At 40.2% G+C, this 144,179-nt stretch overlaps 1 pseudogene; it reads left to right on the top strand.

The window, feature by feature from the left end:
- Positions 1-45,599: 45,599 nt before the first annotated feature.
- LOC147998380 (large ribosomal subunit protein eL18-like) lies at positions 45,600-88,898 on the top strand (annotated as a pseudogene).
- Positions 88,899-144,179: the final 55,281 nt, after the last annotated feature.

Raw genomic sequence — 144,179 nt, 5'->3', positions numbered from 1 at the left:
AGCTTAAAAAACTGACTTTAGTTGGTTGAAGAGAAGACTGATGAAGATTTGCAGTTTGGGAAGGACTTGGTATACTGTTCTGTCTTTGAAAATGGAACGAACTCCAGGGCAAGCAAGGTAAGCAACCCTAAGATCTGAAGGCAACTTCTGGATGGTAATTCTCTGAGGAAAGACCTCAGTGCTGTACTCTGACTTGAATGATTTTGAAAGCATATTTTTCCCAGACCATTTACATGACCATTCTGATTGGATGATTTCCTTTCTAAAAAGATCCATTTATTTTTGTTTTGTGGCTGGTACCCAAGGAAGACAGAAGAGGTGTTGGCTTCCTAGATCTAGAGTTATGGATAGTTGTGAGGTGCTACATGGGTGCTGCAAACTGAATCTTCAGAAGAGAAGTGAGCACTATTAACTGCTTAGTCATCTCTCTAGTCACTTGGTTGATATCTTGAGTTCAGCCTTCTGAGCTAAGAAACTATCTGAATCACATCCTATAGCACTTTGAACTGATAAAGGACATAGTTTTAAATTGTAAAGTTTGTTTTTACTTGTTCTGTATCAATGGGAAACTAAAATCTCAACATTTGAGAGGCTGAGGCAGAAGAAGGATTGTTGCGACCCTGAGACTAACTTGAGTTAAACAGTGAGTTCAAGGGAAGTCTCAGGAATTGATGGAGGGAGAGAGTGTTGGGAGGGAAGGAGAGAAAGAGAGAGAGACAGATGGGGGAGAGAGAGAGAGAGAGAGAGAGAGAGAGAGAGAGAGAGAGAGAGAGGAATCCAAGAATCTCTTTCTGATTAGCCCTAGATTCACTTTCGTTCTGAGAACAGGGACCTTGCCTTATATGTCACCATGCCTTTGATTCATGTAGGACTAGGACCAGGGAAAAGCACTCAAGTACATAAAAATTAGAGCATAAGTTTGGGGTTGCAAATAAGGCACTACATAATAGTTACTTACTTTAATCCCAGCACTAGGAAGGCAGAGTTCACAGACAATCTGGTCTACATAGAGCAGTGGTTCTCAGTCTTCCTAATGGTGCAACATTTCAATGTCATTCCTTATCTAGTGCTGACCCCCAACCATAAAATTAGTTTTGTTCTATTTCATAACTGTAATTTTGCTACCATTATGAATTGTGATATAAATATCTGATATGCAGGGTATCTGATGTGAGACTCCTGTGTGTGAATAAATTGTACAAACCCCAAGGTTTGAGACACCCCATGGGTTGAGAACTACAGAAGGAGAGTTCAAGGACAGACAGCCCTATTTCAAAAGTGTGTGTAGGGGGGGTTTCTCTTCATTAAATCAGAGGAAGAGTATTTCTTGGGCATGAATTTTTGGTATGAATATATGAGAAAGTATCTCTGGCACGTGGGATAAAGGAGAAGCTAAATTCCAAAATATGATGTACTGAGAGCTCAGCAATCATGCAGAGTAAGGCAACATACGCACACTTGTATTATAAGGTATGCACAAACCCCCATCTGTCCTGGCCCCTTTGCTTCCTGTGCTGCTTAAACAGAATTTTTTGAGACATTAAACTCTAGAATTGCAAAACCTCAACAAACTTCTCTATAGGATCTCCATCCTTCTCTGTCTATCCTGGGATATACATGTAGATTAACTACATCTATTTACATTAGACATGTGTCATCAATTACACAGATGTGGCTGTGAATTTCCCTGGCACTGAAATAGAATTTGGGTGCAGTAAAGAGAACTCAGTGACCAAAACACGAATTGCTCTGGTAGAGGACCAGAGTTTAGTTTCCAGCACACACATGGTGGCGTATTACCATCAATACCTCCAGTTCCAGGAGGGAACAGGATATGATGTCATCTTTTGACCTCTGCAGACACCAGGCACAAGTGCGCATGTGGTACACAGACACAAATGGAGACAAAATATTTATACACATGAAAAACTAAAACTTAAAAAAAGAAATAGAATTTGGGGCAGCAGCTCTCTGCTCCCAAACCCTGTGGGAGAGAGACCTCACCACCTGATCAGGTGGGCACTCCTGAGGCTGCAGAGCAGAGGAGACCACCAACACTGCCCACCCCTGCCCACATCCCTAGCCCAAGAGGCAACTGTATAAGGCCTCTGGGTTCCCGTAGGGGAGGGCCCAGGAGCGGCAGGACCCCTGCGCCTGAGACACCGCCGGAACCTGAAGGAAACAGACCAGATAAACAGTTCTCTGCACCCAAATCCCGTGGGAGGGAGAGCTGAACCTTCAGAGAGGCAGACACGCCTGGGAAACCAGAAGAGACTGCATTCTGTGCACATCCAGACGCCAGAGGAAAACACCAAACGCCATCTGGAACCCCGGTGCACGGAGGCTCCCGGAAAGAGCAGCGCAGATCTTCCTGGTTGCTGCCACAGCGGAGAGGACTTAGGCAGTACCCCACGAGCAAACTTGAGCCTTGGAACCGCAGGTAGGACCAACTTTTCCCCTGCAAGAAACCTGCCTGGTGAACTCAAGACACAGGCCCACAGGAACAGCTGAAGACCTGTAGAGAGGAAAAACTACACGCCCGAAAGCAGAACACTCTGTCCCCATAACTGGCTGAAAGAAAACAGGAAAACAGGTCTACAGCACTCCTGACACACAGGCTTATAGGACAGTCTAGCCACGGTCAGAAATAGCAGAACAAAGTAACACTAGAGATAATCTGATGGCGAGAGGCAAGCGCAGGAACCCAAGCAACAGAAACCAAGACTACATGGCATCATCGGAGCCCAATTCTCCCACCAAAGCAAACACGGAATATCCAAACACACCAGAAAAGCAAGATCTAGTTTCAAAATCATATTTGATCATGATGCTGGAGGACTTCAAGGAAGACATAAAGAACTCCCTTAGAGAACAAGTAGAAGCCTACAGAGAGGAATCGCAAAAATCCCTGAAAGAATTCCAGGAAAACACAATCAAACAGTTGAAGGAATTAAAAATGGAAATAGAAGCAATCAAGAAAGAACACATGGAAACAACCCTGGACATAGAAAATCAAAAGAAAAGACAAGGAGCTGTAGATACAAGCTTCACCAACAGAATACAAGAGATGGAAGGGAGAATGTCGGGAGCAGAAGATTCCATAGAAATCATTGGCTCAACTGTCAAAGATAATGTAAAGCAGAAAAAGCTACTGGTCCAAAACATACAGGAAATCCAGGACTCAATGAGAAGATCAAACTTAAGGATAATAGGTATAGAAGAGAGTGAAGACTCCCAGCTCAAAGGACCAGTAAATATCTTCAACAAAATCATAGAAGAAAACTTCCCTAACCTAAAGAAAGAGATACCCAAAAGCATACAAGAAGCCTACAGAACTCCAAATAGATTGGACCAGAAAAGAAACTCCTCCCGTCACATAATAGTCAAAACACCAAATGCACAAAATAAAGAAAGAATATTAAAAGCAGTAAGGGAAAAAGGTCAAGTAACATATAAAGGCAGACCTATCAGAATCACACCAGACTTTTCACCAGAAACTATGAAGGCCAGAAGATCCTGGACTGATGTCATACAGACCCTAAGAGAACACAAATGCCAGCCCAGGTATTGTATCCTGCAAAACTCTCAATTAACATAGATGGAGAAACCAAGGTATTCCATGACAAAACCAAATTTACACATTTACACGATATCTTTCTACAAATCCAGCACTACAAAGGATAATAAATGGTAAAGCCCAACATAAGGAGGCAAGCTATACCCTAGAAGAAGCAAGAAACTAATCGTCTTGGCAACAAAACAAAGAGAAGAAAAGCACACAAACATAACCTCATATCCAAATATGAATATAACAGGAAGCAATAATCACTATTCCTTAATATCTCTCAACATCAATGGCCTCAACTCCCCAATAAAAAGACTTAGATTAACAAACTGGATACGCAACAAGGACCCTGCATTCTGCTGCCTACAGGAAACACACCTCAGAGACAAAGACAGACACTACCTCAGAGTGAAAGGCTGGAAAACAACTTTCCAAGCAAATGGTCAGAAGAAGCAAGCTGGAGTAGCCATTCTAATATCAAATAAAATCAATTTTCAACTAAAAGTCATCAAAAAAGATAAGGAAGGACACTTCATATTCATCAAAGGAAAAATCCACCAAGATGAACTCTCAATCCTCATCTTCGATTGGTTTATATACAAGTGTGCAATTTCTAGGCTTGAAAGTAAAATGATGCTATCTGGTGCTGGATAGAGGAGCCTTATTTTTTATTATGGCAGCTTGCTATTTTTGTAACATGGTGATTTGGTTGAACACAATAAAGTACAGTAGTAACTGATCTCCCCTTCTTCCTGGATGAGTGAGGAGATGATTAAATGTTGATGTCAGCATCCTTGAGCATATTCAGATGAGCTTCTGCTTCTGTTGAAAAGAATGCTGTGTTTGATTGTGGTCCAAAGCTTTGAAGCACTACTTGGCATCTCCTTCCTTGGAGGTCTCACTGTTTAAACATAACAGATTTGATAGCTTGTTGGTAAGGTGAGGTCCAGCTTGTCTCCACTAGGTCATCTTCATGTGAATCCGGTGGTTAAACGGTTTTGTTCTAGGGATATTTCATTTTTTTAATAACGGTTTTAGCTGACATTCATGGAGAGAATGAATCCTTAGAACTGTGCCACTAGTGAAAGGAAATCCTGTCTAGAGTATGTTTCTTTACAAAGCTGTGTCACACCATCCTTTGGGCCCTCTGCTGAAAAAGTAGAATCAAGTCTCAAATAATGCCTTTTAAATTGTATCCTCTAGTATTATAGATGTAGGACAGTACTGTATCATACCTCTGTGGATGTAAAATAGCTTGTACCTGCTTTATGATTCGTAGTAGTGACCGTGCTTTATCAGAGCTGTTTTTAATGATGTTGCTCAGAATGTTTTCTTTCCAGATGATGATTGAGAAGCTAATCTAAAAAAAAATGGTGCCAGGTACCACAAGAGTAACAGAACTGTGCTGTTTTCTCGGGTTTTGTTTTTTTACTTTTTTTTTTAATGGAGTGTGCTGGATGTCTCTACAGTTTTGTTCAGATGATCGCAGAACCTGGAAAAGCTGTTGCTGCTGTTGATGCATAACACACTGCTATTATTGGTCTTTTTATATAAATATAAATATATATATATATATACAGATATATAATTTGAATTTTTTGAAACTTTAGCTGTGCTGTCAACTTTGGAAAAAAGTATCCCCGTTTACTGTGTTGAGTTGGCACTGTACAGAAATTAACAGCCATATTGGTCTAGAAATGTTGAACTTAAGTTTTTTCCATTTGTACAGGGGTAACACACTGTATTAAATATGTAAGGTCTTATCTACGTGGGTTTGATTACAAAAACTAATAAAGTATTCTCTAAATTTAACAACAAAAAAAAAGAATATTGACATGATGGACCAGAGAAATGACTCAGTCAGGAAAGTGCTCTCTGCATAAGTACAGGACTTGAGTTTGGACTTTCAGCATCCGTGCAAAGAGGTGGGAGCAGGAGACCTCTCACCCCAGTGCTGGGGAGATAAAGAACCCTACAGTCCTGCTGGCCAGCCAATTTAGCCAAATTGGCAAGCTCCAGGTTCAAAGGAACATACTGCTTTAAAAAGTAAATTAGAGATTGATTGAGGAAAATGTCTAGTGTCAAGCAGCGGCCTCCACATGCATAAACACAGGTCTTTGTGCTTGTTCCCACACATGTACACCATGCTGGTCACATTCATACACACCAAAGAATATTGTAGTCAGTTGTTCTTATTTAGGGCTCATAGCTGGAACAGAGGTCTTATGATGTTCTTTCAAAGCCTAAGAATCCATAAACGGAGAAGGAATTTTGTAATGGGAATTAGAGTGAGTTAAAATATGTAACAGAATATGTAGTCGTGAGAATACTTTCATGCAAAATAAATGTATTAAATTACTATCATTGATATGAAAAAAAAAGAAATAGAATTTGGGACAATGTGTCCAAACAGGACAATATAAATAAACAGTTCCATCCATCTGCCTATAAATTTCATGAAGTCATTGTTTTTAATAGCTCCATTGTGTAAATATACCACATTTTCTGTATCCATTCCTCTGTTGAAGGACATTCTTTCCAACTTCTGGCTATTATAAATAAGGCCGCTATGAACATAGTGGAGCACGTGTCTTTGTTATATTTTGGAGCATCTTTTGAGTATATGCCCAGGAGAGGTATACCTGGGTGCTCAGGTAGTGCAATGGCCAATTTTCTGAGGAACCTCCAGACTGATTTCCAGAATGGTTGTACCAGTCTGCAATCCCACCAACAATGGAGGAGTGTTCCTCTTTCTCCACATCCTCGCCAGTATCTGTTGTCACTTGAGTTTTGATCTTAGCCTTTTTGACTAGTATGAGGTGGATTCTCATGGATGTTTTGACTTATATTTCCCTGATGATTAAGGATGCTGAACATTTCTTTAGGTGCTTCTCAGCCATTCTACATTTCTCAGTTGAGGATTCTTTAACTCTGTATCCCATTTTTAATAGGGTTATTTGTCTCCCTGCAGTCTAACTTCATGAGTTCTTTGTATATATTGGATGCCAAAATGTACATGTTGACAGGAGCCTGATATAGCTGTCTCCTGAGGGACGTTGCCAGATCCTGACCAATACAAATACGGATGCTGGAAGCCAACCATGGGACTGAGTATGGGGGCCCTAATATAGGAGTTAGGGGTAGGACTGAAGGAGCTGAAGGGGTTTGCAACCCCATAGGAAGAACAACAATGTCAACCAACCACATATGTAGCAGAGGATGGCTTTGTTGGGCATCAGTGGGAGGAGAGGCCCTTGGTCCTGTCAAGGCTTGATGCCCCAATGTAGGGGAATGTCAGGGCAGGGAGGTGGGAGGGAGTGGGTGGGTATGTGGGTGTGAAGCACCCTCATAGAAGCAGGGGGAAAAACAGATTTCTTGGGGGGCAATCTGGAAAGGAGATAACATTTGAAATGTACATAAAAAATCCAATAAAAGAAAAAAATAAATATGCAGATGCCACAGGAAAAGAAAGACTTTATGTTCTATAAAGAATGATTTGGTTTCCACAAAGCTATAATTTCATTTGCATGTACATACATACGTCACATGAGTGCCTTATATACATACACACTTTACAATTTATAACATTTCTATCTCTCCTGTGTTATTTCAGCTTTGCAGATCTCTGAGGCAGAATGAACAACAAGTCTATCATTTATAAATTAGGAAATTGGGGCTGACTCAAATTATTTGCCCAAGTTCACACAAAAAATAAAGGGATTATCCAAGGGAACTAGAACCGCCATACACTCTAACGTTGCCTGTGGTTATTACTCCTGTATACTTTGTTCCAGATTTTTATCAATCCTCAGAGATACTCATGGGACTAATTTATAGGTCTTGGTTAGCTGAAAACATTTGAAAGTGATTTTTGTGATCCTGAAGATTAAATTTGGGACCTTGCATGTGCGAAGAAAGTGCTGTGCCACTAAACTGTCCCTTTAATCCCTTAAAGTGATTTTACACTCAATCCTATTATACCAAAAGATATGATGATTTCATCTCATCTTCTTCAACAAGAACTTTCTGAACTCCACAAAAGGTACTATTGGTGGCTTCAGAGTGACAGAGAAGGGAGTCACTTCCTTGGAATTGTCACGACTTACTCATTCACTAAATTTCATAGAATTGTCAGGTAGAAATAAGCTTCTGCCATAAGGAAGAACTCTTATCGTTTATACATAAAAAATTAAGTATAACAACTAATTTTTCAGAAATGTTTTGTAAGGAAAATTTACATTTGGAACTTACCGCATTGAAAACATAGCTCTTCCAAATAACTAGTAATTTTTGCCACATTCTAATCAGATTGAAGATATTCTTGCCAACTAACAGAACATTTGAAATCCTAGTCATACATGAATAAAGCATTTCTGTAGTTAAGCACACAGAACATGGTTACAAATCAACCCTGGTTATAGGTGCATGACCCATATAACCTGTGTTTAATGGAGCAGTGAATATGTACTGCCATTTTAGACATATTTCTCCAGCCAATAATCAATGCTGTAATACAACAAAGGCCATGTTGTAGTGTAATAAAATTTAGGAAAAACCACTTGGCAACCTTTATCCAAGTAACTCCAAGTCCCAGTATGATGCGTGAAAATCCTACCTCATCAATGAAGACAAGGGTGCTTAGACTAGAGGTGGCATATCATATTAGCTCATTCCTCATGATAAGAACTTAGAATAGTTCTCTAAGAAAGACTGGTAGATCAGGAATAGGGAATAAGAAGATAAATTTAACATTATCTTTGCCATATGTCTCATGGATGAAATCAGTCTCTCATCTATTTTTTCTTCTGACATAATTCTTATCATGCCCCATTGGCTTCATTGCAGTTGCCTTGAACCCAAGTTATCTTCAAGGAAAATGAAAAGAATATGGCAAATTTGGAGTGGAACTAGCCTGGGATTAATGACAATAAGAACATAGATAACCATTTTCTCCAAGTCCTCTCAGAGGCTGCCATTCGTTCGTTCCTTTCATTGAAAATGTCTTTTTACTATACATGGACTGACCCTGGACTCTGACCTCATAGGTAGCAATGAATATCCTAGTAAGAGCACCAGTGGAACGGGAAGCCCTTGGTCCTGCCAAGACTGAACCCCCAGTGAACTAGACTATGGGGGGAGGGCGGCAATGGGGGGAGGGTCGGGAGGGGAACACCCATAAGGAAGGGGAGGGGGGAGGGGGATGTTTGCCCGGATACCGGGAAAGGGAATAACACTCTCAAGTTAATAAATAAAAAAAATTCTAATTTAAGAAAAAAAAAAGAAAAAGAAAATGTCTTTTTGACTTGGTATATTTGCTCCATTCATCTTCCTAAAGAGCTGGTTTAATAACAGTTCTACTTTACACATAGCCTACAATGGCCTCCTTGGTCCTGAATCTTTCAGATGACTTTCTAGTTCTGCCTTTGTGGAAGTTTATTGTTTCCCATATGAAACTTCTATTAGCCTATGTATGTCCCTGACAGGAGTACATGAGAACCACCACTGGGTCCATCCCTGATCAGATAACATACATAAAAGAGGGTCACATAATCCCCTTGAAGGTTCTTTTGCTGTGGGCTTGGAAGATAACGGCTAACATAATTATGAGTTTAGGATAGTATGTCTATCTCACTGTAGGGCAGAAACATCTTCTGTGCTGTCACCACTCACCAACAAACTAACCCAGAATTATCTTGTGAGAATGTTGTATATCACCTCATTCAGTCTCTAATTACCCTACTTTGAATGCCTCTTTCTATATTCCAGAATTTACAAAGCAACCAACTACATTTTCCAGTCTCTCTCATAGCTGAGTCCTTGACATAAAATAGATTCCTGCAGTCAAATGCACTTGATTATATTTTTGGAGGTAGAAGCAAAATTTAGAACAATTCTACATCCTTATAATTACTTTCTGCTGGCAAGCTAGATATCAGAGACATTGCGCTTCACACTGGTGACCTATGTCAATTCCCTATCAGTTGCCACAGATATACTTGTCAGAATCGGTCTCATTTCCCTTGGGTATTAGTTAGGGTTTCTATTACTGCAATGAAACACTGTGACCAAAAAGCAAGTTGGGGAGGAAGGCTTTACTTTATTTGGCTCACACTTCCACATCAGTGTTCATCAGTGTTCAGGACAGGAAATCACACTGGGCCAGGACCTGGAGGCAAGAGTTGTTACAGAGGCCATGAAGGAGTGCTACTTAATGACTTGCTCCTCATAGCTTGCTCACTCTGCTTTCTTATAGAACTCAGGACCACCAACTTAGGGATGGCACCATCACAGTGGCTTGGGTCCTCCCCCATCAACCACTAATAAAAAAAAAAAAGGACCTACATTCAGATCCAGTGAATGAATCTCAAATGACATTCCCTTCTTTCAGATGACTCTAGCTTGTGTCAAGTTAACATAAAACTAGCCAGCACACGAAGCATCTTGTCTATGGAGGCTAAGAGGTAAGTAGGTAGGAGAACGCCACCTTCCCGGATCTGGAAGCACAGGAACAGTAGCATGATTTTGGATATGGCAGTCGGATCGTTGATCATAGAAATAGCAGTTCTTCAGATGGATCCCTTCCATTATATTCTAGGGGTCAGATTTCATAGAGTCCACACATTTATCCTTCTAAATAATTTTAAGGATAATTTCAAGGATGCTTCCATAGTGCCTGTTTCTTACCCTGCATGGCAAGGGATACATCAGCATATAGACTAGAGAGTAGAGGAGGCAGAAACCCCAAGTACACTCATCAAACAAAGCCTGACATTTAAAACGCTGGTAAAAAGTCTGTAACTGGAAGGTACCAATGTATCATTCCCCCACCCTTATTTAACTGCAAAATGTAAACAGTTTCATTAATCACCTAAAGGACTTTGTCAAAAATCACGCTGCAGCAAATTTCAAAGTTATAACGCAGTTGATTTTCAATTCACCCCAGGAAACAGTGATTGAGTGCTTCCTCTTTGCCAGGAATTACACTAAGGCTGGTTGATGCAGAGATAAGGAAAAATTGGTGGCTGCTCCCTGAGAGTGCAGTCCCTTTGCATTGCAGAGAATAACTTTAATATAAGGCAATTCATAATAAATATCTAAGAAGAGTTCTAGATAAAAACACAATGGATTGCAGAGGATAAAGTAAGATAAAATCTGCCTGGGGCGGGACAGAAAATGAGTCCTAGATGGGGTATCGTCTAAGATGGCTCTTCAAAGATGAACGGTTTTTTGTAAGGATGAACAACACAGTCCTTCTAGGAAACCCGCTGAACCCAATCACTACTTTAGGGAATATTCCACCTGAGTGTATTTTTCACTATACATTCTTTTCCTGAATCCTTTACTTTTTTACTCAAAGTATATGTGAAGTGCATGTACGTCCCTGAGCAAACGGGAAGCAGAAATCGCATGGCCATGAACTGCATTATAAAAGGTGTGAGTGGGCGCTGGCAGTCCACACTGAGGAGGTAACTGTTAGAGCTAAGCACTTGCTGAGATTACTTTCTATCAGTGAGACAAGATGTAATCAAATTACAGAAGATAGGCCTTGGGCAAAATAACAGAGGATGAACCCATGTGTGAAAATTATTTTCTAGGGGCCTGACAACAAATCAGAAGAAAGTTGAGGAGGAGGAGGAGGAGGAGAAGGAGGAGGAGGACACAGTTGAAAGAGCATGGCACAGAGGCCCAGGGAACTCAAACACTGCTCTTTCCTCTGACATTCACAGATGCTGTGATCTCAGAGCCACTTCCTTTTGCTAACATTTAATGATTTATTTATTTGCATTTGGATGACAAAATAGAGACAAACTGAAGCTAGCAAACACTGGGCTAGATTCCAGAATCTAAGAACTGAGAAACGTAACAGGCCCCGAGGTGAGATTCCAGCAGTCACAATGCTCAACACTGCTACCTTCTCTAAAATGATGGGAACCTAGCAAATCATAGTCTGAAATCTCCACTGAAATCCACCCCACATGGGAAACAGGGTACGCATTATTCCCCACGACAAAGCGTTTTGTCTGGATAAATTTTAAACTCTTCACAGTATCACATCTTCAGTTAGTAAATGACAACAGAAATACAGACACGAGAAAGGCATTATAGGTGGACAAGGGGAGGCCAGAGGGACTCTAATCTCAAGCGGCTGCCAAGTGTCAAGGCTGCTTTCAGAATCCTATCCTTACTCCAAAGGTAAAGATCCACTTACTTAGCCTTCTGATTAATGTTCTGAAGGTTATCCTTTTGAATCTGTGTAGCCTCATGAGACAGACAGACAGAGAGAGAGAGAGAGAGAGAGAGAGAGAGAGAGAGAGAGAGAGAGAGAGAGAGAGAGAGAGAGAGAATACGAAGGCTCATGAGTTTTAGACTTCAGTGTTATTAGTGTGTCAAACATAATCATAATCTGGTAGTTTTGAACAGTTGGTAATTACCTCACAGCTCTCTTGGGACCTAAGCTTGAGTGAAACCTTCACTAAGATCTCTTTGGGAAAACCCATTAAAGTGGCCCCATGCTGGGAAGAAGAGCACATGGTGGTGAGCAGGATCCAATGTCCTGCAGCAATCTGCAGTGAAACTCAGCATTGTCCACATGCTGGCTCACACAAATATTCCCTTTATTGAAGTTGTATCTGTTTTTCCAATGAAAGTTTTCCATATTGCTATGAAAAATTTAACAAGCACTAGAAACGATTTCATGTTGTTACCTTTTATCACTTTAAGGACACAAAGTCACAAAAATGGGTGCTCACACAAACCCTACCCACTTTTCAATATTGTTTAGAGGGTAACACTGATGTTCTGTAGCACAGAGGGTTAACCAGCCACTTAGCCTAGTATGTATTTTATAAAGAACTAGGAGCAAAGAGCTTAAGGCTCTAAACATGAAGAAAGGATGAGGAGAAATGCTTCTTACTCAGTTTGCCTGAATAATTCTGCAATGGATACAAGTGTTACAATATTACACTGCATGCTTTATACCACACATATGTATAAACTAGATGACAGTTTTAAAGTATTAAATTTGATATGTGGAAAATTCTTACATAGCAGCATACACAAAATAGTTTTTTTTTAAATTAACTTGAGTATTTCTTATTTACATTTCGAGTGTTATTCCCTTTCCCAGTTTCCGGGCAAACATCCCCCTAATCCCTCCCCCACCCACCCTTTATGGGTGTTCCCCTCCCCATCCTCCCCCCATTGCCGCCCTCCCCCAACAATCTAGTTCACTGGGGGTTCAGTCTTAGCAGGACCCAGGGCTTCCCCTTCCACTGGTGCTCTTACTAGGATATTCATTGCTACCTATGAGGTCAGAGTCCAGAGTCAGTCCATGTATAGTCTTTAGGTAGCGGCTTAGTCCCTGGAAGCTCTGGTTGCTTGGCATTGTTGTACATATGGGTCTCGAGCCCCTTCAAGCTCTTCCAGTTCTTTCTCTGATTCCTTCAATGGGGGTCCTATTCTCAGTTCAGTGGTTTGCTGCTGGCATTCGCCTCTTTATATCCTGTATTCTGGCTGTGTCTCTCAGGAGCGATCTACATCTGGCTCCTGTCGGTCTGCACTTCTTTGCTTCATCATCTTGTCTAATTGGATGGATGTATATGTATGGGCCACATATGGGGCAGTCTCTGAATGGGTGTTCCTTCTGTCTCTGTTTTAATCTTTGCCTCTCTATTCCCTGCCAAGGATATTCTTGTTAGGAGTGAAGCATTTACATTTTGATCATCCATCTTGAGTTTCATTTTTTCTAGGCATCTAGGGTAATTCAAGCATTTGGGCTAATAGCCACTTATCAATGAGTGCATACCATGTGTGTGTTTCTGTGATTGGGTTACCTCACTCAGGATGATATTTTCCAGTTCCAACCATTTGCCTATGAATTTCATGAAGTCATTGTTTTTGATAGCTGAGTAATATTCCATTGTGTAGATGTATCACATTTTCTGTATCCATTCCTCTGTTGAAGGGCATCTGGGTTCTTTCCAGCTTCTGGCTATTATAAATAAGGCTGCTATGAACATAGTGGAGCACGTGACTTTTTTATATGTTGGGGCATCTTTTGGGTATATGTCCAAGAGAGGTATAGCTGGATCCTCAGGCAGTTCAATGTCCAATTTTCTGAGGAACCTCCAGACTGATTTCCAGAATGGTTGTACCAGTCTGCAATCCCACCAACAATGAAGGAGTGTTCCTCTTTCTCCACATCCTCGCCAGCATCTGCTGTCACCTGAGTTTTTGATCTTAGCCATTCTCACTGGTGTGAGGTGAAATCTCAGGGTTGTTTTGATTTGCATTTCCCTTATGACTAAAGATGTTGAACATTTCTTTAGGTGTTTCTCAGCCATTCGGCATTCCTCACCTGTGAATTCTTTTTTTTTTTTTATTAACTTGAGTATTTCTTATATACATTTCGAGTGTTATTCCCTTTCCCGGTTTCCGGGCAAACATCCCCCTCCCCCCTCCCCTTCCTTATGGGTGTTCCCCTCCCAACCCTCCCCCCATTGCCGCCCTCCCCCCCATAGTCTAGTTCACTGGGGGTTCAGTCTTAGCAGGACCCAGGGCTTCTCCTTCCACTGGTGCTCTTACTAGGATATTCATTGTTACCTATGGGGTCAGAGTCCAGGGTCAGTCCATGTATAGTCTTTAGGTAGTGGCATAGTCCCTGGAAGCTCTGGTTGCTTGACATTGTTGTACATATGGGGTCTCGAGCCCCTTCAAGCTCTTCCAGTTCTTTCTCTGATTCCTTCAACGGGGGACCTATTCTCAGTTCAGTGGTTTGCTGCTGGCATTCGCCTCTGTATTTGCTGTATTCTGGCTGTGTCTCTCAGGAGCGATCTATATCCGGTTCCTGTCGACCTGCACTTCTTTGCTTCATCCATCTTGTCTACTTGGGTGGCTGTATATGTATGGGCCACATGTGGGGCAGGCTCTGAATGGGTGTTCCTTCAGTCTCTGTTTTAATCTTTGCCTCTCCCTTCCCTGCCAAGGGTATTCTTTTTCCTCATTTAAAGAAGGAGTGAAGCATTCACATTTTGATCATCCGTCTTGAGTTTCGTTTGTTCTAGGGATCTAGGGTAATTCAAGCATTTGGGCTAATAGCCACTTATCAATGAGTGCATACCATGTATGTCTTTCTGTGATTGGGTTAGCTCACTCAGGATGATATTTTCCAGTTCCAACCATTTGCCTATGAATTTCATAAACTCGTTGTTTTTGATAGCTGAGTAATATTCCATTGTGTAGATGTACCACATTTTCTGTATCCATTCCTCTGTTGAAGGGCATCTGGGTTCTTTCCAGCTTCTGGCTATTATAAATAAGGCTGCTATGAACATAGTGGAGCACGTGACTTTTTTATATGTTGGGGCATCTTTTGGGTATATGTCCAAGAGAGGTATAGCTGGATCCTCAGGCAGTTCAATGTCCAATTTTCTGAGGAACCTCCAGACTGATTTCCAGAATGGTTGTACCAGTCTGCAATACCACGAACAATGAAGGAGTGTTCCTCTTTGTCCACATCCTCACCAGCATCTGCTGTCACCTGAGTTTTTGATCTTAGCCATTCTCACTGGTGTGAGGTGAAATCTCAGGGTTGTTTTGATTTGCATTTCCCTTATGACTAAAGATGTTGAACATTTCTTTAGGTGTTTCTCAGCCATTCGGCATTCCTCAGCTGTGAATTTTTTGTTTAGCTCTGAACCCCATTTTTTAATAGGGTTATTTGTTTCCCTGCGGTCTAACTTCTTGAGTTCTTTGTATATTTTGGATATAAGGCCTCTATCTGTTGTGGGATTGGTAAAGATCTTTTCCCAATCTGTTGGTTGCCGTTTTGTCCTAACTACAGTGTCCTTTGCATTACAGAAGCTTTGCAGTTTTATGAGATCCCATTTGTAGATTCTTTTTTTTTTTTTTTTTTTGGAGCTGGGGACCGAACCCAGGGCCTTGCGCTTCCTAGGTAAGCGCTCTACCACTGAGCTAAATCCCCAGCATCGATTCTTGATCTTAGAGCGTAAGCCATTGGTGTTTTGTTCAGGAAATTTTTTCCAGTGCCCATGTGTTCCAGATGCTTCCCTAGTTTTTCTTCTATTAGTTTGAGTGTGTCTGGTTTGATGTGGAGGTCCTTGATCCACTTGGACTTAAGCTTTGTACAGGGTGATAAGCATGGATCGATCTGCATTCTTCTACATGTTGCCCTCCAGTTGAACCAGCACCATTTGCTGAACATGCTATCTTTTTTCCATTGGATGGTTTTGGCTCCTTTGTCAAAAATCAAGTGACCATAGGTGTGTGGGTTCATTTCTGGGTCTTCAATTCTGTTCCATTGGTCTATCTGTCTGTCTCTGTACCAATACCATGCAGTTTTTATCACTATTGCTCTGTAATACTGTTTGAGTTCAGGGATAGTGATTCCCCCTGAAGTCCTTTTATTGTTGAGGATAGTTTTAGCTATCCTGGGTTTTTTGTTATTCCAGATGAATTTGGAAATTGTTCTGTCTAACTCTTTGAAGAAATGGATTGGTATTTTTATGGGGATTGCATTGAATCTGTAGATCGCTTTTGGTAAAATGGCCATTTTTACTATATTAATCCTGCCACTCCATGACCATGGGAGATCTTTCAATCTTCTGAGGTCTTCTTCAATTTCTTTCTTCAGAGTCTTGAAGTTCTTATTGTACAAATCTTTTACTTGCTTGGTTAAAGTCACACCGAGGTACTTTATATTATTTGGGTCTATTATGAAGGGTGTCGTTTCCCTAATTTCTTTCTCGGCTTGATTCTCTTTTCTGTAGAGGAAGGCTACTGATTTATTTGAGTTAATTTTATGCCCAGCCACTTTGCTGAAGTTGTTTATCAGCTTTAGTGGTTCTCTGGTGGAACTTTTGGGATCACTTAAATATACTATCATATCATCTGCAAATAGTGATATTTTGACTTCTTCTTTTCCGAGCTGTATCCCCTTGATTTCCTTTTATTGTCTGATTGCTCTGGTTAGAACTTCAAGAACTATATTGAATAAGTAGGGAGAGAGTGGGCAGCCTTGTCTAGTTCCTGATTTTAGTGGGATTGCTTCAAGTTTCTCTCCATTTAGTTTAATGTTAGCAACTGGTTTGCTGTATATGGCTTTTAGTATGTTTAGGTATGTTTATGAATTCCTATTCTTTCCAGGACTTTTATCATGAAGGGGTGTTGAATTTTGTCAAATGCTTTCTCAGCATCTAATGAAATGATCATGTGGTTTTGTTCTTTCAGTTGTTTTATATAATGGATCACGTTGATGGTTTTCCGTATATTAAACCATCCCTGCATGCCTGGGGTGAAGCCTACTTGATCATGGTGGATGATTTATTTGATATGCTCTTGGATTCGGTTTGCCAGAATTTTATTGAGTATTTTTGTGTCGATATTCATAAGGGAAATTGGTCTGAAGTACTCTTTCGTTGTTGGGTCTTTGTGTGGTTTAGGTATAAGAGTATTGTGGCTTCGTAGAAGGAATTCGGGAGTGATCCATCTGTTTCAATTTTGTGGAATAGTTTGGGTAGTGTTGGTATGAGGTCTTCTATGAAGGTCTGATAGAATTCTGCACTAAAGCCGTCTGGACCTGGGCTCTTTTTGGTTGGGAGACCTTTAATGACTGCTTCTATTTCCTTAGGAGTTATGGGGTTGTTTAACTGGTTCATCTGTTCCTGATTTAACTTCGGTACCTGGTATCTGTCTAGGAAATTGTCCATTTCCTGCAGATTTTCAAGTTTTGTTGAATATAGGCTTTTATAGTAGGATCTGATGATTTTTTGAATTTCCTCTGAATCTGTAGTTATGTCTCCCTTTTCGTTTCTGATTTTGTTAATTTGGACACACTCTCTGTGTCCTCTCGTTAGTCTGGCTAAAGGTTTATCTATCTTGTTGATTTTCTCAAAGAACCAACTTTTGGTTGTGTTGATTCTTTCTATGGTCCTTTTTGTTTCTACTTGGTTGATTTCAGCTCTGAGTTTGATTTTTCCTGCCTTCTACTCCTCCTGGGTGTATTTGCTTCTTTTCGTTCTAGAGCTTTGAGGTGTGCTGTCAAGCTGCTGACATATGCTCTTTCCTGTTTCTTTCTGCAGGCACTCAGAGTTATGAGTTTTCCTCTTAGCACAGCTTTCATTGTGTCCCATAAGTTTGGGTATGTTGTACCTTCATTTTCATTAAATTCTAAAAAGTTTTTAATTTCTTTCTTTATTTCTTCCTTGACTAGGTTATCATTGAGTAGAGCATTGTTCAATTTCCACTTATATGTGGGCATTCTTCCCCTATTGTTATTGAAGACCAGCTTTAGGCCGTGGTGGTCTGATAGCACGCATGGGATTATTTCTACCTTTCTGTACCTGTTGTGGCCCATTTTTTTTACCAATTATATGGTCAGTTTTGGAGAAAGTACCATGAGGAGCTGAGAAGAAGGTATATACTTTTGCTTTAGGATAGAATGTTCTATAAATATCTGTTAAGTCCATTTGGCTCATGACTTCTCTTAGTCTGTCTACGTCTCTGTTTTATTTCTGTTTCCATGATCTGTCCATTGATGAGAGTGGGGTGTTGAAATCTCCTACTATTATTGTGTGAGGTGCAATGTGTGTTTTGAGCTTTAGTAAGGTTTCTTTTACACGTATGTAGGTGCCCTTGTATTTGGGGCATAGATATTTAGGATTGAGAGTTCATCTTGGTGGATTTTTCCTTTGATGAATATGAAGTGTCCTTCCTTATCTTTTTTGATGACTTTTAGTTGAAACTTTATTTTATTTGATATTAGAATGGCTACTCCAGCTTGCTTCTTCAGACCATTTGCTTGGAAAGTTGTTTTCCAGCCTTTCACTCTGAGGTAGTGTCTGTCTTTGTCTCTGAGGTGTGTTTCCTGTATGTACCAGAATGCAGGGTCCTCGTTGAGTATCCAGTTTGTTAATCTATGTCTTTTTATTGGGGAGTTGAGGCCATTGATGTTGAGAGATATTAAGGAATAGTGATTATTGCTTCCTGTTATATTCATATTTGGATATGAGGTTATGTTTGTGTGCTTTTCTTCTCTTTGTTTTGTTGCCAAGACGATTAGTTTCTTGCTTCTTCTAGGGTATAGTTTGCCTCCTTATGTTGGGCTTTACCATTTATTATCCTTTGTAGTGCTGGATTTGTAGAAAGATATTGTGTAAATGTGTAAATTTGGTTTTGTCATGGAATATCTTGGTTTCTCCATCTATGTTAATTGAGAGTTTTGCAGGATACAGTAACCTGGGCTGGCATTTGTGTTCTCTTAGGGACGGTATGACATCTTTCCAGGCACTTCTGGCTTTCATAGTCTCTGGCGAAAAGTCTGGTGTGATTCTGCTAGGTCTGCCTTTATATGTTACTTGACCTTTTTCCCTTACTGCTTTTAATATTCTTTCTTTATTTTGTGCATTTGGTGTTTTGACTATTATGTGACGGGAGGAGTTTCTTTTCTGGTCCAATCTATTTGGAGTTCTGTAGGCTTCTTGTATGCTTTTGGGTATCTCTTTCTTTAGGTTAGGGAAGTTTTCTTCTATGATTTTGTTGAAGATATTTACTGGTCCTTTGAGCTGGGAGTCTTCACTCTCTTCTATACCTATTATCCTTAGTTTCGATCTTCTCATTGAGTCCTGGATTTCCTGTATGTTTTGGACCAGTAGCTTTTTCCGCTTCACATTATCTTTGACAGTTGTGTTGATGATTTCTATGGAATCTTCTGCTCCTGAGATTCTCTCTTCCATCTCTTGTATTCTGTTGGTGAAACTTGTAACTACAGCTCCTTGTCTCTTCTTTTGGTTTTCTATATCCAGGGTTGTTTCCATGTGTTCTTTCTTGATTGCTTCTATTTCCATTTTTAATTCCTTCAACTGTTTGATTGTGTTTTCCTGGCATTCTTTCAGGGATTTTTGTGACTCCTCTCTATGGGCTTCTATTTGTTTATTTATGTTTTCCTGGAATTCTTTCAGGGATTTTTGTGATTCCTCTCTATGGGCTTCTACTTGTTTATTAATGTTTTCCTGTGTTTCTCTAAGGGAGTTCTTCACGTCTTTCTTGAAGTCCTCCAGCATCATGATCAAATGTGATTTTAAATCTAGATCTTCTTTTCTGGTGTGTTTGTATATTCAGTGTTTGCTGGTGGGAGAATTGGGCTCCGATGATGCCATGTAGTCTTGGTTTCTGTTGCTTGGGTTCCTGCGCTTGCCTCTCACCATCAGATTATCTCTAGTGTTACTTTGTTCTGCTATTTCTGACAGTGGCTAGACTGTCTTATAAGCCTGTGTGTCAGTAGTGCTGTAGAGCTGTTTTCCTGTTTTCTTTCAGCCAGTTATGGGAACAGAGTGTTCTGCTTTTGGGCTTGTAGTCTTTCTTGTCTCTGGGTCTTCAGCTGTTCCTTTGGGCCCGTGTCTTGAGTTCACCAGGCAGGTCACTTGCAGCGGAAAAGTTGGTCTTACCTGTGGTCCCGAGGCTCAAGTTTGCTCGTGGGGTGTTGCTTATGAGCTCTCAGGGCGACCCCCACCAGGAAGATCTGCGCAGCCCTTTCCAGGAGCTTCCCGTGCACCAGGGTTCCAGATGGCGTTTGGTGTTTTCCTCTGGAATCAGTAATGTGTGCAGAGTGCACTCTCTTCTGGTTTCCCAGGTGTGTCTCCCTCTCTGAAGATTTTGCTCTCCCTCCCACGGGATTCGGGTGCAGAGAACTGTTTATCTGGTCGGTCCCTTCAGGTTCCGGTGGTGTCTCAGATGCAGGGGACCCGCTACTGCTGTGCCCTTATCCAAGGGAACCCAGAGGCCATATACAGTTTCCTCTTGGGCCAGGGATGTGGGGAGGGTTGGGCAGTGTTTGTGGTCTCTTCCGCTCTGCAGTCCCAGGAGTGCCCACCTGTCTAGGCGGTGAGGTCTCTCTCCCACGGTGTTTGCGACCAGAGAGGTGCTGCGGGCAGGGATCTGCAGGTTTGGGACTCCCGCTAAATACCGGAAGTGGCCAGTCCTAGAGGAATTTTGCCTCTGTGTGTCTTGAGTTCACCAGGCAGGTCGTGCAGCAGAAAAGTTGGTCTTACCTGTGGTCCCGAGGCTCAAGTTTGCTCGTGGGGTGATGCTTGTGAGCTCTCCGCGGCGGCAGCAACCAGGAAGATCTCCACAAAATAGTTTTTAAAGTGCATTTATTAACTTTACAACTCAGTATCAGCCCTTCCTCCTCCCCCACCAAGAACACCCTCACACAAGTCCTCCTGCCATTTCACCGATGCCTTCTCTTGGTGTCACCCTCCCTCCCCTGGCACATCAAGTCACTTCAGGATTTGATTCATCCTCTCCTACTGAGGCTAGTCAACAACAACTTCATGAATTTCACAGGCAAATGGATGGAACTAGAAACTATCAACCTGAGTGAGGTAACCCAGCCACAAAAGAACACACATGGTATACACTCCCTGATAATTGGATATTTGCCATAAAGTACAGGATAACTACACCACAATCCACAGACCCAAAGAAGTCAAATAACAAGGAGAACACCAGGGAGGGTGGGTGAATCTCACTCAGAATGGGAAACAGAATTGATAAGGGAGGTCAATGGGAGGAGGGAACTGGGTGGAAGAGGGGATGGGGGTGGGGAGCGGGGCAGGGGGAGGGATGGGAGATTATCTGGGGGTGGGGACAAGCTATAGAATGTACCAAAGACCTGGGATAGGGGGAGGCCCCAGAGTGTCTAAGCGGAAGACTCCAGATGAGATTCCTAGCAATGGGAAGTGGTCACTTCTTGTATCCAAGCAGGACTCTAAGTGGAGGGATAAGGACAACAATCCAACCACCAAACCTTTGACCCTAAATGTGTCCTGCCTACAAGATGTACAGGGACAAAGATAGAGCACAGGGAATGGCCAGCCAATGACAGCCCCAAATTGAGACCCATCCCATTGGCAAGCATCAATCCCTCACACTATTAATGATACCGTATTATGCTTTGTCTTAGGGTTTTACTGCTGTGAACAGACACCATGACCAAGGCAACACTTATAAGGACAACATTTAATTGGGGTTGGCTTATAGGTTCAGAGGTTCAGTCCATTATCATCAAAGTAGGGGCATGACAACATCCAGGCAGGCATGGTGCAGGAGGAGCTGAGAGTTCTGCATCTTCATCTGAAGGCTGCTAGCAGAATACTGACTTCCAGGCAGCTAGGAATAGGATCTTAAAGCTCACACCCACAGTGACACACCTATTACAACCCTCTAATAGTGCCAGTTCCTGGGCCAAGCATACACAAACCATAACAACCTGGGTTTTGTTCCAAGCAGCCATCTAGAAGCTCACAACCATCTGTGAGTCCATTTCCAGTGAATCTGAAACCATTTCATAGCCTCTGCAGGCACTGTGTTCATGTGGTTCACTCCTATATACATAGACAAAATACTTGTGCCTAAAACAAAAATAAATACTTAAATACTTTTAGAAAGAAGTAAGACAAACTAATAAGATAGGGGAGGGAAAGAAACTAGTGGCTTGAATGAACAGGCATACTGTTAGAAAAGATTTAATAGAAAAATGAGAGAGAAAACCAAAAGAAGAAAGGTAGCTACAGTTCACTGGGCTGGATGCTAGTGGAAAGGGGAATGCACCTTTAATGTAAAATGACCCCAAGGCCTGTTGTCTTTTTCAAATGGTCAAAGGTCACTATCCCCCTCACTACTGTAATCAGAACCATTGGCACAGAGTGAGTGTTAAAAGACTATCTTAAAATGATGAGTTACTAGATACCTTGCAGCTATTTCAGAGCTGTTGTCAAGTCTGTTTTCTTGAACAAATAGGAGAAGAAGGAGGAAGAGGAGGAGGAGGAGGTCAGATAAGTAGCTATAGTCCTCTGGGCTGGATACTAGTGGAAAGGGGTGTGGAAAGGGTCATAGCAAACAAATGTCAGTGAGCTGGCCTGACCTTAAGAAGAAAAATTGAATAAAATGTTTCTTGGCTAAAATTAACTTAGCATTATGCAGTTTTCATCAATCCTAGAAAACCAATAATATTCTTTCCATAGGAAACTAAATGTAGACTTGCACACAGAATGTAAAAGTGAATGGATTACATGGAATCCCCATAGGTATAGTATTTGCATCATCAGTGTAAAGTAGATTTAACTTAAAATCAAAAATGAAATTTATTTAAATTAAATTTTCTTTTAAATTAACAAAAAAATGAAAGATGCTACAATTAAAAAAGAATTTGAAAATCAAAAACTCCAGTGACAGCAGATGCTGGCCAGGATGTGGAGAAAGAGGAACACTCCTCCATTGTTGGTGGGATTGCAGACTGGTACAACCATTCTGGAAATCAGTCTGGAGGTTCCTCAGAAAATTGGACATTGCTCTACCTGAGGACCCAGCTATACCTCTCCTGGGAATATACCCAAAAAATTCTCCAAGATATAACAAGGACACATGCTCTACTATGTTCATAGAAGCCTTATTTATAATAGCCAGAGGCTGGAGAGAACCTAGATGCCCTTTAACAGAAGAATGAATACAGAAAATATGGTACATCTACACAATAGAATACTACTCAGCTATCAAAAACAATGACTTTATGAAATTCATACGCAAATGGATGGAACTGGAAAATATCATCCTGTGAGGTAACCCAATCACAGAAAAACATACATGGTATGCACTCATTGATAAGTGGATATTAGTCCAAAAGCTTGGATTACCTAAGATACAATCCACAGAGCATATGAATCTCAAGAAGAAGGATGACCAAACTGTGGATGCCTCTCTCCCTCTTACAAGGGGGAACAAAAATATTCATAGGAGGGGATATGGAGGAAAAGTTTAGAGCAGAGACTGAAGGAACGGCCATTCAGAGCCTACCCACATGTGGCCCATATATATACAGCCACCAAAACTAGATAAGATTGATGAAGCTAAGAAGTGCATGCGGACAGGAGCCAGATATAGATGTCTCCTGAGAGGCACAGCCAGAGCATGTCAAATACAAAGGCAGATGCTAGCAGCAAACCACTGAACTTCTCAGTTCTCATGGGACCCCCATTGGAGTAATTAGAGAAAGGATTGAAATAGCTGAAGGGGCTTGCGACCCCATAAGAACAACAATGCCAACCAACCAGAGCTCCCAGGGACTAAACTACTACCCAAAGACTATACATGGACTTACCCATGGCTCCAGCTGCATATGTAGCCTTGTTGGGTACCAATGGAAGGAGAAGCCCTTGGTCCTGCCAAGGTTGGACCCCCAGTGTAGGGGAATGTCGGGTATGGGGCATGGATAAGGGGGTGGATGGGGAGGGGAACACCCTCATAGAAGAAGGGGAGGAGGATGGGATAAGGGGGTTATGTCCAGGAAACCGGGAAAGGGAATAACATTTGAAATGTAAATAAAAATATCCAATAAAAAATCATGGGCTGGAGAGATGGCTCAGCGGTTAAGAGCACCCGACTGCTCTTCCAGAGGTCATGAGTTCAATTCCCAGCAACCACATGGTGGCTCACAACCATCTGTAAAGAGATCCGATGCCCTCTTCTGGTGTGTCTGAAGACAGCTACAGTGTACTTATATATAATAAAAAATCATAAAAAGGTGAATTTGACTCTACACTGCACATAAAAAGTTTTAGGAGCTGTCCAAGGTCATCTCCAAAATCTACAGTTAGATAGATACACTCTCTTCATCCTCATCAGATAACTGCCCCTAGAGTGGGAAGATGTGCTGCATATTTTGGCTCCTATAATGACACATAGATGGGACCCAAGACATTCTCATTAAATAAAGGGTTCATTGGCTGCACACACCCCTTGAACTACTTCTGCTCCTGGAATTTTAAAACACTCCCTGCTAGTGGAAGATGGATGGCTTAGGAAAAGAGAAGGGCAGTTAGAGATCAAGTCACAAAGGGCTTTGCATACCAAAGAGCTTGGGTTCTGTTCCACTTAGAAAGGGAAGCTATTAAAGGGCTTAAGGTTTAAATGACCAGATTTATGTTTTCTGAAGCTCAGTCTGGTCAGTGAGCTGCGAATGGACTCCAGGGAGCCTGGTGAAGTGAGAAGGATACTGCAGCCAGACACAGGGAGATACTGATAGCCTAGATTAAGGTGAATCACACTGAAAGAACAGGGGAATAGAAGAGGAAGAGACGGTGGAAGTGGAGAAAGGCCAGGTCCCATAGGGCTATCAAATCCATGAGAAAGACTTGGAATTTTAGACCTACTTTAGTACGAATCCTGAAAGATTGAGAGAAAGAGGCAATCATGAATTACCCAGGCTAGACAAATGCTCTCCCTCCCTGGACTTTATTCTGACTATCCAGTCCTCATTTGGTTTTTAACAAGGTCGCTAAAAAGTTTTTATTTCTCATAGACAATGGACCATATGGAGGCAAAAGTGGATGAAAGTAGAAAGTAGACAGAAATCATGAAGTGGGAGTTACTAACTTGAAAAGTGGTGCTACAAGTACAGTCCTCTCTTAATATATGTGGATGATTAAACATAACAGCCTATCCATTTCAAAGGTATGTTTAGCTGTGTCAGAAACTGAATGACCTTGAGAAAGGATCCTTGAGTATATTGCCATGAACTTGTATCTACCTGAGAGAGAACTTCTAGAAAACCATCGTAAAAGCCTGGCACATGTAAATCTTGATTGAGAAATCTTTGTCCATCGCCTTAGCCCGTTGTTTCATTGGATTATTTTTCTTTTTTCCTATTTTAACTATTAAACATTGTTGTTCTTTCAGCTTTGGTGAATTGAAATAATGGATCATGCCCAATGAATGAAAACTTCCTCAAGAATTTCATGCTTGGGAAAGAGAAAGGCCGAAATTGGTGCCAGAAGACCTTGCCTTCCAAGAAGAGTTGTACTTCTGGAGCATATGTCAATTAAACTAACATAAATGTATTTCCTGGCTTATGTTTCATCTTTGCTATAAAATTATAGCACCATTATGAAAAAGGTTGAGGAAAAAACCCAGGAGTTTTTCCTTCCTTGGTTTGGCCAAATTATAAATAAATGCATCTTACTTTTATTTTAAAATATTTTTCATTATTATCATTATTGTTGCTGCTGCTATTTTACCAATCTTCCTTTTGAAGTTTTTAAAAAGACATTGGAAAAAGTTTTTTTGTGAGGCTTTGAATTTATGTGAGCAGGTAACCTAACCGTGGATTGGATAAAGCTTACCCACAGGAAGAATGGTCCCCTTCACTATGATTTCTGAATTGAATGTTACTAACCCCTCCAGACTCAAACAAGCCCCCACATACAGGCATATGAGAGAGAGAGAGAGAGAGAGAGAGAGAGAGAGACAGAGAGAGAGAGAGAGAGAGACAGAGAGAGAGACAGAGACAGAGACAGACAGAGACAGACAGAGACAGAGACAGACAGAAAGAGAGCAGAGAGACAGAGACTGAGACAGAGATACAGCCGTTTAAGAAAATATTTAAACATGCTGTAATCCAGTCAAGTTGACAAAGAATGAATTGTCACAGGGGTGTTTTACACCCAGACTACCTAGTGCCTCTGGGTTTCTCTGCTAAATAGAACTGAAGGTGGATAAAGCACAAGCAAGCCTGGCTTCTCCAAATGATGCCTTCGTCAGACATCACAATAGCCCATGTGTCATCATTACTTGCCCATGTTACAGACAGAGTCAGGATGATGTTAAACTTTTTTCACACAGTCCTCTAACTAGTAGGTGGCAAAACTAGGATTCAAAACCAAGCTTGACTGATACTGGTCCCAGCAGTTTTCCATAAAACCTCTTTCTTGTCTGTAAGAGTCTACGTTGGAGTACATGGATACTGTATTAGCAGCATCTTCTGTTCTCCTCAGTTTCTGGGAACACAGAGGCTGGGTATTAAAGCTTTCCAAATTTATACGTTGAAATCACATCCACAGTGTGCTATTAAGAGGTGTGCCCTTGACTAAACAAGGCCTGAACAAAGACAATACCAACAGACATGCTAGTGTGGAAGGGAAAAATCTCACGCCCCCCCCCCCACTCAAAGAACTACAGGCAACTAAGGACTGCTGAAAGAGAGTTAGTCTGTCCTAGGGTGAAGTCCCATAATACTAATTGGTCAGGCCTGATAACATGTATGCACAAGCAATAATTAATAGACTAGCAGGTTATATTTATATATGTATGCATGGATATATAGCTATAACGTTTAAAGAAGAGGAGAAGTAATGGTGTGGGAGAAGTTGAAGAAAGAAAAAGAATGCAAGAGAATGATGTAATATATTTAATTTTAAGAAAGAGATGGAACCTTTTGGAGGTATCGTGTGTTAAAAGTCATTTATACCTTCATAAAAAAGAAATCAGAGGGAGCTCTGTTGGCTTTTGTGTCACTTAGAGACACAGAAGAAGGCTCATTTATGAAGGAGAAAAGTTCTTAGAAGACACTAAATTTGTTAGTGTCCTTATCTTGGATTTTCCAGATTCCAAAACTATGAGCAATAGCATTTTCATTGTGTCTGACCCAGTCTAAGGGGAATGAGCAGAGCAGAAAAACACACAGGGGGAGTCAAAGCCAAAGCACCAAGAAAGGATTACTGCAGGGGAACGGGAAGTGGCTCTGGAAGTTGGGATATAGAACCAAGAAACAAGGTGCAACACATATTAGCTTGGGGCATACAGAAATGGGAGAGAGAGAGAGAGAGAGAGAGAGAGAGAGAGAGAGAGAGAGAGAGAGAGGGGTTCTTAAGGCCTGTCTCCTGTTAGTGCATCATTTATGACATTACTTATGAAGTGAGAACACGTTGCCAAGCAGAACACTGAGACTTGCCAGAACAATGCCCAGTTTTTCCCTTATACCAATATATATGACCACTGCACATTTTGCTGAAGGTAAGCTGAGGCTCAGAGTGGTTCTGTGACTTAGACAAGACCATACAGATCTAGAGAAACATCTCAGATCCGGCTTTCTTCAGAGGCCAAGCCTTCATGAATAAACCTTCCTGATGTATGTTTCACAAATAGAAAACACTGATAAATGGTCACCTAAAGACCATAAGGCCAAATGACTCCAATCTTTCTAACCTTGCTAAGCAAGGATCTGTTGCTGGTAATATCGGAGACCGACAATTAGAATCCTTCTACCTCTTGCCAACTTTTCTCCAGGCAATTAAATCCCATCTCCCAAGAGAAGGGGTGGTGATTTCTAATTCTAATTTATAGTCAACCAGAAGTTTCAGAGGACTCTGTAGAGTTTGGTTCTAATTTTGCATAAGTGGATAAGTATAGCCTGCAGGAACACTACAGAGATTTTATTCATTTATCTCCCATATTAACTCATTTATGGCCTGTAGGAAGTATAATTAAAAATGAAGTGGCACAAAAAATTAATTAAAAGAATTAAACAATGTTAGAGAGATTACACTTTTCAAAGCCACTGACAATGGAAGAAGGAAAATGGACAGAAGTTCCAAGAACGAGCAGCAGGTAATGAGCAGTTGGTGTAATCCTAGAGGCATCACTAATCTAGGAGGCTTAGAGGATCAAGGCCTCAGAGAACAAGCCCAGATTCATTGAAAGTCATAGTTTTCAACTTACTGCTGATTCGACCAGATGATCTTGGAGCACTTGTCAGGCTGAATGTGCTCCACGTGTCCCTCCAGATTCATTTTTCACTCCTCTCCTCACAACTGTATGTCTGAAATGCTAACCGATGTGGCCTTCATCACCTGGCCTCCTTAACAATCTGTCTCCAGTTGAGTACAGTCAAAAAGCTGTGCTGACAGAAGATGGTGAAGAGAGACTTGGGTTTTGATTCTCCTGGCTCCCCCATGGCCCAGGCCATCACTTTCCAGTGACCAGATTCCTTTACCAAAAGTCACTCCACCTGCTATAGTCACTCTTCCAGAGTTACCCACCCTTTAAATGGCTCTCCTATCTACATGTTCCTATTCCTGATCCAGGTAATGGGTGCCAAACAGCTTCATTCCTTTACTGATTTCATATCCTTTACCCAAACCTGCAAACATTTGTTCTTAAGTATTCCTTCCATGCACTATATTTCGATGAGTCCTTTGGGTATACTATCTTTCTTGCTGATGCCACGAGAGATAGACATAAGACCTTTGTAAGGAATGACAGCTCTGCTTAGGAAATGTTATTTTGTTTTCCATCCTTTCCAGGGGGATTCAGTTATTCAAACAATATTTCTATGATGCTTGTATGTAATATATACATACATATACATGATATATATACATTATATATATATATATATATATATATATATAAAATCACATTACCCTGAGTATAAATAAGAAAGGTAATGTTGTCTTTTTGTTTGACTAGTAGCAGGAATCACTATTTGCATTATGGGAGAGAACAGTGTGGCATCCTATACTCTTGTTTCTAGCAGGTAAGTTAGAGCTGCACTGAGGCTGGAGTGCCTCTTCAAAGAGTAAGGAATACCATTCCTCCAAATGAAGGCTTCCTCTTCAAGGGTCTTGACTTCTGGGTGAACAGGTACACATCCTGCAGAGGTAGACTATAGGAGTTGTGAAGACTGGAAACAAAGCTCATGTGATAATTATATAATAACTATAACGATGATTAAGTGTAAAAACATCCATAAAATTTGAGCTTTGGGCCTAGATACTTACATGAAGAACTATATCAAAAGACCTGGGCACACAGTCTGTCATGTACAGAACATAGTGGTAATTATAACAGTAACGGCTGTGACAGCAATAGCTAATACTTAAAAGAGAAATGGGATTATAGCATGAAAGGCACCATTTGAAAGGCCTTAAGGTACACCAATTAGCTCACAACAAGCTTTATCATTAGTGTTATTTCCAACTGAAGAAAGTTAAACATAGAGAGACTATGAATTTCTTATGGTCGTTGGTACAAATTACCACACTTTTGTTAGCTTCAAATGAGAAAAAACATTCTCTCACATTTCTGGGGTTTAAAAGTCAACAATCAGGATTATTAGATGGTAGATCTATAAGCAAACCCATTATTTGGTATTTTCAGGTTGATGGTACCAAGAGTTACTTAGCTTGAGGCCACACCCTCTAATCTATGATCACTTCATGATAATCCTGTTTCCTCCTCTACTGCTCACATCTGGGACACTCAGAATAATTTCCATACTTTCACACCCTTAGTGTGATCACATCTGCAAAGTCTCTTTTTCCATATACAGTAACTTATAGGCTGGTATATTAAGATCTGTGGAAGCCTATATAAAAAAAGATGTAAACTTAGTAAACTATGAATGGAACAGAGTACAGGATGTTCTTTCCACAAAGTGACCTTCTAAAAAATTACATAAGCTATGATAAGTAAATACTCTTAAGAACAAAATCATTTTTAAAAATGCCCTGTAAAAAGGCCTAAAAATATTTTTGGCTCTTTTCACATGACCAAGGATAATAAGATAGAACACCAGGTGCATTTCCTCTCCACACTTGATTTACTTAAGCAAACTATAAATGTCACTCCATGTTTTGCTTGCTTTAAAAATACAAATAAAATGTTCTTTCTTTTCTATATTCTTGAGCTCAAATGTCTGGAGTCCTCTGGTACTCCTCACAAGTCTTTAACATATGTTTTGATCCACAGAGGCTTAGCCTCACTGTCCATGGGGTAGGTCAACAGTGGTCTAAATATTCCAGGGGTCATTAACTAACCTACTGTGTGCATACCAATTATCTCATCCACAATTGCACAGAAACTATACTCGTTCCTCTACTTGTTATCATGACCAAAATCTCTAACAGACAGAACTTAGGGGAGGAAAGAATTCTTTTAACTAGTGCTTTTAGAGGGATTTTTGTTCACCATGGCAGAGAAAACATGGCAGTAGGTACAAAGTCTCTCAGTCTATGAGAAGAGTAAGGTAGAAGCTGGTTTGTATGAGTGCAAACCAGGAAGCCAGTCTACTTTTCAAAGACCTGACACTAGTAACCTACTTCTGCCAGCCAAGCAGCACCTTCTACAAGCTCTTCAACCTATGAAATCGCACTCAAAACAGAAGAATGTGGGAGACGTTTTCAATTCAAGTCGTAACCTACTATTAATTCTGCCTCACTACATGATTTGAGACAAATTACTTAATGTTATCTGAGACATGGTAGTGAAAATATCCTCTCTCTGGTGCACAAAGAAAAAAAACTATTAAGATCACCAGGGAGATTGTCAATGTAGAATAGCAAAGATGTCTTCTCACTTTTCTGTCTGCCCCAGCCAATAACAAGCATTAAGGACCAATGCTTGAAGGAATGAATACATTCATTAATGATAATAGCACAACATGCTCGACTAAATTTCCCAGTGTGCAAGGTCCTCCAGATTTACTACTTTATTTGCCCTTTCAATAAGTCTGTGAAGTTTATAGCATTGGCTCCATTAACCCAATTTTATCCAAGTGAAGCAAACTCAAGAAGGCTAATAGGAATAACTTTAGCTGACAGTATTGCATGCCAGGAGATGTGTTAAGCCCTAGCTCAAGTGTATAAAGTGCCACAATATAAAGGTTTTGTAAGGTAAGTGAGAAAGCCAAATGGATCCGTCAAACTTAGGTTGTCAATGCTCAAAAATGAAACTGTGCAGGGATGATTGAAAGCTCTGTGTGTTCTAGCTGAGGATGTCTAAGAAGCCCGAAGCTTGGGGATGCCAAGGCATGTGTCCTGTTTTGGAGTTAGAGAGCCATAAAGACAACAGTCTGATTCAGGTTTCATTGTTTCACAAAATCTACATCACCTCTTTTGTTCTGGTTTGTCTTCCCTTGCTGTGATAAAACATTGACCAAGAACAGGTTAGGAAAGAAAGGGTTCTTTTCATCTTCGTCATAATCCATCATTGAGAGAGGGCAGCACAGGAGCTTCAGGCAGAGAAGTCTGAATGCAGGAATCAAAGCAGAAACCATGATGCAACACTGTTTACGTCTCTTCTTACTTAGCTACCTTTTCTTTTCATATATCTCAGGCCCACCTATTTAGTGACACACTACCGCCTAGCATATATCAATTAGCAATTAAGAAAGTGCTACCTCAGACATACCCACAAGCCAGTTTGATCCACGCAACCCCCTAGTTGAGGCTCTCTCAGATAACTCAGCTGTAAGCTTTGACCTCAATTCCTTCCTGCCTGGCAAAGTCGTTAGGAACCTGGAGCATGGTGGCCTACATAGGCACTTAGTACAGGACCCTCCAGCATACGGGGTTCAGCAACTATTACTACTCTTATCACCATTGGTCCTAGTGCTGTTGTTAACTTTAGAGCTGCATAGCCAACTTGAACTTGCAGACATCTATAACCTGAACATATCCTAAGCCAATAACCCATGCTGCTTCATGGGAGATGAGGTCTCTACTGGGAAAAATAAGTCGCTTTGCTCGTCACCCTATACTGTCACCAGGTTGGCATGGACCCAGCCAGCTCTACTAGCTGGGAATCTCCATTTTCATATTTTATAAAATCTCAGGATATAAACTCAAAGCTGGATTCCATAAAAGGGGCTACATTGTTTTTTTAATTTAATTTTTTACTTATTTACTTTATATCCCGTTCACTGCCCTACTCCTGGCCACGCCATCCCAAAATTCTTCCCCCACCCTTAAATATTTTTTAGTGATTTACTTACTTTATGTATATGAGTGGTCTGTCTGCATGTACACCTGCGTGCCAGTCGAAGACCTCAGGTCCCATTACAGATGGTTGTAAGTCACCATGTGGCTGCTGGGAATTGAACTCAGGACCTCTGGAAGAGCAGTCAGTGCTCTTAACCGCTGAGCCATATCTCCAGCCCCATGAGCTACATTCTTAAACCTATGTTTGAAATCTATTCTGAGTTCACCTAAGAATTTTAGCATTTCGTATATGCATTTTTAATGTTCTATAACATGAATTCATTGTGGCTGCTGTTAGGTTTCATAAAGATAATTAATTTCAACTGTATCATGTATTCAACCTTTGAATTCTCTTTCTTCTAGTTTTTGCTCCTGCTAGTTTTTCTCTCAACCATTTATATATTTATATAATAAATTATATTATGCATCAATAGTAGTAATGACTACTCAAAACATGCTATTTAATAAACAAACTTTACATTCACTGCCTTGTTTAATATTCACATTGACTTGGTGGTCCTTTCACTATACAGATGAGAAAGTGGAAGCACTCCTCAAAGATACACATAGCCAGCGAAAGACAGAGCTAGAATGTAGACCCAGGCCTATGAGACTCCAGACTATTGATCCCATGAATATAGAGAACTGGGCCAGTTGCTGCCCAGTGTGTGTGTGTGTGTGTGTGTGTGTGTGTGTGTGTGTGTGTGTGTGTGTGTGTGAGAGAGAGAGAGAGAGAGAGAGAGAGAGAGAGAGAGAGAGAGAGAGGTGTTTGGCAAATCTTTTATTTTTTGTTTGTTGTTTAAGAGAGAATCTCATTCGTTCAGAATGGTCTCAAACTTGCTATGTAGCCAAAGATAGCATTGAATTTCTGATCTTTCTAAACCCTCCAATGCTCAGCTTATCTATGTTTGTTACCATATTCAGCTTTTCACTGTTTCATATTTAAGTTTTTAGCTATCTACAAAGAAAACCTAGTTTTCAACAAATACAGGTACTCTGTCCTCTGGGACACTCAGCTCTTTCTTCTCACCCTTTCTCAGATTTGCATGAAGGTTTCTCCATCAAGTTATACTTAGGGCTTCCATTATGTAATATAGACCTGCATAAGGCTATAATTTATAGAATAGCACTATGTAGGTTAGCTTAATTCTTGCTCAATATTGTACTATGAACAGTTGGTCCCAGTATTTGGTCTGGTCTTGGAGATTTTGTAAGTGGAGGGTTAACCTATGGTGTAGTATTCATTATTTAATTTGTTCATTTAGCAAGTATGTAACAGAACTCCTGGTGTGACCAATGTATTATGTGGGTACTAGTAATATAAAAAGGATGCCACAAACTTTACAGTATAGTGAAGAAGACACGCAATGAAATAAAATTTAAATTAAGAAATGAGTACAAATTGTCTAAGATGAACAAGTTGAGAATTATACAAGAGTGAAAAGGGACAGGAAAAAGAATGTATAAGCTTAGATTAAGTGAAAATTAAACCAAATATGGGAAAAATGAAGAGAGCAATATTGTTAGTAGAGGTTATAGTGTATGCAGAGTAGGGTGGATATACTGGTCTGCCTGGGACTGAGAGAGAGATAAGATGTGGGGCCTTTTTTTTAACTCATAAAAGAAAGAGTTTATTGGGCTTGTTGTTTTAGAAGGTGAGTCCATGATCAGCATAGCAGCATAGTCCTGCAGGCAAGGCATTGGTGCTGTAGCTGAAAGCTTACATCTGAACAACAATCAGGAGGCAGAGAGAGAAAGAGAAAAGGCTAATTGGGAACTGCAGGGGCTTTCGAAATTTCAAAGTCCATCTGCAATGGCACACCTCCTCCAACAGTGACAGATGTGGACTTTTCTTTTAAATTTAATTTCATTTTTTCACTTCTCCACTTTACATTTCTACTCACTGTCCCCGTCCTGGTCACCCCTTCCCACAGCCCTTTCCCCAATCCTTCCCCTTCTCCTCTGCATGGGTGGACCCCCTCCTGGGTATATCCTTACCCTGGCACTTCATGTCTTTGTGAGGCTAGGTGCTTCCTCTCCCACTGAAGCCAGACAAGTCAGCCCAGCTCGAAGAACATATCCCATGTAAAGGTACCAGCTTTTAGGATATCCCACTCCAGTTATTCAGGACCCAGAGATGTGGGATGTTTAATGTTAGCAGTGGCAAAAAGCTGAGAACCCTGGCATGAGGCAGTCACCATAGAAGACATCAGTAAAATTGTTAATTTGGGATCAAGCATAGGGGAAACAACAATAATCAAAGATCAATGGGCAGGAGGAAACCACATCATGTAGACCCTGGCATGCCAGAGGAGATGGATTTTCTCTATAAGAAAGGTATTAGATGGTTTCAACCGAAGTACAAGGTGAATTAAGTGACTTAAAAATATCTGCTGTCTGGAAGATAAATTCTAGGTGAACGAACAATAATGAAGTCAAGGGAGAATAGGAGGTTATGACAGTAATCAAGAAGAAAGCATGTTGGCTCAAGGCAAACAGTCTTGTAAGCCTTTGATAGACATAGACTAACCAGAAATCAAATGTCCACATGAGGCCATGGACATACAGGTTCATGACTGGGCACAAGTAAAAGGTTGTGTAGAGACTTAGGAAAGTCCCCCACCCTCTCACCCTCACTCTTATCTCCCCCTCTTACCTCTACCTCACTTTGAAGCTTTAGCAAGCAGGAAGTGAAAGCTTGCAGGTAAATAGATAGAAGTAGAAGTGTTAGATTGAGTGATGTGACCCAGTCTCAAAAAGTCAAATGCCACATGTTCTCCCTTTTATCAATGATGCTGAGATCCAAATCGTCAGATGCGAATGTATAACATGGAGTAATCTCAGAAACAAGAAAAGTCGAAAGGGACCATGTGAGAACAAGAGAGGGGAATAGATTCCTTATTTACTCCTTTACTTTTTCTTTTTCTTTTTAAATTTTAGTCCTGACTATTTACTCCTTTTCAGCAAGAGACACTAAGCACTAGGAATTGAGGATGATAACTAACATCAGAAGATCATTGGGTATCTTCAAAGCCCTGGCATTCTTCAAAGTCCCCACACTGCTTGCTGCTTGTGACTCAAAAAGTACTTGTTAGCAGGGGGTCTTTGGTCCATATCCATGTCTCTTTAATAATTAATGAAATGATGGCTTAGATCCAGGTTAATATGGTCCACAGTCGATGTCAGGGTGTATTAATTGCAACATTTGTTTGATTAACACTAAGAATTTTGTGATAAAATAGGATTGGAAACCACAAGGCTACCCCAAGTTAGACAATTATTTTTTCAGGCCTTCTCAGAACCTTTGATGATCTGATGTGAATTTCATATTCTCAAGAGCAGGCTGTATGTGATATACCATTATATGGTTGAGAAAGATCCTTTGGTTCTTACCTGCTTTTTTGGCAAGTGGAGAGAACAGTGTTCTAAGAAATAAGCTCTGAGAAACACTAGATCTCTAAGGTCTCTTCTAGAGATAGCTTTCTTTGACATTTTTGCTAAAATAGCTATACCATATGCACTGATGTATGGTCAAGTTGGTCCAGAACATCAAAAGGTTTGCAGTAAGAGCAGCTGGAGTGGAGCTGTATGGTTAGTGTGAAGAAGGTTGTGTGCTTCAAAATGTTCCGAATATACAGGTAGAAAGGAAAATGACCTTCCACTTTTTATCAGGGACATGGATGATAAATTGCCTACAACTTAACAGGTGATCTAGTAGGTCAACTACATGCCCTAGTCAAGACCCTCATTTAACTCAAAACAAAGCCAGGGTTGAGGGTTAAGTGTTAGAGAAAGCTGAAAAACATGACCCCTTCCTAAGACAGAGGGAGCACTGCAAATGGCATGTGAGTGACATGGGAGAGCTGCCTAGGGACTTAGAGTGACAGGCTCAATTGTAAACTGTTTACTTTTCTACAAGTCTTCCACGCCCTTGGTAAGGTTTCATACACACTAAAGGTCAAAGGTGATATATACTTCCACCTCAGAGATTTAGAGCAGTCTTGTGGAGGAGGAATGGAAGTTTGAGCCAATGTAATCAGGGTCTTGCAAGGCTGGGGCATAGTTTAGTTGGTTGAGGGCCACTACCTAGCATGCTCAAAGCCCTGGACTCGATTCTCATATCACATGAACTGAGTATGGTGGTGCGTGTCTACAATCCTAATACCAGGGAAGAAGAAGGAGGAGCAGAAATTGGAAGCTATCCTCAGCTGCACAGACAATTCAAGGCCAACAAACCTTGAACTCTGAGATACAACAGAGCCTGTCTCAAAACAAAGAAACAAACTTCACTGTGCAACATGCATTCCACAAGTAGCACCTCACAGATTCTTCCTAACAGCTGTATGAGATAGTGAGATAGCTACCATTATATAGCCTTCTTCAGATCTAGGGAAACAGCCAATAGAAGTTCAGTGAGGGCAAGCAATTTATCCAAAGTCAACCAGCTGACCCATTCAGCCTTGAAAATAGTACAGTTGTGATCAGGTCAGGTTTACCCAAAGACCCATATCTGTAAGCACTTTCCAAACTGCCTCCTGAAAATCCAAAATGATCGGACTGCCAGTAGACGGGGGATGGGCTTGATGGGCAAGACTCAGTTTCTACTTCTAGATTTTGCTCAGTGGATAAGCTACAGATTCTAGATAACCTATGAAGACAGCAGTGTCAAAATGTTCAGGCTTCTCATGGGGGTCATCATGTGTACTACAGAGCCCTCCACACACTGACTTCATGGCTGGGTACTCCTGAGCTCTCTACACACTGACACTATGACCTACTGCTCTTAGGAAAAAAAGATGGTTCCAGAATGAAAGCCTAATTCTTCTTCAGCCTTTTAATGGATAATTTTATTTAGCCTTAATTCCCTGATGCCCCAGAGAACATAGTTTCATAGTGTCATTGCCCCCTCCCTAGTGACACACTCTGTGTGGGAAGAAAGCCAGCCTGCACCTTGCTTATCACCACTGTCTGGTAAGCGCAGGCTTCAGCAGATGTTGGCTAAATGCAGTTGCAGCTGATGCTGAGCTGGGTCTGGCTGCAATCAGGGGGTCCTGGGGCTCAGGGAATTCTTAGAATTGCAGCAGAAGACATGGGAGTCCATTCACATTGTGCTCTGCCCGCATTCTTCTTTTTCTTGTGGAGACCAAAAGAGAGGTGGTGATGGAGGGCAAGCTGCTTTTATTATTTATTTTTTTTACACTGCACGGACCTCATTCTCTGAAATCAGCTCTTCGGTCTGAAAGGACAAAGCTACCTTAAGTAGAATGTCAGCCTGGTATAGCCAAGTGTCATTATATTAATATGCAAAGCTACCAGTCAGCTAATCTCCACAAACCATTTGTTTCCTTAATTGCCCTCTTAGGGCAAAAGTGAAAAAAATAGGAAAGATGAATAACAATTGTATCTAATTCACCCTTCCTGTTCTCCCCCTTTCCACTTACTGCAGCAGTTATGAAGCAGGCAATTTTCAGCTTAAACTGTCTAACCATTCCTCACTCAGTCCCCACCACAGTGGCCCTACTTCCCATCACACAGTCTGTCAGGATCCCTGGGTCCTGCCCCCTGACCCCACTCAGAGAATTATCTTGAGCTTTGACACTCAAAATCATCTCCAAGGGTTAACAAGGTAGCAGTAAGGTATCTGGTTGTAGCCTGCCTTGCCCCAGGAAAGGGAGCGCATCAGCCTCTGAGCACTAGCTCTAAGCAGCAGCACAAATTTGTACCCTGTCTCTTCTGCTTCCCAGATTTGTGGCTTTGGGTAGATCTCTCTAGCTCTCCAAAGCCTCCTTAGGAAAACTGGGGCAGGGGAAATGCAGATGTATAGTAGCACCCACTACACAGGGCTGTGAGGGCTTGTATCAGATCCTGTCCCAGCCTATAAGATAAAAGATTGGGCTGTTCCATGACCTTAGCTGCTGCTGCCTATTAGGAAGCTAGAAATAGGGTCCCTTTTCCTATGCACTGCTGCTCCGCCACAGCTCAGAAAGCAGGAGAGCTGGAGGTGTCTCACATGCCTGTTTGAATAGCGAAAGAAGAGAGGGAACAAAGGAGTTTCCGGTGAATGATCTCTTTAAGCCTTATTATGCCTCATCTCTAGTCTCAGAACTTGCCCCTCTCTAATCAGCCCTGACCTCTCAGTGACCAGGGCCTTCTAAAAGCTGTTTGTATCCCACAGTATCTAAGTTTGTTGCAACAAAATAGCCAAAGGAACAGACATTGGAACAGACGTTGGAACAGATGTTCCCCATCTCTTGAGATATATCCTCCAGTACAGACTTGGAGAGCAACTGTGTCTAGGAAATGGGGCTTCAGATGTGTTCGCATACTGCATTAAGTGTAAACGAGCACAAACCCCAAAACCTGAATCCAGGAAAGGTCAGTGGAAACAATTGTGTGGAAGTCTATAGATTCCCAAGATGGCTTGACAAATTGTTTCTTTTTAAGGATTGATTTATTCATTTATTATTTTTATAAATATGTGCATGCCTTTGTGAATTTTATTTGTATCATGTATGTGTAGGAGCTCTCAGGCCAGGTGTCAGATCCTCTGGAACTCAAGTTACAGGCTTTTGTAAGCTGCTTAGAGGGTGCCGGGAACCAAATGCAGGGTCTCTGCACAACATGCCCTTACCCACTGCGCTATTGTTCCAACCTCAAAAATTCCATTTCTAAGGCCAGAAAACTTCCACTGCTAAAGACAAGCCCTCCCCCAGGTCGGCATCGATTGATAAACTCAACAGTGCCTGTAGCCAGGGGCATGGGTGTTAGTGCCCATGGTACTAGGGGTATGATGGGGATTAAACAATATTATGTTCTCAGAAAAGATGGTTGTCCTACATTTTGCCCAACCCTTCCTCTAGGAAGGCCTGGAGCGAAACCCCTATTTACCTGTCCTGGAAGCAGCACTAAGCAGAATGACGTGGAAGAATGACTTAACTTTAAAGGGTTAGGGTTAAGATTTAAGTAGGAAGGGCCATCTTGGGACTGTCCCCGCATGGGGATTCATCCTGTCTACAGACACCAAACCCAACACTGTTGCTGTTGCCAAGCGGTGCTTGCTGACAGGAATCTGGTGTGCTGTTCCTTAGGAGGTTCAGCCAGCAACTGACCAATGCAGATGTGGATGCTTGGAGCCAACCATCAGACTGAGCTCAGGGACCACGGTGGAGGAGCTGGGGGAATGACTGGAGGAGGTAAGGAGATTGTAACCCCATAGGAAGAACATCAGCTGGCCGGACCACCCAGTGCACCCAGGGTCTAAACCACCAACCAAGGAGTGTACAGGGAAGGAGCCCTGGCTCCAGATACATATGCAGTCGAGGATGGCCTTTGTCTGATATCAACGGGAGGGAAGGCCCTTAGTCCTGTGGAAGTTTGATGCCCCAGTGTAGGGAGATGCTGGAGGGTTGGGGTGGGAGAGAGGAAGTGGGTGGGGAAGCATCCTTATAGAGGGAAAGGGGAGGAAGGATAGGGAGGTTGTGGGATGGGGAGCTTGTGGAGGGGTAACCAGAAAGTGGGATATCATTTGATATGTAAAAAATTGAATGATTAATAAAAAATAATAAAACAAAAAAGGGTTAGGGTAAATACTTAAAAGTCTTAAAAAGGTAATTCTTATGGTGATTTCGATAGAGTGTTGGAAACACTCTATGAGTGTCTGCTTACAGTAAACAGGGCTATTTCTTTGATATTCTTTGGAAGTTGTTTTAGGGATCTCTAAGCATGTGTACTCTCCTTTTCAGTAACTCCCTGCACATTCCCTATCGTTCTCTTTATCTGCCATTATGAAGGGAATCCCACTGTTTCTGGGCTGTGTGGTCCTTCCTGCTCCAAAGGTCATGGTAAGCAGTGGTGCTCTGCCTGGCTTTACAGATGACGCCACGGATCTCTTGATTATGTGGCCGTGTAACCCTGCTCTCCAGCAAACAACTGCATCGGGCTTCATTATGGATGCTCAGGGAGTCAGCTTAATTACAATTTTTAATGACGCCCATGTTCATACAGCTTCTGTATTAGCTGCCACCTCCTTGAGTGCTCTTTAATACGTAATAAATATTATCCTTCACTGAAGAACAGATCTGATTTCTCATCCTCAACACATTATGATCATTGGCAAACCTCTGAATCCACTGACATTAAGAAGCTAATCTGAGACCTTGTGATTGAGGACAGAATGTTTTGTAGCCTGGCTCCAAGGCAAAAGAGGAGGGTATCTTCACACTCTTAAACTCCAAAGTAGCAGCATGACTCTTCTGATAGAGGCCTCTGCCAGTCCTAAAAGTCATTGGTGCAAGAATGGGATGGAGTCTTTGCTCTGCTACTCACAGGCCACTGGAGTAGTGAATCTGGAGAAGCTACATGTCCACATTGAGGAAGCATAGTGCTGTTCTGACAAACTCTGACTTGTCATTCTTATGCATGGAGCAGTAGTGACGAAGTTCTACACTTGACCAAAGATACCTACTGGCAGAAAACTTGGGTGTCACACACACACACACACACACACACACACACACACACACACACACACACATCTTCCGAGTCCATTAAACAAATCTCTAGTGTGTGGTCCCTGCTATACTGCTCTAGACTACCAGAGTCTTTGGTGCTTTGTGAAAGGCTTATTTGGTAATTCTAAATTCATGAAACGAAGAATTAATTATGTTGAACTCTTCAGTTGAGTGTCATTTCACACAGTCAGAGTGATGCACAATCATCACTTAGCCCTCCAATATTTCATCATCCTATATAGGGACCTTGTGTGTAGCAAATAATCTGTGTCCTTCTTCCCTCCCTGTCCCCAGCCCCTGGGAAACTCTAGTATACGTTCCATACTGCAGATGTACATAATGTGGAGAGTACTTGTAAACACAATTACATAACGTGTGACCCATGGGTACCACTTTCCTTTCCTTACAATAATACTTGAAGATCCATCCTTGTTCTAAGTGATGCCGTTATTTCATTATCTTTATTTAGCTGTAGTCCATTGTATGAGTATGAAACATTTTATCTGTTCAACAGTCAGTAACCGTCTGCATTGCCTTCAACTTCTGGTTCCTGGGATTCCAGCCCATGAACATGTGTAGAGTATCTCTTCTCAGTGCTTTGGGCTATATTCCTTACAGTGTGAGGTAGTGAAATTACAGGGAGTATACCAACTCCATGTTTAACATTTTGAAGAAATAATGAGTTGATTTACATGTATATTCCCAACAGCAATATTAGAAGAGTTTCAGTTTGTTCATATTTTTACAAGTACTTGATCTTTTCTTTAACAAACAAACAACAAATACCATTTAGTTGCATTAGTGGCTTGGGAGTAACATTTCAACATTGGTTGTATAAACCTTTTTCTCCCATTGCAGAGTCTTGATATACTCAAAACTCAACTGACGATAGGTGTGTATCATGGGTTTATTTCTGGGCTTCCCATTTTATTCCATTGATTTCATTGTTTATACTTAATCCAGGCCTAACCTCCCTCCCTTTCTTCCTCCCTTCTCCCTCCCCACTCCCTTTTTTGCCTTTCTTCTTTCTCCTTTTCCTCCTTCTCCTCTTTCTCTTTTCTCTTTTTAGTTCTTGTCCATCTCCTCCTTCTCCTTCTTCTTGTTCTACAAGTTTTTTTTACATAGCCCTGACTTTCCTGGAGCTCACTATGGAATTATGTTCGACAGGCTGGGCTCAAACTCACAGACAGTCTCCTGCTTCCACCTCTTAAGTGCTAGAGTCAAAGGAATGACAATGCTTTCTTGATTAGTACACTCTTATAGTGTCTTTTTAAGCTTGAATCTGCCAGTTTTCACAAGGATACTATTTCCTTATTTGTTCTTTTCCTATTCAGGAATCCTAGAAATTCCATATTAATTTTAGGATTAGCTTTTCTCTTTCTTCAAATAAGGTTATTGTGATTTTCATAGGTGTTTCACTGGATTTGTTGATCGCCTTGAGTAGTATTCCAACTAAACAATATTAAACTTTCCAGTCTCAACACAGGACAGCTCTCCACATATTTGGGTATTCCCAAAGAAATATTGAGAGTAGATATTCTCAGGCTGTGCTGAGACAAGCTGAAGCAAGCAAGTGGGCCAGGACTGACATGTTCTTGGATCACCACAGGTTGAGTTTAGCACATGCTGTCAATAGAAGTGAATAAACTCCATGATTTTCAGATGGAAAAAAGGAAATCCAGAATGGAAGAGAAGGGGCATCTCTGAAAGGCTGTTAGTTGGTACTCAGTGCATGTCAGCTGTCTTTATGATTTATTTCACTGCAAGGCTCAGTCTTGTCCAGTAAGGCTCATCTCTGCTAAGATCTGTAATAAGAATATCAGTGTACTTCTACGTGGAAGGTGTATAACATTTCCTAATTGTAGTTATACTTAGCAAATTGTATCCTGCCCCAAAAAGATCTAATAAAGGGTATCAACATTTTTCCATTGCTCCTTTCCTGTGAGGCACTGTGTGTGGCAAGATGGACTTGGGAATCGAAGCAACTTTGTCCCCAGGATCTTCTGTTCTTCCAACAAATCCCAAAAGCAGCATTTTCTGAACTAGACATTAAAAAACCCAGGTTTAAACCCCAGACCTGCAACTTAACTTATGCTATGGCCCTGGGGAAAGCATTGACAGTCCTTTAGATTGGACATTCTTTTGCAAAATGAGCATTTTAATAATATCTGCTGAATCCACAGGGACATTGTTCTGTCAAGAGATGTATAAGATGCATACAGTAGACAGAATTTCAGAAATCATTACTGTCTCCACTAGGAGTCTCAGTTTTGGGGTAGGGGCTCCCTGTTTCAGGAACAGGATTCTGCTATAAAGTGTATATCCGTATATGCACTGAACTCAGATTACAGGGATCCTAGTGGAAGAAATTAAAGAGAGAGAGAGAGAGAGAGAGAGAGAGAGAGAGAAAGCCTGACTCTCTCTGATACCCAAGCAGATGTGAATTATTGCATAAAAGAATGAAAAGATGATTAAACGTATGGATGAGTAATGGAAAAATCAAAGCCAAAGAAGGGCCAATATTTTGCAATTACGAGAACCAAAATCCAGGAAGCAAACACTTGCATGCTGAGTGCCTGTTGCAGGTCACATTCGACCTGGAACTCTGGGGACTGTCTAGTCAGATATGCCATCCTGTAAAGCTTTGATTAGCTTGGTTTCAAAGCCAAGAGTTACTTACATAGGAGGGCAGAGCATAAGATGACTGACTTACCCTATGTCTTCTAGAAGCTTCAGTACCAGAGTGGTAGTGGTAGAACTTGAGAACAGATAGAAGCCAAGGTTTGTTCAGAAAGTATTCATGCAGAAAAATTAGCACTCAGACTCAATTGCTTTCTTATCATAAACGGCAGAGTTAGACAAACATTTGGACAAAGGGTATTTCTTAGTCCATTGATGCCCCTGACCATGGTGAGGCATATATTGTTTGGTGACATTTCTGTAGGGTGGACCATGATACCATCACCATATAAATGTCAAGTTTGATATCACTCCCTACTGTGTACCCAGGATTGCAGAGGACTTGGGAATAGAACTGCCTATTCCTTTACTCCCGAGCCTCTCTACCTAAAGAGGGGGTGATAGAACAATCATGGTCTCTTCCATTCACTGTAATAGTAGGTGATGAAGTAACCTTTCAGAGATCAGTTATTCTTACACAAGTCAAGAGCTGCATCTTTCTGTGTGTTTTAGTGCATCTTAGGGTGATAGAGAAAATGAAGAAAACGAAGGAGTCTGTCCAACAGAAGTAACAGGTTACCATGAATAGTCTATTGAAGAGCTTCGCAATTTGAAGACAGAAGTCATTCTTCCCCAAATATTTTTTTATTTCTATGTGATTCCTGGGATCATGTCATAACTCAGTATGGTGAAGGAACTGAGGCTTTTAACCTCTCTCTCTCTCTCTCTCTCTCTCTCTCTGTAAAAATACTCTTTACAAATTCGTTTTTTCCCCTCACTGCTGTCCTCCATGCCCCTTTTCATTTTTCAAATGGTTTCCCCTTCTACTTCTAGTCACAAGCATTGCATACCCTTTCTTTCCTTCCCTTGAGATCTCGTCTTCTTTTTTTCTTTATTTTTTATCAGATTTCTTTTATTTATTTACATTTCAAATGTTATCCCCTTTCCCGGTTTCCCATCCATAAACCTCTTATCCCATGCCCGCCCGGAGATCTCTTCTTCTAAGCTGGAAAGATTGTTAGAGCCATAGACAGTGGATGACTCCAAGGAAGCAGGATCTTTCGGACACAAAAGGGCTGGTGTGCATATAACCCTACAGAGACAGTGTCAGCATGCACTAGAGCTCCATAATTTCAAGCTAGATAAAATCGTGGCACTGACAAGGGGAAGGGAACACAAACTTCCACCCTTAGCCAAGAAGCTATTTGCCACGTGATATATGCAGAAAAAGGGGAAGGGAGGGGGGAGTCACTTTTCTTCAATGGACTAACACTGGATATATCAACCACACTTCAGGCAGACCAGGGGTATTTGCCCCACACAAAATGAACTCAAGTGTGTGAATGTGTGTGTGTGTGTGTGTGTGTGTGTGTGTGTGTGTGTGTGTAATGGTGTGTGGTGGTATATGCATGCATATGTATACTTGCTGTTTTAGTAAACTTTTTGTCCTATTGGCTTTTTGTTTGTTTTGATTTTCATTTAGTTGTTTGGCCTTTGTTTTTGACAGATAAAGAACATAATGTGTGTAGCTGGGAAGATAAGAGGATGTCACAAGAGTTGAAGGAGAGGAAGAATGTGATCAAAATACATTGTTTGAAAAATTATTTTTAACACAAAAAAAACCCAAGAAAACATCTTTTCCTCTGGAGGGGGAAAACTTTCATAACAATACAGTAACATCAAATAATGGAAAGTTTGATTCCTGATTTATAAATCCTTACTATTGATAGGAACAAAAGACAAAGCTAAATATAGGGATGGTATGGGCAAGTAACAAGCTCGCTGCTTGCATTTTCTCATAATAAGAAAGGCCTCAGAGAAGAGAAAACAACAATTACCCTTCCATTACTGAGGTGAAACAGAACACATCATTGTTCTGATCTTGATGGGAGACAGTGTTGGTGGGGTACGTAGGAAGGAAGGCAAGTTGACAACCAGACACTCTAAAGACAGATATTTACTGAGCACCAGCTAAAACCCAGAAACTAGTTACCAACCCAGGAACTGGATCATCATAAGAAAAAGTCCCTGTTCTTTTAGAGCATCTATTGAATCAGCTGAACAAAGGCTGTGTAAGAAAATAAACAGATCAGGTAAGAATAGGTTGAATATTCAGATTATCATGAAAAAAAAAAAACCTAAGAAGTAGCTAAAGCCAGAGATTAACAAGCCAGGAAAACTGTTGTAGCTAGAAACAAAGAAAAGGACTCTGCACTGAAGAGCTTTGTCTGGGAGCTAATGGGTGTAAGAGAAAGTGTCATTCAGCTTACTGGAGGAACATCTTTCCAGCAGAAAGATGCCATCAAAGACAATGGTCCTGAGGTGCAAACAGGTCTTGCCTGATCAAAAAGAAGCAAGGACAATGGGTTCTCAGTGGGACACCAATGTCAACTAGGAGGGCATTATTTTTTAAAATGTTGAGTGACTATTTTTGGTATGTTTAACTTTTCCAATGGCAAGAAAAGCCTATTTAGAGAAGGAGGGGCTGCGGCAGAAAACAACATATTTGATTTTGTTTGGAAATTCCATTTCTCTACAGTCAGAGTGTAGAGAAAGGAAATCATTGTATACTATTGGTGGGAAAATAAATTGATACCACCATTAGGCGAACCAGTACAGATGCTCACAATGCTGGAAACAGGACTAGTGTTGATGCATTAATCCACTAATCTCAATTCTGGATACATATCTGAAGGAACTGACATCAGGATGCCAAAGAGACATCTGCACACTCATACTCACAGCCGAATTACTCACAATAGTCAAATTATGCAGCCTACAGTGGAAAATCCAGGGCCATAAATACTAACAGTGGTTATCACCAGTTGTCAGGTTTGGGGGAATATTTTGTTTCTGCATAATGTTCCACGTTTCCCAAAATGCCTTCTATTTCACATGTGAAGTCAGAAATGAAGATTTAATCCGATGCGAAGCAAAGTGGTTTGCATAGGCCACAGCAGTGTTGGCCTGGTGATTCTGCCGTCCTCGCAATTACTTCCAATGAGCTCTTTCCTGGGTGTTGGTAGCCAACCTGGGAATGATGGCTTCTGGACTGCTCCTTGATTTCAAGCCGCTGCTGGCTGCCTCATCCTGGCTGGTTAATGGAATCCTCTCCTGGGAGTCCCTCTGCAGCTCCACATGCTGCATCCATCATCCTGTCATCTGCCTGTCTTCTTCTAGTTTCTGAGCCCCAATTTCTTTCAACAGCCCTATTTTTCTTCCCTCCCTCTAGAATTGCCATCAGATCCCACCAGCAGGCTTGTCATGGAGATTGCCTGCAAAGTAATTCTTGAATGCCACAAACATTATTAAAGTCTATTTTCCGTCATGAGCACTCCCAGCCCGGAGGAAGAATGCTGCTCTCCAGTCCATCCATAAATAATTTTTGAAAGATTTCCCCTACAGTCCAGGGAACACTAAGAATATTTGCCCATCTCCTTGGTGCCTTTTCCAGCTACAAGCTCACTTCCAAAGCAGTAACAGATTTGAAGTCTCCCTCCAGAGTCTGTGGGATGCACAGCTATAGACAGAAGTAAAATTCAGACCAAGTCCAGTGGCTAACACAAGAGAAGCAGATGGTTGACAGTCCCTCCTCCCATCCCTTTCGTAGGGCAGGGAAATCCACATCCATTCATGCTCTTTCTGGGTTTCAAGTGCACTGAGGTGTCTGGGAAAGTTGCCTGGAACCTGGAGGGAACAGGTAGTAGAGAGGTGGAGGCAGCAACCTTGTGTTCACTGTCACAGCTCTCTCCATATGCCCATTCTTTGGTGCCAGTCCCCAGAGCTTTCCCAGCCCCATGTTTGACAGCTTCACAGCTGCTATGCAATTAGGCCTCATCATCTCAGAAAATTTGCAAAGGGACATAAAGAACAGCTCTCTCCTCCTACTCAGGCCATGGTCGAAGGAGTAGATAGAATTATTTGACAGAAAACCAGAGGCAAGAAAGGATAAAATAGTAAGTGGGTTCCTTTAGAAGCAGTTCTCTGGAAGTTTATTGCAGAACTAGACAATCTTAAGTTGGAAAAAGGCTTTCATAAATATTCTTACCATGACTTATGATGCTAATTTACTGTCTCTAAAAGATAGGAACAGAGTTATGGTCTGTTGGGCCCTCACTTGATGAATAGAGGTGTTTATTCCTCTGCCTTCCAGCTAGGCAGTGGTATGCTGCGTCAGAGGCCACAAGATGGATAGCCTATAGTGATCCTACAAGCAAAATCAGGCAAAGCAAGGCTTACCACCCTTCAGCTAGTCAGCTTGCAGACACAGCATCAGTTCTAAGGTGCCTCCAACTTGTTGACCCCTCTTATTTTCTCAGGCATGCCCCTCTCACTGTGGTGTCCTTGTTCTGAATCCCCTCATGTTTATAAGTTGTTCGTGCTGATGTGGAAAAGAAACTGATAGAAAAGATTCTGTTCTGTCCATATTACACTTCTGTGTTTCTCCCCTAGAATGTCAGAACTTCAAACTGAAGTTCAGGAATGTTTTGGGTTATGTCAGAGGTGAGGCTTTGATCTTTTTCATGAAACAGGGCATTGCCTCCAACGTGTCCCTAATGCTAAATGGTACCTCTGAGAATAGAAATATTTTTCAAAAAGTTTGTTTAGCACTTTTGGCCAAAGACATTCCAAGCTTCCAAATACTGTTCAAGTTACCCAACAGATCCACTGTAGATGTACTAAAGGCTATGAGAACCAAATTGAAGGCTGGTAGGGGTTGGGGGTAATAGAGGTGTTTTCTAATGTTAGTCTAGGTTTTCCTTAGACTGGCAACCTTTTCTTAGTCTGGGAGCATGGATAGTGAGGGTATCCTAATTTCTAAAGAAGGGGGCAGAGTTAATCTGTGCAATGAGTTGATACCCCTACTACTTAAAATGTCAACTGTCCAAATTTCAGCTTTGGAAGATCTTCCTGATTATGAGAAGAGCACAGAATGTTCAGTAGGACACAATATCAGAAGACTAAGGGAGAAAAGAAAGGGACCATCACTGAGATGAGAGCAATGCTCTGGATACAAGAATCAGGAAGAAGACAACTATCAAGTCAGCCCAAATCAATGCATTCCACCAGGACTGCTCCCTCAGATACAGTCTTTTATTTTTTAAACCACAGACCACAGATAAGGCAGATATCAGTCCCACGGAACAGATAGAGCCATTCACTGTTAGGCCACACTGTACTCAAGAAAACAGTCAGGGCTCATGTACAACCTTATAGGCAATGGCTAGAACTCTGCCTGAGACAGAATATCGTCCCCATGAATAAATACTTCTAATAAAAATAAATTGTGACAAAACAGACAAGAAATATAGTTGTGTTATTAACTTTTTTTAATCTACCACATTTCCCTCTTTCTGTGATCTAATGTAATGCATTTGAAAAGCAATGGAAGATATGGCACAAAATGCAATCCTCTTATATTTGGTCTACCCAAATAATACAAATTTAGGTCCAATTTAATCTGAATGCAGTACCTTGAACATTAGTCCTCACTGGGCAGCAAATAAACACATCTTACCTGAATAAATACAGATGTGACTTCAAAGAACATTTACACTAAGAGGACATTCATACAATAAGGACATTTACCTTACAAATTGTAGACTCAACACAATGTAGCAGGTTAATTAAGACAAACCAAGTTGGTTAAAAAAATACCAAGCCACTTTTAACAAGAAAGGGGGGAATGCATTCTTTATGCTCTCATGAAATTGCATATGCTTATTCCCTCTCCAGTCCATCTGTGATTCATTGAGCAAAACTGGAAAATCATTCCAGGAACCATAGTAAATCCGAAGGGCCAATGGGGGAAAATTAGCTGTTTGGAATGAAAAGGAAACATCAATTTCTGTTTGCATCTTCATGAACAATAATACTGTTTTCTCAGTATGAAGTCCGGTTTCTACTACTTTTATCATCAGGCCCAACAGACTTTTAGAAGAATAATCAAATGAAAGGTGATTTGTTTTCTTCCAATGCAGGTATTTACACACAACCATTTGCTCAGTCTGAAGAGCTTCCTCATTCTTCCTCTGTACTGTGAGGCCATCTCAGAGACGGTTTGCATAAGTAATGCATTTATTTACTAATCTTCAAAGAGTCTCTATTTTTCCTGCCTTCCCACTGTAGTCATTAGGGGTCACAACCCTGCAGGAAATATGGGCTGCCATGGTAACACAAAATGTCTGCTGCTGGGCTTAGCGTAATTCCTCCCTAATAGAAAGACAAGGAGCAGTAAATCCCATCTTTGATAAACTGGCTTATTGTTATATGGAGCCTCTACCTGGGAGGTGGCGATCCCCCAGAGCAGTTTAAAATGATACAAATGCAATTTGTATCTGGATTGATTTCTCATTTTGCGCAAGGAACTGGGTAAAATTGTGCTAGGTCAAGTGAAATTCCTTGTCACATTTAAAAATCATTGGCATTGCGCTCAGTCAGTCATCTGCTGGGCACATTTATCACATGCTATGTGTTGCTGTGCTAGGGACTGGAACAAAGCAAATTATTTCCCCAAATCACTTTTAATCCCCATAGAGAACTAGAAATAAAGTGCACCATCTCCGTCATTTTGAACTACTTAGTGATGATAACTATTTTATTAGTTTACAGTTTTTGTATATTGAGGGGGGGTGGGGCGGGACTGCTCAGGGTTAAGAGACCACTCAGGAGAGAAAAACATTTCGTATTGACCCTAAAAAGGAAGCTATATACAATAGCCAGAAACAAAGCTTTTGTGCTTCTATTTAGGAACAAAAGAAATGTAAAGCAGGAAAGGACGAGCTGCCACCCAATTATTTTGTTCCAGAAGGAGAATGTTCTGAAAAACAACCTGAAACTAATAATGAACACCTAAAATTATACTGCAAGGGAGACCAAACGCAGTTTGTGTCCCAAAGTGCAAATTTGTCCACATGGATCCCTTTGAGGGTCAGTCAGTCACATGGTCAGCTTCTTGGGCACTGATAGGAACAGTCAGTGCAGAGAAGATGCTTCTTTTCTCCCCAAACTGAGCCCCTCTTAAATCGTTAAGATAGACTGGGATCTGCTGTCCTGTCCTGCTGCTTTCTCTTCTGCCTCTTCAATACTTACACTCTCCTCTGTCCAGGCAGCTGCTTGCAATGGTTCTCAAGAGACCAGACTTATTCTACCTCCATGTCATGGTATACCCTATATTCCTCATTGGCAATGCCTTTCTCTTCCTTGTTTCACCAACTCTCATCATCAAAACTCTATTACTCCTTCACAACTTGGATCATAAAGTTGGGCACTAATGTACAGTCTTTCATAAATATTGTGTGCCAATTGCCTCTTATGTACAGATCATACTTTGACAAAAAGTCTCAGGGAACAAGCATCAAGGGTCTCCTATTGTTTCATTGGCTGTCACAGTTTGATGAAGAAGGTGGCATGATGGACATGCAAACAGGACAAGGAATTAATAGTAACAACCAGCCAGCAGCCAGCAAGGAACTGAGACCCTTAGTCTGATAGTTCTTAGGAACTAAGTTCTGCTAAATGATCATGAGTTTGGAAGTGGGTTTTCCCCCCAGTGCAAACTTCAAATATGACCCTAATCTTAATTGCATCTTGGGAAAGACCCTGAAAGAGAAGACCCAGGTAAGCCGTTCCTGACTTTATGACCTGGAGCTTGTTACATATTAAATATGCTCTATCTTGGCTGAGTGTGTTTTTGGTTTTTTTGTTTTTTGTTGTTGTTTTTGTTTTTGTTTTTTTTTTTTTTGAGTAACTTGCTATACAATATTAGGTAACTAGTACTGTGAAACTAGCTGTGAGATTCCTAGCAGAGATGTCATAAGTACTGCGGAATCGGGCCTTTGCAAGATAGAAGTATATTTTTTGGGGTGTGTTCTCCAGTGACAAACGTTTGAGAAAATAGTATCGCACTTCTTAGATGGAGGTCAGGACCTGTAAGTGATTAAGCAAGTTAGCTGTTAACTTCAGGACCTAATGTAAAAAGCAGGACCTCCGTTGCTCCCTGACCTCTTTAAGGTCTTTATCAGTCAGCAAAGCGTCTTGGGTTCTCAGAGGACTCTCCTACTGGCTGCTTGGGTGAGACTAGTTTTCTAGTTTCTGCTTTTGGTAGGTTCTTCTTACCAGCCTCACTTCAATTCCTTGACCTGTTGTTTGAGTCTACATTTTCATCTCAGCCACCCCCTGCCAGCAACCAGACTTAAACCACAAATGTAAACATGTCTTCTCAGGCTTAAGGCCCTCCCATAAGTTTCAGTTGTTTTGTAGACAAACACCCTGCACAGCTGCAGCCATATCTTGATCTCCCCACAGCCGTATGCTCTCTTCTCTACTCACAATGGCTTGCTTTTTGTTTCTTGTACTAAGTTCTGTCTTCTCACAGATCCTTCAGACCTGCCCTTACCATGCCATCTGGCTAGCTCGTGTGTGCCATTCAGTTCTCACTCCAGCACCAGAGAGGCATTTGTTGATTTTCCTGACCTAGCCAAGCTCCGCATTCCATACTGTACTCCCTGAGCACCATTTCCTCTCTGTTCTGGTTTTAGAGCTATTTTTGTGACATGATGCCAGTCCTTGTGTGTTATAGTCAGATCTATAAGGCTAAGCCTTTCTTCTTGTTTTCATAGAGGCCCATCATCTAGCACATAGCAGGTATCTAATATGTATATATACATATATATGCATAATATAAATATATTTCAATAATATGTATACTTTATGTATTTTAAACAATAGAGGCTTCAAATTAATTCTTAATTCATAGATAAAATCATATGTATTTATCATGTACCACTTGACATTTTGATGTGTATACTTATGCTATGAAATCTAATTAATTAAAGATATAGATGATGAAACACTTATCATTTTTACCGTGAGAAACCTTACTATCTTTCAAGAATGGAATATTGTGTTTCCTGTTTCCAACATTAACTATAGGGTTTTGAACTTACTCCTCTTTTCTAGTTGAAACTTTGTGAGTTTTGAAAGCATTTACTAATTCCTCCTTAGACATCCCAGGGCTTGATAACTATTATTGTACTCCTGATTGTGAATTAGCTTTTATCCTTTTGGCTATGGGCCTTTAACAACTGATCCATTTCTATATCTCTGTGTATCAACTTGTTAAGATTCCACATAGGAGTGAGATAGTGGAGTGATTTTCTTTATGTGAATGACTTATTTCACTTTATATAATGTTTCCACATTTATCCAAGTTGCCATAAACGACAGGACCCTTCATGCCATTGCTGAATAGCATTCTACTGTGTATGAATATGCATCTTCAATAAGTCTTCTTTCAATCTTGGGTGTGCCCATATAGCCAGTGGGAGAGAAAGCCATGCTCCCTCTCTTTTAGTTCTGAGTGGTTTATGATTGTGGATTGGATAGTACTCCTCACCTTGCACTCCTATCTCCTAAGACAGCAAACTTTCTGGGTCGCTGCCTTTCATTCACTGAGACTCATAAAATGAAAAACAGACCCTCAGTCCATTCCTCTAGTTCCAGTAACTAAATATCAGCATTCAAAAAAAAAGGATCAGATTGAAAATCATTTTTCTTTTTCAGTCAAAAACATCCAAAGAATGTAAAAGCTATCCCAGGGCTGGGAGTACAGTTAATCTGTAGTGCACTTTCTTAGCAAGTCACTGCCTATGTTCCATTCTCACCACTTTGGACAGAAGTTCCAAAACTGATAAAAGTGTATGAGTCATATGCTTGGTCATTTAAATCTTATTAGGTTTACATCTTTCCTGGGTAAAAAGCTATTTCAGATGCAGCTTCATATTTGGATGGTTTCAACTCCTTGACTACTCAGAGATGACATTTACAAATCCCCATTTTCTGCGTCATGCACGCCAAAACAAACAGAGCTTAAAGGGAGTCCGTAGCTTTGGGTAGTCATCTCCTGTAAGCTCATAAGATCAGATTCCAACCTACTAGTCCAACCTCCTCACTTTACCAAGGACTAGAACAGGAAGGTAACCTGTCAAAAGCCATAGAATAAGTAAGTTCACCTGCCCTCTGCCAAAATAAACACATCAGTGAAGACCTGAGCTAAGAGGCACGGTTATCTTCAAGTTTTTCACTTTATGTTAACTCTTGTTTCCTTGTCATAAAAATCTGATCATTTTCTATTGAATCTATTTCCATCTCCCAGTAGTACTTAGCTGAATGCCTTACAGTTAGGAGCGTCTTGATGAAATGATTTCTAAAGACAAATACATAGCTGAAGACTAAAATAAATCTATGGTAATTATGGTGTAAAATTAAATTACAATGGACCCCTGACATTCGGGAAGAGTATCCAGAAAACATGGTCTCCAACCTTTTTCCAATTCACAAATCCCAGTATTATATAATTGACATATAATTTCCTCCATAAAACTTCTACGTTTCTCCTAAGTACCATCATATTCTGATGAAAGAAATCACTCTATCATACTGGTTCTGAAGTATATATAATTCAAATTCATTCCTCAGCAAAATTTTGAATCACTATGACATAGGTCTCTAAACTCAATTCATAAATAGTGGAAGGTATGAATGTTATGTCAAAAAATGCCCTGGGTTTACTGATTCTTTAAAGTAGCAACCTTTAAAACCTATGTAAGTATTTGAGTTACTGGTCTTCATTCAAAGAAGAGTCTATGTTACATCAGTATGAAATTTGGAAACTCCTAGTTCAAGTGTTCCTCTTAAATGTGTGTATACAGAGTGGGTCTAGAAACACCACAGTAAGAACAATGAAACCCATCCTGATCATGGACCTGCCTTTTTCTTCTATCCTCTCTGATTATTGTATTCTGTTTACTTTAAAGGTATGACTTGAATATTTATATGTAGCCCCATGGAGATTAACAAATAAATATCTAAATTATGTCTATGCATTTTGGTCATGGGAATTTTTTCCCTATAATTGGTAAATATTAATGCAAGGGACGAGAAACACGTTGACATTTTGTGGGAAAGTGCACTTGAACCATGGAAGGTCAGCAGGCAGAGAAAGACTTGAAAAAGCCCAGGGAAGCACCCAAGCATGAGCTAGAGTTTCTAGTCACCCAAACTGTCCAAGTGCGACAGAGCCCACTTCCGATTTTATTATCTGATCTCTTTGGAAGAACTAAGAGCTCCCAATTTCACACAATCATCTAATTCATCTGGAATTTACACAGAGTGAGGTCTAACAGATGGCTTTGGGGAAATTTTTATTGCAGTATAACATATATAAAGACATGTGAACAAAAGAAAAGTGTTTATGTTTATGGAATTTCAAAATTTAGCCATGCTTTTATAACCTACAAACATACCAAGGGAGAAAATATTTGCAGCATTCTCAAAATCCCTCTAGCTCCCCCTCCCAGTAACTCCCCTGTAGGGCTAATCAGATTAACTTTCACTGGTCTTCAGATTTCACATAAATGAATTTGTAGTATATTATTATACCATCTCTCTCCTTTTAGATAAGCTCTTTCCCATTAACAACACATTTGAGAGATTCTGCCATGATTATTGTGTGTAGATGTATAGACAGACCATTTTGGGAGTAATGCTATGGTTTTATGGTGGCTGCATGGGGTTATTGCATATCAGTAACATATGAAATCATCCACTTACTGTTTCTAGGAATAATCAAATGAAATGGATGTCCACTGGTGAAGGAAGAAGAAGAAGGAATCAATAGGGCTGCTACTGCCGGGTCCTCAAGGAAAATTGGCAATTAGGGTGAAAGGTGAAGGGGATAAGAGTACTGAGTGGCAGACCTGATTGAGATTAACACAATCCATTAAGTTAGCCCAGAGACAAATAGGAGTGGCACTTGAAATTTACATAAATGCTATATCCAGCCGCAATCAAGTTTCTGTAGGAAGGAGAAAATTGAGGAAAGAAACCTTATAACTTGAATTGAGCAGAAACAATGGTGGCCTGAAATTGCCTTTGTCTGGCAGAAAAGCTGAGGATAAAAGATGGATGCTAGAAAAGATTGGGGTTTCAATTGTTGTTACTGGTTTTTTGTTTTGTCTTGTTATTTTTTTTTCTGTTTCCACTGAAGTCCATAATGGATGGTGAGAATTAATGCTCCCCCCAATGCCTTTGGGGGAAGAAAACTATAATGCCCTCTTAGTAGGTTTCCTTTCTTTTTGAGTCAGGAACACTATATACATCCATGACCTATTTCTTGTGTTTGTGCCAAGCACTGGGTTAAGTAGACAGTTCTGAACCAAGTCAGTCCCTGTCTTCACAGAATTTGAATTCTGTACAACGAAATGGCCAGCCATACCTAACACTGCTTCAGCAGTCTTGTTCAGCTATGAACTGCCCAGAATTCCTCAGGAAGATTTCGTCACAGAAATGCAAAGCTGCCCCTGCCATCTTTAGCACCCCACTCTGAAGCAGGCAATCAATCTTAATCCCATGGTAGATATTCTCTATCCTTTATCCTTTCCACCATTCTGTGCTGTCTGTGGCTGAGCCATGACCAAACAGAAGAGGAGTATTCCTCAGAACCTCTAGAAGGCTTGCAAGGAGAAAGACCAGTGATATACAGTTAGGCCAGCTCTATTTCTGGAAATTTTGTGGTGGCAGTAGTGGTAATGGACTCAGAAAGAGAGAGAGAGAGAGAGAGAGAGAGAGAGAGAGAGAGAGAGAGAGAGAGAGAGAGAGAGAGAGAGAGAGAGAAAGAAATGCATTCATGCACAGATCTTCCAGGGTTATTTAAATATCTTCTTCTATCATGCTGTTCCATACATCTATACCCTGGGGTTCCAGACTCAGTCTCTTTCCTGTCTCCCTGACAGTAATGATATAATTTCACTTGAAGATCCTGTCTCTCTATCTTGGAGAAAAAACTATCTTGGGACTTCAGACTACAGAGTATTGACCACTGTATCTTGACATATTGGGAGTTCAAATCTAAGCTAGAGCTACGGTTAAAGAGTCCTCAGAAACTATGTAGACTGGGTCTATTCCTAAATGCAAGTCGGACTTGTGCTGAATACTAGAGAAATGAGAGCCGCCACCCTTTATGTCTTGAGCACAATTTATAATAGGAAAATAATGGACCACTTATTTTGGGACAAGGCCTGTCTAAAGACACTAACCATATTAATCTACTTGGTCCTCCTAGAAGCACCTATACGAAGCACCTGTCATTTTGAAGTTTAGGTAAATTGCTTCAACCCATACAAACTGGCAACTTATAGAAGCAGCAATTGAAGCACCAAATGCTGGGTGCTTAGATGGAGTCTTTAGCAACACAGTGATTTATGCGGTGCTTACTTTAAACCATTGCTTACCAATCCTGTGAGATTGCACTAACTTCTATTACAGAAGAAAAGGCAAAGAAGTCAGAGAAACTTGGGTTCCCATTAGCAGTAACCAGCAGAGCAAGGCCTGAGGTTAATTCTCAGAAGGCCCACAATATGAGATAATGAGTCACACCATAACTCAGAGACTTGGAGGTTAGGAGGGGTTGTTGCTTGGCCTGACCTGGGGAAGTCATCATCTTTCCCCTTCTTCAGTTTCCCTCCAAAAAGTGAGACTGAAGTCCTCAGAGACAAAGATGAGAGATTGAGACTGAATAGATATCATGAAGGGTGGGAAAGGGAAATTCAGTATTTTAAAGTTATCAAGAGGAAGATGGTGCCACAGGAGTTCAAAGCATGAGCACAAAAGCACAACCAGCCTTGGCTCTGATTTCCATTTTGATTACTTCTCAGCCAAGTTCCCCTTAGCAAAGTCTCTTAACCTCCTGGACATGCATTTCCTTGCTGGCCAAGAGAAGATAATAGTCTTTTTATAACATAGAACTCTTCGGGAATTAAAAAAGAAAGAGAAAAACTGTGAAAAGCTGGAGACACAATACAGTTTATTGATAGAGTGCTTGAGTAACACACATGAATTCTGAGGTTTGACACCCCCAGCATTACAGAAGCTATGGTGTCTTAGATCAAGTATGGTAATGGATGCCTATGAACCAAGCACTTAGGAGAGAAGGCAGGAAGTTGTGCTTGGCTACATAGTTACGTTCCAGGTCACCCTAGGGTACAGGAATCCACATCTAAAAAACAGTAATAAAAGCAACAAAAAGGAATGAATGAGAAGTGAAAGCTGAGCACTAGAGTCTTGCTGTGAGTTTCAGGCCAGCATGGATAGAATAGTAAGTGCTGTGGTAGCCTGAGCTAACAAATGAGATTGTATATCAACAAAATAAATTATTGAAAAGAAGCCTAAATTAATTAAAGCCATGTATTTCCAAACCTTGATTAAGATGAATGCCAGGCAATAGCTGTTGGTGGGTGTTCTGATTCTCCTTGTTCTGCTCCACTCCCTCTGGAGGTGTGAGGTACACCTAGTGCCTTAAAGCTCCTCCACGTGAGGGCACACTGCCAGATGCACCAAAGGCACTTGCAATCTCAACGTGAACTTTTCAAGTCTAAAAGCGCCCTCACAAAGATTGGCTAGAAAGTAAAGGTTTACTTAAAGGAAAAAAAAAACTCAAGAAACAATTTTTAGTTTTGAAAATGAAAAACTGCTGAAGTGTTTTGCTGTTCCCAAGAGCAAACTATTGCTCTGGTCCTCAAGAGTACTCAACGAAATGATAAATGATTATACATAAAACTAGCACCAAAATTGCCCTTTAGGTGTGCACAACAATCTCTTTCCCAGAAAAAAAAAGGCTATGTTGACTGCTTGTTGGGAGGGGAGGGAATGCATAGGTCAGGGACTTGCATAGCCAACCTCTCCAGTAGTTTCAGTAGCTGTGGCTTGTTGCGATTCAGGGTTATTTTTCTGCAGGATAGTTTCTGATCATTTCTTACCGTTCCCCAGGAAGGAGGGCAGAGTTAGGGACTGACTGTACTTCTAAAAGCCTCGAATCTTTTTATAGCTCCAGTCAGAGAAGAGCCACTTCCTTTTCTTCTGGCTCTCTTGAGTCAGAGCAGCAAACACCACTTAGGACTGAACTAGGAATCAAATATTCCTATTGCTAATATTTTCAAATGCTGTTTACTGCGCTGTACTCTGGTTGAAGCACTTCAACTGCATTAGTTCATTAAATGTTCTACAACTCTATGAGTTCAGGACCTACTCTGAATACTCATTTAATGGATGTCCACAAAGGACCTGGAGAGGTTGGGCAACTTCTGAGGTTTTCATTAATTGAAAGTGCAGAGCTACAAATGAAAACGCAATTTATTTTGAGTAAAAGGAGGAACATTCTTCCTTCAGAAAGGAAAAAAGAATTTTCTAGATTCGGAATCACTACCATTTTACAATGCACCATAGCATTCATCATCCCTCAACATCTCCCACTAGAAACATACTGGAGAGGAAGACATCCAAACTCTACACAACAGAGAACAAAAGCAAAATGTTTTTTTTTTGACATAACTTGTTAAAAACAAAATGTCACATACATATGTCTTGTTCAAGTTGTCCTGGTACTCAATTTCTTTCTATTCTAAAAAATGCATTTATTTTATATGCATTGGTGTGATGGTGCCAGATCCTCTGGAACTGGAGTTCCAGACAGTTGAGAGCTGCCATGTGGTTGCTGGGGTTTGAACCTGGGTCCTTTAGAAGAGCAGCCAGTGCTCTTAAACACTGAGCCAGCACTGCAGGCCCCTGGTACTAAATTTCTAAAACTAGTTTACAGTAATAAATTATTTTAAGTATAAGAACAGAGAGTGTATACCTAATGATCATAGAAACACAAAAGTATTTTAAATGAATTTCCATGGAGAAAAAAGAAAGAAAGGAGCAAATGCTTTTATTTGAAATGAACTACTCTTGAAGAATTACTTTACAAGCCCCTGAATTTCAAGTTCTAATAGCTGTCAGACAGCATTGTCATATTGTGGAGGGAAATGCGCTCACTTTCTCTAGATGTGCCTATTTCTGGCACTTAGTAGCTGGAAAAAAATTTAGGTAAAGGATAATACAAAAGGCCCAGGGACTTGGCAAGTACATTCTGTTGGGTTTTGTTAAATCTAATGAGTCAGAACAGTTTGAATCCTTATCGGGTCAATAATGAGAGGGAACCCCCTCCCCCCACATACACAATATTCCATCTTTTCTATACCTCCACCAAAGCTCCTAAAAATAAAATCTTTTCAAAGCATGCCTTTGGTGGCATTTATACTCGAATTAAGTATGTGAACTGCATTGCTCTGAATATCCTAGTACACAGCCATGCTGGAAGTCTCTTGTTTTGAATGATAGTCTAACAAGCTAATCATACTGGCTTTTGTATTCTATACCATAAGTCATTGTGGGGATGACTTGGATTCTAGTACTAAAAATGGCTACACCCTTACTATACACAAGACTCACTATACTAGGTGGGATAAAAAGTAGTAAAGCTCAGTATTTGTCCCCAAGATCCTTGTCATTCAGTAACAACACAGGCAACTTATAAACATTAGATCATATGCCTTGTGCAAGTCTCTCAGGACATCTGTTTTGTGTCTACAATGTGACATAAGATAGAAGTCTCTGATCCTGGGAATATGAATATTATCAGACTAATATGGACCATAGGAGCTAACAAAGTGCAAAGAAAGTAGGAGAGTTCTTTGGTGGTTAGTGTATTCTACAGCAGCCTTCACTTCCAGAGCATGCACATGGCATTGTACCGATGGGAATCTTTCAGAAGAACACAAGTAACATTAAAAATGGTGCCTTTGAAGGTCATGACTTCAAACACCTCATGTGATTATCAAGCCTTGGGACCTGCCCAGGCTCTAAGGAGGCTGAGTTTTCACAACTGGAAATATACACATATATATGAACCATCAGTCCAAGGATACTTCTTTCCTGAAGCTGTTTGGAACTCTGTAGATATGGCCTCCATAGCAAATAAAATGAAGAAAACACACATTAGAAAACAACCTTTTAAATAGGAGGAAACAGGATTGGCAATTCTGATTCCCCTCTCACAAGTCCATTTAAACAGCTTTTCTACAGATCACCATTGTGATGAGTCTAGTGGTAAAGCAACTCTCATTCCCTCCCTGTCCCAGAAATTTCCGAAGGGTACATTGTGTGCTAGTCACTATGCTATGGCCTGCTGAGACTCCAAAGAGGAATAACACTGCATATTTACTCTTGGATATTCATTTCTTTGTTGGGGCAGAGAAGACAGACAAAGGGTCAAGAAATTTTTGTTTTGTTTTGTTTTGTTTCAGTTTTAAACTAGACCTCTGATTCAAGAAAGCTTGGTGATCACTGGTGTCGGTGGACTGTTTTAAGTTAGAATGCCCAGAGGAGGAAGCATGAACCAAGGCAGACCAGGTAGGTATGAGCTACAGCAAGGAGAACACTGGGAAACCATGATATTCAGGGTATTCAATATTCCAGAAAATTCAATCATTTTGATTTAAACAAGCAAACAAATCTGTTTTTCATTCAATAGTTAATGTCATCAGCTAATCTAAAATATGTTTGTTTGTTTGTTTGTTTGTTTGTTTGTTTGTTTTTTAATCACTGGACCGGGCTAACCAAGAACTGTCAGCCACTGTAGAAGCCTTCAGGGTGCTATCAGTAGCATCCTGGTTTTCTGCAACAAACTGACTACTTGTCTTTCTGGGTCTTAATTTCCTCCAGAGAAAAATATGGGGCTATGTGAACTTTCTCAAACTATGAATAGGAGTCTAGTGTGGTAAAACATGGGAGAGTGGTGAAAAAATGACTGGTCTTTTAAAGTACAAAGGGTTAGGCTCCTGAGACACTAGCTCCAGTTGCTTTGTCTAAGCAGCTCCTTTGCCATCAGAATAACAGCACTCACGGTTTCAAAACGAGCCTCCAATTTTGTCTTTCCAAGATTTTGTAAGGTGAAGCAAAGCATTCGCTGATATAGGTAAACTTCATTAGAAATGCACCCAGTTCTACATCCTATAAACGCCATGTTAATGGGTTTGGGGCAAATAATAAAACTATATTCATGTGCATCTGATTTGGCAATTATTTAGAATCATATTAGGCCCTGTCTGACGCATGGGGTATAATTGGTCTTTCTCAGTACTGCACATTAGCACCTTTGTTCTCTCTATTCAAACCGAGAGAAGGGAATTTCATAAATAGAGAGATTGGTATTGTCTCCACATCCGTTCGCGGAAATGTTTTAAATTGTCAAGTTTGGAACACCTCTTTAATTTAATTCTGGTCATCCCTGATCCTAATCACATCACCAAGCAACACTGACGAACAAGACTGCGATTTCTAATCAACAACTGCATGAAGGCCAGTTAAGCTGCAAAGTCCATTGTGAATTTAGATTCCTGCCAAATGCCAAGTCAAACAAGCCTTCAAGTTTGATATAAACTATTTTGTTGCCTGTGTTATGTGTATGTGTGTGGGGGTGAGCGACAAAGTATGTAGTTCTATATGACTTTTCTAGAATTCTACTCTCTACTGGTTTTGGCTTAATTGGCACCCAATCAAAAATCATGTTTTAAAAGTTATGCATATTTCACCATGAGTATTTATTTTTCAATCCCTGAAACTCTCTCTCTCTCTCTCTCTCTCTCTCTCTCACACACACACACACACACACACACACACACACACGCACACGCACACGCATGCACGCACGCATTCTCTCTCTCTCTCTCTCTCTCACACACACACACACACACTCTCTCTCTCTCTCTCTCCACACACACCACACACACACACGCACACGCACACGCATGCACGCACGCATTCTCTCTCTCTCTCTCTCTCTCTCTCTCTCTCTCTCTCTTTCTCTCTCTCTCTCTGGTTTACTTTTTAGAACTGTGCAGAATTACCTTTGAAAAGAAAGTTTTGCCTAATTCTGTCAGGTTTTCTGAACTTCTTGCCTGTTTTTATAATGAGAGGTCAGAATGCCCCTTTGGTTTTTCAGGCAGAGTTTGAGCAAGATTGTGGAGGAAAAAAAAAAACAAAATTTGTGATAGAAAACTCCCACAGACGTGCCCGTAGGCAAACTGGTCGATAAAAATTAAATACCATACCAAATGCAAAACCCCTCTGTAGACTTTTCAAAGAACGCATCGTGCCAGGAAACAGATCAGGGGCCCTTGCAGCTGCGATTTCCGTGACCCCTTTCAGAATAACCCCTTTGGAGACCTTTCGTGCTTCAGGTCATTTCATAAGCTCTCTTTAGCCAAGTATTTGTTTCTAAGGAATGGTGACTTGCAAACCCCAGGAAAATATGCTGTGACACATAAGGCTGGGCCAGGTTTTGAAGCATTAGTAAATTGACTTTGGGAGGAAAAGTTAAAAGCAGAAATGGTCTTTGTGACCTACTGATACACAATCTTGTCATAAGAAAGGCCGGGCAAAGGAGCTAAAAATCATCTATTGGAAACTGACGCACTTCTTACTTTGTTGCTTGTTCTGATCTCATAAAAATGCCACCATGTGAATATTTCCTGAAAGCAGGATGAAAACCCAAAGCAAAGCCCTCCAAAAGCATAGTCCGAGTTCACAACAAAGCCCTCAGCAATCAATCAAGGTTTCCAGATCATACACGTTCAGGCTTACTGATGTCCAAAAGCCCAACATCTGATCACATCGACACTTTGTCAAAATGGCAGGATCTGAAAAGCACACGGAGAAACACAATTTCCACCTAAATAGCTATGTATCTGTGGAATATTTTCCACACATATAGTTGACAAAGCACGACTCTGAAACAAAAAAGTATGCTGTCCTTATTGAAGGATACTAGGAGTGATACTTCAAAAAAGAAGAAATGTAATAAAATTACTAAAAATAAATCCTATTTTCTTTCAAAAAATGAAAATACAAACTTGAAAGTATGGCTAGCTGGAACAGTGCTTCTTGGTCATATTTAAAATATTCAACAATCAAGGCAAACATCCTAGCATCCTTTATGAGGCACGTGAGGGGAGAATCCCAGCAAACAAAAAGCAACCACAGCTTGCGTGCTCTGCCTGCCTTTATGTGGGCATGTTCATTACAGCAGCGGTAATAACAAGGAAGACATGAAAGTCAATAATCCTATTCTATTTTTATTTCAAATAAGCAACAAAGCCATAAAAACTTCTAGATACTGCCATATTTTGAAATAAAATTACAGCTCTCTTCCAGGACCTTGCAGAACAATTTATTGTACTTGAGTAATTACTCCAGCTGAGTAAAGTCCATATGTTGAAATAAACCTGAGAGATGCTTGTTTTTCTCATCCATTCTCCCAGTTAAACAATATACTAATTAGTCACATATTTCATAAAAGTTACAGGGATGTAATAGCAGCTTGTAAATTGCCTCACATTACATAAAATATGATTTCATCAATCATCACAAAGCACAAAACAATGGGTAAAAATTAAACTATAAAACACACCATGAACTAAATGTATCATTTTGTGTTTCTAAAAGAAGCAGTGACAGCTAGACATACAAAAATAAAAAGGAGAAAATAGTTTCCATGAAGAGACAGACCATTTTGTTTAGATTGCAGCCATCTTTGGAAAGTCTACAGATATACAGGGAAAGCAGCATCACGTAGTCGCTGATTTCCATTTTTAAGATGAATTATTAGCTAACCAATCAGTTGAGATTTGATTACATATCAAAGGTCTCTATTTCATGTGGAGGAGGGAAAGAGGCACAGGACCAGAGTGAAGAGGAAAACCACATAAATAGCACTATTCAAGCACTAAGAAAATTAGACATTGAACTGGTTTTTACTCCCCTTAGGTGACATTAAAGCCAGAGGTATCTGCATCCATTGCACACATTTACAACTCCATTATAGGCTACATTGCATCTATTTTCCTCCAACAGATTTCCTTTACCAAAGTCACAAAAATGAGATAGCATTAATCCGACATGTGCAATTTGAAATTCTTTCCCAGAAAATGCCTTCTGTTCTCTCAAATAAGTGTAAATTCTGGAAATTATGGTATACAACTTCTAAATTAGCTACTATTTGCCACAACCCACAGATTTCCACATTCAGCACTCTCCCTCACAATATCCAAGACTAAGACTGATTTTTTCCATCAAAACACACACACACACACACACACACACACACACACACACACACACACAAATATCCTCACAATAAAGAAAAAATTTCTATTTTAAGACAGAATAGTAAAAAACTTCAATTATAAAATAGCATAAATATTAATACCAAATTAATCAAAGGTAGTTTTCCTTATATCACTTTTCAAATATAAAATATAGAGTTTCACTAGGACTTATTTCATCAGACTCCAAAGATATGACCACATATCTATCAGAAATTCCACTCAGTTATCAAAATTTGGTTTTACTGAAATACGTGGAATCACTCAAACAGATTTTCAAATAGCAACTCTAAAAAAATCACATACATAACAATTATCCTCAAAAACCTCTTCAAACTTCACTTAATTTCACTTATAGACTCTGAAAATATCACAGCTTCTTTAATACCCTGGTGCCCCCTTTTGGTGTAGCTAGATCAAGGCTTTCTTTCAGCTAAAAAAAAAATCATATGCACTGTACATATTCACTCACAACATGCGGTGTTTAACTTGGGAAATGTCGATTCACACTGCAGATGGCTCATGGTTATTAGAGCTTTTGTTCTGCCTTTACTATTACCAGTTATTGATCTAAAACATGTGCAAACAAACAAAGCTAACTCTTTTGAGTGGCAAAGGAAAAGCATCCTTTCCTTAGACAATTGGCATAGCACAACTCAGATTCCTTGAGTTCTTGTCCCAGTCTTCATGGTAAATAAATGACCCGTTACCTTTGCTACAGGACATTCAATGGCTTGCTGCCGGCTGCATTCAGAAGATATTTTGGGTTTTGTCCGCCATACATTTATGCTGCATGTCTGTCTATCATCCTGAGGAAAGAAAGGCTAGTGAACATGTATAGATCCAGACATCTATTCACAAACAGCAAAATCAAGCGTGGAGACACAGCCTGTGTAAGTAAGCTTTGTCAAAGGGGAAAGTAAAAGTTAGCAGTTTAAGAAGTTGACCAACATTTAAGGAAAGAAAAAGAAATGGAAATATCCTTACGACTTCTCATATGCTAGAGCCGGTAATTATGCTTCAGAAATAAGTTCTTTCCACGTTCAACGGCACTGTATGAAGAAGACGAGCTGCTTTCCAGCAGGGATATTGAATCCTTCCATCTGAAGGACCAATCAAGTGTGAAGTACAGTATAGCTTTAGATTCAATTGAAAGGAAAAAGCTTGACTACTAGTTCATAGCATGACAACTTTCATGGATTAGTTCAGACCCTATTCTCCTCCCTGAAAGGGTATCACAGCATGAAGACACTTTTCAATGCACTAAACTTTAATAGCTGAGTGGGGGAGCCAAAGCTTGCCTTTGGTCTCTATAGAAACACTATAGCCAAAATTTGAGGCAAAATTAAGGTCTTTGGTCTTAGGTGCTGTATCTCCCCTCAGAGGTTTCTTTTTACAAACAGACTTTGGCCCTTAGCAAATCTACACTCTTTTGGGGAGCAACTGTAAAAGAGAAGAGGCAAAACCTACTTCATTATTTTCTCTCTGAACTCCACACAGGCAGCGATTTCAATGAAATACCAGCAAGCCAGATGTGTGGTAGCTGGTGTTAAAGGCAGGTGGAATCACCCTCCAAGGAAAGACTTTTCTCTTCATCATCATGATGGTGTGGTAGTTGCAGTGGTTGGCGAAAGCACTCGCTGTTTATCTTTGTGACCACTGCACTGTGCTTGCAGCACTCGGGCTTGGGTAACCCCCTCCCCTCCCCTTTTCTTCTCTGTCTTCCACAGTTAGCTGTGCCTTGGGGATTTTCCCACAGAGGCCACCACAGCATTCCAGGACTTGTTCCCTGACCCTCACCTCTGCATCCAAACTTAGTACACTGTTGTAAGAAAGAGGTGTTTCAATAATCCGAGGAGCTGTTCAAGGTGATACAAGATGGATATTTTCTTAAGAATTTACTCTGCTGTAATTTTCTTTGTCACATTTCCTAGCCAAATACAACAAGCACCCCTCTTTCTTTTTCCACAAACAACTTGAGGATTTTTTTTCTAACAGAACATCTTGACTTTCTCCTCATGTCATCTGTGCTTGACCTGACCTAAAAGATGTGTTTAGTCCTATTTTCACTCTGGGTCAGGACTACTTTCTTGATAAGAAATTCGGAGCTTCCAGGGACTAAGCCACTACCCAAAGACTATACATGGACTGACCCTGGACTCTGACCTCATAGGTAGCAATGAATATCCTAGTAAGAGCACCAGTGGAAGGGGAAGCCCTGGGTCCTGCTAAGACTGAACCCCCAGTGAACGTGATTGTTGGGGGGAGGGCGGCAATGGGGGGAGGGTTGGGAGGGGAGCACCCATAAAGAAGGGGAGGGGGGGATTAGGGGGATGTTTGCCCGGAAACCGGGAAAGGGAATAACACTCGAAATGTAAATAAGAAATACCCAATTTAATAAAGATGGAGGAAAAAAAAGAAATTCAGGTTCCCCATCTGCCAAGAAAGCAAACTACAACCACATAGGGATAAACATGGAGAGTTCCTTCCCTTGAAGTCTTAGAACCACCAGAGAAAGATGCCCCCAGTGAGGGCTACAGGTTCAGAATGAGAGCACAAATGAATGCATGGCAGAGGTGACTTTCTTTAGAAAATTCTCTGCTATCACAGAACTGGCTTGGAAATCTATCAAATCATCCCTTAAGAGCAATAAGTGACTTCACACCAAGGAAGTCTCTTCCTTTTCTTATAAAATTCTGCACCCATATGTTGCCAGGAACTTGATAATGCAGTGGTCTGGTATCTGGGCTTCCAGAAATGCTGAGTTTATCAACTTGAACTCTTACCCCAAAACATTTCAATAATGAAAGAAGAACCTGTTGACAGCCAGAATCAAACAACACAGCCAAAAAGGGCAACTTACTCCAAGTGTGAGGTGGCTGTCTGGGTCACCACATAAGAAAAATGATATGCTAAGCAACTGGCAATATATGCAGAAAGCCAAAATATATTTCAAACCCAAGAGACATTGGTGTAAGTTTGATGAGAAGAAACAAGGAACAAATCAAGAGTCACTGGCAGCAAGAAGAAAAGGGATTTGAAGGTGGATGAAATGTAGCCATGTTGTCAGCAACAGTAACAACAGTAACAGAGATGAAAGGTAGTGGTGTCCAGTGACATTCCACAAGGCAATACTCAGCCTTGAAAGGAGGGGTGATTTCTACATTCAGAGCAAGAGTCAAACTCATTCCTTGACATTTTCATCCATCCATGGAACACTGCCGAATCCGGCATGACCTTGGCAGGGGTGAAATGACTTGGTGATGCCTGACATAGGCATAAGGCTTGTTTGTATAATAATGCACATATTTTACACTCCTCCTTCAAGGGATGTCCTCCCAGTTAGTGTTAATGACACCATGATAATCAGAGACAGCAGGAGTCTGGGGAGCAAAGGTGTGGCTAATATCTCAGCAAAATGGTAAATGCCCAGACCTTCAGGCTGTGGAAAAGAACTCTAAAAACATGAGTGTGAAAATAAATAATTCCTCAATTATGCAAAGTTATAAGGATGCAATATGAATTGTATAAGGTGCTTCACAGACCTGAAGGAACAGAGGCAGCTGCACTAAGCGCCAACTTGTCATAAAAATATTAAAGAAGGAGATGAAAACATTTAGGGAGTGGTAATCACATGGCAAGATCCTACCCAGCAAAGTTTTTGCTTATGTTTACAAAGGCAGACCGATTCCTGAGTTCAAGATCAGCCTGGGATAGAGGGAGTTCAGGTCCAGGCCCAGATGTGGTAGGAATGGGGGGTAGGGTCCCACACAGCTAGTTTTTCTTCTGTGCTTAACAGAGGCAAGCAGGTCTGAATACTTTGGCAATGTTAAAAGAAAACTGTGTATTTGCTCTCTCCTAAGAATCAAGATGCTGGGTCATGGAATGATGACTCAAGGGGTAATCAAAAGGGAGCCTGTAGGAAATGACTGGATTGATATGTAAAATAAAACACTGGGCTCATGATCTGCCAGAAATGAGCTATCCAGAGAAATTTTTGATTAGTTATTTTATTTATTTGCATTGCAGACGTTGCCCACTCCCACAGTTCTTCATGTCATCCTCCCTTCTTCTTACCTCTGAGAGGGTACTCCCCTCCCCCCCTCCAGGGGGCATTCCTCTTTCCTAGGATTTCAAGCCTCTCCAACACTCCAGCTGAGGCCAGACAAGACAGTCCTCTGCTACATATGTGCCAGCCATATGTAGCAGCCCATGTATGCTCTTTGGTTTGTGGCTTAGTCTCTGGAAGCTCCAAGGGATATGGGTTAACTGAGACTGTTGGCTCAGAGGAGAGCCATACTAGGCTATCTGTGAGCACATCACAGCATCAGTAATGGTGTCAGGCCTTGGGGCCTCCCCTTGAGCTGGATCCCAATTTGGGCCTGTCACTGGACTTCCTTTTCCTCAGGCTCTTCTCCATTTTTGTCCCTGCAGTTCTTTCAAACAGGAACAATTCTGGGTCAGAGTTTTTGACTGTGGGTTGGTAACCTCATCCCTTCACTTGGGGCCCTGTCTTTCTACTGAGGTGAACTTTCCTGGTATCCTGTCCCCATTGTTGGGCATTTTGGCTAAAGTCACCCCCATTGAATCCTGAGAGTCTTGCACATCCCCGGTCTCGGGATGTTTTAGAGGGTTCCCTCATCCCTCAACCCCAGAACATTTTTTAAGTGTATGAGTACACTGTAGTTGTCTTCAGATACACCAGAAAGAGAGCATTGGATCCCATTACTGATGGTTGTGAACCACCATGTGGTTGCTGGGACTCGAACTCAGGACCTATGGAAGAGCAGTCAGTGATTTTAGCCATTGAGACATCTCTATAGCTGAGAATTTTTCATAATGCCAAGAGAGAACTGCAATGAGCAGAAAATTGAGAGAGGAGTTTTGAGATCTTCAGAGAGAGAAGAACAAAGAGAAAGCAACCAGGAAAGCTGTCTGGAGCAAAACATAGGCAGCCAACTTGGGCCAATGATTTGACATTGAATCTTTTGTTTTCACTGCTCCCAGACACCTCTTTTCTCAGAACTCCTCTCCAATCCAAGGCTAGTCCTTAGCAGAAGACAACATTCACAAAATCTCACAAGCATATAAATATTACCTTGCAAAATGCTTTTGTCAACAGACATCTAAAAATTTCAAGTTGGTATATAAACTTCAAATTGCTTCACACATGACCATTCTAGAAAGGGTTATTCTATTGACTAGGCTGTGTGCCCAACATGTGCACAGAATGCCTTTAAGTTTTAGGATTTGTTTTGGCAATGATATTTCCTGACTATTTTTTTTGTAAATGGTGCAAGATCGACTCATGAATACAGAAGATACTCCATATTTTTGTTGTGCAAATGAATAAACCATGAAAATGTTAATAAATAATAATAATAATAATAATAATAATAACAACAACAACAAACCCTAAGAAGTCTTTCATTTTGCTGAATTTTTTTTATCTTTATTAACTTGAGTATTTCTTATTTACATTTCAATTGTTATTATCTTTCCCGGTTTCCAGGCCAACATCCCCCTAACCCTTCTCCCTCCCCTTCTATATGGGTGTTCCCCTCCCCATCCTCCCCCCATTACCACTCCCCCCCCAACAATCACGTTCACTAGCTTCACTAGGTGGACAGTCTTGACTGTGTCTCTCAGGAGAGCTGGGTTTTTGTTTTGTTTTGTTTTGTTTTAAGAAACCCCTTTCATGTCTGCAAGCATAACAGCATAACCCTGGTTTTTAACAGGGTTATTTGCCTCCCTGCGGTCTACCTTCTTGAGTTCTTTGTATATATTGGATATTAGCCCTCTATCTGTTGTAGGATTGGTAAAGATCTTTTCCCAATCTGTTGGTTGCCGTTTTGTCCTAACCACAGTGTCCTTTGCCTTACGGATTGCTGAATTTTTTAAATGCTTAATTTATTCATGTACTCAACCACTATTTACTGATTGGATAACAAAGTAAATTCCTATAGAAGTATGTTTTTTGTGCCTGTTTATATATGTATGTACTGGAGGGAAGTATAAATATTCACAAAAGATGATATATTCCTGATAATGTGTATCAATTGAATATCCATCTATGTTGCAGGCACCCATCAGGCAAATAGGAAAAATGGCCAAGAAACACTTGAAAAATAATAATTTGAATATTAAAAGAATGACAATCAAAACACTTTGATATAAATTAATAGCAGCTTGGAGTGGAGTTAGTATAAGCAGGCAGATATAATAGGGATTTTTATTAATGTTAAGAACATGCATTTAATTCTTTGGCTTACCACTCAACTTCTAGTGCTATATCCTAAGGCAGCCAGTAAGGATGTGCATAATGAATAAACCACAAAGCTTTCATTATTATGTATATTAATAAAGGAGAAGATGAATCTGTATAAGGGTCTTGAGTGCATTGGGCTTGTAATCTAATGGATTATGAAATAGCTATAGAAATAACTTTTGAAAAGAATATTAACATAGAAACACATCAAGAAAACAGCGAATTGAAAAATAACCAGTCTTAAAAATCTTCATTAATTATGGTGAAGGTCAAAGTAATCTGTATTCATAGTCATTCAAGCTAAACAAAATCAAAGATAGTTGAAAGTAAAAAGCTAAGGCCCAACAAGAAGTCAGCACCTGCTAAATTTAGTATACATACTTCCAAACTTATTTGTTCTGCATGTACAAATAATAATCAGTAAGTTGAATACAAGTCACAGAATAAAACCCTAACCCCTTCCACATTGTCTTGTCATTCCTGTAGATAAAACACAAAACAGATTTGAGTGGTTATTTGGAATTCTCTTCCCTTGAAATAAGCAAGGCTTTGAAGTTAATGTCAGAGCTGGCACCTGCTACAGGTGAAGGACCTACAGCCAGTAAACAAGCCATGGTTTGCCTTTCTTTTTCTACTTTAGACTTTCAGTTCTTTTCATATGCTGAAAAACACAGTTTGTTACTCTACGCCCAGCAGTAATGGTGGAGGATGGCCAGATAAACTGAAATTTGACTCAAACAATGAATTCTTTTAGTTATAAAACACACATTGCATGCAACATCATGCTAAATGTAGAAGGCTGTCATAGGTACTCATTGATAGTCTCTTTTTCCATTTAACTGAATGCTTTGCATTGTGATTTGCTGTATGGGGAAAGTCCTAGTTCAGAAATAAAGGAGGGAAAAGACACAATGTGATGAAGACCACAGAGTTCTTTCTGAACTGATCCTGCTGTAAAATGGCCTTTCACAATCCATGCCAAGGAGATGTTCAAAGATGTCTGTTTCATAGATGCTTTTGTGATTTCTACTGAAACTCCCACATTACAGAAGACCCCTAATCTGCAGATCTCCCCTGATCCTTTGCGTGATCCTTGTGATACACTATGCTCCCCTCACTCTGACTGCTTCTGGAGAATTTTGAACCCTTTTACATTTCGTAGGTGAGAGTCACACACTATCTCACAATAGTCTGCCCAACCTGGGGAACAGACTTCAAGATCTCTTAAATGCCCTCTTGAAATTCTTCTTTCCCACATTGATGGAGAAGAAACCTCCCTCAACAACCACCACTTCCAAATGGCCAAATGGCATAAGCATCTTGAAAGAAATTTTACATATACATATACGTGTGTGTGTGTGTGTGTGTGTGTGTGTGTGTGTGTGTGTGTACGTGTATTCCATGTGTCCAAGAACCAGATTAGTGTTAACCCTTGGGAGGAAAAAAACACCTTGTAAAGAATTTAAGGGATTCCATCAACGTAATCCATTATATAAACGAACTGAAAGAACAAAACCAAATGATCATTTCATTAGATGCTGAGAAAGCATTTGACAAAATTCAACACCCCTTCATGATAAAAGTCCTAGAAAGAATAGGTATTCAAGGCCCATACCTAAACATACTAAAAGCCATATACAGCAAACCAGTAGTTAACATTAAACTAAATGGACAGAAACTTGGAGCGATCCCACTAAAATCAGGGACTAGACAAGGCTGCCCACTCTCTCCCTACTTATTCAATATAGTTCTTGAAGTTCTAGCCAGAGCAATCAGACAACAAAAGGAGATCAAAGGGATACAGGTTGGAAAAGAAGAAGTCAAAATATCACTATTTGCAGATGATATGATAGTATATATTAGTGGTCCCAAAAGTTCCACCAGAGAACTACTAAATCTGATAGACACCTTCAGCAAAGTGGCTGGGTATAAAATTAACTCAAATAAATCAGTAGCCTTCCTCTACACAATAGAGAAACAAGCTGAGAAAGAAATTAGGGAAACGACGCCCTTCATAATGGTCCCAGATATTATAAAATACCTCGCTGTGAGTTTAACCAAGCAAGTAAAAGATCTGTATGATAAGAACTTCAAGCCTCTGAAGAAAGAAATTGAAGAAGACCTCAGAAGATGGAAAGATCTCCCATGCTCTTGGAATGGCAGGATTAATATAGTAAAAATGGCCATTTTACCAAAAGCGATCTACAAATTCAATGCAATCCCCATCAAAATACCAATCCAATTCTTCAGAGAGTTAGACAGAACAATTTCCAAATTCATTTGGAATAACAAAGAACCCAGGATAGCTAAAACTATCCTCAACAATAAAAGGATTTCCGGGGGTGGGGGAATCACTATACCTGAACTCAAGCAGTATTACAGAGCAATAGTGGTGAAAACTGCATGGTATTAGTACAGAGACAGACAGATAGACCAATGGAATAGAATTGAAGACCCAGAAATAAACCCACACACCTATGGTCACTTGATTTTTGACAAAGGAGCCAAAACCATCCAATGGAAAAAAGATAGCATTTTCAGCAAATGGTGCTGGTTCAACTGGAGGTCAACATGTAGAAGAATACAACTCGATCCATGCTTATCACCCTGTACAATGCTTAAGTCCAGGTGGATCAAGGACCTCCACATCAAACCAGATATACTCAAACTAATAGAATAAAAAGTGGGGAAGCATCTCGAACACTGGAGAAAATTTCCTGAACAAAACACCAATGGCTTATGCTCTAAGATCAGGAATCGACAAATGGGATCTCATAAAACTGCAAAGCTTCTGTAAGGCAAAGGACACTGTGGTTAGGACAAAACGGCAACCAACAGATTGGGAAAAGATCTTTACCAATCCTACAACTGATAAAGGACTTATATCCAAAACATACAAAGAACTCAAGGAGTTAGACTGCAGGGAGACAAATAACCCTATTAAAAATGGGGTTCAGAGCTAAACAAAGAATTCATAGCTGAGGAATGCCGAATGGCTGAGAAACACCTAAAGAAATGTTCAACATCTTTAGTCATAAGGGAAATGCAAATCAAAACAACCTTGAGATTTCACCTCACACCAGTGAGAATGGCTAAGATCAAAAACTCAGGTGACAGCAAATGCTGGCAAGGATGTGGAGAAAGAGGAACACTCCTCCATTGTTGGTGGGATTGCAGAATGCTACAACCATTCTGGAAATCAGTCTGGAGGTTCCTCAGAAAATTGGACATTGAACTACCTGAGGATCCAGCTATACCTCTCTTGGACAAACACCCACAAGATGCCCCAACATATAAAAAAGACACGTGCTCCACTATGTTCATAGCAGCTTTATTTTTTTTTCTTTTATTAACTTGAGTATTTCTTATATACATTTCGAGTGTTATTCCCTTTCCCAGTTTCCGGGCAAACATCCCCCTCCCCCCTCCCCTTCCTTATGGGTGTTCCCCTCCCAACCCTCCCCCCATTGCCGCCCTCCCCCCATAGACTAGTTCACTGGGGGTTGAGTCTTAGCAGGACCCAGGGCTTCCCCTTCCACTGGTGCTCTTACTAGGATATTCATTGCTACCTATGGGGTCAGAGTCCAGGGTCAGTCCATGTATAGTCTTTAGGTAGTGGCTTAGTCCCTGGAAGCTCTGCTTGCTTGGCATTGTTGTACTTTTGGGGTCTCGAGCCCCTTCAAGCTCTTCCAGTTCTTTCTCTGATTCCTTCAATGGAGGACCTATTCTCAGTTCAGTGGTTTGCTGCTGGCATTCGCCTCTGTATTTGCTGTATTCTGGCTGTGTCTCTCAGGAGCGATCTACATCCGGCTCCTGTCGGTCTGCACTTCTTTGCTTCATCCATCTTGTCTAATTGGGTGGCTGTATATGTATGGGCCACATGTGGGGCAGGCTCTGAATGGGTGTTCCTTAAGTCTCTGTTTTAATCTTTGCCTCTCTCTTCCCTGCCAAGGGTATTCTTGTTCCCCTTTTAAAGGAGTGAACCATTCACATTTTGATCATCTGTCTTGAGTTTCATTTGTTCTAGGCATTTAGGGTAATTCAAGCATTTGGGCTAATAGCCACTTATCAGTGAGTGCATACCATGTATGTCTTTCTGTGTTTGGGTTAGTTCACTCAGGATGATATTTTCCAGTTCCAGCCATTTGCCTACGAATTTCATAAAGTCGTTGTTTTTGATAGCTGAGTAATATTCCATTGTGTAGATGTACCACATTTTCTGTATCCATTCCTCTGTTGAAGGGCATCTGGGTTCTTTCCAGCTTCTGGCTATTATAAATAAGGCTGCAATGAACATAGTGGAGCACGTGTCTTTTTTATATGTTGGGGCATCTTTTGGGTATATGCCCAAGAGAGGTATAGCTGGATCCTCAGGCAGTTCAATGTCCAATTTTCTGAGGATCCTCCAGACTGATTTCCAGAATGGTTGTACCAGTTTGCAATCCCACCAACAATGGAGGAGTGTTCCTCTTTCTCCACATCCTCGCCAGCATCTGTTGTCACCTGAGTTTTTGATCTTATCCATTCTCACTGGTGTGAGGTGAAATCTCAGGGTTGTTTTGATTTGCATTTCCCTTATGACTAAAGATGTTGAACATTTCTTTAGGTGTTTCTCAGCCATTCGGCATTCCTCAGCTGTGAATTCTTTGTTTAGCTCTGAGCCCCATTTTTTAATAGGGTTATTTGTTTCCCTGTGGTCTAACTTCTTGAGTTCTTTGTATATTTTGGATATAAGGCCTCTATCTGTTGTAGGATTGGTAAAGATCTTTTCCCAATCTGTTGGTTGCCGTTTTGTCCTAACCACAGTGTCCTTTGCCTTACAGAAGCTTTGCAGTTTTATGAGATCCCATTTGTCGATTCTTGATCTTAGAGCGTAAGCCATTGGTGTTTTGTTCAGGAAATTTTTTCCAGTGCCCATGTGTTCCAGATGCTTCCCTAGTTTTTCTTCTATTAGTTTGAGTGTGTCTGCTTTGATGTGGAGGTCCTTGATCCACTTGGACTTAAGCTTTGTACAGGGTGATAAGCATGGATCGATCTGCATTCTTCTACATGTTGACCTCCAGTTGAACCAGCACCATTTGCTGAAAATACTATCTTTTTTCCATTTGATGGTTTTGGCTCCTTTGTCAAAAATCAAGTGACCATATGTGTGTGGGTTCATTTCTGGGTCTTCAATTCTATTCCATTGGTCTATCTGTCTGTCTCTGTACCAATACCATGCAGTTTTTATCACTATTGCTCTGTAATACTGCTTGAGTTCAGGGATAGTGATTCCCCCTGAAGTCCTTTCATTGTTGAGGATAGCTTTAGCTATCCTGGGTTTTTTGTTATTCCAGATGAATTTGCAAATTGTTCTGTCTAACTCTTTGAAGAATTGGATTGGTATTTTGATGGGGATTGCATTGAATCTGTAGATTGCTTTTGGTAAAATGGCCATTTTTACTATATTAATCCTGCCAATCCATGAGCATGGTAGATCTTTCCATCTTCTGAGGTCTTCTTCAATTTCCTTCTTCAGTGTCTTGAAGTTCTTATTGTACAGATCTTTTACTTGCTTTGTTAAAGTCACTCCGAGGTACTTTATATAATTTGGGTCTATTATGAAGGGTGTCATTTCCCTACTTTCTTTCTCGGCATGTTTCTCTTTTGTATAGAGGAAGGCAACTGATTTATTTGAGTTAATTTTATACCCAGCCACCTTGCTTAAGTTGTTTATCAGCTTTAGTAGTTCTCTGGTGGAACTTTTGGGATCACTTAAATATACTATCATATCATCTGCAAATAGTGATATTTTGACTTCTTCTTTTCCGATCTGTATCCCCTTGACATCCTTTTGTTGTCTGATTGCTCTGGCTAGAACTTCAAGAACTATATTGAATAAGTAGGGAGAGAGTGGGCAGCCTTGTCCAGTCCCTGATTTTAGTGGGATTGCTTCAAGTTTCTCTCCATTTAGTTTAATGTTAGCAACTGGTTTGCTGTATATGGCTTTTACCATGTTCAGGTATGGGCCTTGAATTCCTATTCTTTCCAGGACTTTTATCATGAAGGGGTGTTGAATTTTGTCAAATGCTTTCTCAGCATCTAATGAAATGATCATGTGGTTTTGTTCTTTCAGTTTGTTTATATAATGGATCACGTTGATGGTTTTCCGTATATTAAACCATCCCTGCATGCCTGGGATGAAGCCTACTTGATCATGGTGGATGATTGTTTTGATGTCCTCTTGGATTCGGTTTGCCAGAATTTTGTTGAGTATTTTTGCGTCGATATTCATAAGGGAAATTGGTCTGAAGTTCTCTTTCTTTGTTGTGTCTTTGTGTGGTTTAGGTATAAGAGTAATTGTGGCTTCGTAGAAGGTATTCGGTAGTGATCCATCTGTTTCAATTTTGTGGAATAGTTTGGATAATATTGGTATGAGGTCTTCTATGAAGGTTTGATAGAATTCTGCACTAAACCCATCTGGACCTGGGCTCTTTTTGGTTGGGAGACCTTTAATGACTGCTTCTATTTCCTTAGGAGTTATGGGGTTGTTTAACTGGTTTATCTGTTCCTGATTTAACTTCGGTACCTGGTATCTGTCTAGGAAATTGTCCATTTCCTGAAGATTTTCAAGTTTTGTTGAATATAGGTTTTTGTAGTAAGATCTGATGATTTTTTGAATTTCCTCTGAATCTGTTGTTATGTCTCCCTTTTCATTTCTGATTTTGTTAATTTGGACGCACTCTCTGTGTCCTCTCGTTAGTCTGGCTAAGGGTTTATCTATTTTGTTGATTTTCTCAAAGAACCAACTTTTGGTTCTGTTGATTCTTTCTATGGTCCTTTTTGTTTCTACTTGGTTGATTTCAGCTCTGAGTTTGATTATTTCCTGCCTTCTACTCCTCCTGGGTGTATTTGCTTCTTTTTGTTCTAGAGCTTTTAGGTGGGCTGTCAAGCTGCTGACATATGCTCTTTCCTGTTTCTTTCTGCAGGCACTCAGCGCTATGAGTTTTCCTCTTAGCACAGCTTTCATTGTGTCCCATAAGTTTGGGTATGTTGTACCTTCATTTTCATTAAATTCTAAAAAGTTTTTAATTTCTTTCTTTATTTCTTCCTTGACCAGGTTATCATTGAGTAGAGCATTGTTCAATTTCCAAGTATATGTGGACATTCTTCCTTGATTGTTATTGAAGACCAGTTTTAGGCCGTGGTGGTCCGATAGCACGCATGGGATTATTTCTATCTTTCTGTACCTGTTGAGGCCCGTTTTTTGACCAATTATATGGTCAATTTTGGAGAAAGTACCATGAGGAGCTGAGAAGAAGGTATATCCTTTTGCTTTAGGATAGAATGTTCTATAAATATCCGTTAGGTCCATTTGGCTCATGACTTCTCTTAGTCTGTCTACATCTCTGTTTAATTTCTGTTTCCATGATCTGTCCATTGATGAGAGTGGGGTGTTGAAATCTCCCACTATTATTGTGTGAGGTCCAATGTGTGTTTTGAGCTTTAGTAAGGTTTCTTTTACGTATGTAGGTGCCCTTGTATTTGGGGCATAGACATTTAGGATTGAGAGTTCATCTTGGTGGATTTTTCCTTTGATGAATATGAAGTGTCCTTCCTTATCTTTTTTGATGACTTTTAGTTGCAAATTGATTTTATTTGATATTAGAATGGCTACTCCAGCTTGCTTCTTCTGACCATTTGCTTGGAAAGTTGTTTTCCAGCCTTTCACTCTGAGGTAGTATCTGTCTTTGTCTCTGAGGTGTGTTTCCTGTAGGCATCAGAATGCAGGGTCCTCTTTGCGTATCCAGTTTGTTAATCTACGTCTTTTTATTGGGGAGTTGAGGCCATTGATGTTGAGAGATATTAAGGAATAGTGGTTATTGCTTCCCTATATATTCATATTTGGATGTGAGGTTATGTTTGTGTGCTTTCATTCTCTTTGTTTTGTTGCCAAGACGATTAGTTTCTTGCTTCTTCTAGGGTATAGCTTGCCTCCTTATGTTGGGCTTTACCATTTATTATCCTTTGTAGTGCTGGATTTGTGGAAAGATATTGTGTAAATTTGGTTTTGTCATGGAATATCTTGGTTTCTCCATCAATGTTAATTGAGAGTTTTGCTGGATACAGTAACCTGGGCTGGCATTTGTGTTCTCTTAGTGTCTGTATGACATCAGTCCAGGATCTTCTGGCCTTCATAGTTTCTGGCGAGAAGTCTGGTGTGATTCTGATAGGTCTGCCTTTATATGTTACTTGACCTTTTTCCCTTACTGCTTTTAATATTCTTTCTTTATTTTGTGCATTTGGTGTTTTGACAATTATGTGACGGGAGGTGTTTCTTTTCTGGTCCAATCTATTTGGAGTTCTGTAGGCATCTTGTATGCCTATGGGTATCTCTTTTTTTAGGTTAGGGAAGTTTTCTTCTATGATTTTGTTGAAGATATTTACTGGTCCTTTGAGCTGGGAGTCTTCACTCTCTTCTATACCTATTTTCCTTAGGTTTGATCTTCTCATTGAGTCCTGGATTTCCTGTATGTTTTGGACCAGTAGCTTTTTCTGCTTTACATTATCTTTGACAGTTGAGTCAATGATTTCTATGGAATCTTCTGCTCCTGAGATTCTCTCTTCCATCTCTTGAATTCTGTTGGTGAGGCTTGTATCTACAGCTCCTTGTCTCTTCTTTTGGTTTTCTATATCCAGGGTTGTTTCCGTGTGTTCTTTCTTGATTGCTTCTATTTCCATTTTTAATTCCTTCAACTGTTTGATTGTGTTTTCCTGGAATTCTTTCAGGGATTTTTGTGATTCCTCTCTGTAGGCTTCTACTTGTTTATTAATGTTTTCCTGTGTTTCCCTAAGTGTGTTCATGTCTTTCTTGAAGTCCTCCAGCATCATGATCAAATATGATTTTGAAACTAGATCTTGCTCTTCTGGTGTGTTTGGATATTCCATGTTTGTTTTGGTGGGAGAATTGGGCTCCGATGATGGCATGTAGTCTTGGTTTCTGTTGCTTGGGTTCCTGCGCTTGCCTCTCGCCATCAGATTATCTCTAGTGTTACTTTGTTCTGCTATTTCTGACAGTGGCTAGACTGTCCTATAAGCCTGTGTGTCAGGAGTGCTGTAGACCTGTTTTCCTCTCTTTCAGTCAGTTATGGGGACAGAGTGTTCTGCTTTTGGGCGTGTAGTTTTTCCTCTCTACAGGTCTTCAGCTGTTCCTGTGGGCCTGTGTCTTGAGTTCACCAGGCAGCTTTCTTGCAGCAGACAAGTTGGTCTAACCTGTGGTCCCGAGGCTCAAGTTTGCTCGCGGGGTGCTGCCCAAGGGCTCTCTGCGGCGGCAGCAACCAGGAAGACCTGTGCCGCCCCTTCCGGGAGCTTCAGTGCACCAGGGTTCCAGATGTCCTTTGGTGCTTTCCTCTGGCGTCCGAGATGTATGTACAGAGAGCAGTCTCTTCTGGTTTCCCAGGCTTGTCTGCCTCTCTGAAGGTTCAGCTCTCCCTCCCACGGGATTTGGGTGCAGAGAACTGTTTATCCGGTCTGTTTCCCTCAGGTTCCGGTGGTGTGTCAGGCAGGGGTCCTGCCGCTCCTGGGCCCTCCCCCACGGGAGCCCAGAGGCCTTATACAGTTTCCTCTTGGGCCAGGGATGTGGGCAGGGGTGGGCAGTGTTGGTGGTCTCTTCCGCTCTGCAGCCTCAGGAGTGCCCACCTGATCAGGCGGTGCGGTCTCTTTCCCACAGTGTCTGGGAGCAGAGAGCTGCTGCGGGCCCGGGATCCGCGGGCGTGGGACCTCCGGCAAACACAGGACGTGCCCGGTCCTAGATGAACTCTGCCTCTGTGTGTCCCGATCTCACCAGGCAGCTCTCTTGCAGCAGACAAATTGGTCTTACCTGTGGTCCCGAGGCTCAAGTTTGCTCGCGGGGTGCTGCCCAAGGGCTCTCTGCGGCGGCAGCAACCAGGAAAGCAGCTTTATTTATAATAGCCAGAAGCTGGAAAGAACCCACATGCCTTTCAACAGAGGAATGGATACAGAAAATGTGGTACATCCTCACAATGGAATATTACTCAGCTATCAAAACAATGACTTTATGAAATTCATAGGCAAATGGTTGGAACTGGAAAATATCATCCTGAGTGAGGTAACCCAATCACAGAGAAACACACATGGTATGCACTCATTGATAAGTGGCTATTAGCCCAAATGCTTGAATTACCCTAGATGCACAGAACACATGAAACTCAAGAAGGATGACCAAAATGTGAATGCTTCACTCCTTCTTTAAAAGGGGAACAAGAATACCCTTGGCAGGGAATAGGGAGGCTAGTTTAGAACAGAAGCAAAAGGAACACCCATTCAGAGGCTGTCCCACATGTGGCCCATACATATACAGCCACCCAGTTAGATAAGATGGATGAAGCAAAGAAGTGCAGGCTGACAGGAGCCAGATTTAGATCTCTCCTAAGAGACACGGCCAGAATACAGCAAATACAGAGGCGAATGCCAGCAGCAAACCACTGAACTGAGAACAGGACCCCCGTTGAAGGAATCAGAGAAAGAATTGGAAGAGCTTGCAAGGGTTCGAGACCCCATATGTACAACAATGCCAAGCAACCAGAGCTTCCAGGGACTAAGCCACTACCTAAAGACTATACATGGACTGACCCTGAACTCTGACCTCATAGGAAGCAATGAATATCCTAGTAAGAGCACCAGTGGAAGGGGAAGCCCTTGGTCCTGCCAAGACCGAACCCCTAGTGAACGTGATTGTTGGGGGGGAGGGTGGTAATGGTGGGCGGATGGGGTGGGGAACACCCAAATAGAAGGGGAGGGGGAAGTGTTAGGGGGATGTTGGCTGTGAAAACCAGAAGGGGAATAACAATCGAAATGTAAATAAATACTCAAGTTAATAAAGACGGAAAAATAATTTTAAAAAAAAGAATTTAAGGGTTTCAAATTCTGTTGTTGACTCTCTACCTTGACACTCAAATGGGCAATCTGTCTCACTAATCACTTCATTATCTAGACTTCTGGCCTCGTTTGAAGTATCAGTCAACATTTTAATAGAACTCTTTTTACTCTCTAACATTTCCTATGCTTCATCTAGTCTACTCTTGCACATGTGCTGTTGCACAACTTCTTGACCATCCTTACTCTCTTCCCTACCATCAATATTTATGGTTCTCACAAAACTTGCTACTCAGGAAATCGTGTGGAGTTCCTGGGTCAGAGGAACACTAGCATCATCTGGGAGCTTGCTGGAAATGCAACGTCTTTGTTGATCATCCTCTTTACTGACTTGGAGCCCAAGAACTGGGGCCAACCACTCTGCTTCAGCAGACCTACCAAAGGATTCTAATGGATGTTTAGTCTCAAAAGCCACAACTCTAGGATTGTTCTCTCCTCCTGCATTACACCTTTCTGTTCATAACCTGCTCTCCAGTCAGAAAATAAACTCAGTTCCAATTTTCTGTAAAATGGCAAGTTTCAGATTAAAATTCCCTAGCCTTTGTGATGGTTTGTATGCTTGGCCCAGGAAGTGGCACTATTATAGGGTGAGGTCCTGTTGGAGTAGGTGTGTAATTGTGGGTATGGGATTTAAGACCCACACCCAGCTGCCTGGAAGTCAGTCTTCTGCTAGCAGCCTTCAGATAAAGATATAAAACTCTCAGCTCCTCCTGCAATATGCCTGCCTGGAGGCCACTATGCTCTCCCCTTGATGATAAGGGGCTGAACCTCTGAAGCTGTAAGCCAGCTCCAATTTTATGTTGTCTTTATAATAGTTGTCTTGGTCATAGTGTCTGTTCACAGCAGTAAAACCCTAACTAAAACAGCCTTCCTGCCACCAAGTCTACAGTCGTCCCCTTAGTTTTGCTCTAGTCTTCTCTACAGACAAGAGAAGATACTTCTTCCCACACACAGCCTTGTCACCCAAACTCTGGTTCAACCTGTCTACTTGCTTGGGAAGTGCAATTTAACAATTGCATATTTTTCTCAGTAACATGCATGAACCCCATAGGGTTTTAAGACTTTTTTCTTAAAATATATTTTACATAGGTTCCCTTTTCAGCAGTTATGCACCTTCAAAGTTCCCGAAGAAGCCTTGAAACTGATTACTTCAATTTCTTTATCTTCATTAATGCCATACTCTGATTTTCCTTCTCCTGGAAATATTATTAGCAAGATTACCTCTGATAGCCATATCAGTAAATGCCATTGGACACTTTATGTCTCTTATCTCACTTCACGTGTTGTCTAATGTCTAACAGAATTCTCTGCCATGAGAAAAAGGGCTTGTGCTTTTGGTACCCAATATGATAGCTACACAGCACGTGTGGCTATTGAGAATTCAATGTAGTGAGTGTGATAGAATACCGAATCTCTGATTTGATTGAAATTAGATTGAAATCATCACATATAGCTCATAGTGACTCTCTTGTCAAAGCCAATGTAGACTTGGCCACACCCTTTTCCTTGAAGCATTTGATTTTGTATTTCATGCTTTACCACTTTAGCAATTCACTGAACCTCCTTTGACAGCTGCCAGTTTGCTACTTACATGATTCACGGTTCTACAGTAGCCCTTCTGATCACCATGCTTTATGTGTCATGCTGTAATAAGCACCACAGAAATATTAATCAGAAATCTGTGTACCTTGAAAGTGTTGGTTCATGTTCCTTAAATTGCATGTGTATTAACTAAACATATTAACAATGAGAAACGATATTTTTCTTTTCATAGGTATAGTTAAATTTTGTCTTTTCAGTGCTACCTTTCTGAAAAATAATTTGGAAAAGCATGTCAACTTTGATTCTTAGGAGACAAACTCCCTAAGTGCATCATCACAAACAATTCTGAATTGCTTTGGGTCTGTGTTTCCTCACACTAACCTTGCTGCTTGGCAGGCAAAACCAATACGCCCAGGCCACCTACTCTGAGCAGATGTTCCAGATGTCCCTCCAAAAGCTATTCCCCAATTTATGAGAATACGTTTATTGAATATAGTAATATAGTTTTGGGTTTCATAGAAACATTATTTTTTGTTGTTGTTATTTTTATTATATTTAAAATCCAGCCATGGCCTCCTCATCCCAGTTCACACTCCAACAGTTCCTCATCCCATTCCTCTTCCCTCTTGTCTCTGAGAGAATGCCCCCCCCCCAGGAAGCCTTCTCCTTCCCTGGGACCTCAGTTGGTTCATGGGTTATGTGCTTCTTCTACCCGTGAGGCTAGTCCAGGAAGGTATGGGGGGGGGCTTAGACCAGCTCCTGTATGCAGATATATGTAGTGTGGTGGAGTGTCTCTGTTTCGTTTCTGTTTTAATTACCTGTCCATTGGTGAGAGTTGGGTGTTAAAGTCTCCCACTATTATTGTGTGAGGTGCAATGTGTGTTTTAGGCTTTACTAAAGTTTCTTTTATGAATGTGGGTGCCCTTGGATTTGGGGCATAGATGTTCAGAATTGAGACTTTGTCTCATGTATTTTTCCTTTGATGATAATGTAGTGTCATTTTCAATCACTTTTGATAATTTTTGGTTGAAAGTATTTTATTGGCTATTAGAATGACTACTTCAGCTTGTTTCCTGGAACCATTTGCTTGGAAAAATTTACCAACCTTTTCCTCTGAGTTGGTGTCTGTCTTGGTTATTGAAGTTCATTTTTGTATGCAGCAAAATGTTGGATCCTGCCTGCATATCCAGTCCGTTAGTTATGTCTTTTTATTGGGGAATTGAATCCATTGATGTCCAGAGATATTAAAGACAGATGATTGTTAGTTCCTGTTATGTTTGTTGTTGGAGGTATTATGTGTGTGTGATTCTCTTCTTTTGGGTTTTGGGTGAGATGATTAATTTCTTGTTTTTTCTTTGGTGTAGATAACCCCCTTGTGTTCGAGTTTTCTTTGTAGAATCCTCTGTAGGGTTGGTTTGGGAGATATATATTGTTTAAATCTGTATGTTTTTTCATGGAATATTTTGGTTTCTCCATCTATGGTGATTGAGAGTTTTGCTGGGTATAGTTTTGCCTGGGTTGTTCTTTTAGGGTCTGTATGACATCTGCTTTTAATATTCTTTCTTTGTTTTGGGCATTTGTTGCTGGATATAGTAGCCTGGGTTGGCATTTGTGTTTTCTTAGGATCTGCATGACATCTATCCAGGATCTTCTGGCTTTCATAGTCTCTGGTGAGAAGTCTGGTGTAATTCTGCTAGGTGTGCCTTCAGATGTTACTTGGCCTTTTTTCCTTACAGCTTTTAATATTCTTTCTTTGTTCTGTGCATTTAGTGTTTGATTATTATGTGATAGGATTTTCTTTTCTGGTTCCATTTATTTAGTGTTCTATATACGTCTTGTACATTTATGGCCATCTCTTTCTTTAGGTTGGAGAAGGTTTTTTTTTTCTATAATTTGTCGAACGTATTTTTAGTCATTTGAGCCGGGAATCTTCATTCTTTATTCCAAGTATTCTTAGATTTGGTCTTTTCATTGTGTCCTGGATGTTTTCAGTTAGGAGATTTTTATGTTTTGAATTTTCTTTGACCCTTGTGTCAATCTCTTCTACCATATTTTCTACACTTGAGATTTTCTCATCTGTCTCTTGTATTCTGTTAGTGATCCTTACACCTGTAATTCCTGACCTCTTTCCTAGGTTTTCCATTTCCAGAGTTGCCTCCATTGTGTTTTCTTTATTGTTTCTACTTCCATTTTTAGGTCTTGGACAGCTTTATTCAATTCCTTCACCCATTTTATTGTGTTTTCTTGTATTTCTTTAAGGTATTTATTTGTTTCCTCTTTAAGGGAAACAACTACGTTTTCCTGCATTTCTTTAAGTGAGTTATTTATATCCTCCTTAAATGTCTCTATCATATTCATGAGATTGGATTTTAGGTCATTATCATGCTCTTCAGGTGTGTTGGGCTATCCAGGACTTGCTATGGTGGAAAACTGGGTTCTGATAGTGCTAAATTATATTGGCTTCTGTGCTTATGTTCTGGTACTTGCTTTTCATGAGCTGGTTATCTCTGGTTTTAATTGGCCTAGGTGTCTCTGGAGCTGACTCCTATGTCCCTGGTTGAAGCAGATCTCCTGGGAAACCTATGGTCCTGGCTGCAGCACATCTCCTGGGAGACCTGCCGACCATGGATTCTTGAGAGGGACAGACATGCTGATCTGCCCTGGTGGGTTTCCAGACTGGAAGGGAGTTAGGGTTTGTGCAGAGGGAGGGGTCCAGCATCTGCCGGTCCTTGCAGTTCCTAGCTGCTGTGGTTATTTTGAGTGGGTGTCTTACCTGTTGCCCTGGTAACAGAAGATCTCCTGGGAGACCTGCAGACTGTGGGTTGTTGAGAGGGACAGACACGCTGGTCTGCCCTGGCAGAGGTGCAGACCGAAAGGCCATTTTTGTACAAGAATATATAAATGTATGTCGAGGGTCAATAAGATGGTTTAGCAGGAACAGGCATTCACCACACAACCTTTGTAACCTGAATTCAATCTTCAGAATCCATGTAATGGCAAAGGAGACAACTAAGTTTATAAGTTGTCCCGTGACTTCCACATACACATCATGTGTACATGTGCACACATACACACACATCATGCACACATACAGAACCAATATATTTACAGTAATGTAAACTGAACAAATTCTTCTGGTGCTCCCTTGCCCTCTACATTGACTCTCGTCTCTCCTCCTGCTAGTCCCTTTTATTTACCTGGACCATTGCATTTCTGTTTTCATGTCCTGCATGCACATATGACTTTGTGTATTTAGATGAAATTCAGAATCATGAGCAAGAAAAAAAACCGCAGTATTACCCTTTCTGAACATGATTTGAGTTAGTAAAGACTATTACCTCCAGTTGTATCCTACCTCTTGCTGTTGTTGTAATTATATAAAAATAAAACGGTAAAGTTTGGACTTTTACCCTGCTAGGTCCTACACCTCAGTGTCCCAGATATCTGTTAGATATCTTGGCGGAAACACAGCCCAGCCACACACTTTCTTACACTCAAACCCTCACATAAAAGAACACACAACACAGTAATCCTAAATCCAATTGGTAAGATATAATTGTCCACTTAAACATATAAAGCCCAGTACCATCTATCCCTTGTACCTTTTATTTGCCAGGTCTCTAGCTTCTCCTTCTCCCACAACGACTACTCGCTTCTCCCCTCTCTCCATCTCCTGTCTCCTCTAACTTTTCTCCCAACTCATCCTCTCTCAGTTGCCCATCGTGTCTTTAAACTGTCCCTTTCCCACTTTTTTTCATTACTCACTCTCTCAACTATATCAACTCTTCCATGCTTTAGTTTCTCCTCCCACAACAACTCCTAGCTTCTCCCCTCTCTCCATCTCCTGTCTCCTCTAACTCTTCTCAGTTCCCCATCATGTCTCTAAACTGTCCCTTCCCCCCCTATCTTCATTTCTCCTCTCTCACTCTCTCAACTGTTCAATCCTTTCCCCCACTGCTCAGGTTCTACTGGCTCAACTGTCACCAACTGTCTTCTCTAACCCTATTCTCTGAATCTAATCCCCCTCTCGCTCCTGACTCCTCCCTCTGCCGAAATCTAGCGCTCTTGCCTTTATTTTACAAATTCAGAGAGAACTCCAAGGCAAACCACAACATTTTGCAATGATGTAATTTCATTATTCTTTATGGTTGAATAAAACTTCCTTGTTTATACATATCCTATAAATGTTGATGTGAAAGCATTTCTGTGATAAGTTAGCTTAGAGTCTTTCCCTTCATGTGTGGCTGTTTGGCTTGAGGCTTTGTTATTTGAAGTGCTTATGACTGAACTTTGCTTCTTAGACATATCAGGCAAGTGGCCATTACTAACCCATATCTCTAGACCCTTCCTCCACTTTTTATCTGATGGCTTCTTCTTCCCTCCTGAACCAGAAATTTTTGCTTCGTTCATGAAAACACTCAAACCAAAAAGTGAACACTTGCCCTTTAAGAAGACTCATTCATCATTGACACTTGCCACATAAAACATTGCAAACTTCCATCCATCTCTTTTTATACCGTATACATATAAACAAATGAACACATATTGTCAGAACTGTTCTGGCCAAGCCATTGCAAGTTGCAGATCTCCTGAATATCATTCTCCAGATATTTTCATGTAAGCCTCTTCAAGAAAATATTGGAGAAGAAAATAATCACAAAAGGGCATGAGACAAACAATACTATCTACTGTATAATTCAAATTCAAAATTTACCAACAATAGTCTTTATAGCAATTTTCTTTCAGTTCAGGATCATATGTTGTTTAGTCCTTTTGCCTGGCCCAGGCTAGTTGTTTTTTTGGCCATCTTGTTTTTGCTTTCCTTCCTGACCTCTATTTTCAAGAATGATGAGACCGTCTTCCCAAGACTCACTTGTTGGGGCAATCCAGCCTGGTATTACAGAGAATTCTAGGAACAAGTCTATACATTCTGAAGGGTCGCCTTTCTGCATAAATCTGTAATATTCTACTTTGTAGAAAGGACAGAACCGGTGGCAGATTTACTCAGAAGGAACAAATGTTGAGCCAGTGCTATGGCCCACTGAATAAAAGAGCCAAAGAAGCTTTCTGGACCTGGCTGAGCAGAAGGCGCCATCGTAGGTGTTGATATTCACCACAAGAACTGAAAAGTTTGGCACAAGGAGCCCAGGAGCCAGGACATCCACTTGCGGCTGCTGGTCAAGCTGTATGAATTTTTGGCCAGACTAACTCCACCTTCAATCAGGTTGTGCTGAAACGTTTTTTGTTGTTGTTGTTGTTTTTTGTTTTTTGTTTTTTGTTTTTTTGTTTTTTTTTTTTTGAGTTGCACTAACTAGCCACCTCTGTCCCTGTCCCAGATGATCTGAAAGATGAAGCTTCCTGGCCAGGAGAACAAAAGAGTTGTGGTTGTGGGGATGGGCATAGATGATGTGTGGATTCTGGAAGTGCCCAAGCTGAAGGTGTGTGCACTGAGTGGCCAACCTAAAGTCACAGTCTCAAGGCTGGGGGTGGTGGTGGTGGTGGTGGTGGTAAGACGTTCACCTTAGACTAACTGGGGCTAGAGTCCCTGAAGAACCTAGACACTGTGCTCCTTTCTTGTCCTTAGAAGTGTACAGGCATTTTGGCAAGGCCCGAGAAATCCCATACAGCCACACCAAACACTATCTCTACTCCAAGGGCTGGAAGTTTGAGTATGCCAGAGGCCAAAGGGCCAACTGGGGCTATAAAAAGTACCCCTGGATCTTACTGTTAATAAGAAGCTCTGGATGTTGAAAAAAAGTACCACTCAAGTCCAAAGACCTGAGGTCAGTTCCTAGACTTGGTGTTAGAAGGAGATAACTGATTCCCAAAACAGTCCTTATATTTCCACATGAATGCCATGGAACTCAATCCTTTCCCTCCAATACAGACACACAATGAGGAGGATGATGATAATGGTGATGATGATGATAATTTTTAATTTGAAAATAAGCCAGTATCCAGTAGCACCCAGCAGTAGTCAGCAGAAGTCTTCCTTCAGATTGCATAGGGGCTGGAGAATGACCATCAGCAAGTTGAACGTCTTTGCAAAGTCGTTATCTTGGAGAGGGGAATGATGCCTATGCTTTATGCATGAGGCTCTAACACTTCAACAGCCACCAAAGGAAAAGCCTTAAAAACTTTATAGAGTTGGATATGCATATATATATGTGTTTGTATATGTATATATGTGTGTATGTATATAGCATATGTGTGTGTGCATGTGTGCCTGTGCATGTGTGTGTAAGTGGTCCCAGTATTCTCTTTCATTTTTGTTTCTTAGACAGGGTTTCTCTATGTAGCTCTGGCTGTCCTAGAAATCACTACATAAACCAGATTGGCCATGAAGTTATAGAGATCTACCTGCCTCTACCTCCCCCATGCTGAGTGTCCAGTTGGGGACATTTTTAAAGCAACTATGACAACGTACCAGGTGTAACACTGGACAGTAGGTGCTAATGGAACCTAGACCAACTTCATCAAGAACATTACATTTACAACCAGACCTCTGCAGGCTCAAACGTTGAATGTTTCTTTAGAGGTATTTCCTACTTAACAACCCCACACTCCACAAATGTTATTCATTTATAGGTCTTCCCCATCTCAGCAGACATAGCCTTCATCTACCCACTAAGGTTCAACAACAGGAGAACTCTTCTACTCCCAGAGCTTGAAGTACCATTTACATGAAATTATTATCAAATCCCTACCTTTAGTTGAAAGGAAACTTAGTCCTAATATTTCCTATTACCTTAGCAAATACTGGAGAGTGTGACTGCTGAACCATGTGCCCATTTCTTAGTTAGGATGTTTTGGTTTGGTTTTTGGTTTATTTATTTATTTGTTTATTTTTTGGCCAACTGCTAGGCCAGTTCCTCCATCAGCTACACCATTTTACATTCTGTCTAAAAATGTACTGAAGGGAGTGTAAAATAGCTTTCATTTCCCCATGTCCCCTCTAACACTCGTTATTGCCTCTTTTTTTCTACAATCCAAGTGGATATAAACAGTTTGACATAGTTTTGATTTATAGTTCCTTGATGAGAAGTGACTGGTCATTTTTTTAATGTTTACTGTGTATTTGTACATCTTTTTGGATGAATGGTTTATTATAATCTGTAGCTCATCTCAAAAGCATTTTTTTACTCATGAAAAAAGTTGCAAAGATAGTACAGAGTGCTCCCATAATTTGTCTGACAAGGTTATATTGAAATATCTTTCACATCCCATGGCACATTTATCCAAAAACATGGACCATCATAAGAGGTATAAAGGATTAGCTGAACAACAGGTTGTATTCATGTCAGGTCAGATATTTCCAATTGCAACACAAGATAGTATACTGCACTTAACTCTTGTAGCTCTGTATCTTCCTCCAGCCCATGATTACTTCTTTGTTTTTGGGACCACAGAAGAAGCTTCTTTGTTTTGGGGACCACGCATATGGGGGACGACACCATTGAGTTTTTCTTGAGTTTTCTCATGATAATATGGGATAATAGAGGTTTTGGAGAATATCACTGGTTGGAAATGCATTTCACATTGCATGCTAAGGAGTACATGATATGACTGAGTCTGAACAATAGCCATGTTGCTCTTGATTACCTACTGATTTTTCCCAGTATGAAGTTCTACTTTCTCCCTTTCCATATTTATCCACATGGAATCTAGTTACCAAGTTCAGTCTACAACCATGGGAATTGGGATTGAACTCTATTTGAAGAGAGAGTTTATATGTGTTATTTGGAATTATTATTTTCATTAATTGTTATTATCTCTAGAAGATATGTCAGAACTCCACTTCTTGTTCATTTAATCATCTCTCTGTCAATGAATTCATGGGGACCATTATTTATTAACATGTTCATCTTTGACCATGGGGAACTCTTTCAGGCTCGTTTCTCTGTCCCTTGATCTCTCTCACACATACACACCCATTTTCTTTTTGTTCCATATCCTTCCTATCTCTCTGTCCTTAATTTTCAGTTCATTTTAACACTATCTGGTGCCCCAAAGCCATCATATATATTCCTACCTTAGCTCTAGCACCAATCATTTCCCTAAGGGCTCTTTTTACTGGAGAATAATATTTGAAAAAGAAGATTTAGACACCATGGATGCTAATTGTTCTTAGTCTCTATGCTGCCTCAGTAGTTAGAACAAGGGCATATTTGTATGCACAGTGAAGTAAGTATTATACATAGTAATATGTCTGTATTTCTATGTGTATGCATATACATATGAATTGATAATGTTTCTACCTTTAATCAAGCATGGTAGAGTTTATTTTAGCATCCCTTCTTTGCTTATCTATAACTTTCTCTGATGGCAAGAAGCATAACTTTCACTATTTACAACTATGTCATCTGTTTAATCTCTGAATACATGCAATGTCATTTCAGAATTGTTTATATGGGTCTCAATGAGGGGAAAAAAAGTAGAAAGGAATGTTCCTGTGAAGCCAATTTGATTTAGCTTTTCGATATTCAAAGACTCACTGTTTCCCAATAGAAATCAAGTTCTTTTTCCTTTACCATTTGAGATCACTGAACTGCTTGTAATTACAAATAGATTTTGTACTACTCTTTGTGCAATCTACATTCTGGGATCATCTGACATTCAGAATAACTTTAAAAATCAATTTCTTGAGCAATTTAAGTTCACCACAAAATGAGCAGAATGGATAGAATTTCTCCCACACTCTTACCCTCTATATAATAGTCTCTTCAACTTTTCCATATTGCTACCAGTGTGATACTGTGTGCTACAATTATTATGATTGAAATTTTTACTTTAACACATGATTGTTCATTGTATTCTGGGTTAATTTGATTTTTTTTAAATGCATGGGTTTGGAGTAATATGTAACATATAACAGATATGTACAATATAACATATAAATATGTAACATAGAACAGAGTAGTTTCACAGCCTTAACAATTTCTGTGTTTTATTTATCTATCATTTTCTCCACTGCAACTTTAGATAACTGCTGATCCTTTTATCAGTTCTATAGTTTTTATTTTTCTGTATATAATGTTTTCAGAGTTACATAGATGTGATCTTTTCATGTGGATTTATTTCATTATAAAAGTCTATCTCAGAAGGTAGAGAAAGAGAGAGAGAGAGAGAGAGAGAGAGAGAGAGAGAGGGAGAGAGAGAGAGAGAGAGAGAGAGAGAGAGAGAGAGAGAGGAGAGAAGAGAAGAAAAGAAAATTTGGTATATGATATTCATAGGAAAATGAGTGAAATATGCCAGACTCAGAAAAACAAACACTGCATGTTTTCTCACAAATGTAGAAGCTAAATTTGTTTAATTTTTTTTGTGTATGTGTGTGTCTAGAATGTGGATTATGAGAAGAGAGGAATAAATCCAGGGAAGGGATATTTATTTTTCCTTTGTACTTTTTTTCCTTTCAAAAACTTCAACTGATTAAATGAGGTCACTTTGGCTACAAAGTCAGTTGATTGTAGGTTAATCATACCTACCAAAAAAAAAAAAACTTCACGGAAACACTTTGATGTTGGTACAATTGCATAATTGTGTACTATAGTCTAGTCAAGTCAAGTTAACACGTAATTCATTTTTGTCAGACATCTATTGAGGATAGCCCTTGGCCAGTTTGCTTGCTTGTTTGCTTGAAAGTATCACTTGTATCTCAGGCTGGTCTTGAATTCACTATGCAAGTGAGGATGACCTCCTTCTACCTCTACTTTCCAAGTTTTGGAAATATACACAATTGGTTGGAGAGTTTCTCAAGATCAATCTTAGGGTTTCATGCTAGACATCAGTCTACTAAGATACTCCAACTGTTGGAATAGATCTCATAGAGTACAGTAGGAAACTAACTGTAGTAAGCTTTAGTCACATTGTGGCATACTCTTGACAGCAATAAAAATTAACAATTTTCACCAATCTCATAGATGAATACATACCAAAAATAAATCCCCATATGAATAATCCCTAGTGATGAATTCCATAGCACTATACTTACTTATGTGATATCTGCATTTATGTCAAATGCAGACAAAAGTTTTACCCAGAAGAGCAGTGCTTGGAAGGAAGCAGAAGAAGAGGGGTTCTGGTACTGGATGTGCATTTTGTTTTGCATCCATTCATTGGGTTACATTCCTGGCCATCCCTAATGTGAAGGACACTACAATAAAACAAATTAGAAACTTTGGAGGTTGAGGCAAAAGATTTACTATAAATTCAAGATGATCCTGGGCTACATTGAGAGTTTATCTCAATGAGTTCAAGGTTCTTTCCCACTTTGTCTTCTATTAGATTCATATCTAATATCTGGTTTTATGTGGAGGTCCTTGATATACTTGGACTTGAGCTTTGTACAGGGTGATAAGAATGGATCGATTTGCATTCTTCTACATGCTGACTGCCAGTTGAACCAGCAGGATTTGCTGAAAATGCTGACTTTTTTCCCCCCACTGGATGGTTTTAGCTCCTTTGTCAAAGACCAAGTGACCATAGGTGTGTGGGTTCCTTTCAGGATCTTCACTTCTATTTCACTGATCTACCTGCCTGCCTCTGTACCATGCAGTTTTTTACCACTGTTGCTCTGTAATATAGCTTGAGGTTAGGGGTGGTGTTTCCCCCAGAAGTTCCTTTATTGTTGAGAATAGTTTTGACTATCATGGGTTTTTTGTTATTCCAAATGAATTTGCAAATTGCTCTTTCTAACTCCGAAAAATTAACTTGGAACTTTGATAAGGGTTGCATTGAATCTTTAGATTGCCTTCAGCAAGATGGCCATTTACAGAATACCAGCTGCTCAGGCTCTAAGATCAACAACTGTCAAATGGGACCTCATAAAATTGAAAAGCTTCCATAAGGCAAAGGACACAGTCAATAGGACAAAAGACAACCCACAGATTGGGGAAAGATCTTTACCAACACTACATCCAATAGAGTCCTAACATCCAAAATATACAAAGAATTCGAGAAGGTAGACTCCAGAGAACAAAATAACCCTATTAAAATGGATACAGAGCTAAACAAAGAATACTCATCTGAGGAATCTCAAATGGCTTAGTAACACTTCATTTTAAAGAAATGAAGGTCTGATGCACCACTGTAGGGGAATGCCAGGGTGGGGAGACAGGAGGGAGTGGGTGCGTGGGTGGGTGGGTTGAGGAGCACCCTCATAGAAAAAGGGGGAAGTGGGATGGGATAGGGGGTTTGTGGGTAGGAAACCAGGAAAGGGGATAACATTTGAAATGCAAATAAATAAACAAAGCAATAAAAAAATAAAAAGCGGAACACTACTTCAATGCCTGTAGGATTGCAAGCTGGTATAAGCACTCTGGAAATCAGTCTGGTGAGTCCTCAAAAAATTGAACATAGTACTATCTGAAGACCTAGCTATACCACTCCTGGGCATATACCCAAAAGATTTTCCAACACATAACAAGGATACATGTTCTACTATTTTCATAGCAGCCTTATTTGTAATAGCCAGAAGCTGGAAAGAATACAGATGTCGTTCAACAGAGGAATAGATACAGAAAATGTGGTACATTTTCACAATGGAGTATTACTCAGCTATCAAAAACAACGACTTCATGAAATTCTTAGGCAAATGGATGGAACTAGAAAATATCATCCTGAGGAGGTAACCCAATCACAAAATAACACACATGGTATGCACTCACTGATAAGTGCATATTAGCCAAAAAGAAATTCAGGATACCAAAAATATAACTCACACACCATAGGAAACCCAACAAGCAAGAAGACCACATCAAAGTGTAGATACTATAATTCTAATCAGAAGGGGAGAGAAAATAATCTCAAGTAGAGGGAAAGAGGGATCTGGGAGGGAGAGAGAAGGGGGAGGGAAAATGGCTGGTTCAGATATGGGAGGAGATGGGGGAGAAGTACAGAGGATCGGGAATTTGAAAGGAGGTGTGTAGCGGTGGGGGAGAAGAAACTGTGGGTAGCCACTAAAAAGTCCCAGATGCCAGGGACCCAAGAGGCTCCCAGGACCCAACAGGGAAGACATTATCTGAAATACCCAACAAAGGGGAGATAGAACCTGTGATGAACATATCCAGTAGATAGGCACAGCCCCTGGTTGAGGCATGGGGCCACCCACCTACCTCAAAAATATTAATCCAGAATTCCTCCTGTCAAAAGGAAATACAGGGACAAAGAGTAGAACAGAGACTGAAGGAATAGCCATCCAGAGACTGCCACACCTAGGGATCCATCCCATATACAGACAACAAACCCAGACACTATTCTGATGCCAAAAAGCACTTAGGGTTAGGAGTCTGATATAGCTGTCTCCTGAGAGGCTTTGCCAGAGCCTGACCAATACAGATGTGGACGCATGCAGCCAAACATCAGAGTGTGGGGACCCCAATGGAGAAGTTAGGGCAAGGACTGAAGTAGCTGAAGGGGGTTTACAACACCATAGGAAGAACAACAATACCAACCAAATAGAACTCCCCCCTCCATCCTCAAGCTACCAGGGACTAAATCACCAACCAAAGAGGACACACGAGGGAACCCATGGCTCTAGCTGGATATGTAGCAAAGGATTGCCCAAACATCAGACTGAGAGTAGGGACCCCAATAGAGAAGTTAGGATAAGGAATGAAGGATCTGAAGGGGTTTGCAACCCCATAGGAAGAATAACAATGTCAACCAACCAGAGCCCCCAAAGCCCACAGGGACTAAACCACCAACCAAAGGATACACATAGGGGAACCCATGGCTCCAGCTGAATATGTAGCAGAAGATTGCCTTATCTGGCATCAACAGGAGGGGATCCCCTTGGTCCTGTGGCTGCTTTATCACCCAGGGTTGGGGAATACTTGTGCCCTGAGACAGGAGTGGGTGGGTGGGTAGGGGAGCACCCTCACAGAGGCAGGGGGAAGGGAGAAGTGATAGCTTTCTGGAGGGGAAACTGGGAAAGGGGATAACATTTGAAATGTAAATAAATAAAATAACCAATAAAAAATAACAAGTTTATATATAAAAAAACAAAAGTCCCTTGAGAGTCAGAAGATCTGGATTCATATTTTAGCATTGTTACATATTGTTTTATTTGTGTGATCTTAACAAATGTGCCTAACGCTCTCCACTGTTAGCCTTCTCATGTCAAAAATCCCATCTTGCACAATCTCTGGGTTTGATCTCCAGCACTTCGGAAACAAGTTGTGGTTGAGCATGCGAGAATACCAGAACTTGTGCAAGAGGAATAGACATTCAAGATCATCCTTAGTTACACAGTGAATGTGAGGTCATCCTGATGTACAAGTGATACTGCCTCCAGCCAATAAGCAACAAGTCCCATAAGGGTGATCTAGGAATTAATTATACATGTAAAAAGAGATGTTAATTAACAAAAAGATTTATACATACAGTCATACACACTCATATATATGTATATTATGTACACACATGTATATATGTATATTATGTACACACATATATATGTATATATGTATATTATGCACACACACACACATATATATATTACATATATATATATATGAGAGAGAAAGAGAGAGAGAGAGAGGAATTCACACACATATGTCAACTCAGTATTCCCTCTCCCTTATTTTTTTCTTTGAGGTTATCTCAGAAACATACTTTTCTTTATAGAATCACTACACAGGAATAAAACCATGAGATTTTATCCCATAAATGAACTGATGTGATGTATAAGTCGTTTAAAAAGTCAGCAAAGGGGCTGGAGAGATGACTCAGTGGTTAAGAGCACTGACTGCTCTTCCAGAGGTCCTGAGTTCAATTCCCAGCAACCACATGGTGGCTCACAACCATCTGTAATGGGATCCGATGCCCTCTTCTGGTGTGTCTGAAGACAGCTACAGTGTACTTATATATAATAAATGAATAAATCTTTTTTTAAAAAAAGTCAACAAAGGCACACAGTGTGAGTAGTGTGGGTCTTGACAGAATCCAGCAAAAAAAAAAAAAAAGATTTTTATTTCAGTCTAGAGAGTCTTGGCACAAGGACAAAGACAACACCCAGAAAATAACATGACAAGTGATTACAGTCTCTAGGGGGTATAATTAATAAAAAAAGAATACAAATTAAATGCAAGTGACTGTGACAAAATTGTAATTTGATATGGGCCATTCTCTAGCAGCTAGTATGCACCTCTGTCCTTTAACCAGATGTTGCTGCTGCTCCCTCCTTCCACCCTCCTATCCCCCTTCCCTCTCCAATTCCATTCTCTTCCTGCCATGTCTAATTGAGACTAGGTCTCGCTCCGTAGCCCAGCTGTTCTGAAAGTCATCATGGAGCCAAGGCTTACCAAGGCACTCTTTCTTCTTCAGCTTCAGAAGTACTGGCTTTTAATCAGTTTTCCCCCCTACATACAGACCTATGATAAAAGTTTACTGTCTTATCATCACCAAAAGAATTTTTTCAAATGTTCTGGGTTTAAAAACTGAAAAGCTTGCTATTATTCTCCTAAACAGTTGGAAGGAAGGAGGTTATATTTGCTTTGCAGAATACAGAAATATGTCTTTTATTTCCTAAAGCAATAAGCTAAAATGATGAGTTTTTATAACATTAATTAGAAAATCGAATGAATATTTTTCATAAAAATGTTACTGGCATAGTTCAGCATGGTAAAAATTAATAATAATAATAACTAATAATCCAATGAAACAATAATAATGATATAGTGTAATAAAGCTGCAGCACGTTAGTCCTTTTCAAAATTTCCTTTCAGCGTCTCTCATATGTGGCCCATTCAGCATTCTGAAGGGAATTCCTATGGTATTAAATAAAACAAGCTGTTACCACTTGTAACCAAAGACAGCTGCATGTCGTTATAGACACTTTCCAAAATCACATGTAATTTTAAACAAACAAGTAAATGAGAAAACCTAAAGATTGGAGGATTTATTTAAAAGAGTTAAAACTTGCACCCATTAGGGATGGAGAGATGGCTCTTAAGTGTTAAGAGCTGCTCTTCCCAGAGGCCTTCAGTTCAATTCCCAGTACCCACATGACAGCTCTTATCTCCCCATAACTCCCCATAACTCCATTTTCAGGAGACCCAACACCCTCACACAGACACATATGCAGGCAAAAAATGAATGCACATGAAATAAAAAGAAAAAAAATTTAAAGACCTTGTTGTACTGGCTGGTTTTGTGTGTCAACTTGACACAAGCTAAAGTTATCACAGAGAAAGGAGCCTCCCTTGAGGAAATGCCTTCATGAGATCCAGCTGTAAGGCATTTTCTCAATTAGTCATTAGGGATGGGAGGGCCCACTATGGGTGGTGCCATCCCTGGGCTGGTGGTCCTGGGTTCTATAAAAAACCAGGCTGAGTAAGAGAGGGGAAGCAATCCAGTAAGCAGCACCCCTCCATGGCCTCTGCATCAGCTCCTGCTTCCTGACCTGCTACCTTTAGTTCCAGTCCTGACTTCCTTTAGTTCCAGTCCTGACTTCCTTTAGTTCCAGTCCTGACTTCCTTTAGTTCCAGTCCTGACTTCCTTTAGTGATGAACAGCGACATGGAAATAAGCTGAATAAATTCCTTTCTCCCCAACTTACTTCTTGTTTATGATGTTTGTGCAGGAATAGGAAACCTGATTAAGCTACTCAGCTGCTTAAGCTTGCCCACAAGTACAGGCCAGAGACAAAGTAGGAGAAGGAGCAAAGGCTGCTGGCCCGTGCTGAGAAGAAAGCTGCTGGCAAAGGGGACATCCCAACTAAGAGAGCACCTGTCCTCCAAGCAGGGGTCAATACAGTCACCACCTTAGTGGAGAACAAGAAGGCTTGGCCGGTGGTGATAGCCCATGTTATAGACCCCCATCGAGTTGGTGGTTTTCCTGCCTGACCTGTGTTGAAAGATGGGGGTGCCCTACTGCATCATTAATGGAAAGGTCAGGCTGGGGTGGCTGGTCCTTGCAGAAGTGTTGCCTTCACACAGATTAACTCTGAAGACAAGGGTACTCTGGATAAGCTAGTGGACGCTATTGTTTTTTTAAAGTTTTATTTATATTCCTAATGTTGCTACCCTTCCTGGTACCCCTTCCAAGAGTTCCTCACCTCCTACCCCCTACCACTTGCCTCTGAGATGGTACTCCCCCATCCGCCCACTTCCACCTCGCCCAATCCCCCACATACCCCTTCCCAGGGCATCAAGTGTCTACAGTATTAGGCCTAGACTCTCCCACTGAGGCCAGACAAGGCAGTCCTCTGCTACATATGTGCCTAGGGTCACAGGGGAAGCTATTAGGACCAATTACAGCAACGGATAACATGAGATCAGTTGCCACCAGGGAGACAATATCCTGGGTCCTAAAACTGTGCTTTGCATCACCAAGCAGGAAAAGTTAAAGGCCAAAGAAATTGGCATTCAATTGAGTTCTTCCTGGGTTAAATTTACACTGCTAGGTTTTCTTTTTTAAGATTTATTTATTTATTATATATAAGTACACTGTAGCTGTCTTCAGGCATCAGATCTCATTACAGATGGTTGTGAGCCACCATGTGGTTGCTGGGATTTGAACTCAGGACTTCTGGAAGAGCAGTCAGTGCTTTTAACCACTGAGCCATCTCTCCACCCCACTGCTAAGTTTTCTATACATTAATTACAATTTTTTTAATACTGGAAAATTGGGGAGGGGGATAACTACAGGGAAGGCATTCTTACTCTGCAAGCATGAGGGTCTGAGTTCAGATTTGGAGCACCCAACTAAACGGCAAGATATAGCAACACATCTGTAATTCCAGCCTGGGGATATAGAGATAGGAAAATATCTTGGGCTTGTTGTTCAGCTAGTCTAGTGGATCGTAAGTTCCAGGTTTTCTGAAAGGTTTGTCTCAAAAATAAAAATGGTTGAGAATAATAGAGAACATTCCCATATCAATTCCTTGACTCCATACGCAATCATCTCTCTCTCTCTCTCTCTCTCTCTCTCTCTCACACACACACACACACACACACACACACAGAGAGACAGACAGAGAGAGAGAGAGACAGAGAGAGAGAGAGAGAGAGAGAGAGAGAGAGAGAGAATATAAAAATACAAAAACTACTGGGAAATAAACTAAGAGACCCTTCACTGTCAGACAATGAATGTACTGTGGTTTCTCTAAAAGGCAACTTGCTAGTCTCAGAAAAATTTTAGAGCAGATTCCTCTATACATATGTAAATTCAAAACGTTTTTCATGTCTATTTCATTTTTATTATTCTAGGCTTAAAATTTCCCAACTCCTGCATATCATTAGAAGATACAACATATGATTTTTCTCAGATTGCAAAGAACACAAACTAATGAAGTAGCATACACACCTGTAAAGACCAGAAATATTTGGCTCACTTACAGTGAAAAGATTTTCAATAAACAAAGATGTTCTTCAAGCCTGAGCTCACTTCCAATGTGTTGCAAGATATCCACATGAAATGCAGCAGAAGATCCCTAAATAAAAAATCTTTATATTTTAGACAACCAAGAGATGTTAGTTTTTCCTTTTAAAACTCGGTCTTACCATGTAGTCAAGGCTGGAATTTTAGCCCTTTTGCATCAGCCTCCAATGGTGTTGGGACCATAGGTGTTTGCCACCACATCTGGCTACATTTGATATTTTTATTTTTATTTTTTAATTCTTCTGACAGCCTTCTAAAATAGCATTTTTGAATTGAACTCTGTGCTATGGCTTCCTGAAATTTTTCCTCATTCCTTACAACGAGACATACAGGAATCGGCTGAGGGTTTCAACAGCAGACAAATTAATACAGGAAGTATGTTATGCGGATGCAATGAAGCATTATTCGGCTAAAAAAAAAAGAGAATGTAGCTCTGTCATTCACAGCAAAAGAAATAGGACTGGAAGGCATATATTATATAAAATAAGCCAGAAATGGAAAGTCAAACAGTGTATGCTCTCAGTCATATATGGAAGCTGAGTAATAGAAGAAAGTGAGTGGCAATTACTGCTATGAAGGACAGTAGGAGGGCCTTGTAGACCGAGGATGAACAGTGATCATCAGAACACATTTCAACATAAAACTATGTTCTAGCATGCTACAGCTAGCACACTGGGGTGACTGTAGCTCATCTTCACTTACTAGATGACTTAGGGACAGTTAGGAGAGATTTTAGGTTCCAAGTATAAGAGTAGTATAAGGAGGTGGAAATGCTAATTAACCTGATTTGGTCATTATACACTGTATACCCATATCAAATTATCAATACACACACACACACACATAGGAGTATGTGGATATATATATATATATATATATATATATATATATATATATATATATATATACTCCTATATATCCTGTGTCAATTAAAATCAATGATACATATTCATCAATAGTTTTCAGTGCTCTTGATGCAACACAGGTCTTCTTGCACTACTAAGCCACTGAGGCATTTCTCTAGGACCCCAAATGAATAAAAGACAGGGCCTAAGCTGGTAAAAGTGCCTCTGTTAAACTTCTTGACATGAGTGCAATCCCCAAGACACGAGTGGTGGAAGGAGAGAACCAAAACTTGTGCTCTGGCATCCAATTGCATGCTTTGTGTCTCTCCTTCTTCAACATAGAATAAATAAAACCTATTCTTAAAATTAATATAAATATCTAATTTTATTAAAGATATAGCAATCAAATAAGACCATGATCATCCTACCTGTTTTGCCATTGTTGCAACTACCTTTCTAGTAAACCTGGGATAACGCTATGCTGAGGATGGTAGAGTACAGGCATGAACAGATTCTGAGGTTTTCATGGCATCAACAAAATGCCAAAGCAACCAGATTAAACCTTTGTCCTAACTCTGGTCTTCTTGTTTTCTGTGAACAGATAAGGACAAAGCAAAAACAAAACGAAGAGAAAGATGGATGGGGGTAGACAGTGAAATGGGAAACAGTACAAGGAGTCTGGACATTTGCATGGATCTAGCTGCTGTATCCAGGCCAGTGTAGAAACACAAGACAGAGGGGGCAGAAAGAGCCCCCCAGTCCTCTGGATTGTAGCACATACCTCAATGCACTAGCAGGTATAACCACAGCTCCAGATTTATGAATGTTCCAAATGAATTTTCATTAAGATTTTTCATTCTAACCCGTTGCTTATCTATTAAGTTCCTGATACAACTCTATTTTCTTTTATAACTGCATTAACTTTTACTAGCTTGTCTCATTATTGATATGGCTACCAAAATTTTATCTACTTTCCTAGTCAAAGAAACAACTTTAGTTTGTAATGAACATATCACGTCTTCAACATCATTAACTGTTTCCTTCTGTTAGTACTACATTTGTTTTGTTTATTTGTTCTTTGTCTTTTGTTTTTCTAACTTTTCCTTTTGGTCCCCTCTCCTTTTCTTTCTTTAGAAGTGAGATATCACTATGTAGGTCAGGTGTCCTCAAACTCTCTTGTGACCAAGCTGGTCTTGAACTCAAAATCCTCATGCCTCGGCTCCTGAGTGTCAGGATTACAGGCAAAAGCCACTAATTTTCTTAAATTGCATTCTCAGGTCATGCATTTTTAAAACCATTTTCATCTTATATAAACATTTATTGATATAAAATTTCCTTCAAAGTGTCATATTAACTATATTTATAAATTTTGTATATAATTTCTATTGTGATTCATCTCTATTTTCTTTATTTTTTACTCTTCAATGTATAATGTCATTGTATTTAGTACTTTTCAAGAAAAATAAATCATATTGTCTTACCATATTATCAATTCATACTTAAGGTTACAGGATTTTGAGTCAACTTAATTATACACTTTTGTTTCTTAAAAATCTTGAGTCCTAATGACATTAATTCATTAACATACCTTAAAATTTTCAAGTAACAACTTTATTATTACCACTAGCAAGTAGACTACTCACTGAAGCAGCCTAATGTTTATTTCTTCTTCTTTTGATGTCTTGGATAATGTTCCTCTTTGAATGTATAATCAAGAATGTATTTTAATGTCACACAAAAATAGTTCTTTCCCTGATGTGTTTATATTAAATAGTTAAGATTACCTGCACATGAATAGTCAAAATTGACTGAAAAAAAATCTAAGTCTGAACAAATCTCCATACCCAAACCCTATCCTGAGAAATCTGGTCTCCCAGGAGTGTTGTCACTCCTAAATTCACAGGTGAGATGAACACTTTTGCTCCAATAACTAGCCAAAGAGGGCCCTGCCAGGAGAACACAGGGCATAGGAATCATGATGCAGCCAGGCACAGGATCCTTCCAGTTTCAATCAGTGCCCTGGAGCTAATCTTTTGACACAGCTTTCCACACAAAAATTCCACCAGAGAGAGGAAACACCAACATCCCTTAAAGAATTACAGGAAAACACAACCAAACAGGTGAAGAACTTGAATAAGACCATCCAGGCTCTAAAAATTGAAATAGAAACAATAAAGAAATCACAAAGGGAGACATTCCTGGAGATAGAAAATCTAGGAAAGAGATCAGGAGTCATAGATGCAAGCATCATGAACAATACAAGAGAAAGAAGAGAGAATCTCAGGGGCAGAAGATACCATAGAAAATATTGACACAACAGTCGAAGAGAATGCAAAATGCAAAAAGCTCCTGACCCAAAACATCCAGGAAATCCAGGACACAAAGAGAAGATCAAACCTAGGGATAATATGTTTAAAAGAGAGCAAAGATTCCCAACTTAAAGAGCCAGTAAATATCTTCAACAAAATTATAGAAGAAAACTTTCCTAATCTAACGAAAGAAATGTCCATGGACATACTAGAAGCCTACAGAACTCCAAATAGATTGGACCAGAAAAAGAATTCATCCCGTCACATAATAGTCAAAATGCCAAATGCACAAAGCAAAGAAAGAATATTAAAAGCAGTAAGGGAAAAAGGTTAACTAACACATAAAGGCAGAATTACCACAGACTTCTCAACAGAGAATCTAAGGGCCATAAGATCCTGGGCAGATGTCATACAGATCCTAAGAGAACACAAATATCAGCCCAGGCTAATATACTCAACAAATCTCTCAAATAACATAGAATGAGAAACCAAGATATTACATGACAAAACCAAATTTACATATTGTCCCACAAATCCAGCCCTACAAATAATACATAAAAAACCTCTAACACAAGGAGGCAAACTACACTCTAGAAAAAGCAAGAAAGTAACCTTCTTTCAATAAATCAATAAGAAGATAGCCACACAAACATAATTCCATGTCTAACAAAATAAATAACTGGAAGCAACAATCACTTTTCCTTAATATCACTTTTTCTTAACATCAGTGGACTCACTTCCCCCAATAAAAAGACATAGACTAGCAGACTATGTAAACAGAATCCAGCATTTTACTGCATATAGGAAATACACCTCAGTGACAAAGACAGACACTGCCTTGGAGTAAAAGACTAGAAAACAAATTTCCAAGCAAATGGAACAAGCTAGAATAGCGACTCTAATATCAGATGATATCAACCAAAAGTTACCAAAAAGGATATGGAAGGACACTTCATATTCATGAAAGGAAAAATCTACCGAGATGAACTCTCAATTCTTAATATCTATGTTCCAAATGCAAAAGCACCCACATTCATAAAAGAAACTTTACTAAAGCACACACTGCACCTCACACAATAATAGTGATAGATTTCAACACACCACTCTCATCAGTGGACAGATCATAGAAACAGAAACAAAACAGAGACACAGTGAAATTATCTATAAAATATTTTATCCTAAAACAAAAGAATATACCTTCTTCTCAGCACCTCATGGTACCTTTTCCAAAACTGACCACATAATAGGTCACAAAACAGAACTCAACAGACAAAAGAAGATTGAAATAATCCCATGCATCCCATCAGATCACCATGGACAAAGACTGGTTTTCAAGAACAACAAAAACAACAGAAAGTCCACATACACATGGAAGCTTAACAATTTACTCAAGAAAGAAATAAAGAAATTAAAAACTTTTTAGAATTTAATGAAAATTGAGGCATTGTGTCCCAAACATATGGGATACCTAAAAGCTCTACACCCATGAGGAGTAGAAGGCAGGAAGTAATCAAACTCAGGGCTGAAATTAACCAAGTAGAAACAAAAAATAACTACCCAAAGAATCAACAAAACCAGGATCTGGTTCTTGGAGAAAATCAATAAGATAGATAGACTCTTAGCCAGACTAACCAGAGGGCACAACAGTATCCAAATTAACAAAATGAGAAAGGAAAAGAGAAACCTAGGAAATTAAAAAAGCATCATATCCAATACCAAAGACTATACTCAAACAATACTTGAAAATCTGGATGAAATAATCAGTTTTCTAGACAGATACCAGGTATGAAAGTTAAATCAGAATCAGATAAACCATCTAACAGTCCCATAACCCTTATAGAAATAGAAAAAATTATTAAAAGTCTCCCAACAAAAAAGCCCAGGACCAGACAGGTTTAGTGCTGAATTCTATTAGACCTTTATAGAAGACCTAACACCAATACTTCAAACTATTCCACAAAATAGAACCAGAAGGAATACTGCATAATTTGTTCTAGTAAGCCACATTACACTTATACCTAAAACACACAAGGACCCAATAAAGAAAGAGAACTTCAGACCAATTTCCCTTATGAATATTGACCCAAAAATATTCAATCAAATTCTCACAAACCAAATTCAAGCACACATCAAAATGATCATTCATCATGGCTTCATCGCAGGGATGAAAGGATGGTTCAATATATGGAAATCCATCAATGTGATCCATTATATAAACAAACTAAAAGAACAAAACCACATGATCATTTCATTAGATGCTGAGAAAGCATTTGACAAAATTCAACACCCCTTCATGATAAAAGTCCTGGAAAGAATAGGAATTCAAGGCCCATACCTAAACATAGTAATAGCCAAATACAGCAAACCAGTAGCTAACATTAAACTAAATGGAAACTTGAAGCAATTCCATTGAAATCAGGGAAAGACAAGGCTGCCCACTCTCTCCCTACCTATTCAGTATAGTACTTGAAGTCCTAGCCAGAGCAATTAGACAACAAAAAGAGGTCAAAGGGATACAAATTGGAAGGGAAGAAGTAAAAATATCACTATTTGCAGATGATGTGATAGTATACTTAAGTGACCCCTAAAATTCCAACAGAGAACTCCTTAAAGGTGATAAAAAATGGATCAATTTGTATTCTACTACATGCAGACCACAAGATTCCACTTCCCACCAGTCAGAGTAGCTAAGATCAAAACTCATGTGAAAGCAGTTGCTTGAGAGAATGTGGAGAAATAAAGATACTCCTCCATTGTTGGTGGGGTTGCCAACTGGTACAACCACTATGGAAATCAGTCTGACGGTTACTCACAAAATTGGACATAGTACTAACTGAGGACCCAGCTATACCACTCCTGGGCATACAGCCCAAAGATGCTCCAACATATAACAAAGACACATGCTCCACTATGTTCATAGCAGCCTTACTTATAATAGCCAGAAGCTGGAAAGAACCCAGATGCCCTTCAACAGAGGAATGGATACAGAAAATGTGGTACATCTACACAACGGACTACTACTCAGTTATTATAAACAATGACTACCTGAAATTCTTAGGCAAATGGATGGAACTAGATAACATCATCCTGAGTGAGGTAACCTAGTCACAAAAGAACACACATGCTATGTACTCACTCATAAGTGGATATTAGCCCAAATGCTTGGAATTACCAATAAACAATTCATACACCACATGAAGCTCAGAAGGAAGACCAAAATATGGATTCTTCAGTCCTTCTTAGAAGCAGAACAAAATACTCACAGGAGGTAGAGAGTGGGAGATACTTGGGAGGAGAAGAGGAGGGGGCGGAGAAAAAAGGGGACAGGATCAGGTATGAGAGGAGATAAGCTGATATTCAGAGGATCAGGAATTTGAACAGAGGTGTGTAGCAAGTGGATATGGGGAACTGGGGATAGCCAAGTCCCGGATGCCAAAAAAGCAAGAGGCTCCCAGGATCCAAAGGGGATAAGATTAACTGAAATGCCCAACAAAGGGGAGGGAGTACCGAGCCCATATCCAGAAGTTAGGCAAAGCACATGGTTGTGGGATGGGGCCACCCACTCGTCTCCAAGTTTTTATCCCAGAATTGCTGCTGTCTAAAGGAAATATGGGGACAAAGTATGGAGCACTGACTGAAGGAATGGCCATTCAGAGACTGCCCCATTTAGGGATCTATCCTATATACAGCCACCAAACCCAGACAATATTGCAGATGCCAAGAAGTGCATGCTGACAGGAGCCTGATATAGCTGTCTCCTGAGAGGCTCTGCCAGAGCATGACATATACAGAGGTGGATGCTTGCAGCCAACCATTGGACTGCTAATGCGGTCTTCAATGGAGGGGTTAGAGAAAGGACACTATCAACCAACCAGACCCCCCAGAGCTCCCAGGGACTAAAATAAAGAGTACTCATGGAGGGACCCATGGCTCCATCTGCATATGTAGCAGAGGATGGCTTTGTCTGGCATCAATGGGAGGAGAGGCCCTTGATCCTGTGAAGGCTAGAGGCCCCAGTGTAGGGAAATGCTAGGGTGGGGAGGGGGGAGCATGTGGCTAGGTGGGGTATCATCCTCATAGAAGCAAGAGGGGGAAAGGGGATAGGATTTTCTGGAGGGGAAACCAGGAAAGGAGATAACATTGAAATGTAAATAAATAAAATATCCAATTTAATAAAAGAAAGAAAAAATCTAAGTCTGCTCCTTGCTTTGTCTCTCTTCAAAAAAGATGATTTTAGAACATTTCAATGCCTATTAATTACTCAAAGTAGCAATTACTAACATTTTGCTGATTCCAAGGTGTAATCAATTCCATTGATTATAAATGTACTATTCTTTCATTCTTTTCAAAAGAAGAAAAACCTACTGGCAATTAAACCATGACATACCAATATAAGTCATATTCCAATTTTAGAAACATTACAAAGATTTTTAAAGTGCATGTATAATCAGTTAAATAGACTATTATCATTGCTATTTGACATAGTCAGTCTTTCTTTAGTTTCAACATGTCTTCCACATTCTTTGTTCTTAGTTGTTAACCCTAACTCTTTACTCCTGAGCTAAATTTCCTTTATTTTCACTTAATACAATTTTGATAGGTCTTGTGGGGCTCTTCTAGTAGTAATAACTTATAACCTCTCCTGTATATAATTCAAATGTTGATTGCAATTTAGTTTCATTTCACTGGACAGTGTAAATGTTTACCACGTGCACATTGATTTTAGCAGCTTCTGTATGCTTCTTATGGTTTTACTTTGGCTCTTTTTTCTGTTTGTTTGCTTTGCCCTATTACAAATTTTTATTTTACTTTATTTTATTGTTATTTTTATTTAGATTATTGAGTATATCTGAGAGAAAAAGGGCGGGAGGGAGGAAGGAAGAGAAGGAGAGAGAGAGCTGGGGGGGGCAGAGAGGGAGGGAGGAAGAAAAGGAGAGAGGGGGGCAGGGAGGGAGGGAGGAAGAGAAGGAGAGAGAGAGAGCGGGGGCAGGGAGGGAGGGAGGACTTGGGTAGATGGGGAAGTAGGGAGGATCTGGAAGAAACTGCATGAAGGAAAACCATTATGACAATACATTATATGCAAAATAAATAAAATTTCAGCTCATTCAGTATAGTGGCAACTTTTGAGGACTCCTGTTGTCTTGTCACCAATTTAGTCAGTCTTACATGTATATAGCTGGCATTGATTTTGACACCACCTACAACTGTGTGTGTGGCTTACAGTATGAAAAGTGTAAGTCATTGCCAGTGACCAGGGTAACTGATCCACACCAGGATATATTGCATTTAATAACTCAGAATGATTAATTGGGGATGTTGTAAAGAATCAGGTTGTGATGAACCCCATCACAGAAATTTTTGATTCCAAACACATGGTTAGTTATAGGTTTGACAGTGACATTTTCAGTGTGGTATAAAGCATGGTAGTAAACAATACGGGCTACTCAAAGGTCCAAGTAGAATATAAAAGAGAAACAAAAAATTTCTTCCCAGAGGAGGTGACCTCAATGATTCTAAAGGAGATGAAGAAAATTGTAGAAACCTGTCTTGGAAAGACTGGTACCAAAGACTGTCCGCACTAGGCAATAAAAGATGCAGGGGCTATTGCTGGCTTCAATGTACTTAGAATTATCAATGAATATACTGCTATTGCTTATGGTTTCAAGTGCTCAATTTGAAGAACTGAATGCTGATCTATTCTGTGATACTCTGTACCCTTGAAAAGGGTCTTCAAGATGCCAAACTAGACATGTCACAGATTCATGACATTGTCCTGGTGCACCCAGGACACCCTGGTGCACTTGGAGATCTACCAGGATCCCCAAGATTCAGATGCTTTTGCAAGATTTCTTCAATGGAAAAGAATCGATCATGATTCTTCCCAACAAAGCTGTTGCTTATGATGCAGCTGTCCAGGGACAAGTTTGAAAATGTTAAGCATGTACCGCTCTTGGATGTCACTCCTCTTCCACTTGGTATTGAAATTCCTGATAGAGTTATGCCTCTTTCATCAAGCACAGTACCACCATTCCCGCCAAGCAGACACATCTTCACCGTCTACTCTGACAAGCAGCTGGATGTGGATTTCTTTAGTTATAGGAAGGTAAAAGGATCATGACTAATTTTAACGACCTGCTTGGGAAATTGGAACTCATAGATACAGCTTCAGCATCCCATGGCATTCCTCAGATTGAAGTCGCTTTTGACATTGATACAATGGTACCCTCAATTTTTCTGCTATAGATAAGAGTTCCTGAAAGGAGAACACAATCATCATCACCTGTGGATGACAAGGGACAAGGGCTGTTTGCTCAAGGAGGATATTGAGTGCATAGTCGATAAGCTAAGAAGTACAAAGCTGAAGATGAGGTATCATCCAAGAGTTCACCGGAGTTCTATGCATTCAACTGAAAGCAACAGCCATGGATGAGAAACTTCTAGGCAATATCAATGAAGGGGACAAAGAGAAGATTCTAGACAGGAAATCTTCAGCTGGCTAGATAATAATCAGACTCCAAAGAATCCAGAGAAGGAAGGAACTGAACACCAGCCAAAAGAACCAGAGAAAGTCTGCAACCTCATCATTACCCCATCATCACCAAGCTGTACCAGATGGCCAGTGGCATGCTGGGAAGAATGCTTGGTAGGTTCCCTGGTGGAGGCTCTCTACCTGATGATGGTACTTCTTTGGGACTACCATCGAAAAGATTGATTAAGTCAGCTCCACAGGGAAACACTAGAAGAACCCAAACTTAGCAATTCTGTGACAGTTTTAAAGTTAAGCTGTGACAGTAAATCACTGGGCATTCTCAATGCTTCAACATGGAATACGTGCACAGGGACGGGAAATAGAACATTGAACTTTATAACCACAGTATCCTAAGTGGAAAATGCAAGGTCTAAAATAAAACTATTTAAAATTGTTCAAAATGTATTTTCCATTAAAAACAAAAAGCAATTCAGCATACTTGAAAGTAGAAGTTTTTAAATTATTAAAGTAAGGCATATTTTGTAGAATAAAACTGTGGTAATATTAAGTAAAAATGCTGACAATTTTAAATATGGATAAGTCATTATAGCTGACACTGGGTGTCTGAAAACGTTTGCAAATGGCATTGAATATTAGTTTGAAGCTTTTCTTTCCTCTAGATGTGATGAAATTTTCTCACTGTCACCGACTTTCGTTGGTGACTCTATTTCCTAGAAGGTAATTTGCCTTCTTTTAAAAAACATTATTTTGTCTCTGGTTTCCTGGATTTTGCGAAGGTGTATGCAGATGTGGATTGTTTTAATTTTCCCTAACAAAAATTGGTGCTTCCAGACTCTTAATACTAACACCCTATATCTCATTTGTAACACCATTAGCCACAATGTCCTTAAATCTAGATTTTCTTTAATTCTTTATATTCTCTCCCTTTGAAATTTCCATTGGATTCCATGCTGGACTTTCTTATTCTATCTTCCATGTTTTTCTAGAATTCTACTTATTGTTATGAAATTAGCATAGCTAAAGTATAACTATTCAAAGTGTATATTTCCATGAGTTATACCTAAATATTTATACTAATAGAATCATCATTTTGCTCAACATATAGATAGCTTCTGTCACTCTCAGTAGTTCCCTTATGCCTTTTTGGATAAAGTACTTATTCTAGGCTACCACTGATACATTTCATATCATTTTTCACTTTAACTAGTCTAGAATTTCATAGATGTGAAATTACACAGCTTAAACTGTTACTTCTTTCATTCAACAGATGATGTTGGGAGACTTGTATCTGTTTAAAGAAATATTAGGTGGCTAATTACTTTTATTGATGAGCAGTGTATCATACAGATAGACTACACTTTATTAATGTACTTGCAATATATACATTCATTTTATATAAGTTCATACAAATTCACTTTTTATTCACATTTAGGTTGTTTTCAACTCTAAGCTACTATGTTTAAAGAAGCTTCATATATCTGTTCAATATTTGTTCCTAATTTTGTGATGCTGTGACTGAAGAATCTATGACTATCTATGTATAGTGATATGTTTTTCCCTCTGAAGTAAATACCTAAGAGCTGACTGTCGCAAGTGTGTGACAAATGTGTAAGTAGGGAAGAACCCATGAAGCTGTTGTACAGATCCCCACTTTGGCTGGTGAGTTAGTGTGGCGATTGCTCCGCATCTCTACCGACACTTGGTATTTTATTTTAGCCATCTCACTACAAGTTTGACAGTATATGATTACCAATTTAATTTGTAGTTCCCAAATGACTAATAGCAGGAAAATAGCTAACTGTGTCTAAGGTCTATTTTTAGTCCTCTCTCATCAACTGCGTATTTAAATATTTTGACTACTTTTTCAGTTGGATTGTTTATTTCATCAATAAATTATAGGAGTCCATTATGAGGCTATTACAAGATATGTATATTGTCATATATTATCTCATTTAGTGACATTTCATTTTTCTAACTGTGTGTTTTAACAAAGATGTGCTAATTTTGGATGAAGTTAAAATTACTGATTTTTTCTTTCTGGTTTATGCTTTCTGCATCCTAAGAAACCTTTGTGCGGATCATGGTAGTTAAGGTTTTACCCTATGGTTTCTTTTAGGGTTCATAGTATCATCTCTTACCTTTTGGTTCATAAGTATTTGAGCTGACAGTTTCTATATAACATCAAGTAAAGATGGAATTTTCTGACTGTATTTGTTTTTTTTATTGATGTCTAGTCATGTAGAAACATAAGTTGAAAATGTGTTTGCCCTAACCTAATTGTCTGAATACCATAGTCAGAGTTGATTATATATTTATGGGTCAATCTAGACTTTTTAATTAAAAATGTTATCATCATCATCATCGTCGTGTGTGTGTGTGTGTGTGTGTGTGTGTGTGTGTGTGTGTGTGTGTAAGAGAGGGGGTTATGTGTAAGCATCAATGTGATATAGTGCAGAAGGCAATTTTGTAGTGTTACTCTCTTCTTTTCCTGGGTTCCAGGGTTTAAGTTTGGGTCCCAAGCCTTATACAGCAAGTACCTTTACATGTTGAGGAGTCTCACCTGGGCTTATTTTCTTCTTACTCAGCTGCCTCACACTCATTTGATGACAAGAGCTGTACAGAGTGTTTTTGAAATCACATAGTTTAAGTGTCCTTGCCTTATTTTTCTAATTTTCAGGATTATTCCAACAATTCAAGCATGCGTACATAGTCACACCCCTTTTAGAATTGGAGTTCCGATTCTACAAAAATACTATGCTGAGAGCCTAAGTGGGATGCGTTAAATCCATAGAGCAACTCGCAAAGACCTCCTGTGCCAGCACTCAGTGGTAAATGAGTCTTCCAATCCATTGATCAACCACATCTTGAATTTCCCTTGATAGTGTTTGGCACTATCCATTATAAAAAATTTTACACACAATATAAGTCTTTTACATACTTGTTAAAAATCAATCTTAATCATATCAGTTTTGAGTGTGACTGAAAATTTTCTTTAAATTTCATTTTTCAATGATTTATAACTAGTATGTCAAAATTTGCACATTGACATTGTATCATCTGAACTTGTTAAATTCACCCATCAAATCTACTATTTTTTGCAAATTGTTTTAATTTTTTATGTACACAACCATGTCACCAGCAATGGAAGTGGCTTTATTGCTTTTGATCTGTATGCAATCTTCCTGCCCCTCACCTGGCTTCCAATATAATGGCAAATGAGAGCCAGGGAATCAGACAACCTTGCCTCATTCTTAATCTCTTGAAGAAAAAAAAATCTAGGTATTCATATGTTTATAATAACTGCTGGTTATCAGCTCAAGGAAGCTCCTTTCTATTCTTAGTTCCCAGAAAGTTTTTCTGATGAGCAGATTTTTAAATGTCCTAAATGACTCCAACCCCAGTCTCTTGATGCAGTTGCTATGTTGCCCAGGCTGGCTTTGAACTCAAGTGGGCTCCAGTGCTTCTCCTGCCTTAGCCTCTTGGACAGCTGAGATAAGGCATATATCACTGTGCCTGGTTTCAAGGGTCTTTATTGAGATTGTCTTTGGTTTTATTCTTTTATACTTTTGATAACAAAGGGGTCACTATAAATGAATATAATATAAATGAGCTCATTGATTTGTTGGCAAAAAGCGTCTAGAAATCTTGGAAGGAACACTGCTTATGCTGCAAGGGGATTTGACACACAATAATAAAAGGTAAGAAAAATAAGAGAAGTAAAAGAAACACCCAAGAAAATTTATTTGGAAATAAAAATACAAAAACAAAACAAAAATCAGGAAAAAAAAGGGGGGAGAAAACAATGAAACTGAAGGAGTGAAAAGAATTGTCTGCCTAATTGGAAGACATGGGAAGGAGTCAGTAAAGATCAGCTGTTTGGGAAAGTCAATTAGAAACAGGTTGTATAAGCAGTTAGATTGCAAACTAGAGAAGACACAGGGAGAGGTGAGCTTTGGCAAGCTCAGCCAATCCATTGACCGACTTCCTTGGATTTTTCTCTGATGTCAGGGCTTTTCAAGACCACCTTGTGACCTTGCAGTCTACAACCTCTACATGATCGCCCCCTAGAAAAGACTGGCTTCCTTATCACAGCTCCATTACAGAGCACTATACTATTTTGGCTCCTGTTCTTACATTTTTTTCTGCATAGCAGCCTTAAGGTACTTCCTTGCTTAAATGCCAATCTGACTCATCTCTCCAGTGCACATGCAGAAGCCTGTCACGACTATTTCATATGCTGTCCCTCCTCTGAAGTACTTCCGTACTTTTGCATTCCTCTTTGGTTTTTATGTGCTACCTTTTATTATTATTTATCTTACAGTATATCTCTTACTCTCCAAATGGATTTATAAGTCCCTTGAGGGCCTTATTCATCTTAGTATTTGTCGTAATGAGCACATCGTTCAATAACTGGCTATTGTTGATGATGATTGCATCAAATTGAATTGAGAAATAATGTCATCAGGCTATGGCAGTCTAGTGACTCATCCTTATCACAGTAGTGACAGACTTATCAAGGAAATAGAAGCAGTCATAGCAATCTGACAGGGCAGTCATTCTTCCTATGAAGGAGCATCCACCATCACTGAAATCCCTAGGATCTGGGAGTGCCACCACAGCTGACAAGGGTCTAATTTACATCTGTCCTCCTCACTGGTCAACAGATTTGACTCTGGTGTTAATATAATGTTAAAATAGCATCACTGGTGAAAATAAAATACAGAAAGTGTGTTGATTGTTTGCGATGAAAGTAAAAGAAAACCTGCTAAATCATTGGGCAACTTTAAATAAACAAATCACACAGCATTATCCAGTGGCCTGCCTCTTTTATTTTGCTCTTATTTTGAGATTAATAATTGCAGTATTTAGCTACATTTTTAGGGTAGAAGTCCTGCTCCATTGACTTCAATGGTGAGGTCAGTCTGCATCGAGACACCCCAGTTAAGAACTGAGCATTGATGAGAACAGATTGGATAGGAGACAAGAACAAGTAGTGATCTAGTGACAAACACTTGTCTTGCCTTTAATGTGTTGACAGGAGTTTTGGATTGAGAAGAATTCAGGCAATGAAGATGAGGTAGGCCTAAGGCAGGCCTGGGTAAAGTATGGTCCTGGAAGGTAGCCCAAATAAATCATGCAAAGATGATTACTTCTTTAGTTTTGGCCTTGTTCTCACCAGTAAGTGCTCCCATCTGGGGATAGGGTGCTATCGATGCCTCTGTGTAAACTTCTGTTCTACTCTCCCAAGACGACTTGTGGGGCCATGAAAAGAGGCAAAGCTTTTTAGCAAAACTAGACTTAAACTATGACTTTTTACATTGCTGTTCATCTCTAATTCAGCACTCGTATTGCACTCTTACTGCTGTAGTGAAGACTTTTCAATGCTGCATTGAGAAGAGTTGAGAGAGGGGAGATCCTTCTTGAGTTCATATTAGTGGAAATGCTGAGTTCTCCCATAAAAATGATGTGCCTGTGTGTTTACCATATTATTATGTGGAGAAATGATCCTTTTATTCTGAATTTCTTCAGGACTTTTAACATAAAGGGATGTTAAATTTTGTCCAAAGCCATTTTTTGGCATTTACAATGATATGATCATGTTATTGTTTTTGAGCCCATTTATGTAATTTCTAACATATATATTATATATTATAGAATATATACCTATATCTAGAATAAAGCCAACTTGATTGTGGTGAATTATTAAAAAAAAGAAACAAGAATCTTAGTACTTTTTCCCCTTTATGTTGGTGATCCTATTTAGCTATTTGAATATATGATCTCCAACTTTTGCAATATGCTCTTATTTCTAAATTGTTGTCATTTAGGGCAGTTTGTTTTTTGATGAAAGCTGGGGATACATCCTTGTCTTACACAGACAACTCTGGCTACTCCAAACATTTTACTTTCAACATTCACAATGTACAGACCCTGACTAAATTCATTGTAAGCTCACATCTCTATTTTTTCTGTTTCAACTTTCTATACCTTCCAAGTCCAGTAGTGGTTTACTGTGCTGACATTAGTGTAATCACTAGGGCTAGAAAGTCCAGCCAAGAGTTTGAACTAGAAATGAAATGTCATTTGCAATGGTCATGGGGAGAGGGAAAAGTATCTTCATTCTTCATAACTTGCTTTATAACTTATGGCCCAGACTGAGGTAGTTTATAAACCACTTTCTAAGGTTTGACTGAGTCTTTATGTTTGAAGAATTCCTCATCAAATGAGTGTGAGAAAGGCAGAATTTGCTTCTCACTGTAAATACTGAAAAGGTCCTCCTTGACACTTCCTGAAGTTATGATATGGACCCATGACTAATCAGAGGCATGGGACCCAGTGACTCACAGAAGAAGAAATGAAACCAAACTGTACTAGCGACAAACACAGTCTAAGTAATCTAGGAACATCAACCCAGAGTTTAGGACTCTAGAGCAGCTATACAGCAGTGTTCTCACTCTGGATAATTTGTTGCAAAATTATACCTGTGGCTTTGGCAGTCAGGTTCATGTTCTAGTTTTCTATCTCTTTTCCAGAATTCTGTGGATAGTGTATTATACTTTCCTCATCCATACATATTATTTTTTTAAGTTTTTAAATGTTCAGGAGAGTCAATGGATATAAAATTCAATTCTTGCATATCCTTTCATTTGTTGACATCATACTGCATTTGCTTTCTCTCTCATTTGTACACGGGTGCATATATGCATATAGATTTATGAAGAAGCATGTTTATATTACATATAGTACATGTTAATTATTTGAAAGCAACTTGTGGACATTATGAGATTTCATTCCTTCATATTTTAGCACACAGTTCCTAAGAATGGGGTCAACCTCTTAGAAAAGCACAACATCATTATCAGACCTGAACAATGTAATCATCAGTCTATAAATCCTTCAAACCACTTGTTTTTACCCAAATGCCCACTCCAGCTCCAACCAAATTTTACATAGTGCACTTAATGCCATGCCTTCATAGTGCTTTACCTATGCCAGTCTGTCCCCATTTTGATTTTTGCTATTGTTTTAGAAAGGACTTTATTCTGTAGTCCAGGCCGGCTTGAAACTTACCTCGTATCCCATAGTAGATTTAAACTCACAGAAATCCTCCTGCATCCCCCTCCCCAGCACTCAGATTACAAGCCTGAGCCACCATGCCTAGGTTTGTTTTCAAGGGCTCCGGCTAGTGGTCGTGGAGTACAGGAAAATCTGTCTTTGAGTCCTCATGATTCCATTAAGGGTAGACGCTCTTAGCAAATTGAGTACTGTGTTTTGTTTTGCTTTGCTTTGCTTAGTTTTCTTTTAAACAGATCCCAGGCTGATCTCAAAACTTTTATGAAGCCAAGACTGACCTTGAACTCCTGATCACCCTGTTTCTACCTCCTAAGTGAGGGTATTATAGGCATACAATACCACAGCCATATGAAAGCATTTTATACGTCATGCTTTGGAGTTGTTTCATTTCACTGGGAGGAACATAGGTAATACTGGCAATACTAAATCCAATCACTTTACTAAAACAGAGGTTATCAGATCCTTCATTTTAAAACCACATTGTTCTCTTGGTATTCTTGGTAGTTGGTAATTTGTGGGATAATTCTTTGACACCATATGACTATTCTATTACACTGTTTTTCACTCAATGGTTTTAGCAGCCATTAATAACCATTGGTAGATTAATTATTACATTTCAGATTGAAAAACAGTGAAACTCAGTGTATGTCATTATTTCTACATTTGATTTACTATTACTCTGAAAAAGGAGTTTTCATTCCTCCCTTAACCATGCCCCCATACACATATAAGACTTTCACCTGCTCTATTCAAGTTCATGGGCAATTTTTAATTCAGTGTAACATACATTATCAAGATCATTACTTTGCAATATTAAAGTTGTAATAGGGGGCTGGGGATTTAGCTCAGTGGTAGAGCGCTTACCTAGGAAGCGCAAGGCCCTGGGTTCGGTCCCAAGCTCCGAAAAAAAGAACCAAAAAAAAAAAAAAAAATAGACCCGCGGATCCCGGCCCGCAGCAGCTCTCTGCTCCCAAACCCCGTGGGAGAGAGACCTCACCGCCTGATCAGGTGGGCACTCCTGAGGCTGCAGAGCGGAGGAGACTACCAACACTGCCCACCCCTGCCCACATCCCTGGCCCAAGAGGCAACTGTATAAGGCCTCTGGGTTCCTGTAGGGGAGGGCCCAGGAGCGGCAGGATCCCTGCGCCTGAGACACCTCCGGAACCTGAAGGAAACAGACCGGATAAACAGTTCTCTGCACCCAAATCCCGTGGGAGGGAGAGCTAAACCTTCAGAGAGGCAGACACACCTGGGAAACCAGAAGAGACTGCACTCTGTGCACATCCAGACGCCAGAGGAAAACACCAAACGTCATCTGGAACCCTGGTGCACGGAGGCTCCCGGAAAGAGCAGCGCAGATCTTCCCAGTTGCTGCCGCCTCGGAGAGGGCTTGGGCAGTACCCCACGAGCAAACTTGAGCATTGGAACCACAGGTAGGACCAACTTTTCCCCTGCAAGAAACCTGCCTGGTGAACTCAAGACACAGGCCCACAGGAACAGCTGAAGACCTGTAGAGAGGAAAAACTACACGCCCGAAAGCAGAACACTCTGTCCCCATAACTGGCTGAAAGAAAACAGGAAAACAGGTCTACAGCACTCCTGACACACAGGCTTATAGGACAGTCTAGCCACGGTCAGAAATAGCAGAACAAAGTAACACTAGAGATAATCTGATGGCGAGAGGCAAGCACAGGAACCCAAGCAACAGAAACCAAGACTACATGGCATCATCGGAGCCCAATTCTCCCACCAAAGCAAACACGGAATATCCAAACACACCAGAAAAGCAAGATCTAGTTTCAAAATCATATTTGATCATGATGCTGGAGGACTTCAAGAAAGACATAAAGAACTCCCTTAGAGAACAAGTAGAAGCCTACAGAGAGGAATCGCAAAAATCCCTGAAAGAATTCCAGGAAAACACAATCAAACAGTTGAAGGAATTAAAAATGGAAATAGAAGCAATCAAGAAAGAACACATGGAAACAACCCTGGACATAGAAAATCAAAAGAAAAGACAAGGAGCTGTAGATACAAGCTTCACCAACAGAGTACAAGAGATAGAAGAGAGAATCTCGGGAGCAGAAGATTCCATAGAAATCATTGACTCAACTGTCAAAGATAATGTAAAGCGGAAAAAGCTACTGGTCCAAAACATACAGGAAATCCAGGACTCAATGAGAAGATCAAACCTAAGGATAATAGGTATAGAAGAGAGTGAAGACTCCCAGCTCAAAGGACCAGTAAATATTTTCAACAAAATCATAGAAGAAAACTTTCCTAACCTAAAAAAAGAGATACCCATAGGCATACAAGAAGCCTACAGAACTCCAAATAGATTGGACCAGAAAAGAAACACCTCCCGTCACATAATTGTCAAAACACCAAACGCACAAAATAAAGAAAGAATATTAAAAGCAGTAAGGGAAAAAGGTCAAGTAACATATAAAGGCAGACCTATCAGAATCACACCAGACTTTTCACCAGAAACTATGAAGGCCAGAAGATCCTGGACAGATGTCATACAGACCCTAAGAGAACACAAATGCCAGCCCAGGTTACTGTATCCTGCAAAACTCTCAATTAACATAGATGGAGAAACCAAGATATTCCATGACAAAACCAAATTTACACAATATCTTTCTACAAATCCAGCACTACAAAGGATAATAAAGGGTAAAGCCCAACATAAGGAGGCAAGCTATACCCTAGAAGAAGCAAGAAACCAATCGTCTTGGCAACAAAAGAAAAAAAAGAGAATGAAAGCACACAAACATAACCTCACATCCAAATATGAATATAACAGGAAGCAATAATCACTATTCCTTAATATCTCTCAACATCAATGACCTCAACTCCCCAATAAAAAGACATAGATTAACAAACTGGATACGCAAAGAGGACCCTGCATTCTGCTGCCTACAGGAAACACACCTCAGAGACAAAGACAGACACTACCTCAGAGTGAAAGGCTGGAAAACAACTTTCCAAGCAAATGGTCAGAAGAAGCAAGCTGGAGTAGCCATTCTAATATCAAATAAAATCAATTTTCAATTAAAAGGCATCAAAAAGATAAGGAAGGACACTTCATATTCATCAAAGGAAAAATCCACCAAGATGAACTCTCAATCCTCATCTTCGATTGGTTTATATACAAGTGTGAAATTTCTAGGCTTGAAAGTAAAATGATGCTATCTGGTGCTGGATAGAGGAGCCTTATTTTTTATTATGGCAGCTTGCTATTTTTGTAACATGGTGATTTGGTTGAACACAATAAAGTACAGTAGTAACTGATCTCCCCCTCTTACTGGATGAGTGAGGAGATGATTAAATGTTGATGTCAGCATCCATGAGCATATTCAGATGAGCTTCTGCTTCTGTTGAAAAGGATGCTGTGTTTGATTGTGGTCCGAAGCTTTGAAGCACTACTTGGCATCTCCTTCCTTGGAGGTCTCACTGTTTAAACATAACAGATTTGATAGCTTGTTGGTAAGGTGAGGTCCAGCTTGTCTCCACTAGGTCATCTTCATGTGAATCCGGTGGTTAAACGGTTTTGTTCTAGGGATATTTCATTTTTTTAATAACGGTTTTAGCTGACATTCATGGAGAGAATGAATCCTTAGAAGTGCCACTAGTGAAAGGAAATCCTGTCTAGAGTATGTTTCTTTACAAAGCTGTGTCACACCATCCTTTGGGCCCTCTGCTGGAAAAGTAGAATCAAGTCTCAAATAATGCCTTTTAAATTGTATCCTCTAGTATTATAGATGTAGGACAGTACTGTATCATACCTCTGTGCATGTAAAATAGCTTGTACCTGCTTTATGATACGTAGTAGTGACCGTGCTTTATCAGAGCTGTTTTTAATGATGTTGCTCAGAATGTTTTCTTTCCAGATGATGATTGAGAAGCTAATTTTAAAAAAAATGGTGCCAGGTACCACAAGAGTAACAGAACTGTGCTGTTTTCTCGGGTTTTGTTTTTTACTTTTTTTTGTTTAATGGAGTGTGCTGGATGTCTCTACATTTTTGTTCAGATGACTGCAGAACCTCGAAAAGCTGTTGCTGCTGTTGATGCATAACACACTGCTATTATTGGTCTTTTTATATAAATATAAATATATATATATATACAGATATATAATTTGAATTTTTTGAAACTTTACCTGTGCTGTCAACTTTCGAAAAAAGTATCCCCGTTTACTGTGTTGAGTTGGCACTGTACAGAAATTAACAGCCATATTGGTCTAGAAATGTTGAACTTAAGTTTTTTCCATTTGTACAGGGGTAACACACTGTATTAAATATGTAAGGTCTTATATACGTGGGTTTGATTACAAAAACTAATAAAGTATTCTCTAAATTAAAAAAAAAGAAATTAGGGAAATGAAACCCTTCAGAATAGTCCCAAATAATATAAAATACCTCGGTGTGACTTTAACCAAGCAAGTAAAAGATCTGTATGTTAAGAACTTTAAGCCTCTGAAGAAAGAAATTGAAGAAGACCTCAGAAGATGGAAAGATCTCCCATGCTCATGGATTGGCAGGATTAATATAGTAAAAATGTCCATTTTATCAAAAGCGAGCTACAGACTCAATGCAATCCCCATCAAATTCTTCAGAGGGCTAGACAGAACAATTTGCAAATTCATCTGGAAAAACAAAAAACCCAGGATAGCTAAAACTATCCTCAACAAAAAATGGACATCTGGGGAATCACTATCCCTGAACTCAAGCAGTATTACAGAGTAATAGTGATAAAACCTGCATGGTATTGGTACAGAGACAGACAGATAGACCAGTGGAATAGAATTGAAGACCCAGAAATGAACCCACACACCTATGGTCACTTGATTTTTGATAAAGGTGCCAAAACCATCCATTGGAAAAAAGATAGCATTTTTAGCAAATGGTGCTGGTTCAATGAGGTCAAAATGTAGAAGAATGCAGATTAATCCATGCTCTCACATAGTACAAAGCTTAAGTCCAAGTGGATAAAGGACATCCACATCAAACCAGATGCACTCAAACTAATAGAAGAAAAAGTGGGGAAGCATCTCGAACACATGGGCACTGGAGAAAATTTCCTGAACAAAACAACAATGGCTTATGCTCTAAGATCAAGAATCAACAAATGGGATATCATAAAACTGCAAAGCTTCTGTAAGGCAAAGGACACTGTGGTTAGGACAAAATGGCAACCAACAGATTGGGAAAAGATGTCTACCAATTCTACAACAGATAGAGGGCTTATATCCAAAATATACAATGAACTCAAGAAGTTAGACCACATGGAGACAAATAACCCTATTAAAAAATGGGGTTCAGAGCTAAACAAAGAATTCACAGCTGAAGAATGCCAAATGGCTGAGAAACACCTAAAGAAATGTTCAACATCTTTAGTCATAAGGGAAATGCAAATCAAAAGAACCCTGAGATTTCACTCAAACCAGTGAGAATGGCTAAGATCAAAAACTCAGGTGACAGCAAATGCTGGCAAGGATGTGGAGAAAGAGGAACATTCCTCCCTTGATGGGATTGCAGACTGCTACAACCATTCTGGAAATCAGTCTGGAGGTTCCTCAGAAAATTGGACATTGGACAACCTGAGGACCCAGCTATACCTCTCTTGGGCACATACACACAAGATGCCCCGACATATAAAAAAGACAGGTGCTCCACTATGTTCATAGCAGCCTTATTTATAATAGCCAAAAGCTGGAAAGAACCCAGATGCCCTTCAACAGAGGAGTGGATACAGAAAATGTGGTACATCTACACAATGGAATATTACTCAGCTATCAAAAACAATGAATTTATGATTTGCATAGGCAAATGGATTGAACTGGAAAATAACATCCCGAGTGAGGTAACCCCATCACAGAAAAACACACATGGTATGCATTCATTGATAAACGGATATTAGCCCAAATGCTTGAATTACCCTAGATGCACAGAACACATGAAACTTAAGAAGGATGACCAAAATGTGAATGCTTCACTCCTTCTTTAAAAGGGGAACAAGAATACCCTTGGCAGGGAATAGGTAGGCAAAGTTTAGAACAGAGGCAGAAGAAACACCCATTCAGAGCCTGCCCCACCTGTGGCCCATACATATACAGCCACCAAACTAGATAAGATGGATGAAGCGAAGAAGTTCAGGCTGAGAGGAACCGGATGTAGATATCTCCTGAGAGACACAGCCAGAATACAGCAAATTCATAGGCAAATGCCAGCAGCAAACCACTGTACTGAGAACGGGACCCCCGTTGAAGGAGTCAGAGAAAGGACTGGAAGAGCTTGAAGGGGCTTGGGACCCCCATATGAACAACAATGCCAACCAACCAGAGCTACCAGGGACTAAGCCACTAAGCAAAGACTATACATGGACTGACCCTGGGCTCCAACCTCATAGGAAGCAATGAATAGCCGAGTAAGAACACCAGTGGAAGGGGAAGCCCTTGGTCCTGCCAAGACTGAACACCCAGTGAACAAGATTGTTGGGGGGAGGGTGGTAATGGGGGGAGGATGGGGAGGGGAAGCCCACATAGAAGGGGAAAGGGAGGGGCTTGGGGGATGTTGACCCAGAAACCAGGAAGGGGAATAACAATCAAAATGTAAATAAGAAATACTCAAGTTAATCAATATAAAAATAAATAAATAAATAAATAAATTTTAAAAACAAAATGAAGGGGCTGGTGAGATGTCTCAGTGGTTAAGAGCACTGACTCTTTTTCCAGAGGTCCTGAGTTCAAATCCCAGCAAACACTTGGTGGCTCACAACCATCTGTAATGAGATCTGATGCCCTCTTATGGTGTGTCTGAAGACAGACAGCTACAGTGTACTTACATATAATAAACAAATAAATAAATCTTTAAAGAAAACAAAAAAATGAAATGAAAAGTACTTTATTGGTAAATAAATTATTTGATTCTCAAAAAAAAAATAAAGTTGTAATAGATTTGACCAATTGAAACCCTTTAACCAACGCATGCCCTCTGAATTGAAATCATTAGTATTTAAGTACTTCCCTTCTTTGTGGCAAAAAGTCATCCCAGGTTCACTTTATGCATTCGCTTCCTTTGAAATCAGTTATTTTCCTAAGAGGCACTGGCTCTGTTTTGGAGAGGATGATATTTAGAAAGAAAAACGTTAGGCCACTAGTTTTTTTTTGTTTGTTTGTTTGGTTTTTTGTTTGTTTGTTTTTTTGTTTTTTTTTTTACTTCATGTATTTTTAATAAGCAAAGACTTGGTACACTGGAATAAAATCACATCAAATATTAACTTATTCTACATATTAATGTATTATTCTTCTTATCAGTCTTACCATGAAAACACTTACTATCTAAACCAGTGTAAGACATCTAAAATATAGATTTATTTTATAAACATTTCCATATAATACCAAGCAAGATTAAAAGTATAACATTTTTCATTTAATAACAACATTAATTCATATTTTAAGCCCTGTTATGTATTGCTAGGTTTTTTTTTTTTTTGCTTTTTACTGATTCTTTTTTTTTTCAAGGCTTGTAGTTATACCAGCTCTTCTCTATTTTGTTTTTTTTTTGTTTTTTTTTAACATTTTATATTTTTTTTTATTAACGTGAGTATTTCTTATATACATTTCGAGTGTTATTCCCTTGCCTGGTATCCAGGCAAACATCCCCCTCCCCCCTCCCCTTCCTTATGTGTGTTCCCCTCCCAACCCTCCCCCCATTGCCGCCCTCCCCCCACCAGTCTAGTTCACTGGGGGTTCAGTCTTAGCAGGACCCAAGGCTTCCCCTTCCACTGGTGCTCTTACTAGGATATTCATTGCTACCTATGACGTCAGACTCCAGGGTCAGTCCATGTATAGTCTTTAGGTAGTGGCTTAGTCCCTGGAAGCTCTGGTTGCTTGGCATTGTTGTACATATGGGGTCTCGAGCCCCTTCAAGCTCTTCCAGTTCTTTCTCTGATTCCTTCAACCGGGGTCCTATTCTCAGTTCAGTGGTTTGCTGCTGGCATTCGCCTCTGTATTTGCTGTATTCTGGCTGTGTCTCTCAGGAGCGATCTACATCCGGCTCCTGTCAGTCTGCACTTCTTTGCTTCATCCATCTTGTCTAATTGGGTGGCTGTATATGTATGGGCCACATGTGGGGCAGGCTCTGAATGGGTGTTCCTTCAGTCACTGGTTTAATCTTTGCCTCTCTCTTCCCTGCCAAGGGTATTCTTGTTCCCCTTTTAAAGAAGGAGTGAAGCATTCACATTTTGATCATCTGTCTTGAGTTTCATTTGTTCTAGGCATCTAGGGTAATTCAAGCATTTGGGCTAATAGCCACTTATCAATGAGTGCATACCATGTATGTCTTTCTGTGATTGGGTTAGCTCACTCAGGATGATGTTTTCCAGTTCCAACCATTTGCCTACAAATTTCATAAAGTCGTTGTTTTTGATAGCTGAGTAATATTCCATTGTGTAGATGTACCACATTTTCTGTATCCATTCCTCTGTTGAAGGGCATCTGGGTTCTTTCCAGCTTCTGGCTGTTATAAATAAGGCTGCGATGAACATAGTAAAGCACGTGTCTTTTTTATATGTTGGGGCATCTTTTGGGTATATGCCAAAGAGAGGTATAGCTGGATCCTCAGGCAGTTCAATGTCCAATTTTCTGAGGATCCTCCAGACTGATTTCCAGAATGGTTGTACCAGTATGCAATCCCACCAACAATGGAGGAGTGTTCCTCTTTCTCCACATCCTCGCCAGCATCTCTTGTCCCCTGAGTTTTTGATCTTAGCCATTCTCACTAGTGTGAGGTGAAATCTCAGGGTTGTTTTGATTTGCATTTCCCTTATGACTAAAGATGTTGAACATTTCTTTAGGTGTTTCTCAGCCATTCGGCATTCCTCAGCTGTGAATTCTTTGTTTAGCTCTGAACCCCATTTTTTAACAGGGTTATTTGTTTCCCTGCGGTCTAACTTCTTGAGTTCTTTGTATATTTTGGATATAAGGCCCCTATCTGTTGTAGGATTGGTAAAGATCTTTTCCCAATCTGTTGGTTGCCGTTTTGTCCTAACCACAGTGTCCTTTGCCTTACAGAAGCTTTGCAGTTTTATGATATCCCATTTGTCGATTCTTGATCTTAGAGCGTAAGCCATTGGTGTTTTGTTTAGGAAATTTTTGCCAGTGCCCATGTGTTCAAGATGCTTCCCTAGTTTTTCTTCTATTAGTTTGAGTGTGTCTGGTTTGATGTGGAGGTCCTTGATCCACTTGGACTTAAGCTTTGTACAGGGTGATAAGCATGGATCGATCTGCATTCTTCTACATGTTGACCTCCAGTTGAACCAGCACCATTTGCTGAAAAAGCTATCTTTTTTCCATTTGAAGGTTTTGGCGCCTTTGTCAAAAATCAAGTGACCATATGTGTGTGGGTTCATTTCTGGGTCTTCAATTCTATTCCATTGGTCTATCTGTCGGTCTCTGTACCAATACCATGCAGTTTTTATCACTATTGCTCTGTAATACTGCTTGAGTTCAGGGATAGTGATTCCCCCTGAAGTCCTTTTATTGTTGAGGATAGCTTTAGCTATCCTGGGTTTTTTGTTATTCCAGATGAATTTGCAAATTGTTCTGTCTAACTCTTTGAAGAATTGGATTGGTATTTTGATGGGGATTGCATTGAATCTGTAGATTGCTTTTGGTAAAATGGCCATTTTTACTATATTAATCCTGCCAATCCATGAGCATGGGAGATCTTTCCATCTTCTGAGGTCTTCTTCAATTTCCTTCTTCAGTGTCTTGAAGTTCTTATTGTACAGATCTTTTACTTGCTTTGTTAAAGTCATACCGAGGTACTTTATATTATTTGCGTCTATTATGAAGGGTGTCGTTTCCCTAATTTCTTTCTCAGCTTGTTTCTCTTTTATATAGAGGAAGGCAACTGATTTATTTGAGTTAATTTTATACCCAGCCACTTTGCTGAAGTTGTTTATCAGCTTTAGTAGTTCTCTGGTGGAACTTTTGGGATCACTTAAATATACTATCATATTATCTGCAAATAGTGATATTTTGACTTCTTCTTTTCCGATCTGTATCCCCTTGACCTCCTATTGTTGTCTGATTGCTCTGGCTAGAACTTCAAGAACTATATTGAATAAGTAGGGAGAGAGTGGGCAGCCTTGTCTAGTCCCTGATTTTAGTGGGATTGCTTCAAGTTTCTCTCCATTTAGTTTAATGTGAGCAACTGGTTTGCTGTATATGGCTTTTACTATGTTCAGGTATAGGCCTTGAATTCCTATTCTTTCCAGGACTTTTATCATGAAGGGGTGTTGAATTTTGTCAAATGCTTTCTCAGCATCTAATGAAATGATCATGTGGTTTTGTTCTTTCAGTTTGTTTATATAATGGATCACGTTGATGGTTTTCCGTATATTAAACCATCCCTGCATGCCTGGGATGAAGCCTACTTGGTCATGGTGGATGATTGTTTTGATGTGCTCTTGGATTCGGTTTGCCAGAATTTTGTTGAGTATTTTTGCGTCGATATTCATAAGGGAAATTGGTCTGAAGTTCTCTTTCTTTGTGGGGTCCTTGTGTGGTTTAGGTGTAAGAGTAATTGTGGCTTCGTAGAAGGTATTCGGTAGTGATCCATCTGTTTCAATTTTGTGGAATAGTTTGGATAATATTGGTATGAGGTCTTCTATGAAGGTTTGATAGAATTCTGCACTAAACCCATCTGGACCTGGGCTCTTTTTGGTTGGGAAACCTTTAATGACTGCTTCTATTTCTTTAGGAGTTATGGGGTTGTTTAACTGGTTTATCTGTTCCTGATTTAACTTCGGTACCTGGTATCTGTCTAGGAAATTGTCCATTTCCTGAAGATTTTCAAGTTTTGTTGAATATAGGTTTTTATAGTAAGATCTGATGATTTTTTGAATTTCCTCTGAATCTGTTGTTATGTCTCCCTTTTCATTTCTGATTTTGTTAAGTTGGACGCACTCTCTGTGTCCTCTCGTTAGTCTGGCTAAGGGTTTATCTATCTTGTTGATTTTCTCAAAGAACCAACTTTTGGTTCTGTTGATTCTTTCTATGGTCCTTTTTGTTTCTACTTGGTTGATTTCAGCTCTGAGTTTGATTATTTCCTGCCTTCTACTCCTCCTGGGTGTATTTGCTTCTTTTTGTTCTAGATCTTTTAGGTGTGCTGTCAAGCTGCTGACATATGCTCTTTCCTGTTTCTTTCTGCAGGCACTCAGTGCTATGAGTTTTCCTCTTAGCACAGCTTTCATTGTGTCCCATAAGTTTGAGTGTGTTGTACCTTCATTTTAATTAAATTCTAAAAAGTTTTTAATTTCTTTCTTTATTTCTTCCTTGACCAGGTTATCATTGAGTAGAGCATTGTTCAATTTCCAAGTATATGTGGGCATTCTTCCTTGATTGTTATTGAAGACCAGTTTTAGGCCGTGGTGGTCCGATAGCACGCATGGGATTATTTCTATCTTTCTGTACCTGTTGAGGCCCGTTTTTTGACCAATTATATGGTCAATTTTTGGAGAAAGTACCATGAGGAGCTGAGAAGAAGGTATATCCTTTTGCTTTAGGATAGAATGTTCTATAAATATCCGTTAAGTCCATTTGGCTTATGACTTCTCTTAGTCTATCTACATCTCTGTTTAATTTCTGTTTCCATGATCTGTCCATTGATGAGAGTGGGGTGTTGAAATCTCCCACTATTATTGTGTGAGGTGCAATGTGTGTTTTGAGCTTTATTAAGGTTTCTTTTACGTATGTAGGTGCCCTTGTATTTGGGGCATAGATATTTAGGATTGAGAGTTCATCTTGGTGGATTTTTCCTTTGATGAATATGAAGTGTCCTTCCTTATCTTTTTTGATGACTTTTAGTTGAAAATTGATTTTATTTGATATTAGAATGGCTACACCAGCTTGCTTCTTCTGACCATTTGCTTGGAAAATTGTTTTCCAGCCTTTCACTCTGAGGTAATGCCTGTCTTCGTCTCTGAGGTGTGTTTCCTGTAGGCAGCAGAATGCAGGGTCCTCTTTGCGTATCCAGTTTGTTAATCTACGTCTTTTTATTGGGGAGTTGAGGCCATAGATGTTGAGAGATATTAAGGAATAGTGATTATTGCTTCCCGTTATATTCATATTTGGATATGAGGTTATGTTTGTGTGCGTTCCTTCTCTTTGTTTTGTTGCCAATACGATAGGTTTCTTGCTTCTTCTAGGGTATAGCTTGCCTCCTTATGTTGGGCTTTACCATTTACTATCCTTTGTAGTGCTGGATTTGTAGAAAGATATTGTGTAAATTTGGTTTTGTCATGGAATATCTTGGTTTCTCCATCTATGTTAATTGAGAATTTTGCAGGATACAGTAACCTGGGCTGGCATTTGTGTTCTCTTAGGGTCTGTATGACATCTGTCCAGGATCTTCTGGCCTTCATAGTTTCTGGCGAAAAGTCTGGTGTGATTGTGATAGGTCTGCCTTTATGTTACTTGACCTTTTTCCCTTACTGCTTTTAATATTCTTTCTTTATTTTGTGCGTTTGGTGTTTTGATTATTATGTGACGGGAGGTGTTTCTTTTCTGGTCCAATCTATTTGGAGTTCTGTAGGCTTCTTGTATGCCTATGGTTATCCCTTTTTTTAGGTTAGGGAAGTTTTCTTCTATGATTTTGTTGAAGATATTTACTGGTCCTTTGAGCTGGGAGTCTTCACTCTCTTCTATACCTATTATCCTTAGGTTTGATCTTCTCATTGAGTCCTGGATTTCCTGTATGTTTTGGACCAGTAGCTTTTTCCACTTTACATTATCTTTGACAGTTGAGTCAATGATTTCTATGGAATCTTCTGCTCCTGAGATTCTCTCTTCCATCTCTTGTATTCTGTTGGTGAAGCTTGTATCTACAGCTCCTTGTCTCTTCTTTTGGTTTTCTATATCCAGGGTTGTTTCCATGTGTTCTTTCTTGATTGCTTCTATTTCCATTTTTAATTCCTTCAACTGTTTGATTGTGTTTTCCTGGAATTCTTTCAGGGATTTTTGTGACTCCTCTCTATGGGCTTCTACTTGTTTATTTATGATTTCCTGATATTCTTTCAGGAATTTTTGTGTCTCCTCTCTATGGGCTTCTACTTGTTTATTCATGTTTTCCTGGAATTCTTTCAGGCATTTTTGCGATTCCTCTCTGTAGGCTTCTACTTGTTTATTAATGTTTTCCTGTGTTTCTCTAAGGGAGTTCTTCACGTCTTTCTTGAAGTCCTCCAGCATCATGAACAAATATGATTTTGAAACTAGATCCTGCTTTTCTGGTGTGTTTGGACATTCCATGTTTGTTTTGATGGGAGAATTGGGCTCCGATGGTGCCATGTAGTCTTGGTTTCTGTTGCTTGGGTTCCTGCGCTTGCCTCTCGCCATCAGATTATCTCTAGTGTTACTTTGTTCTGCTATTTCTGACAGTGGCTAGACTGTCCCTATAAGCCTGTGTGTCAGGAGTGCTGTAGACCTGTTTTACTGTTTTCTTTCAGGCAGTTATGGGGACAGAGTGTTCTGCTTTCGTGCGTGTAGTTTTTCCTCTGTACAGGTCTTCAGCTGTTCCTGTGGGCCTGTGTCTTGAGTTCACCAGGCAGGTCACGTGCAGCAGAAAAGTTGGTCTTACCTGTGGTCCCGAGGCTCAAGTTTGCTCGCGGGGTGCTGCCCACGGGCTCTTTGCGGCGGCAGCAACCAGGAAGACCTGTGCCTCCCCTTCTCGAGCTTCAGTGCACCAGGGTTCCAGATGGCGTTTGGTGTTTTCCTCTGGCGTCTGGATGTGTGTGCAGAGAGCAGTCTCTTCTGGTTTCCCAGGCTTGTCTGCCTCTCTGAAGGTTTAGCTCTCCCTCCCATGGGATTTGGGTGCAGAGAACTGTTTATCCGGTCTGTTTCCTTCAGGTTCCGGCGGTGTCTCAGGCAGGGGTCCTGCCGCTCCTGGGCCCTCCCCCACGGGAGCCCAGAGGCCCTATACAGTTTCCTCTTGGGCCAGGGATGTGGGCAGGGGTGGGCAGTGTTGGTGGTCTCTTCTGCTCTGCAGCCTCAGGAGTGCCCACCTGACCAGGCGGTGAGGTCTCTTTCCCACGGGGTCTGGGAGCAGAGAGCTGCTGCGGGCCGGGATCCGCGGGTATGGGACTTCCGGTAAACACAGGACGTGCCGGGTCCTAGAGGAATTCTGCCTCTGTGTGTCCCGATTTCACCAGGCAGCTTTCTTGCAGCAGACAAGTTGGTCTTACCTGTGGTCCCGAGGCTCAAGTTTGCTCGCGGGGTGCTGCCCAAGGGCTCTCTGTGGCGGCAGCAACCAGGAAGACCTGTGCCGCCCCTTCTGGGAGCTTCAGTGCACCAGGGTTCCAGATGGCCTTTGGTGTTTTCCTCTGGCGTCCGAGATGTATGTACAGAGAGCAGTCTCTTCTGGTTTCCCAGGCTTGTCTGCCTCTCTGAAGGTTTAGCTCTCCCTCCCACGGGATTTGGGTGCAGAGAACTGTTTATCCGGTCGTGAGGCCAGTTGTTGTATAACATGTGTGTAAACTCAGTACTCAGGAGGCAGATGCAGGAAAGTCGCCAGGACTTTAAAGACACTTTACCTACAGTAATGGTTCTCTTTACATTTATTTATTTATTTATTTATTTATTTATTTATTTATTTAATGTGTGTGTGTGTGTGTGTGTGTGTGTGTGTGTGTGTGTATGATGAGGGTGTGTGAATGTGGGCATGCATGTACAATAATGGGTGTGTGAGGAACAAAGAACAACTTTTGGGATCAACTCTCTTTCCACCATGGGTTCCAGAGCTCAAACTCACATCATTGGCTTTATGCTGTATGCCTTTTTATTTACTAAACTATGTTTTAGTCCTACATTAGTGGTTTTGATGCCTGCTATGGGTATAGCAGGAGAGGCTATCTCAAAAAAAAAAAAAAGGTAAAAAGACTTAATTGAAAGAAAGGGAGGAAAAACCAGAGGTGGGAAGGAAGGAAGATAGGAAACAAGGAAGGCATCCAATACTTAAGCTCTGGGTGTAGCCAGTGACTCTGGGAGTTAAAGGGGTCATTGGTGCTGAGTACTTTGCTTAACTAGAGCTAGAATAAAACAAAAGTTGTTTTAGGACCAACAGGATAACTTGTCAGGTAAAGGTATCTCCTGCCATGCCTGGAAGCCTGACTCCAATCTCTGGGACCGTAAAGTAGAGGGAAATGTCCCTTTACTGCACACAAACACATTAGAATAAACAAACAAGTAGATATATAACAAGTTGAAACTAAAATTTGATTTCTTTACATCTCTTTGTACTTAATTTTTAATAATATTTAAAAGATTTAGATCTTTTAGAAGCTTTAAAGGTTGATATTTCCCTGGAGATATCATTTGAAATGGAAACGAATAAAATTATTAATAAAAAATTGACAATAAAAAGTTGAGGGGTTGGGGATTTAGCTCAGTGGTAAAGCGCTTGCCTAGCAAGTGCAAGGCCCTGGGTTCGGTCCCCAGCTCCAAAAAAGAAGAAAAGAAAAAATAAGTTGATATTTTCCACAAATCTAAGGGATAATTCATTTTTCTGTCCATATACTATATATATTTTTTCTGTACTAGTTTTTGTAGGCACACACATACACACACATTTCTCTTATCTCTAATATAAAAGTGGCATGCTATATTTGAACTGTTTTCACTGAATATACTATATTAGATTATAAAACATGATTCCTCTTTTATACAACTTTTGTACTACATGCTTTAAAATTCTTTAACCATTTCACAGTACCTTAGCACCAAGCCAGGTTAATAATATGATAAATTACAAATATTTTAAGATTAGCTAAACCAAATAATAATGGTGTATCAGTAATGTTGCATGATAAAAATCAACATACAAAAATCAATACCATTTTATATACCAATAATGAGTCTGAAGAGAAGAAATTTAAAAAGCAATTTCATTCATAATAGCTAGCAAATGCCTAGGAACAAATTTGACCAAGGAAGTCAATGATTTCTTGTGATGAAGGTTATAAAACATTAACTGAAAGAAATTCAATATGACATAAAAACTAATGAAAAAGCCTACGTCCTTGTATTAGAAGAATTAATATTGCTAAAATGACCATGCTACAAATGCAATTCTTATTAATATACTAATGACATTCGTCAGAGAAGTAAAAAAAATGTAGACGGTGATGGAAGGAAAACATACAGCCGCTACTTTATTAACCTAGCATAATCCCTAATTATACTCCAAGTATTTGTCCTGATACCCACGTGTAAGTGTAATCCTCACCCCTCATCAGGGAAACTTCTTTGCAGTAGACAGAGACCACTACAGCAAACCACAACAAATGGAAATGCAGAGTTGTGGAGCCCAGTCCCAACCAATCCATCCATAATTCAACCCCACAGGTAAGGTTCAAGAAACATTGCAGAGAGGGAGTAGAAAGGTTTCAAGAGCCAAAGGATTGGGAAGGTTCCTGTAAGATTGTGTCTTGTAATAATTTCAGAAGCTACATCCATAAACCCCCACCAGCATGACTGCCTAAACACAAGATGAACAAAGACAATAATAATAGACATGCCAATTTGGATAGGGGAAAGACCATAAGGCCTCAAACCTACACAGGGAACTACAGGCAACTAAGGAATATGAAAACAGAAAAAATAGTCTTCCCAGGGAAGAGCTCACTAATTGGTTATCTGAAACCAAATGGTCAGCCTTGAAAACAAAAGTTCAAGCTCATCCTTGGCTATACAGTGCTCTGGGTCAGCTTGAAATACATTAGACACTCCCCGCCATAGTAATAATAATGATAGAAATTACAACATACCCCACTAGTATGGTTAGATATAAATAATAACACTCTGCAATAAGAATTATTAAATTCATCCAAAATCACATAGAGAGTAGCATAGTTGTTGGAATAACAAGCACAGCTCCTATGCATACACCTATGCCAGCCCAAGCCTGGACCCTTCTGTATGTCATCATGGGAGGAATCTCTGAAACCAATATTGGCGGGTGATGGTTGCTGTGGGAGGGAAGAACATTTTCTTCAATAGGCTAGCCGAAGATGAGTTTATCCTTGCTCCAGCAAATAGCCCTTCACCCATGCTTATGAAAAATCCCAACTAAATTAAGTGGAGTAAAAATAAGTCATGAAAGGAAGAAGAGGATTAGTTGCAAAGAAGAAATGAGTCAGAAGAAAGGGGAGGAGGTAATAGAAGGTACATGGGGACTGAATCACAATACATTGTATTTACATATGAAATTGTCAAATAAAATTGTGTAACCCCACTCCCATGCGCAATCCCTTAGAGTGATAGCAGACAATCTTTCCCTAAAATGTAGGAGTCAGAGGAAGCAAACAGCAGTCTAGACTAAGGTTTGTTGCTAGTCCAGCATCTACTCTGACAGACTTCAGCACGAAGGAAGGTTTAGAAGCTGAAAAAAGTTAAAATAACTGCTATGCTGTTATTAAAAGCCACTTTTGAAATGTCATTATAGAGCTAACATATTCACCCAGCAGTGAGCCCTTTCTTCACAGTAACACTACCAAGATGTGATTTAATAGTAAATTTCCTTAACATTTCAAAATCCTGTAATTACAGGTCATTTGTTGAACTCCAGTCTTTTCCCACAATTGTGAACATCAGCTCTTTGCTGGTAGTTATCAATGATATTTTTTTAAAATGTGGAAAAGCATATGATGGACTGGCAGGTACTACTATTGAACAGTGAGAGAGGCTAGTTAACATAGAGACCTTAATAGGTACCGTTATGTTATGACCCTTTAACTGCTCTTAAGAACCTTGTTCAGGTTTCTACACACTGGGGAGAGTATTTGACTCTAACACAATAGTGTTGGCATATAGCACCTTGCTTCTCACAGGAGAGAAAATGTGTGATCCGTAAGTAGGACTCTAGTGGCAGTGACAGGCTTTGATAATTTCTTCGCAATGCAGAATCTCAGGCACCACCTTAGCCCTGTAGAATCAATATCTGGAGCACATTACAGTTTGATAAGCCTCATAAAACATGATAGAACAGAATCACTGATGGTGGGAAGGGGAAGATAAGGATGGATGGTTTTGATAGTACCCAAAGTCAGAGAGGTGCGTGCAATCCTCACTGCCATTGAAGTGAGAGGGAAGCATGGGGAGGAGATACAGATGATGTGGAGAGGGTTGAGGGAGTCAGAGAAGCCTTGATTCATCCCTGCTGGCAGTGCAATCAGGGACAAATCAGTATTCATGGAAGGGGTCTGATGAATTCCCCATTAAGGGCAGGAAGCAGAGCAGAGGTCAGTGCTCAACTCTTATCCTCTACATTCTCCCAGAGCTGAATCCTAATCTCCCTGCCACTTTCTGAAGTCCCATACATCCTTGCTGATAAAGACTACATGTGAAACTTTTCTCACTGACAGGTAGTCTTTAATTCACAGGGAATTTTCGTAAAAATCAATGCCAAATGAGTACTTTGTGGGTACATGAGTGTGTGAGGTGGGGTCAAGTGTGGGACAGACAATTTAGTATTATCCTTGCATATCTGAAAGGAAAAATGTACCAGATGTTACCTGAATTATAGCAGGGATAATTCTAACCTTAATTATCAAATGAGAAGGCACTATTGAAATCCCCCAACATTCCAAGTTACATTTCTTTATGGACTTTTCACTTAAACTAAATAAATAAATAAATAAATAAATAAATAAATAAATAAATAAGGTGGGAGAAGTGGGGTTGGGTGAGAGATGTGAGGTTACATGAAGCTCAGAAATGGAATACTTCCTGAAATAGAACCACACAGATTCTATTCCCCCTTCTAGTCTAGCTGAGAATAGATTTATTTTTGTTCCAATAATCTGTATTATCTGAGCCTTTGCCCTCACCGTCCTCTTTCACAGCCCCTTACAATATTTGTTTAGAATCACAGGGGAGCCCCTTTCACCTGAGTTTCAGTAACCTTAGCAAGAGACAAGATGCCCAGAAGAAATATGAAGCCCACCATGTGTGCGCATGAAATAGCATGGAGTGTACCCAGCTATTTCTTTTAATAAATAAACAAGTAAATTAGTTTTCCAGAGGAATACTAAAAGTGGTTTCCTCCCCACACAAAACCATGAAGATATTTATATATAATTTATCTCTCTAAGTTGTCATGTGGCAAAAGACCGCTCGCTGTGCAGCAGGCTTCTCTTGCTACTTAGAGAGAATTACGTGATTAAATAGAGACCTGAAAAGTTTTGAACAAGCACTGAAGGAGAAAAGGTTTCCTCTTCAAGCCTTAATGAAGTGAGCTCATTCCTCCTCCAACATCAACTTAGCCTTGTGTAGTTTGTTTTCTCGCGGGTTAATCACTGACCAGAGCCACAGTGCGGACCACCAGTTTCCAATAAACCATAAAAGGCCGATCAGCAGCCATTGTGCTTTTCTGTAGGGCTTAGCAGACAGCAGCTGAATAAACCTGTTCAAAGTCAGAACAGTCAAGCAGGATCGCAGAGGCCCAACTGGTGCCTCTGGTGAATCCTGAAAAGCAAATTAATTTATTAGGACGTAATTGATGGCATGTGCAAATACACTAGCCAAAGACTCCCCTGTGCTAATTTTGGCATAATTAAATATGGGGCAGTTAATGAATGGTGTGCCGGGAAAGCAACATTATGATAAATAGCCAATTATTACTTACTGTATTCCATACTTGATACGTTAGATGCAAGCCAATGCCTCTACTTTTGGACTTCAAAGAAATTCCAGAGGGAGAGAACAGACCTGTCTAACTGTGATTCCTCTGAATTCCTCTTTACATAAAGACCGTTGCATGTAAAATATACTCAGCTAGAGACTTACTTGCACATGCAGGAAAGAAAAGGCATGAAGTGTACTGATTATATTTCCATGTAAATACGCACACCTTTTCTTCTTTGGAGAGTCTCACAACTCATGAGTTTATTAAAAGTACCTGTATAGATGTTGTCTGCACAGAGTCTCCCCCTTAAGGGAAATCCACCGGCCAAGAGCAGGATGCTGCTGGGTGCCTCATTCTGCTGGGCTATGACAGGGCAAACTAAGCCACTGGCCAATGTGCTTGTTGTGAACCCTTGACTCGGTTTCCCTTTCTTTCCTCCCACATTGTGCCAGAGATCCTGGTCCCCAAAAGTGCAGGCCAGCATCTGATATCCAATAACCTTTCTAAACTCACAATATTGTAACGACTGATATCTTTGCCTACTGACTTTAAAATGAGGGAAACCAAACAAAATGAGAAGGGAACTACATTTCCCAGTTAAAACAAATAAGATTTCCCTCCTCAGCTTGAGAAATAGGGTGTTTGAAATCATACCATCAGTATTCATAGGGATGCCAAATGTCCAAAACTTCCATTTTCTTTCTCCAAAGGGTCTACAAAGTGACCTTTAAAGGTGGGAGAAATGATTGTTTTTGAGCGTGTAAAGAAAGGTGGCTTCTCCCATCCCAACATCACTATCCACTAACCACTGAAGCTGATTGGTGAAGGCCACGATGAATGCTTTTATCCCTTCTGTTGATGACGGATTCTCTTTTGAGTAGTCTGATTTGTGAAGGCTTCCGGGTTTCTGTTGCTTGTCACAGTTATGTTTATCTTTCCAAACTGAGACGCCTTCTAGCATATCTTAACCACCCTTCACCAGTTGGACCCTGGAAGGGCCAGGACATTTCAGATTACTTGTCCCTGGTTAGCATGAGGCACAGCATGAGGCAGAGGAAATGGGAGGCTCACCATCATCTGCTCTGGCCCTTTTCATTCCCGGGTTGGCAAGAGTATTTTCATTCTATTCTCTACATTCTTGGAGTCTCTTACTGCAAAAGCTGCCAGTTAAGTGATTATCCTAGATGCATGTGGGAGGTGGAGGCATGATGAGCCAGAGAGAGCAGCCAACACTAAGAAGCCTTTCAGAAATTTGAGTCTAGGAGTTCATGTGTATGTATCCTATATATGTTTCCTTTCGGGTCTTGGAGGCTTTTGCAGTCAATTTGAAATTGACTACCATTTGGAGCAACAGGAGATGTTGGATGAACAAAGTTGATCTTTTCAAGGTCTGAGGAATTGCCTTGTGGCAGAGGCTTGACTGTGCCATTTGACCACCTAAAGCCTGAATGCTAATGAAAGATATCCTCTAAATAAAAAGGACACTTCGGGAAAGCAATACAGCATGTTACTCCAACTGGTACAGCGTCAATTTACATTTTCAAACTTACCAAAGTCAAAGAGCTTAAGGACACTTGAAAGGAGAAAACATGTGCACAAAACGAAATTCTTCAAGATACCTCGTTCATGGGGGACGCTTCCCAATGGAGAACATAGACCTGCTAATGGTGTGGGGGGTTGGGGGGGCATCATGATGGACAGATGAGAGACTGGACTGAAAAAGAAATGTATATAACTCACCTGTCTCTAACAAACTTGACAGAAGCACACTGTAGTGTGTCAGGCCAAAGAGTCAACACTGTGAACCATTTGTCTGTGTCACATTATTAGATATCTTTCTAAGGGCTCCTTCATTCTGAGGACTTTTGCAAAGCAGATGCCTTAAACTCGGGTTTAGCACATACTTTGCTATTTTTGAGCAGTTTATTTCTCTCACCTGCACACCCCATGGGGACTCACTGATTGCTTGAATTCTACCATTTGGAGTGGAACCCATTCATGAAACTTTCTGGCTGTGTGATTCAAACGAAGGCTTCTCTTTCCTCTTTTTGTTCTCACAAGAAAATCAATTCACTTGAAGAGCCTCTTAATCCCATTTTTGCAATCAACAATTGCCACTTGTATATCGCTCTAATAGATTAAGAAGTGGGATGATGCGGTTGTCTGGTCTAATTCAACCCTATTCAGGTAGCTGCAGCCCAAGGCACTTTGTAGTGCCAAGTGCGCAGCTCGACAGGAAGACTTTTGCTATCATAATTTCCTGTGGAGCTATGCACTGCCCCCACTGTGGAGCCTGAATTACTTTGAATTAGGCCCGACAACCACAGAGAGTCGAAATCCAGCAAGCAACAATAAGCAACTCTTTGAGCATGACTTGCATGGGTTATTTTTTTCTTTGCATTAGCAAAGAAAGGAGGAATTTCAAAATGCACATCTATTTAAATGACAGCAACCTGCCATAAATCAAGGGTGAAACAAAAGAAGAAACAGTTGAAGTGAGAGAGAAGTTGGAGTGAAGGAAAAATTAATCAAAACAGTTTTCAAAAACTTCATAGTTTGAGCCTGTGAAAATGTTCAGGCCTACACTATCACCATGACAACCCGTAGCAAGCCCATGTCGGATAACCAGATCAGAAAGGGGCTGTTTTGTAAGGATGAAGCCCTCACATCCATCCGAAGTTCAAGTTTCACTTCTGAATGCCTAATTTTTTTTTTTCTTTTGCAAAAGTAAGAATGTAGAGACATAAGCTTTCTTTTGGCGCAGATGTAGGCAAATCTTTTTTTGTAGAATTTTAAAATCATCTTACCATGAAGTCCTTTGGAAAGCCCAGGCAGGCGTCACCTCAGGTAGACAGTGTTTGTATGCTAAAGCAACTGCTACAAAGACTCAGACCCAAGTGGGAAGTGAACAGCTCTCCTTAATCATCGAGCAGATTCCTAGAATCCCGAACAGTGGAAGCATATGACTAAAACGCATTCTTGCCGGAGACACCGGGTCAGCAAAACGTTCTAGGTAAGGAAAGTAAACTGTGGCAGCTCTGCTCCCTGCAACTCCTCAATTATTACTGCCGTGGCCCCAAAATGAATTCAATCTAAATCAATCTAGGTTTCTCTTCTCAAGAGCCCCAATCCCTGCTTCTACTCTTTTACCTTTCGGTGTTCGGAAACTACAGAGAACAAAAAGGGAGTCCCACTGATTCAAAACTAGCACAGCAGCCAGACAACAGCGCACAACTGTTCTCTCATGCATGACTGCGATGAGGATAAAAGCGGAGAAAGACTTCTGAGAAAAAGCAACCAACAAAGGAAACAGGGGTGCTGACAAAACTTTTTTCTCTTTCTATTGAGGCAAAAGAGAGGGGGAGAAAAGAGGACTGCTTTAAAAAAGATAGGAGGAGAAAGATTAACAAACAGAAGTACGAGCCTTCACCCCCCCCTGTCTTACTTTTAGCCCAATCTGGTCGGAAAAACAAAACCTAGGAGTGGATAAGAACCTAAGACACTTTTTCAGTCAGAAAAGGAGCCCTCGTTTTGTATTATCAGTTCATTACTTGCCCAGATAGCCAGGATGTGGGACAATGTCTCCTGACTGGAATTTTCCCCTGCACAGTTAGAACAGGATGCGTGTGAATTCACACATTCTTCTACAGAGGGAGACCCAGGGAAGGCAGGGGAGCTTTTGCATTTGGAAATCACATTCACAAATTAAACATAATTGTTTAAAAAAGAATGACCCCAGGGTCAACGCCACCAGCATCACTGGACCGCTGGAGGGAGGGATTCAAAGCACAGGCAACTACAAACTTTGATTCAGGGCTCCTCACAAAGACGCTCGGATCAGTCATATTCTGTAGTAACTCCCCCAAGCCTGCTCTGCCAGCATTTTTACAGACCCCATTAGACACTAATGATTAGAGGGCCAAGGAAAGCACCAGTTTTCACAAGTTTTCAACCTACATCTCAGAGATCTTTACCATACCTTAAAATAGGAATTTGATTCACACTCTCCTGCTATTGGGTATCTTTACATAGTCAGCCCAGAATATCTATTTCAGGAGCAGAATCTGAGCCTTCAAAATACATCTCAGCCATGGAAGAGCCAACAAACACAATGCCTGCTCTTTAATTTAATCCCTGCCTTCGACGAACTACTTTCATATAACCTGAAAATTGCATAGAAGAATTTATATAGTTAATCAGAAGTTTCTATTGCCAGGAGAAAAGGCCTTTTGTGTAGATGACAGGACTTTAGAACAAATATTGTAGTAACATAAAGTTACCTTTAGATGTCTGATATTTTGTTGCATTTATTACATTTATTGTCTGATACAGGCACAAACTCGCCTCTTCACATCTATGCAACATCTGTCTAGCATTAGCTGTATGTCAGGCGGGCATGTATCTGCATCCTTGTACAAACCCTCACAGCGACACAATTACATCCACATCCATAACTCCAGTTTATTGCACTCAATTCTGCTTTAACTGTGAATTTGTTCCTATCCTATTCTAACTATTGGAAGTCACAAAGGATAAAATAACAATGCGAACACCAGCTCTGTCATTCTAAGCTTACTGTCCTGTTAGGTAAAGTAACATTGAACCAATGGTGACACAAATCATTGTTCAGTTACAGCTGAAACACTATTAACAAATGAAAATCAGGGTGTGGTAGGAGGTGAGCAGAGCCAGACCCTTGTTGTGGTCTAGTGTAAAGACTACAAGGCAAGAAGGGGTGTGTGTAGAGGGGTGTTAAAGCACCTAGGGGGAGAGAAGCAAGAATTGTAAAGAGACAGGCTATTGATGCAATGCAGGAGTCACAAGCAGAGCAATGAGGCTGGAGGTTCATGATGGAGGCTACGAGTGAGAAGACAACGTGCACTATGGTAGGTCATGCAAGGCCAAGTCAACTGTCCCTCTTGAATTCAAGACGGCGATTTGCCTCAGGCAGATGAGGAGCACCGTTATTTTTGGTCCTTTACTCTGACTGGTGTGTGGAGAATGGAATGAAGCAAAGTAAGCAGGGCTGCGGGACAGTTGTACAGACTGCTTGTGTACATGAAAAGTTTCCTGATGGTCAAAAGGAAGCTGTAATCTAACCTGAGCTGAAAGAATAAAAAATGCAGCTAAGAAGTCAGAAGTTTAAAAAAGCCCTAAATACCTCAAATTCCAGACCCTGCCCTCTACCTGTACTAGCTGACCATAAAGTTAGATTAAAATCTTAGAGAATAATCTTGAGAAGCAGGAAGCTTCTCCCAGGAACTGATGGACCATAAAGTAAACAATCTTGAGAAACAGAAAGCTCCTCCTTGTGATTTTTCACTGGTATTCTCGACATTTTCCAATGATGCCCTCCCTACCCGCTGGGGTTGAGGTTTCTTCCTTTAAATTCCCCTTGTCTTAGTTACTGGTCATCGAACTCCATTGCCCCTGCGTGGGATACGAGTCTCGACCCCAGTGCACTGGTTCCTATCAATAAACCTCATGTTTATTACAGCAAGGATGGTCTCACGTGAGTTCTTGGGGGGTCGCATCATCCCGAGACTTGAGTGAGGGTCTCCCCGCTCCGGGGGTCTTTCAAGCAAAACTCTTGCCAAGCCATTAACCCAGGAGCTTGGGTGTGTCAATTTAAAATGGAGAGGGGGAGGTGTCTTGGGGCTGGAGAGATGGCTCAATGATTAGAAGCACTGGCTGCTGTTCCAGAAGAACTGATGTATTCCCAGCACTCACATGGTGGCTCACAACTCTCTATACCTCCAGTTCCAGGATATCTGATGCTATCTTCCAATCTCTGTGGGCCCCAGGCATACATGTGGTGCACAGACATATATGTAGGCAAACTACTCATACACATGAAATAAAAATAAATCAATCTTTTACAAGGGGAGGGGTTCTTTTCTTCTAATCAATGCAAGGCTTGTGGAGGCTCCAAGAAGAATAAAAGTTAGTTGATTCAGAAGACTGATGAAGTAGAGAAGCTAATGATGAAGCATTTCATTCTGTCCAAATCATCCATGAAAGTTACACTAATATGAAAGGATGGAGCACTGATATATTTACAAAGTACCAAAATATTGCCCTATAATTTCCTTTGTACAAAGCAGGAGTATTTCTGAAGGGATTCCATGTTCCTCCAGAACCCAGTGTTTTTCTGTCAGACTTCTCGATGGGATACAACATGCATATACAAAACTTTATGCATGAAGCATATACGTGTTTGCTGGTGCTCTTGTAACAAATTACTACAGACTGAATTCTTAAACATCTCTCAGTATGTGCACACATGTTTTTTTTCTCTCTGCAAGCAAATCTAGTGGTTCTTCTTATGTTTGAGCTGCCATGAGTTGACCTGAATTAGAGCTCACCGGAACGACCCACTTTAAAAATTACTTTTATTTTTATTTTATGTGTATGGATATTTTGTCTGTATGCATGTCTGTGCACCATATGCATTCTGGGTGCCTATTCAGGCCAGAAGACATCAGATCCCCTGAAACTGGAGAAAGTGGTGAGCTACCTTCTGAGTGCTAGGAATCGAACAGGTCCTCAGGAGGAGCAACAATTATGCTTAATCATCAAATCACCTCTCCAACCTAACCCCACTTAACCACTTTCTTAAAGATTGTAGTTCCAATAGTCAAAACTCAAAATATTGACTCATTGAAATTTCGATACAAGCTATTAGAGAGAGAGAGAGAGAGAGAGAGAGAGAGAGAGAGAGAGAGAGGTGGAGCGAACACAATTCCAAAACTTTAAGGATTGCTGCTTAAACAATTTCACCTGAATAGAGTGAGCGCTTATTCTATTTAGTTTCCAGAATATGCTGAAGTTAGAACAAGTTAAGCCACATCACAGTGCAGCAAGCAGAAAAAGAAGGAAACATTCTACAGGGAAACATATCTCTCCCTTAAGAATCCCAATGTTTCAAAAAATGGGAGTAGACTTAGCCTGGTGGTTCATGCTTGTCATTCCAGTCTTTGGGAGGTGGAGGCAAGAACATCAGGAAGTAAGCTGTTAATGGCTACACAGCAAGGTTAGTGGCTACACGGTGACGTAGAGGCCCTTATCTACTCACATGAGACATTGTCTCAGAAAACCAAGTATTCGGGAGGTATTTAAAGGGTAATGTTCTAGATTAAAGAAAGTAAAAGTGGAGTAAATGGTCCTTAATAGGACCACTCTATTTGGATCCTACTTCTCTAGTGCCTTGGGAACAACTGGGGAAACTTGGATGTGAGTAGAGTCTTA

This window comes from Rattus norvegicus, chromosome X (genome assembly GCF_021556685.1).
Source record: "Rattus norvegicus strain SHRSP/BbbUtx chromosome X, alternate assembly SHRSP_T2T, whole genome shotgun sequence".
In the NCBI taxonomy this organism is placed as follows: Eukaryota; Metazoa; Chordata; class Mammalia; order Rodentia; family Muridae; genus Rattus; species Rattus norvegicus.
Note: the sequence above shows the minus strand (reverse complement) of the source record. Positions and strands in the feature narration are given on the sequence as shown.